Below are 144,179 nucleotides of genomic sequence, written 5' to 3'. Positions count from 1 at the left end.
TTAAGAAGCTGTTTGTATGCATTCAAACGAATCCATATTTCTATCTGAAATCTAAAACGTGTCTTGTAAAAGGGGAATTCGTTTTATAATGACGATGCCAATTGTCTTAAAGTCCTTATCACGACATGTCTTGGAGTTCACGCTTATTGAAAACATGAGATTCTTGGTACGTATCACTATGATTTAAAGAGTTAACTGAGATACGCATACCGTATACGGGCATTTCGATGAAAACATTTAAATGCAAGGTACTGTAAATAATATGAAAATCAAACTTGATACCAGCCCTTATCGGCAACCAATAGAGACTATGGAGGACTGCAGTTATAATTGTGTTCAGATATTGTTTTGGGTGATACACGCATGCCGACTGATTTGGGATCAATCCGAGTCCCTCGAGCTGAGATTCCGGAACTGCAATGAGCAAACCATCATTATGCATAACAGAGTGACTGAGAATAATGTATGCACCAGTTTCTGTTTCGTTGTTCTATACACAGAAAGTTGTTTCGTTTTCCAATCCTGTGCAGGCACACAGATTTACAGAATTCAATCATATTTGGCTATAACGCCATGGTCGCGTGCAAAATTAATGCAGCTTATCTAACTTAACCTGTAGTTACTGAATAGGGGACTACTGTATATTCAATTTATACATTATTAATCGGATGATAGAACCTGTCAAAGAGTAAATTGCGGATATCATATATATACCATTGTCAAATTCACTTTCTGTTCTATACATAGTATCAATGGAATGTTATGAACCACTTCAGCATTACCAATCATTATCATAATTATTTCCCTGAAACGGCTGCATTTGTATGAGCGGGAAGAGTTTTGCATCATACATAGCAAGAGTCGTGACTACAAAACTAAATACATGTATTATACAAGGTTTTAGGACACTTTGAATCATGCCCCCCCCCCAAAAAAAAAAACAAAAAACAACAACAACAACCAACAACTTAGTGAAATGTTGTACAATGTATGCCCTACTTCCATTAACCTATGATCTTTGACCTTTGAATACATGGCCCGCATTTTTTGAACGAATAGGCATTTGGATGCAACGTAGGTATTATATAAAAGAAAAAATGTTTTAGGAAAATACATTTAACCACTTCAGAATTAATTATGGAACAAATAGCAAAATATTGACACGTTCACTTCTTCCGTAATGACATCACAGAAAACTTTCCTCACCGAATCGTTCTGCCGTAATTCACGAGCAAGTCATGGATATATTAGTTCGATTAAAAGTATACATTGAGTCATTGCAAAAGCATCTAATGAAAAGTATGCTTCAGAACTACACCATTGTCATTTATTCTATAGCACTAATAATATAGAGCTATTGGTCCGCCATATTGCCTAACAGGTCGTTGTCCTCCTATCACTATACCACGTTTGTTTAGCAAATAAGGCACAGAATTTAATTTTGCACTTGTTGCCGAAGACTCTAATCTTCTTTACCGCTATTCTCAGACATGTATGCTGGTGCTGTATGAATTAGAAACGGAAGCTCACAAATATTCACCATCTAACAAGGCAAAAGCGAAGTGATGTCTCGTCCACGTATCGACTTTGTGATTACAGAGATTTTCAAATGGCATATGCCTAGTTCATTGACTTTTTGACTGTTGACGTAGTCAGACTTCACCAATATTAACACTTGACAGCAATCATTAGATGATCTGAGGAGTGAATTTGTGTTTATCAGGTGAGATACAAACATAGAACAAGTTCCAGTGGGTTTCAGGAGGTTACTTTTCCAGCCAGGGCTATAGTCTAGCTGGTAAAATTGGGTCTTTGAGGGCATCTGGCGGCTACCCCCCCCCCCCCCACATTTCTTAACGTCTGGCAACGCGGCCATGCATATATCCTGTAAGTGTAAATAACAAGTTCCAGTGGGTTTCATTAGGTTACTTTTTCAGCTAGGCTAGCCTAGCTGGAAAAAGTTGGGTCTTTGAGGGCGTCTGGCGGCTACCCCCCACCACTTAAAACGTCTGGCAATGGTCATTCATTTATCCTGTGAGTGTAACGAACAAGTTCCAGTGGGTTTCATGAGGTTACTTTTTCAGCTAGGCTAGCCTAGCTGGAAAAATTTGGGTCTTTAAGGGCGTCTGGCGGCTACCCCCCACCACTTAAAACGTCTGGCAATGGTCATTCATTTATCCTGTAAGTGTAACGAACAAGTTCCAGTGGTTTTCATGAGGTTACTTTTTCAGCTAGGCTAGCCTAGCTGGAGTTGGACCTTTAAGAGCGTCTGGCGGCTACCCCCCACCACTTAAAACGTCTGGCAATGATCATTCATCTATCCTGTAAGTGTAACGAACAAGTTCCAGTTGTTTTCATGGGGTTACTTTTCCAGCTAGGCTAGCCTAATTTTGAGGGGTCCTTTTTTTGGCCCTCCTGGCCACACCCACCACCGATGACCAGCCAGACGTGCATTTCCATACTTAGGGGCATATGTACTAAATTGCTATATACATAAAAATTGGTAACCTTTTCAGCTAGGCTGACCCCCGCTGGCTCCCGGACTATAAATACTAAGTAGGTGGTTGTGCGCGAACTTCTACCCGAGTGTTCATTCACTAAACTGTGCAGTCGTGGCGTATACTGAGCGTGATTACGGCAAGCCACAGCCACGCGCGTATCTCTGAGCGGTCATTAGTACGTGGTCAATGGTAAAAACCTACGCCCTCTGAGCATGTTAGGCAAAATAAGAGACTGGTCCCGTGATTGCTCTCAGCCAATCATTATTTTGATTAAGATCCATTTAACCATTATTTTTTTTTATAACAAAAGATAAGCAAGTCATGCAATAATTGTAAATTGAGGTGTCATGAAATAGTTTTTTTGGCACCACTAAAGATGAGCTGACGATGCCAATACTTTATTAGTCTCCCATACGTGCTGGCTTGCACATACATCCGTATTTCCTTGAATGTAAAAAAAAAACAAAAACAAAAAAACAAAACAGTATATCTTGTGGATCAAACAATTTCAGGCCAATACTGGTTGAGTGGTAAGGTAGTATTCAGGATGACATGTTATGGTTGTCAAAATCATGTGGTTGATAGTAAACACTTTTTACGCATAAACGAGAATAGAGAATTGTGAGTGAAAGATATCACCGGCCGTTCGTTTTATGTGGACAGGTTAACGCTAATGTCAAAACTGCTTGCAGGAATTTGGAAAAGTATTTTGTTTAACTTTACCTCCTTTTTTTGGGGGGGGGGGGAGAACAATTCGCAATGGAACAGAGTTCCCCTTTCTTAATGTCACAATTAATAAAAAGCTGAATTGGAATGAGCACACTCGTCTCATCTACAACAAATTAGACAAAATATTGGAGTTTATAACACATTGAAATTTTTACCAAATTTTTTTTATTACATTGTGCAATACTGTAGTTCTCCCGCATTTGAATTATTGTTCTGTAATGTCGGCTAATTCTTATATGTGAAATGGAAATAGAGTATTATTGCTTTCTATTATGTTACTTAATATTGCCCATACCTTTCCAATACTTTACCACTTAACATATCTGTAAGTTATCAAGATGCGCCACATTCCCCTTTCTAAATTAAATGTCCTCGAACAATTAGGCATATACGTCAAAGCCTGTCAAGAACGCAAACGTAACTGGTTGATTCGATAAACGCGGCTAATGGCTAATTGATAGGCCTATCAATGGGGAATCGGCATCGGGGTCAGGTTAACGTGAAGGTTTACGTGAAAACGTCATCACAATTTACTTATTTGAGGAGCTCCGAGAAATTCGATTGCTTTTTCCGGCTTTCTCCATTTTATGCTCATTCACATATTATGGGTAAGTGACTGAATATGCATTTTAGACATCCCGTGTGGACAGGCTGATCAGTCGCGTCAGGTTAAAGTGTGTTTGTATTTTTGTTTTCTTTGCGTGCTTGATCGTTTGTTTGTTTGTGTGTGTTTATTGTTTGTTTGTTTGTTTGTTTGTTTACATTCAAAGCTCAAACAGCAAACAGCACAAATAAGTGGAGAGTGTGGTCCGTGCTAGTACGATCTTAAACGAAAAAAAAAAATGAGTACAAATCTGTGTAAATGCCTCCGCATTTCGTGATTATGACACTACAGTATTATGTCATTACACATGGTGCATTATGACACCACTTCGTCATTATACACCGTGTATAATGACGCCATTGTCTTATTGTACACGTTGGATTACGGTCCCATAGCAAAAAGGAGGTACACACGTTTGATCTCAGCGTGGACTAAATGCACCGTGTGAAACGTTGTGTGAAAATAATGAGTTCACATCTGCACAAGACGAATATGAAAAAAACAATCATCTATACACGTAGTGTTACATCTTCGTTACAAGGGAAGCCAAGTGTCAAAGGGGACGTACTGGTATGCAAAGAGCTCTCAATGATTCTTTTACATATTAATGCCCTCCATATACCAAAGGTAAGAACTGTGTGTGTGCACAGTGTAAATCCTTGTGTTGAGATTGGTCATTTTGTATATGGAAACAGTGTGTTCGCGAGCTCTACACCAAAAGACTTTTTTTATACATTCCTTGACTAAATTTCTCACAGTGATATACTGGAAATGGTTGTAAAATAAATTTCAAATTACACTTACCTGCATCATGATCGGCATCGCCAGAAATTGAATTGAATTGAATTGAATTGAATTGAATTGAATTGAATTGAATTGAATTGAATTGAATTGAATTGAGCTGAGTTGAGTTGAGTTGAATTGAATTGAATTGAATTGAACTGAATTGAATCGAATTGAATCGAACTGAATTGAATTGAATTGAATTGAGCTGAAATGAATTTAACTGAATTTAATTGAACTGAATCGAATTTATTTCCACATCAGGCATTAAAAAGAAAACAACACACAGGTCATACAAACTTACGTACAAGTGATAGTGGAGGAATCACAATCACAAACATGACAAGTGAGGACTCGTAGAATTCAGCTACACACTATATACACGCTGACCCTCAAAAAATGGGACACAAAAACACTTAATATCGAATATTATATTAAAATCGAAGTATTGAACATTGAATGTTGGTTATGATTATTGAAATTGTTAATCATATGCGAAATTCCGAAATCTGAATTCAGAGATGAGATACAAGATATAACGGAAGCTTCCTCAAGATTAGCAAACAGACACACAGACACATACTCGGACACACAGACGCACACACACATACATACACACACATACACACACAAACACACACACACACACGCACACACACATACATACACACACACACACAAACACACACACACACACACACAACCAGTAGCTTGTTACGACCATGGACCCAGTGCACATAACAATTATGTGAAAAAATATATACAAACGGTCATGTCGTTTGACCTTTAACAGAATGAACGAAAATATCACCACCGCAATCCCGAAGAAAACAATATTTATTTGTTTTGATGATCCAGCACTGTACGATTCCTGTCTATGTACATAGCCATCCTCAATATCCAACTAAGATGCTGAAAACGACCGCGAGTTGCAAGGGCTGACCCCCCCCCCCCCCCCCCCCCCCAAGGAAACAACATTTGGGCCCGGATCTGAATGTCACTTTCAATTTCGGAATACGTGCATACTTATACCTTTTGTTTAATTCAATAACCTAGGAATCCATCATACACGACTGCGTCTATTCTGCAATTGCACCAAACTCTCCTATATGCAGATATGTCTATTAGTTTAGGTATGCCCTGACCGACCTCTACAAAGTTTTTTAGATGCCACTTTTACTAAGCCTTGGAAATGGAGTCCACGGAATATGAACATAACGTCTGAAAACTATTGAGACGTGACCATGGCTGTATACTAATGAAGAATAAATACTTCTGAAATGTTACTCCTGTGTAATAATGCCTATTACTTGTTAAGGGTGCTGTGGTTTTGTTATTTCTGAGGCCAGTAAGGGTGGACAAGTAAATATAGACTCATTCAAGTGGATGCTTCTGATTTGATTTTAAACGAAATACATTTAAAATGAACTACAGCGAATGTTTTAACCCGGTCTGTTAAAACTACCTTGTGGTATGGAGAAATGAAAATGTATACGACATAGTAAGAACACCGAAACTGGACCGCAGAAGGTGTTCTTCGTGCAATTTGTACAAGAGTTTGTTGAGGTTTGGCAGAGTAAAAGATGTCTTAACAATTAACATAGTCCACTTGTATAGAATGTATAACCAGTGTCGACAGGTTACGAATCAAGTCCATATCTCCAATCAGTCGTAATGAATATGAATAGGTCTGTGTTCATATCCAGACGATAACTCTGCGTTCGTTGCCCAAGCGTGTCTGGAATGACCCGCCCACAGTATCATGCGCGCACAGGACATTCACTATTGACGAATCGGATATTAATACGCCTGGAGTACATTATTCTTGTGTTGGCAAAAAGACCCTGCAACATAACAGAAAGACCAAATCAAAACAAAATAATGCAAGGAAATAGAGGCTGCCCCGGTAATATATAAATTATTGGACGAGGATTGGTTTTATGCTCTAGGTGAATTGAGGCAGACCACCGAACGTTGTCTTTAGGTAAATTGATGGAAATCAAAGTTGTGTCCACCTGTTTTCTGGACACTCAGTGGTCATTTCAATCAAGTACGTTGCACGCATCAAAGGATTAATATGATAGTCTATGGCGTGAGGCTACTTTGACATCGCCAAAGGTCAAGAACGACCTTCTACACGAATTCGACTCTGCTGATGTTATGGGTGGGTAAAATTCACGCCAGGCTGAAAATTTGCTGCATAGCCTTAGGGGCAGAGACGCATCAAGCCCCCCCCCCCCCCCCCTTCATCGTCATCTACTGTACATGCACGGAGATATAACAGACGAACAAGAATTCCACATAGTAGAGCAGATAAGCCGAAAAATTTTGCAAAATTTGACTAAAGCATGAAACGTTCACCGGTGTCAGTGCATGCTATAAGATTCATTTTAAGATCTGGAGGTAAGTCTGAATTGACCTCTGATGACCTCCAGAGGTCAATGACCTCAAAATTTCAGAAAATTGATATTTTGCGTCATTGATTAATACTAAACATATGGTAATGATCTACTAAAAACTCATTTTGCTACAGTGGAATAGCCTCAATGTTCCACAGAGCCCTGGCAGGTTTTTACCTTTGACCTCTGATGACCTCCACTGACTTCAAAATATCAGAATATTGATATTTTACGTCATTGGTAAAACACGGCAATGATGTACTAAAAACTCATTTTTGTTACAGTGGAATAGCCTCAATGTTCCACAGAGCCTTGACAGGTTTCTACCTTTGACCTCTGATGAACTCAAGAGGTCAACGACGTCAAAATATCAGAATATTGATATTTGGTGCAACTGGTTGATGATAAACATGATAAACGATGTCCTAAAAATTCATTTGTGCTACAACTGAATCGTTTTCCTATCCTCAGATCAAAGGAAATTATTTACATGTCTCTGCCTTTGACCTCTGAGGACTGTGACAGGTCAATGACCGCAAAATATCAGAATGTGTTGATATTTGATGTATATTCAATGGTTAACTGTATAACTGGTGTACAATCATGCATTATGCTATTAGCATTAAATGCTACAAGAAAAGTGTCTTCTCATTCCACAGAACTTTTGTCATTACCCTGTGTATATCCAACTTTGACCTCTCAGGACAATGTGAGGTCACTGACCTTTTAGAATATCAGAATTTGTGTAGGATTACATAATTATATTGATGTTTGGCTTCATTGGTTTAATCATACATGTTTAATCATGTACAAATCACGCCTTGACGTTATAATCAAAGTATATTACTATGCATATTCCACAGAGCATCGGTTCATAGTAACAGGTCTCACGAATATGAGCGGTCAATTACTTCAGAAATGAAGCTTACGCGTCTTCAGTGATGACAATGACCTCAAATATAATATTTATGTTTGGGTTAGTTATGCAGACTAGCTAGCATGAAATCATGTGCAACATAATCCAATTTGCACTGGACAAAGTTTGTACGCTTAAATATGGAAGGTGGGGAGAGGAGCACCATGTTTTAGGTTGATGCCTATGAATAGTTTGTGAACAGACATATGGCAAAGTCCCTTGAACTGGATGAAAGGGTGAAGGGTGCTAACCAGAAAACAACAGGCCTACTGTACGTCGTCGGGTGTACGTCACAAGTCAAACAACCCAAGAGTCGTACAGCCCATGAGTTACACAGCCCACGAGTTGTACATCCCGTGACCTAAACACTACGTGAACTAGGTCCATGAGCTCGACATCAAATATGATAGGCCCACAAGCTGTGCGGTCCGCGAGCTCAACAGTAGGCAAATATGGTCATGACCGCGAGCTCAACACTAGGCAAATATGGTCATATGCAATCTCGACACTCGAGGAAAACAAGGCCCACGAGGTTAATTTACTGTATTAAGTGTAAGTCTCGTGGATCTTTTCCCCCCATGTGTCGGACTCTTATGGGCCTGGTTTGCCTATAGTGTCAAGCTCATGGGCAATGTTACCTAGTTTCGAGCAGGTGGGCCTGTGTTGGCCAGTGTCAAGCTCGTGGGCTGTATGATTCCGATGAATGACTCTTAGTCCTGGAGCATACAGTGACGTCATGGGCCATCTGAAAAACGACATAGTGTGAGGCCTAACATGCATTTAACATGAAGCAATCCAGTGTCTTGCAACTTGCTATTGCCATCCCAGATCTACCTAGGGAAAAGAGAAACATTCGTGGACAAACCGTGGAGAAAGCAGATTTTGCAAAATATTTTGGAGTCTACACCCATAGGAAGCTCAACTGCACGGAATCACATCGGCTATACATGGCCGGCGGAACCGGGGGGGGGGGGGGGGCCTCGGCCAGGTTGGGGGGGGGGGTTCGCCCCCCCCCCCCCCACTTTTTTTTTTTACCCCGAGTCCTTTTTTTTCTTCTTTTCTTTTTTTTTTTTGCTTGTTAGCTCATGAAACCCGGAAGTGCCCCCCCCCCTTTTGACAACGTTCCGCCGGCGGTGCTATATACTTCAACCATGGACCCTAACCTGTGGTATGGTCCATGCTTCAACCAAAGACTCTCTCCAGACGGCGAACGTCGTATCATAAAGTTCGATTGCTTTGATACTCCACCCTGCTCAGAACTGTCCTGGATGCATCATCTGGGATCCCTTCACCCAGGTAAACATCATGAAGATTGGAATGATTCAGAGAAGATGTGCACTCTTCATCTGCAATGACCATCACATGCAAACAAGCAGTGTTACAGCCACACTTAAAAAAGAACTACAACGGCAATCCCTTCAAGAAAGTAGAGCACAGGCAAATTCAGGGATGCTGCAAGAACACAATTGATGATAATAGCGATAGGGCAAATGAAAAGCAAAATGACTAATGCTGCTTTGTTTAAGTCCAGCCATAATTCGGGGTGCCAGCACTCAATAGCCCCTGGTACAACCAGGCTGGGCTTTATTATATATCGCTCGCCAGACAAATGCACCAACAGATTTCGTTTAAAGGAAACCAAAACCCAAAGAGCAACGTGGATTGAGTGAAAACAGCAACTTTAGTAGAACACATCCGTGAGAGTTTGAGGAAAATCGGACAATCGATGCAAAAGTTATGAATTTTTAAAGTTTTGGTGTTGGAACCGCTGGATGCATGAGGAGACTACTAGAGGTTATGACGTATGTGTGGACAACAATATAAAGAAAATATAAAGAAAATTCCACAAAAATTCACTTTTCTAGCATAATGAAAGAGCACTTGACTAACCGCTTTCAGAAAGCAGGGGTAATTTGCTACCCTAAACATATGTCAGTATCAGGTTGATGGAACGTGTAATTTCATAAAAAATGAATTTTTGTGGTATTCCCTTTATGTTTTCTTTATATTGTTCAGTGTAGCCTGAAATTGGTCTAGATCTATTCCCTCGATCTCTTTCAAGACAGGGCATCATCTACATCTTCAGCGAAGCACGCGATGGAGCTTACATTGCAGGGATCGGCACATAGATCTCCACGACTAAACTGGATAGACATCCTGAGGTCAGACCAGCGGTCTTATAGGTACACAGTCACTGCATGCGATCATCAGAGTCTTCCAATTGCAATATGTAAACAGTTTAGGTGAAGACAAGCTTGTCGCTATGATGGGTGCATTGCACATAGAGTACAGGATGCACGAGATGATAAGAAAGCTTCATTGTGACTCGCGGGGTGGGCTACAATCCTTTCTCAGGCAGAGGTTCTGAATTATCGGGTCGTGCTCAGTCTGCACACAGTGAGCCGAACACCATATCAAGTATACGCGGTATGCCCAACTTTAGGACCTGTATGTCCTACAGTGTTAGCTCTACAGGCAAACACACGTATACGGGGCCATCCCACGAGACCGACACCCACGAGTCATACAGCCCACGAGTTCGACATTGAAAAAACAGTTCCACGAGTCATGCAGCTCATGAGTTCGACAATTTATAGGTAAAAACAGCCCACGAGTTCGACATTACAACACGGGGTCGGTCTTGTGGGTCTTGTTTGCTTAGTGTCGAACTCATGGGCTGTATGACTCATGGACTGTATGATTCGTGGGTGTATATACTCCCCAGCCATGTCCAAACACCTCAGAATGTTAATGGACCCTGAATGTCGTCATGAATGACGTATTACGGCATACCCAATATGTACCGCCTTAAAAGACGCTATATACCTGTAAAACATACCCTTATGGCGTCACCAGGGAATATGGTATCAAGTACAATAGTATACCCTTAATGTTATTTTGAATAACTATTTCTTACACTAGTTGTAAAATATCAACAAAATAATACTGTCCTGATTTACAATAAGGAATTTACTTAAATAATTAAAGTCAGATTTACTTGTATATAGTAGTGATCTTTATATATTGTACTGCCAAATTTACCTCCCTCAGTTTTGAAAATCTATAACAAACTACATAAATTGAAAACACATAAATTCAACAAAACAAAAATTCTACATCCAATTAATTTCAAACTTTCATCAATCCCAATATACTACAAGAGATTGACAGTTAATATCAGGGTAATTTTTAGCATTTCCCACATTTTGCACTGCATGACACTGCTTTGTGTGTAATGATTTGGGGAAAAATACATGGAAAAGCAAAATACATGTTTATGTATTTTACATGGATTCAGTTCCCGTCTTTACATTATATTGACATGTTTAACATACTGTAACTCACCAAGATGCCTCTTGAAATGTTTTGAAAACTTCTGCTTGACTTCACATGAGTGAATAATTAGCAGTAGTCTTTTTGATATCATCTCGTGTGAAACAAAGCATTGTTTCTCTTCAAAAGATAGCGTGCTAATTAATCTGCACTTACGGTTGGTGCTCTGTGCAAGACATTCCAACCCACCTCCACCTTGAGACATCCGTAGGCGTTGTGTTGTAGAGCGGGATCTTAACATCTCTCATGAAGCGAGACTTCTCTTTTCTTTTCTTTTCTTTTCTTTTCATTTCCCTATCACTGGACAAATAAGTTTAGCAGGAAACATAGAAGCATTCGCACATTCAGTTCAATTCAATTCATTTTATTTTCATACTTCTCATTTATGAACATTACAACAGAAACCAGACAAGTTCTTTTACCTTGTGAACAATGTGCAGAAAACAAACAATGTACATGGTGATAACACAGTAATTACATGTAATGATAACTGGTAAAAATCTAAATCGAAATGGGGTTGATCAAAGAGAAGTATGACGGGACCTACATGAAAGCTAGCTTGTTTGGCTGTAAGCCCCGAGTAATTAGTGTTTGTGAAAAAAGAAACGGAGAACGGATAGAAGATAAGACCAGAACGATGATGTAAGGTTGCCAAATTTTATGTGATAAAAAAGAAGAAAAAGAAGAAGAAAAACAAACAAACTATACTTTAATATGAACTTACTGTGACCGATCCATCATTATTATAAAGCCTACTTTGATATATATACTATAAACTATTGTTGCATTAAAACTATCACCAGGATATGATCAGTAAGACACAAAAAGTAACATGTACAGCTATTAAGCCATTTGGTGCCTGCCGTCAAGCTCTGCATAGAAAGTTAGACACATACTGTGTCTTCGCCGGGACATGGTGACATGCACTTCTCAATTCCATGTTCAATTTTCCTAAAGAGTACACCTAAACAGGGGCGGCGGAATTTGTGTTTGTGTGTGTGTGTGTGTGTGTGTGTGTGTGTGTGTGTGTGTGTGTGTGTGAGTGTGTGTGTGTTTATAAGCGTGGGGGGGGGGGGGGGGGGGGGAGGGCTCCGGGGCCGTGGTTTGGGATAGGGTAAATGGTCTATTTTTTAATTATGTTTTTTTTTTCCTTTTCCGGTTCCCCCATCCCCCCGCCAGCCCCTCCCCACTTCTGCGGCCCTGAAATGCTTGGACTACGGTTTGCATGAATTGGTTATTGCAAAATCAGCTTAGTCATCGCTGCATCAATCTTTCATTGTTGTTGTTTACTATTTTCCCTCTCCATCACGAGTAAATATGGAATGTGTTGAACAAAGTTGGCGTGATGTCGGAAAATGTGAGGCTGTATTGCAGGTGGCCTTTAATTTGTTTTTCACATTATATTGACATGTTTAACATACTGTAACTCTCCAAGATGCCTCTTGAAATGTTTTGAAAAACTTCTGCTTGACTTCACATGAGTGAATGATTAGCAGTAGTCTTTTTGATATCATCTCGTGTGAAACAAAGCATTGTTTCTCTTCAAAAGATAACGTGCTAATTAATCTACACTTACGGTTGGTGCTCTGTGCAAGACATTCCAACCCACCTCCACCTTGAGACATCCGGAGGCGTTGTGTTGTAGAGCGGGATCTTAACATCTCTCATGAAGCGAGACTTCTCTTTTCTTTTCTTTTTTCTTTTCTTTTCTTTTCTTGTTTCTCTTTTCTTTTGTTTTGTTTTGTTTTCTTTTCTTCTCTTTTCTTTTCTTTTCTTTTCTTTTCTTTTCGTTTCCCCATCACTGGACAAATAAGTTTAGCAGCATTCGCACATACTGTGTCTTCGCCGGGACATGGTGACATGCACTTCACAATTCCATGTTCAATTTTCCAGAGTACGCCTAAACAGGGGCGGCGGAATTTGTGTTTGTGTGTGTGTGTGTGTGTGTGTGTGTGTGTGTGTGTGTGTGTGTGAGTGTGTGTGTGTTTATAAGCGTGGGGGGGGGGGGAGGGCTCCGGGGCCGTGGTTTGGGATAGGGTAAATGGTCTATTTTTTAATTATGTTTTTTTTTTCCTTTTCCGGTTCCCCCACCCCCCCGCCAGCCCCTCCCCACTTCTGCGGCCCTGAAATGCTTGGACTACGGTTTGCATGAATTGGTTATTGCAAAATCAGCTTAGTCATCGCTGCATCAATCTTTCATTGTTGTTGTTTACTATTTTCCCTCTCCATCACGAGTAAATATGGAATGTGTTGAACAAAGTTGGCGTGATGTCGGAAAATGTGAGGCTGTATTGCAGGTGGCCTTTAATTTGTTTTTCACATTATATTGACACGTTTAACATACTGTAACTCTCCAAGATGCCTCTTGAAATGTTTTGAAAAACTTCTGCTTGACTTCACATGAGTGAATGATTAGCAGTAGTCTTTTTGATATCATCTCGTGTGAAACAAAGCATTGTTTCTCTTCAAAAGATAGCGTGCTAATTAATCTACACTTACGGTTGGTGCTCTGTGCAAGACATTCCAACCCACCTCCACCTTGAGACATCCGGAGGCGTTGTGTTGTAGAGCGGGATCTTAACATCTCTCATGAAGCGAGACTTCTCTTTTCTTTTCTTTTTCTTTTTTTTTCTTTTCTTTTCTTTTCTTTTCCCTATCACTAACAAATAAGTTTAGCAGGGAACATAGAAGCATTCGCACATACTGTGTCTTCGCCGGGACATGGTGACGTGCACTTCACAATTCCATGTTCAATTTTCCTAAAGAGTACACCTAAACAGGGGCGGCGGAATGTGTGTGTGTGTGTGTTTGTGTGTTTCTAAGCGTGGGGGGGGGGGGGGGGGGAGGAGGGCTCCGGGGCCGTGGTTTGGGATAGGGTCAATGGTCGATTTTTTAATTATGTTTTTTTTTCCCTTTTCCAGTTCCCCCATCCCCCCGCCAGCCCCTCCCCACTTCTGCGGCCCTGAAATGCTTGGACTACGGTTTGCATGAATTGGTTATTGCAAAATCAGCTTAATCATCGCTGCATCAATCTTGCATTGTTGTTGTTTACTATTTTCCCTCTCCATCACCAGTAAATATGGAATGTGTTGAACAAAGTTGGTGTGATGTCGGAAAATGTGAGACTGTATTGCAGGTGGCCTTTAATTTGTTTTTCACATTTTATTGACATGTTTAACATACTGTAACTCACCAAGATGCCTCTTGAAATGTTTTGAAAACTTCTGCTTGATTTCACATGAGCGGATGATTAGCAGTAGCCTTTTTGATATCATCTCATGTGAAACAAAGCATTGTTTCTCTTCAAAAGATAACGTGCTAATTAATCTGCACTTACGGTTGGTGCTCTATACAAGACATTCCAACCCACCTCCACCTTGAGACATCCGTAGGCGTTGTGTTGTAAAGCGGGATCTTAATATCTCTCATGAAGCGAGACTTCTCTTTTCTTTTCTTTTTCTTTTTTTTTCTTTTCTTTTCTTTTCTTTTCTTTTCTTTTCTTCTCTTTTCTTTTCTTTTCTTTTCGTTTCCCCATCACTGGACAAATAAATTTAGCAGGAAACATATAAGCATTCGCACATACTGTGTCTTCGCCGGGACATGGTGACATGCACTTCACAATTCCATGTTTAATTTTCCTAAAGAGTACACCTAAACAGGGGCGGCGGAATTTGCGTGTGTGTGTGTGTGTGTGTGTGTGTGTGTGTGTGTGTGTGTGTGTGTGTGTGTGTGTGTGTGTGTGTGTGTGTGTTTTTCTAAGCGTGGGGGGGGGGGGGAGGGCTCCGGGGCCGTGGTTTGGGATAGGGTCAATGGTCGATTTTTTAATTATGTTTTTTTTCCCTTTTCCAGTTCCCCCATCCCCCCGCCAGCCCCTCCCCACTTCTGCGGCCCTGAAATGCTTGGACTACGGTTTGCATGAATTGGTTATTGCAAAATCAGCTTAATCATCGCTGCATCAATCTTGCAATGTTGTTGTTTACTATTTTCCCTCTCCATCACGAGTAAATATGGAATGTGTTGAACAAAGTTGGCGTGATGTCGGAAAATGTGAGACTGTATTGCAGGTGGCCTTTAATTTGTTTTTCACATTATATTGACATGTTTAACATACTGTAACTCACCAACATGCCTCTTGAAATGTTTTGAAAACTTCTGCTTGACTTCACATGAGTGAATAATTAGCAGTAGTCTTTTTGATATCATCTCGTGTGAAACAAAGCATTGTTTCTCTTCAAAAGATAGCGTGCTAATTAATCTACACTTACGGTTGGTGCTCTATACAAGACATTCCAACCCACGTCCACCTTGAGACATCCGTAGGCGTTGTGTTGTAGAGCGGAATCTTAACATCTCTCATGAAGCGAGACTTCTCTTTTCTTTTCTTTTCTTTTTTCTTTTCTTTTCTTTTCTTTTCTTTTCTTTTCTTTTCTTTTCTTTTTTTTCTTTTCTTTTTTTTCTTTTCTTTTCCCTATCACTAACAAATAAGTTTAGCAGGAAACATAGAAGCATTCACACATACTGTTACTTCCCCGGGGACATGGTGACGTGCACTTCACAATTCCATGTTTAATTTTCCTAAAGAGTACACCTAAACAGGGGCGGCGGAATTTGTGTGTGTGTGTGTGTGTGTGTGTGTGTGTGTGTGTGTGTGTGTGTGTTGTGTGTGTGCGTGTGTGTGTGTGTGTGTGTGTGTGTGTGTGTGTGTGTGTGTGTGTGTGTTTCTAAGCGTGGGGGGGGGGGGGGGAGGGCTCCGGGGCCGTGGTTTGGGATAGGGGATAGGGTCAATGGTCTATTTTTTAATTATGTTTTTTCCCTTTTCCGGTTCCCCCATCCCCCCGTCAGCCCCTCCCCACTTCTGCGGCCCTGAAATGCTTGGACTACGGTTTGCATGAATAAATGTTTATTGCAAAATTAGCCTAGTCATCGCTGCATCAATCTTGCAATGTTGTTGTTTACTATTTTCCCTCTCCATCACGAGTAAATATGGAATGTGTTGAACAAAGTTGGCGTGATGTCGGAAAATGTGAGGCTGTATTGCAGGTGGCCTTCAATTTGTTTTTCACATTATATTGACATGTTTAACATACTGTAACTCACCAAGATGCCTCTTGAAATGTTTTGAAAAACTTCTGCTTGACTTCACATGAGCGGATGATTAGCAGTAGTCTTTTGATATCATCTCGTGTGAAACAAAGCATTGTTTCTCTTCAAAAGATAGCGTGCTAATTAATCTGCACTTACGGTTGGTGCTCTGTGCAGGACATTCCAACCCACCTCCACCTTGAGACATCCGTAGGCGTTGTGTTGTAGAGCGGGATCTTTAACATCTCTCATGAAGCGAGACTTCTCTTTTCTTTCCTTTTCTTTTTTCTTTTCTTTTCTTTTCTTTTCTTTTCTTTTCTTTTTTTTTCTTTTCTTTTCTTTTTTTTCTTTTCTTTTCTTTTCTTTTCCCCATCACTACCAAATAAGTTTAGCGGGAAACATAGAAGCATTCGCACATACTGTGTCTTCGCCGGGACATGGTGACGTGCACTTCACAATTCCATGTTCAATTTTCCTAAAGAGTACACATAAACAGGGGCGGTGGAATTTGTGTTTGTGTGTGTGTGTGTGTGTGTTTCTAAGCGTGGGGGGGGGGGCCCTCCGGGGCCGTGGTTTGGGATAGGATCAATGGTCGATTTTTTGATTATGTTTTTTTTCCCTTTTCCGGTTCCCCCATCCCCCCGCCAGCCCCTCCCCACTTCTGCGGCCCTGAAATGCTTGGACAACGGTTTGCATGAATTAGTCCATGGGCCAGGCCAGATATTGGTACCATCTGAGGTGGCAAAACCTTTTTGGTGTCATTTTGTTTGTCGGGCATAGATATGCTTATCAAGCTATGATAGCATTTCCAAATGAGTAGCTTAGTCATAGTAAATGAATTTTTAACCAATTTGGTCTCGTTGTTATATCCCTATACTTCTGAATCGAAACTAACCGCTTTACAAAGAAGAGCACTGTCTTCTGTATGTTCCATAGAGCTGTAAAATGCAGCTCTATGGTATGTTCACAGGTGTTCTGTTGTAAACGCGGTGCGCTTAGTCTTTATTCAAGGCAGCGAAGGGAATATCCAAAGGTTATGATGTCCACAGCGCTTAGTCTTTATTCTAGACGGCTAAGGAAATATCCAAAGCGTATGATACAGTGTATATTCTTTTATCTAAAAACAACAACAACAACAAAAGCAATTTCTCGTGAATTTTACCGTATCTTTCAATTATTTATCATTTTCCGGCGAAAACGCTACGTATGACGGTGATTGTAACGCTGATACCACGCCAATGTCGCTTTACTTCCCTCCAACAATATAAGATAATGCAAAAACAATGTACCGGTACACTACGATACATTATAATGAATGATATTGTAAATGAACAGAGTGATTTTTGTTTAAAACTGATGTATTTATTGCTAGGGTGGTATAAAAACAGTATAGATAATCCCTTTTATGAGGAACTTCAGATATGATAACGGTACATTGGTCTAGATAAAGACTAAGCTCACCGCGTGACAGCTGTGGACGTCATAACCCTTTGGATATTCCCTTCGCTGCCTTGAATAAAGACTAAGCGCACCGCGTTTACAACAGAACACCTGTGGACATACAGAAGGCAGTGCTCTTCTCTGTGTAGAGGTTTAGTTTCGATTCAGAAGTATAGGGATATAAAAACGAGACCAAATTGGTTAAAAATTCATTTATTATGACTAAGCTACTCATTTGGAAATGCTAAAATATAGCTTGATGAGCATATCTATGCCCGGCAAACAAACTGACACCAAAAAGGTTGTGCCACCTCAGATGGTACCAACAACCCATTTTTCGGGTCTTGGCCCATGGACTAAATTGGTTATTGCAAAATCAGCTTAATCATAGCTGCATCAATCTTGCAATGTTGTTGTTTACTATTTTCCCTCTCCATCACGAGTAAATATGGAATGTGTTGAACAATGTTGGCGTGATGTCGGAAAATGTGAGTCTGTATTGCAGGTGGCCTTTCATTTGTTTTTCACATTTTATTGACATGTTTAACATACTGTAACTCACCAAGATGCCTCTTGAAATGTTTTGAAAACTTCTGCTTGACTTCACATGAGTGAATGATTAGCAGTAGTCTTTGATATCATCTCGTGTGAAACAAAGCATTGTTTCTCTTCAAAAGATAACGTGCCAATTAATCTACACTTACGGTTGGTGCTCTGTGCAAGACATTCCAACCCACCTCCACCTTGAGACATCCGTAGGCGTTGTGTTGTAAAGCAGGATCTTAACATCTCTCATGAAGCGAGACTTCTCTTTTCTTTTCTTTTCTTTCTTTTTCTTTTCTTTTCTTTTCTTTTCCCTATCACTAACAAATAAGTTTAGCAGGAAACATAGAAGCATTCACACATACTGTTACTTCCCCGGGGACATGGTGACGTGCACTTCACAATTCCATGTTTAATTTTCCTAAAGAGTACACCTAAACAGGGGCGGCGGAATTTGTGTGTGTGTGTGTGTGTGCGTGTGTGTGTGTATGTGTGTGTGTGTGTGTGTGTGTGTGTGTGTGTGTGTGTGTGTGTGTGTGTATTTCTAAGCGTGGGGGGGGGGGGAGGGCTCCGTGGCCATGTTTTGGGCAAGGGTAAATGGTCGATATTTTAATTATGATTTTTCCCTTTTCCTGTTCCCCCATCCCCCCCCCCCACACCTCCCCAATTCTCCGGCCCTGAAATGCTTGGACTACGGTTTGCATGTATTGTTTATTGCAAAATCAACTTAGTCAGCGGTGCATCAATCTTGCAATGTTGTTGTTTACTATTTTCCCTCTCCATCACGAGTAAATATGGAATGTGTTGAACAAAGTTGGCGTGATGTCGGAAAATGTGAGGCTGTATTGCAGGTGGCCTTTAATTTGTTTTTCACATTTTATTGACATGTTTAACATACTGTAACTCACCAAGATGCCTCTTGAAATGTTTTGGAAACTTTTGCTTGACTTCACATGAGCGGATGATTAGCAGTAGTCTTTTGATATCATCTCATGTGAAACAAAGCATTGTTTCTCTTCAAAAGATGATTAATTAATTAGCTAATTAATCTACATTTACGGTTGGTGCTCTATACAAGACATTCCAACCCACCTCCACTTGAGACATCCGTACATTGCCTACTTTTTGCATAATCTAGCTGGGACGTAAATTTTTCCCGAGACCAAAGCTAAATAAATAGTTATATTACAATAGTTGTGCTACAATACAGAAATTAGTCGTAGGCCTGCAATGTTTTTTCTTTTATATGAATATTTGTTTCGATCAGTTCTTAATCATTTCCGATCCGCATATTGATGATGAGAAATTACATTTCCTTGGAAACCTTCAATTCCTATTTCGTATAGCTTTCCTTCATGTTTATCTCTTTGTTCTTTTACAGGAGTAATGTCGACATAAATGAGTGACCCCCCCCCCCCGACAGCTCAAGCTAGAACGTAATAGGTGGCAATATATTTTTATCTCTAATATAATCATTTTGTTATCGCAGTCTGAATTACTACAGTGAAATCCCGTTATAACGAGTTCGGTTATAACGAGGAACCGCTTATAACAAGGTCATCGCGTCCGTCCCGTTTTCCTTTGCGTGTAAACCTATGGCAGAACGAATCGGTTATAACGAGATTCCGGTTATAACGAGGACATTTTCGGTGCATCATGATAAAGAAAGACATAAGCAATTTGATCGGATATAACGAGGTTCCATTTCTTGACCTGCAGCTTTCAATCACGCCCCGAACGAAACATTGAAAAGCGATTTCACGCTATCCCCGTTTTATTACGTAGTGTAGAATAGTGTACAAGTGCCCGTCCCGTCTCGATCTCTACATGTACTATCTGAAGCGGGAAGACTCGGAAACAAACTTGTTTCAGTCCCGCCGTTATCCTTCTTTACCGCCCATTATCAGTGACGAATAACCGAGTACCGTTCCTTCCATGTTAAACCACATAACATAATCATAATCATTCCATTTTCTTTTTCGCGAGGTTCCATTTCCTGACTTGCCGCTTTCAAACACGCGACAAACGGAACATTGAAAAACCGAATTCACGCTATCCATGTCTCTTTCCCGTTTTGCAGAGTAGTTCATGTTTTCTTCTAAACCACCCAATAAGACACAGAAATACCTTCCGATGTTCCTACTAAGTTATTGAATAAAATCATTCGATTTTGTTTTTCGCGAGATATACGCGTGCGTGATATTAGGTCAGACCACAGCGCAACGAGAGAAAAAAAAATACAACGCATTCAAAAACTTTTCATATAGCGACACTCGTGGCCAAAATGGACAATAATATCGAAATCCGTGAGCAACTCATCATTATATCCTTTCCATTTTTAGTTCCGACTTCCAGTTGTTTTGCTGGTAAGTAACTATATATGAGTGTATATGATTAAAGCCGAAATAATTAATGAAATCATAGCGATCCCGCCGGGCGACAGTAGCGTAAGAATAGTTGAATATCACATTTTAATCTACTTAATTCAGTTGGTGTTCAGAAAAAGAAACAAACGCATTTAACAGTTTGAATAGATCTGCGTTTGTTCACTGTCATGTAACAAATGATTATATAAATATGAGTGTGTATGATTAAAGTCGAAATAATTAATGAAATCATTGCGATTTCGCCGAGTGACAGTAGCGTAAAAATAGTTGAATAGCGCATGTTAATCTACTTAATTGAGTTGGTGTTCAGAAAAAGAAACAAACGCATTTAACAGTTTGAATAGATCTGCGTTTGTTCATTATCATTTAACACTGCATTTCACAATGAAGAATTTCTTTCTTTCAGAATGGTCTATGAGGTACAGATTTGCGTAAAAGGATCACAACATTCCAAATTCAACCTTGTAGCTTATTTTTCAAGAACGGGTGTACAAAACGCGAAAAGATTTTTGAAAGAAAAACTTAACAAACGTATTTTATACAATCTGATTTTGATCATTGTCATTTTACGATGCTCACTGTATTTCACAAACGATCCGGAAAAAAAAACATTCTTTCAGAATGTTTCGATACAAGAGGAAGAGATAGGTGAAAAAAGAATCACGAATAATATGATCTTGCCGAGTAGGCCTGAGGTACTTCTCAAGAACATAATGTGAACAATTATGCGAAGAGATTTTTGGAAGAAAAATAAAGAATTATCGCATTTCAACCCCCACTTTTCCGTCTTTTTTATGTATCAATTCACAAATAATTTCTCTTAATGTCTCAGTAATAACGATCCATAATTGTGTAATAACAACGCAAAGTATGTTCTTATAAGTTTGATTGACGGATGTGATTTCGTGCTTATGTTTTTCCGGATTTTATTTTTTTTTTTGATAGAAAATTGTCCGAATATTTCACCAATACAGTAGTGTGCACCAGATCTTTGAATTTCAATTCTTAAAATGCAAAATTTCCTATGCATACTCCCTCCCCCACACCCTCTCCCGTTAGGTCCCCTTCCATACACTTAGTTCTTTTGAGATTAACCTTTTTTCTTTTTTTTTACTATATCATAAAAAAGTATGCACCAAATCTGTCATTTCAATTCCAACAAATTCAAAACTTCCCTCTTGTTTGAGGAGGGTATCCTCTTCCAATTGGGGTCATCCCACGAGACCGACACCCATGAGTCGTACAGTCCACGAGACCGACATCAAAAATAGGTTCATGAGTCATACAGCCCATGAGTTCGACACTACGCACAAAAGGCTCACGAGACCGACACTAAACAAAGAAGGCCCACTAGACCGACACTACGCAATAAAGACTCGCGAGATCGACAGTACGCAAACGAGACTCTCGAGATCGACATTAGGCAAAGAAAGCCAACGAGACCGACACTAGGCAAAGAAAGCCCACGAGACCGACACTAGGCAAAGAAGGCTCACGAGACCGACACTAGGCAAAGAAGGCTCACGAGACCGACACTAGATAAAGAAGGCTCACGAGACCGACACTAGGCAAAGAAGGCTCACGAGACCGACACCAGGCAAAGAAGGCTCACGAGACCGACACTAGGCAAAGAAAGCCCACGAGACCGACAGGATGAACGGGTGCTGTTCGTTATTCCGAAGGTTCGCTATTCCGAAAGGTCGTTATTCCGAAGGGTCGTTAATCCGAAACACGCAATTCCCTATACCTAGAGGTTCGTTAATCCGAAAATGAAAAAGGGTTCGTTAATTCGAAAATTTGTGGCGTTATTCCGAAGGTTCGTTATTCCGAAGATTGGTTAATCCGAAAATGAAATTCGGAACAATGAACCTTCGGAATAACGAATCTTAGGAATAAAGAGCCTTCGGAATAACGAACCTTCGGAATAACGAGCTGTAACCGGATGAACAGTGCTATCTACATGTCAATTGAGTATATGAATATAAGAACGACCCAAGTCCATGGAAGATCATTTCGAGTAAACTAAAAAAAAACTTCATATCTTTTTTTATTTGTCCAATTATATTCTATTTAACTGTGATGGGAAGGCAACATTGTATATACAAATTAGAACATATATTATTATGACAATTAACATTTACATTAATTGTGGAGAGGCCATTTTGTGTGGTGGACTTGGGTCGTTCTTTGATTCATATACATGATATTCTGCTATAGAGATGGGAGAAGGATGAGAGAGGGCGCTATTATATGAATGTAAGAATGACCCAAGTCCTTCATTCTTACATTAATATAAGATTTAACTCATTCATTTCAGGCACTTCCGGGGGTAATTAGGATTTATCATTTACACACAAGATGAGTCCATGCATAAGCTACAATTTCCCATGTCAAACTAAATTTGGCCAAAAATTGGACTTGGGTCGTTCTTATATTCATATACTCAATTACAAATATGTACCTGTACAGGGTGTTCCATGAAGGGGAAAATTACATACTGGCAGGTGCAATTTCCTCACGCTATCGAGCGGGAGATTGTAACTAATTGAACAACACCATCTACTTATTATCAACGACATCAAGAATGTATATCTACACTTGTGGCTTGTAGGGGGCAGTTCTGTCACGCCATTATACGGGGAGCGACATTGTTACCATTTTTTTATAATAATGTGGCGAAAATGCGATAGAGCACCTTTAAAATATGCGGCTCATGCCCTTAATTTCTGAACATGTGTAAAAATCCCATAGAGTTTGCCCCCGTGCATTTCCAATGGAGAAATTGTATAGAAGGTTTTGGAACACCCTATAGTTTTGTGATACACCCTGTACAGAAACCAAGGTTAATGATGTCCAAAGTAGGGAAAAAGGCCAGAAGCCCTAGGGAAAAAGGCCCAGATAATATTAAGCCATAGAAGCAGGGTTGTATAGTACTCCAATACATTTTGATACATGATGGGTTAATAAGACAGGATTGGTCACGTGACCCTGGCTCGAGAGGGTATAAATACCGCGAGCTCACTGCACAACTTTTCAGTTGGGTTGGGGGGTAAGTGCGGGTCCACAGCACTCTCTCTCTCTAGGAATAACTATAAAATTAATGGGGAACCACTAGGCCAGTATAACAGAGCTTAGCAGAGAGAAAACCATCGGTTGTAACAGCAGGAACTACAATATAGCAATGCTGCACTGAACCGTATTTCGGACTGTCGTTTCAGCACCAGCCTCCTTCTTGCAACTGGTAGTCTTTGGTACTAGACCCTGTGAATGGGTTGCTGTATGGTTGATTTGGAGAATGATATGCCTGGGTTTCTAATGCGCCTAGTGAGTCCGAATGCACGTATATTACATAGACGTGGTGTATGAGATACATGTACATGCAGGCTGCATATGAGAGCTATATGAACAAGGTGCTGATGTGCTGCTACACATAGTACACATTATACCTGTAGACACAAGAATTAAGGCTCTTGGACCGCTCCCCGGCTACGCTACAAAAAATTGGTGGCAGCGGTGGGATTTTGGGAAGATTTTGAAACAGGCAATTGTAGTATACAGGGATATACGTTGAGAAAAGCGTTTTGAAATCCCAAGATCCAGTGATACGAGCCCATACTATCACAATGGAGAATGTAGTTGGCAGTCCAGGCATGGAAAGCGATGAAATCATTTTTCAACCACAAGGCAGGCAAGATGAGGGAGGGCGTATCCTACAGCAAAGGCGGAGTTTCAAGATGTTCTAGCTATTATAAGACCATTTCATAGATGCGATTCAGGACCCTGATATCAGATTTGGAGTGTATAACGCTCATCCTACTTCACTTACGGAGGCTATTGGGGCTGCTGTAGAAGTTGAGGCTTTCCAAATAGCAGAGCGTAGGCGAAATTTCCCGCAAAGGAAACAGGTCCGTAACGTTAACGTTGGGAATAAGATGGGCAGTGTAAAACATGATGGAGCAGTCATTTCTTCAGATGCAGTGGAGAAAATTGTAGCTGCAGTTATGGCAGAGCTGTCAAAGGCAGGGGTGGCGAAAAAGACTGGCTTCCACAGAGATTCTGAGCCCACAAAAATGGGCGGGCGTTCATTTGGTCCGCCGAGATGCTGGAAATGTGGAAGACTTGGGCATTTGCAGAAAGACTGTAAGAGCCAGAGCCCCGGAGGTAGAATGCATGCACAACACGGTGGAACTGCAGAAAGTAGGCAGGGAAACTCAGCCCAGCCGAGTCCAGGGGTCGGGGACCGGCAGTACAGTGTTTACGCGCTTTTTCAGTGGAGAAACAGACGGCATCATTATACCTGTAGAATTCAATGGGCAAGAAATCCACTCTTTGGTAGATACGGGAGCAAATGCGACAATATTAAGTACAAGGGCGTTTGAGAAATTCGAACCAAATCAAAAGCCTGTATTACAGTGGACTGATGTAGACATGACCATGGCAGATGGGGAAACCAAACCAATACAAGGGAAGGGCAAAATGAGCATCAAAATTGGAAATGTCACCCTGCGTCATGACATTTGGATAGCTGACTTAGAGCCACAATCAATAATCGGGATGGATCTGTTAAAGCTTTGCAAATGTACGATTGAACCCAGTCAGAATATGGTTCGGGTTGGAGATGAAATTATAGATGCAGAGCAGCATGACTACCCAACCGTCTACACAGTGCGTTTAACAGAGACAATATGCATTAAGGCAGGAGAAGAAATTCGTGGAGAAATACCCACTATTAGTAGCTAGAGTACTAATAGGCACAGGCAGAGACGCAGTCCCAATAAGGATAGCAAACGTCGCTGAAGAGACACAGACGATATACAAGAACACTAGGGTAGCAACATGTCAGGAAGTAGATGAGGTGCTAGCCAATGACGAGACTACAGAGGAGTCTATCAGAACAAGCATGGACAGCACAGTCGAGAATGTCCCTGAATATCTGAAGGAATTACTGGAAGCAAGTACAGGAACACTCGATGCTAGCCAACGGGATGCAGTGGCCTCATTACTACACAATTACTAAAACATTTTCTCCACTGGCAAAAACGATATAGGCAGAACTGGAATTGTGAAACACACAATAAACACGGAAAGATCTGAACCTATCCGACAACACGCAAGGCGCCTGCCCATTCACAAGAGGGAGGATGCAAAAGAACAAGTCTCCGCAATGCTGAGGGAAGAAATGATAGAACCTTCCTCTAGCCCATGGTCGTCGCCAGTGGTGCTCGTCAAAAAGAAAGACGGATCAACTAGATTCTGTGTAGACTATCGCAAACTCAACGACATAACCAAGAAAGACAGCTACCCGCTTCTGCGAATAGATGACTCGCTCGATAGACTCGGAGGAACAAAATGGTTCTCGACTTTAGATCTGTCTAGTGGCTATTGGCAAATTGAAATGGATGAGCATGACAAGGAAAAGACCGCATTCGTAACTGAGGGAGGGCTATTCCAATTCAAAGTAATGCCTTTCGGACTTTGCAATGCACCAGCAACGTTCGAACGATTGATGGAGCAAGTACTACATGGTCTACAGTGGCAGACATGTTTGGTGTACTTTCATTAATAGACGATATCATTGTGTTCGGACAGACATTTGAACAAGAGCTAGAGCGACTCACAGAGGTATTTCAACGACTGCGTGATGCTCATTTGAAACTATCCCCCTCGAAATGTGTTCTCTTCGGGCACCAAGTCCCATTCCTCGGGCATATCATTTCTGAACATGGCATAGCAACGGACCCAAGCAAGATTACTGCAGTGAATGAGTGGCCGAGACCAAAAACAGTGAAGGAAGTCAGAAGTTTCCTCGGTTTTTGTTCTTACTACCGGCGCTTTGTGAAAGACTTTGCACGCATTGCAAGACCCCTGCACAAGTTAATGGAGAAAGGCGCTCCGTTCAGGTGGACGCAAGACTGCGAGCAAGCTTTCGAGACACTCAGGCGCGCCCTAACATCGTCACCTATCCTCGCATTCCCACGTGATGATGATCCCTTCATCATTGACACAGACGCAAGCAATGACGGAATCGGCGCAGTACTCTCACAAGTACAAGATGGCCAGGAACGTGTTGTAGCTTACTTCAGCCGTGCCTTGAATAAAGCAGAAAGGCAGTATTGTGTGACTAGGAAGGAGTTGTTGGCACTCGTTCAGGGAGTGAAACACTTTCACCCTTACATCTATGGAGCAGAATTCCTGATATGTACTGATCATGGGGCACTGCGGTGGTTGATGGGGTTTAAAAACCCGGAGGGGCAAGTAGCACGATGGCTTGAACTCCTCGGTACTTATAACTTTCGGATCCAGCATAGAGCAGGAAATTCGCATGGAAACGCTGATGGACTTTCACGTAGAGCATGCGTGGACTGTAAGCATTGTGAGCAGAAAGAGGCAAAGGACTTTGCTTCGGATGATGAGCAGGAAGCTCATGGGACTGATGTCCGGGTTCACAGTGTGGGGATACAGTCGGATCTGTCTGAGGACGCTCAGAACAGATGTGCTCTGGCAATGGTAGCTGGTGAGTTGGGCATGTGGCCGATGCTCAACGAAGAGACAGGCGTCTTTTCGGAAGGTTATGGCTTGGAAACAGGCAAATTATCGACCACCGTGGAAAGAAGTGCCACTGGAAGGACCAGAACTCAAAGCATATTGGATGCAATGGAACAGGTTGCATCTGAGGAATGGTCTGCTCTACCTTAGATGGGAAAGTGAAGATGACAGCGAACTCATCTGGCAACTCGTTGTACCTGAAAATCTAAAGGCAGAAGCATTGAAGGAGCTTCACGATCACAAAATCTGATGGAGACATACTGGGATCACAGGCAACAGGTCTGATGGACGAGACTGTGGCAGTGGTCGTCCTCCGTCGTTAATACGTAGTTAGCATTGTCCAAATTCGGATGAGGAGTGGTAGTACCTTTCACTGTATGCGGTTTAGCATACAGACACTGGTCCACACTCACCCAACCCAAATTGTATCCAGATTTATTTGGCTAATGTTGGTTTAAATAAGAATGAATAGATTGAGAAAAAAAATAACATTTTGGACTGATTTATAAAACGAAGCTAGCCCCACGTCCTGGCTAGCTGCTGAGAACCAACGACACAAACCTGGGAAATGCAGCAGAGGATGATCAACGACACACACACTGGTTTTGCAGCTGAGGATGATCGACCACACAAACCCCGGTGACTACCGTGCCCGTTTGAGAAGAAGAATTGATGAAGGAAATCTAAGATATTAAATAATGCATGTAATGAGACATAGAAGAAATTGAAGTTCTCGACGAAGATGAAGAATGGAAGAAGGGAAGAAGACGAAGAAAGTATAGACATCAGTCTAACTGTCGAATTGGATTGTTTTGAGCCTGTAAGCCCGAATCATGGAGGTCCCAAAATTATGCTGTTTGGAAAAGTTTGATTTTGTTCCCGGTTTATATCAATGAGAAACTGGTAGAAGAAGCAAATTACAGGAAAACCCAACTATGTCCTAACATTTCGGCCTGGGAATGGGGAGAAATGCCCCACCAAAATTCAAACTCCATGATTCAGGATGTATATATGTACACTTTGTAAATACATTGCAAGTTTGTAATCTGCAAGCTCTGTTGACACCCAATAGCTCATAGGGGAAGTACGAGATAATAGTGGGAATATAATTTGATATGTTTGATTTTTGATACAGTTGATAATGGAGAGAGTAATGACAAAACATCCCACACCAACCTCCAGGAGTAGGTTTCATTTTAAGGAGGGGGTAGTGTGGCGAAAATGCGATAGAGCACCTTTAAAATATGCGGCTCATGCCCTTAATTTCTGAACATGTGTAAAAATCCCATAGAGTTTGCCCCCGTGCATTTCCAATGGAGAAATTGTATAGAAGGTTTTGGAACACCCTATAGTTTTGTGATACACCCTGTACAGAAACCAAGGTTAATGATGTCCAAAGTAGGGAAAAAGGCCAGAAGCCCTAGGGAAAAAGGCCCAGATAATATTAAGCCATAGAAGCAGGGTTGTATAGTACTCCAATACATTTTGATACATGATGGGTTAATAAGACAGGATTGGTCACGTGACCCTGGCTCGAGAGGGTATAAATACCGCGAGCTCACTGCACAACTTTTCAGTTGGGTTGGGGGGTAAGTGCGGGTCCACAGCACTCTCTCTCTCTAGGAATAACTATAAAATTAATGGGGAACCACTAGGCCAGTATAACAGAGCTTAGCAGAGAGAAAACCATCGGTTGTAACAGCAGGAACTACAATATAGCAATGCTGCACTGAACCGTATTTCGGACTGTCGTTTCAGCACCAGCCTCCTTCTTGCAACTGGTAGTCTTTGGTACTAGACCCTGTGAATGGGTTGCTGTATGGTTGATTTGGAGAATGATATGCCTGGGTTTCTAATGCGCCTAGTGAGTCCGAATGCACGTATATTACATAGACGTGGTGTATGAGATACATGTACATGCAGGCTGCATATGAGAGCTATATGAACAAGGTGCTGATGTGCTGCTACACATAGTACACATTATACCTGTAGACACAAGAATTAAGGCTCTTGGACCGCTCCCCGGCTACGCTACAATAAAATTGTCTTCTTCATGGGACCCCTCCCCCTCAAAAAAATACATATATGAAAAAATAAAAGAGGACAAGAACGATGTATATTTTAGATGCCATCGTGCTATTTTTAATAGGCTTTCCTAATTTCTAGCTAGACGGTGGACATGATGTAAGTTTTTTTTTCGCCCTTTTCTTTCTTGCTTCAGGTTAAGGAGGCCTTATTAGATATCCTATCCGCCTGCTTATACTCGCCTGCTTAGAGTTCAATTTGTAGTTTTCTCTGTACTAACTATAATGTAAGACATTCAAAGGATGAAAACGTTGTATATCGCATCGATTCACCTCGATTTGTGGCTTGTGTTTGTAAGATTATTCTCCTCAAAACGGTACATTCTTCATGAAATAGAGTAGCTGTTTAATTCATGGATGCATCTTCTTTCTCCGAATCCTTAACGCTACCTTGATATTATGGACGATTACGTTATTTTCTGTGAATTTATACTAAATCAACACCTTTGCAGATGACCACTCCCCCTCCATATCATGTAAAGCAGGTGTGCACTGCAACATTCACCATTTTTTGAAATATTTTCTTGTAAACTTCATTTCACAGCTGGGTATTTTTCTAGTTGGTTGATCTGAATGTCCACATCATTTTATTTATTTTTTTCTAAGTAGGTGTGTACCGGTATGTGTTTCGCGGACAGGAAAACGAGGGTGTTTCGGCATTTTCGAAATTAATGTTTGTTTGATAGATACTTTATTTTCTGCAAATCAATATACATAAGTTACATAATCATGAAAATGCAGGAAATATACAAAGTAAATTCAATGCAAAGTCGTTTGACTTGCATAAACCACGATACATATTAAGTACATAATCATGAACATGTAGGACATATGTAAAGTAAATTTAACACAGTCTTTTGACTTGCATAAACAACGATATGAAAGAAATTTAATATACAGTATGCATGTCTATGCAGCAGTGATTCAATAAGAATAACATTCATAGTTAAGAAACGATTATGCAGAGGGCCGCCATTATAAGCATTGCTTGAAAAGATGGCCGGCCCGAGGAAAAGATAAGGACGTACTAAATTCGTAACAATATAAATTCTGCTGCGAAGGTAGCAGGGGAAAATAAACTCTGGTGTGTGATGGTGGTGGTGGTGAATGTATGTGCAGGTGCTTGAGGGTGCACAATAGCAGATAGGCTGGAATTTAGAATAGTGAAATTGGTTTACTGAAAGAGGGGACGATATGCGCTGTTGCTATCAGGAGACCAACATTAGTTATATAATTTATTTGTTTTTAGTTCATATTTGAAATATACTGTAATAAAATGTACTTCTTTAAGTTTGCTTTAAATGAAAACAAGGAGGCACACTGTTTCAACTCCTTAGGAAGAGTGTTCCATGTATCCGGACCTTGATGTCTAATCGACTTTTGAGCAAGTAAAAGCTTCGGATTACTTAAGTGAAAATCATGGGAACGACGGGTAGGGTATGAGTGAATATGGTCATTGGTTTCTAGGGTATTATGAAAAAATGGTAATGCATTTCGAGTGTGTTTATACATAAATATGGCAGTTAGGTATAAATATATATCATGGGCCTTCAAAGTTTTTAGGCGATAAAATATGGGGTCAGTGTGAGCCAAAAAATGTGAATGTGTGCATATACGAAGAGCCTTTTTCTGGAGAAGAAAAATTGTGTTCAATTTTGTTTTGCTACTGTTGCCCCATACAATATTACAGTACATTACATATGGTAAAAATAAAGTGTTGTATAACATAATTAAAGTTTGATCATTAATTAAATATTTTATTCTTCTTAAAACACCAGTTGCTTTAGATATTGCTGTTGTAATATTCTGAACATAAGTATTCCAAGTTAGATTGCTAATGTGGAAAGATCTCATGCACATTTTTACTGAATTTTGTTTATTCTTTCACAAACACTCACACACACAAACATAATTAAAGATATTGAACAGTTCAGGGGGTGAGGGAGGGCAACTGATGGGGTAATACTCTAGCAACTCTCCTTTTCCATCTCATATCTTCCTTATGCCATTATCTGGGCCCCATTTCATAAAAGTTGTTAGGATGGCAACTCTTGCTGGAATGGCAACTTCCCATAGCAACAGCCAATCAGGAGGCTAGATTCTTGTCGTTGTCATGACAATTGCCATTCCAGCAAGAGTTGCTTTCATATCAACTTTTTATGAAACGGGGCCCTGGACACCCTATCATACAACTAATTGGTCTATAGGTGGCGCTGTTCATCTTGTCGGTCTCGTGGGCCTTCTTTGCCTGGTGTCGGTCTCGTGAGCCTCTTCTGCGTAGTGTCGGTCTCGTGAGCTTTGTTTGCGTGGTGTCGGTCTCTGAGCCTTTTAAGCGTAGTGTCGGTCTCGTGGGCTTTGTTTGCGTAGTCTCGGTCTCGTGAGCCTTTTGTGCGTAGTATCGAACTCATGGGCTGTATAACTCGTGGGCTTATTTTACTTGATGTCGAACTCTTGGGCTTTATTTACTTAGTGTCGAACTCATGGGCTGTATCACTAGTGGGCTGTATGACTTGTGAGCTGTATGACTTGTGGGCTGTATAACTCGTGGGTGTCGGTCTCGTGACGTGCATCCTTTCAATTTACAATTTACCCTCCCCCTCGGTTTCTACCCATAGATTCAGATACCCATAGATACTCTCCCTTTATTAATAATTTCCCAAATATTCCGTCATAAATGTGTATACAAGATTTTTATTTCCATTCTTAATGAAAAGGCTCCCTCGCATGGAAGGAGTTGGGGGACAGTTGGGGGACAGCCCCTTTCATACCCTCCTCTCGCTATATCAGCATCCCCTCCATGCATTAATTATGGCTACACTTTTGGGGTGGACAATTTTTTCCCCAAATATTCCACCAAGAGTGGCACGAGATCATTGAATTGCAAACTATTATTAACTATCGCAATATCAATATTATTCTCATATCTGGAGGTCTTTGACCTTGTGTGTTTTTCATAGGTCAAAGGTCATGAAGGTAATAGCTTGTTAATGAATAGGGCCTTCCAATGCTCTCTAGAACATCATCATGTTTACCACTAATCAATGATGCCAAGCATCAATATTCTGATACTTTGAGGTTATTGATCTCTCAAGGTCATCAGAGGTCAAAGATAGAAACCTGTCTGTGCTCTTTGGAATATATGAAGACAATTTCGTTATTAAAAAGAGATATGGTTGTTTTGTATACATCTTAACCAAGTTTATCATTAAAAAATGACATCACACATCAATATTATGATATTTTGAGGTCATTGACCTCTAAAGGTCACCAGAGGTCAAAGGTACAAACCTGCACTCTTAGAAAGAAAAGGGTAAATCAACATTGAGAGGCGAGGAGTGACAGCGTTTTTAAAATGTTGTATTCACCCTTTTATCCATCTGAATCCAACAGTTAGATGTGCTAGATACAGCAAGAAAAGGGATGAATACAACATTTTTAAAACGCTGTCACTCCTCGCCCCTTTTAAAACGCTGATTTACCCTTTTCTTTTTAAGAGTGTGTCTGCTCTTTGGCATGTGAAGGCAATATTCATTGTAAAACAGATATGCTTGTTTTGTACATCTTAACCATGTTTAAAAACTAATGACATCACAGATCAATATTTTTGAGGTCATTGACCTCTAAAGGTCATCAGAGATCAAAGGTAGAAACCTGTCAATGCCCTGTGGAACCGGAAGATAGTTTCTTTGTAGTACAAAATAATGCATATTCAGTGCATTGTAACCATATCTATCATTCACAAATGCCTCCAAACATCAATATTCTGATATTTAAAGTTCATTGGCCTCTGGAGGTCTTCAGAGGTCAAATCAGACTTACCTTCCTATCTTAAAATGAATCTTATGGTATGTACTAGCACTGGTGAAAGTTTCATGCTTTAGTCAAAATTTGCACAATTCTCATGATCTTGAGGGATTAACCGCTCTACTAACACGTCTTATGGCGCGTTTACACCGAGCACGGTACGGGGCGCCAACGGGCCTGCGCATGGTTTCTGCTATGTGATGGTGCGCCATAAGAAACCATGTCTGGTTCTGTTAAAAAGAATCAGTAATCCGGTACAAAATCACCAAAAATGTAATTCTTATGTCAAAATCAAGAGCAACAAAACCAACCCTAGAAGATTAATTTTGTAACAAAAGTGATATTGTAACAGAACTAGACATGGTTCCTCCTGGCGCACCATAGCAAAACAAACAAACAAACAAACAAACAAACAAACAAACAAACAAAAAACGGACTGTTGCCTTTACCGTGTTCGGTGTGAACGGGCCTTTGCTGTTATGAAGCACATTATATTCGCTCGAGGTTTATTGTTTCTCAATCCCAGAGACTATAAAATGATATTCATTACGCCCAACAATGTACTGATGTGTTGTCATACTCCAAGAACAATCACGTAAGTCTGAGATTCAAGAGTTATTCAAAAGAGAATTGAAGCCACCTGCCCCAACTCCCCCCTCCCCCTTTGTTCATAACCTAGTTTGATTCGAACTCATTTATATATATATATATATATATATATATATATATATATATATATATATATGCACTTTCTCCGGGTATAACAACGAATAAAACACAAGCCAGACATAATAAAACATAATACAAGCATCGTTAAAATCATGAGGGGATATAAAAGTCAATAAAGACACATGACTGTGTGCTATAGTTACTTTTACACGAACAATAGACGAATGATGATGAAATTTAAAAGACTATAAAGATTTTTAAAAACGTGTGCACTATATCACGTGTAAATGAGATGAGCAGAATACAGGATACAGCAGTTAAAAGAAACGCTTAGACAGAGAGGTCGTCCAGCAAAATTACAGCCGGCGTCGTACAACCTGGCTACGCATGTTGTGATCGGAGAGCATGTAATGGCAGGAGAAAACCTTAAATTAATGGTCATCTACCTTTATAAATGGGAGCTGTCATGATATGACATATTTTGTATTTGTCACGTAATAATTTGTCTCATTTTATTAATGTTTATCATGTAGCTCATGTAAGAAATTGATGTTATCGCAATGGTTACCAAAGAAGTGCAACTTTAAAGACAAAAGCGTGCATAGGATGACCAAATAAGGAGATTTTGCGATGCACAAGGAAAGTAAAAGACAGTGTTTTGGAATTAAATGTTTTTAGGATGATAAGACCCTATGTGACGTCAAGATACGAGGAAAGGGTATCCCTGATAGTATGTCTCATACTATCTGGAATGTGGACGTCATTCATGACGTCAAACACAAGTTTCTAGCTGAGTCAAAACAGGACCATTTCAAAGAAATCCTGGTTTCCGTGGACAGGAAGTGATGACGTCAAGCGGAGGCTTGACCAATGCAAAATGAGATACTCAGGAAAGTTTTTACAGGCAGAAAACTCCAGCCAATTAGAAAAGGGGGCAGGACTTCTGTAAAAACTTTCCAGGAAGTCACTTCATTTAACTTATTTTACATGGAGACCTATGGTCCAACAAATGTATATATGCAATGTTTAGGCGCAAAATTCAGATGCCATACAATTTGCGGAACACTCAGGAGCAGGCTATGTTACTTCGAGATTGCGAAGTTAGAGAGTAGCAGAATGTTAGTTGGAATCAGTGTGATTCAGGGATTGTTGTATTTCGGCTTGGATGGCCTGACCGTCCAGAAGAGAATCTAGGAGGATTCGAGTTTAAACACCAACAACTGTTGTAAGTACACAACCATTTAATTGAAAGTTGTTTTAATTTCTATTAAATTCCCGATATGGCACGGTATGTGTGAAGTTTGTATGTCAAACCGAATTTTAATTGCACTGTGGAAGAAATAGAACCCAGAACAAAGCTTAGATTTTAATGGGCTGATTTATCATCCCTTACCCAACGTTGAAAGATAATGATACATTGTGAAACATTATAGTGGAAATTATGTGTGGTCAATGAGAGGGAATCATAAATGTGTTTTGTTAAAGCCTTATGACTAGAATCAAGAATAACAAAGGACCACAAATTATAAGGGAGGTATTATGTTATTAAATTAACAGGGTGTTTAGGGTTCCAGAGAGGACCAAGTTTAGGGTTCCAGAGAGTACCAAAGTTTGGGGTTCCGACAAGGATCGACGTTGGGAAGCGAACGATCAGAAAGGGGAGACGACCCGCTACTTCAGGCAGGGCATCGTCGACAGCCTAGAGCAACCAAGCACGGGAGATTCTAGAATTAACCGAGAAGAGCACCCAAGCTCAAGATCAAGTCAAATTGGATATCTGTATTCAAGTTTGTACTATGTTATTATTAAGCTTGTAAACCATCACAACTTTGAGACCAGTATGATTAATATCATTGATTGTTATATTGTAAGAAAACCGTGTGATTGGCTACTTATTTCGAGGCACATGAGTTGCGCAAGTCGGAAGAGTTGATTGAATGAATGGTCTGCTGACAATCTGCTGCATTAATTGGAGAAAGTCAGCCTTTGGCTATATAGAAAAGATCCCAGTCGCAGGGAGGACTTTCGTTCCCCACATTCTGAGGAAAGTACCCAGTGACAGGAGCATTTTTCCCCCATCCATTGTATCTCCCTCTGCTTTCCCCCTCCAACAAAGGGCAAAAACAAAAGCAAGAACACGACACAAGAATCGACATCCACATTATCGCTACTATAATGGGACAAAGCAAAGACAACAACATTAAGTTGTTATCATCATGACTCTTTTCTTACTGAGATGAATAATGAAACATGTGTTTTAATCTTCCCCGCTCAGCGCAAAAAGCATCTAGAGATTTTGTGGAAACTACTGCTCGTCTTCATACTGTCTCCCTTGACCTCAGTGACTCTATAGGTCCCCTTTTTAGCTTTTATAGTTGATTTATTTTTCTTGTAACTGGCAGAATTAATGGGTGATCCTCCTTCAAGAGATGGTTGCAGTCTGCTCTGGTTCACAAAATTGGCAGGGCTGAAAAAAATATTCATACACTATCAAGCGTTACGCCTGTTTATAAAGAGAGCTGCCTAAGCATAAACTGTGATATACGGTTACCATTTGACGGTGAGCGCTAAAAGGTTTCACGAAGAAATGGGCAAGCTGCCTTAATGAAGTGAATGGTGTTTGAATAATCAGATGCAATCATTATTTCAATAGCAGATGTGGTGTCGCCAAGGTGACGAGCTATGGTCATGTGAGTCTTCCTATCCAATCAGATTCTTGCACTTTTCTTTTGCATGACTTGTCAAGGCGACGCTTGTGGGCAATTGAGGGCGTTCTACGATATACTATAGTGCAGTACATAAACGCTATAAATAGTCCCTTCATGTTAAAGGGACTGTACAGTACTGCTTGAGGTGGGGATTCGTGTTTTGAACATTCCTAAGTGAGATAATGAGAAACCTCTTATGAAACATGAAAGAGAATGTAATTTTAAGAAGGATTGGTTTTTGATGAAAATTGGTTTTAAAATGGCCGAGATATCAAAAAAAAAAACACAAAAAAAAACCCACGATAATAATGAAAGGCGACAGGCCACGCCTTTTATTAGGATCTCTTTGTTTCACCTTGTTTTTGGATATCTCGGCCATTTCAAAACTGATTTTCATCAAATAAACTTTTGATACCCAATTAGAATTGCATGCTCTTTGACATCTCATAGAGTGGTTTCTGAATATCTCGCAAAACGTTAAAAGCTATATCCTCACCTCAACCAGAACTGTACACACCCTTTGATATAGAAGTGCCAGAGTCATTCATGCACGGAGTATGACCAACCCGGTTTCAATGGGGTACAACATGATATCTTTCCAATGCTTGCCTAACAAAGCATCATGCCGTCATATTGGGACCCACTGGAGCAGAGATGGCCAAACTTTGCGTGAAGGTCGCACTGGTGGATGCATAGGGCGGTGACACACTTGCTCCTGCGACAATATTGCTCCCGTCTTATTTTCTCCGGGGACTTAAGGTTAAGATTAGGGTTGTGATAGGGTTTTAGGTTTAGTTTGATGTGAGGAATGGGATTAGGGTATACAGGGTTCTGTATGTGGGTAGAATTTATGTTTGGCTTACCGTGAAGATATTTCATGGGAGCAATTGTCGCATGAGCCAATGTCATTTACCCATGCTGGCCAGCTGCTATAATATAATACATTTCCAATACTTAGAATCCAGTTAAAATCCATTATAGATTTCTGTTATGTGAGGCAAGCCTCGAGCAAACTTTTTGGCTGTCAGGATCAACCCCATCAATTTGATTTTATCTCATGTGTATTTTTCATCCAACATCTAAACATCTGATTCAATCGAGGCTATTCGAATGTACGAGGTTACCTTCAATTTAATTTTGATTTGATTTGATTGATTTATTCACAATTCAGATAAAGCTATTGTGTCACTTACAATTTCATGATCATTAGCAGCAATTTCAACTTCATTCATGGGAAAGGAAAGAAGAAAATGTGCAATGGAAAGAAATTATCACGATCTCGATGTTTTAAGAGACCCAGGGCATACCAGGCAAACGAGTTTTTCTTCTTATTTATCAAAAAAAAAAATTCAACAAACTTCAACATTTCATAACTTCCTTATCTTTGATCCGATTTTGATGAAAATATTATTTGTTGTGCCTGCACACTGTTATTCTTCTTGCAAATTAGTTATTTTTCATTTCTTACGTTTTATTTGTCCCTGAAGTAGCGGTATAAAGAACAACTAATGGAGTCTTAACCTTACTTATTACTAATGCGCAGAAAGATAATCTATCCCATTTCAGAGGGCGCTACAGATGATGCAGGACAAGTGGGTGAAATGCATTATTTAAGATTAGGTAAAGTCAAAGACTGAAAGCAGAAGTAAAGTCATGGAATGATGTGGTTGTTTGTTTGTTAGTGTGTTCGTTTTTATGTTGTTCGGAACCTAATTCATGGATGTCTTTTTTTTTTCCTTTTTCTTTTTGAATAGCACGAAATACCTGATTATGTTGATAGAGCTTTTTATCAGGCGGAGCTGATAACGTATAAGTGACCAATGCATTTGCTATGTGCCCACTATTTACTGCTTAATAATCAAATGTCTAATAACTTCTCAAATTTGAATTGATGTATAATGAACAATGTTGTGAGAAGAAATTTCCGGACCGGTCTATGCATGCCAAATTTTGTAGCTTCCGGGCATCCAAGAGCCATTTAACCATATACGCACCTTTTGATTCCCGGAAAAGCCAAACGTGCCCTCCTTTCACACTTAATGATGCCGGCCATCAAAGTAATTACATTTGAATTTGTCTTTGCAGGGTGAGAAGGCCTTTCTATTGTCCAACAAACTAACGTGATTGATGATACAACCTCGCCATTTTGACAGACGAACGGCTGCTTGTACGATTGAGCTTGATGTTAAAGGACAAGTTCACCGTCATAGACCTGTGGATTGAGAGAATGCAGCAATAGAAGACATCAGTGAAAGTTTAAGGGAAATTGGACATTAATTTTGTTCCAAAGTTATGAATTTTTGAAGTTTCCACTCAGTCACTGCTGGATGAGGAGACTACTACAACTTGTGATATCCCATTTTTGAGATTCTGAGGCTGCCATCACTATCAAGCATGTGCTTAAAGACGGCAGGCTCCTGCATGTTTTTTCTTCCTCTTTATTCTGAAACAAGTGTATCCTCGATTTCTTTGATCTCATTGCTAATGTTTGTACCTTAAAGATTTTGATTATGATATTATGAATGTAATATCGTTTTTTCCTATTCTGTTGCCAGATACACGTGTTGTCATTTTTTTTCAATATATGATTTCCTTGAAAAAAATGCAGAAATAAAATCGAACTGAACTGAACTGAACTGTGTTGAACGATATAAAGAAAATGTAAAGAAAATTCAACACTTTCCACTTTTCTCGCATAACAAAGAACCCTTAACTTGACTCTTTCAAAGGGTATGAGGGGATAATATCACCCTTACATGCGTCAGTGACAGTTCAAAGAAATTAGCACTTTTTTTCAACAAAAAAATAAAATTTTGTGAAATTCTCTATGTATTTTCTCTATATCGTTCTACGCATTTGACATCATACACCGTACTATAGTCTTCTCATCCAGCAGTGACTGCCCAGATACTTTAAAAATTCATAACTAATTTGAACGGTTTCTGCGATTTTTCCCCCAAGCTTTCACTGTCTGGTGTGTGCTACTAGTATTGATGCATTCACCCATACAATCCACATGTATAAGACGGTGGACTTGTCCTTTAATATACAGATAAACATCATCGGGGCACAACGCACACATCACTTTAGATCGCACGCCCTCTCTCTGCACTGATGTTTACTCAGTGGGTGGCAAAACTCATAAAATAGTTTATCTAATTTGTGCAAAAATACCTGGGCACAGTCAAACTCATATTCAATTCAATTCAATGTTTTATTTCATTTTTCGACAATAAAGATATGAACATCACTTTTTTGATAACAGAAATTAAGGTGCGTAAAGTATAACATGAAAGAATGTATATAAAATGATTGTACCACCTTATTATACACTATCATATAACTCAGGTGATTAGAAGTAATTATACAGTATGCAAAATTCGAAAAATGGAGGGACCCACTAAGAAGACATGCTTGTGACGAATGTCCGTTGCATTTCAAATCATTTTCTTAAAAACTGTATTGGAAGTATATATTCTGATGGTGTACCTTCAATCTGACATTGCTTTACATCTTTACTTCGTGTACTTTTCATACTTTTTTTTTCTGTGGGCTGTACTGCACACACTGTATACGCATTATGTACATTGGTGCATATGATCCATAAAATTATGTCGACGATTTAAGATGTTTATTTCTTTATGTATTCTTTTATAAGTAGGGTAGTTCCAGTAAGAGCCACAAAGGCGTACTCTTGCAAGGGAGCCCCGTGTCAATATATCTTATAAATGGACAATCAGAAACAACAACAACAAAACCGAACATATTATTTAATATGATACAGTGTACTAAAAGTTGTTATTTTTCTAATACTGTATTGACAGTGGAATGAAGAAGAAAAACTGAACTGAACTCAGCTGAAGGTTAAGCTTGATAGCCTGTATCTTCAGCCTTTATCGATCTCATTATGACGCTAGTTTACCATCAGAAAAAAAAAAGAAACAAAACGAGATGTACTTTACACCCTCTATTCTACAGCCTAAATCATAGAGCTACAAGATCTCCTATGTAGCTCCATGACTAAATGAAAACACTGCTAGATTGCTTTGAGAAGAGAGCATTGACAGTTTGTTTTTGAGTATAATTATATGCGGATTAGCTCCGTGTTTGGGTTCTTCTTGTTGTTGTTGCTGCTGCTTCTGCTGCTGTAATTCTCCTGCTGTTGTTTCTGCTTCCATCAATTCATTTAGTGAAGTGATCGATAGGAACAGAGAAGAGAAAAGAACCCAACAACCTGTGGCAATATTTGTTAATAATATATAATAGAATGGTTTTAGCGGGCACCTTCGTCCGAACTAGCCGAAAAGTAATTTCCGGATGTCACGCTGTGCAGTGCATTTTATCGAATCACGACGGTCGTGTAATACCGCTGGGGGCCAAACTACTTGTTTATTTAGGATGTTTACGATCAAATCCATTCTCAAATACTGCCGCTATCTGGTTTCCTAAATCTCCCTCGCCAGAGAACGAATTTCAGTCTATTGTCAATTTTTGATGGCCAGATAGCCCAGTCAAGGCAAAGTTTATCCAAAGGTGGCTTTACTCCAGTAGGCCCTACTTGTCAAGATTAGATGCACTATCAATAAATACTGTATGTAGTAATAATCTATACTGAATAACAAACAAATAAATGAATAAATAAATAAACAAATACACACGCACACATACACATACAACACACATATATACATTATATATATATATATTTATATATATATATATATATAAGTAACAAAGCTGCAACAAAGTTCATGCTGTATTCACCAACGGTTTATTTCTTCACCGTTGGTGAATACAGCATGAACTTTGTTGCAGCTTTGTTACTTATCTTTTTATCTTGCCAACACGTGGACTACCTTATCAACATATATGTATATTATATATATATATATTACATTGCAAATTCACGTATTGTGTGTGTATGTGTGTGTATGTGTGTGTGTGTGTGTGTGTGTGTGTGTGTGTGTGTGTGTGTGTGTGTGGTTTGTGTGACTGTGTGTGAGATGAGAAATTATTAATGCAAGATGCTGAAAATGTTTAACGGACACAGTAGTGAATGCTAGTAGATCATTGTGATCCCTTCATTTTTTTATATCTTAAACTCATACACTTGAATTCAACATAAATCTGTCTTCATGGATCCTTGTGAGTGTTCAATTGGTCTGGTTTCCAAACCCTTTGCCAACTGGACTCCGCGGCAACAAATCCACCTAAACCTACTCTAGTTTTCGACGTTGAGGGCGTCAACATTCTGTATAGCAAAATAATACGAACAGAGGGTCTGGACGCCAGACTAGTGCTCAATACAAGTAACACAGTATACATGTGGGAGGAGATAGGGGTTACACGACCCGTCCAACAATGAGAGCATGTGATTAGCTAGTGTAGTGATATACCACCTGAAGTCGGTTGTGTTTTTTATTCTGTCTGTGTCTCATCAATTGAGTGTTGTCATGTCGTTCTGATGACCCAACGCTCTGCTCTTTTCAGTGATGAAGTGAAACAAGAGTCATTAATAACTAAAAATTAATTTCGAAAATGTATCCAGCACAAGCAGAGACCAACGGTCAGGGATACCAAATCTGTTGAAAGAGGTTTGTTAATGGATCAAAGACTTACAATATTCACGTCCAATAAAATGAATGGCTGACAAGGCAAGTGAAAAAAAGTCAATTAATGAGAACGAACAAAAAGACAAACAGAATGCCTATATATTTCCATCGACAATACACCTGCTCTAGAACACCAAAAGTTAATCAAAACTTTACGAAGAGATGCTTCCGCTTTTCTTTTAAAACAAAAGAATCATTCAACATTAAAGGAGACCTCCGGACGATTTTCAGTGCAGTATATGGATAGCTATAAATTAGTTGTACTGGGTAGTGAGTTTCAGAATTTGTAGTGATTGGGATGAGGAATAGGAGTGTTTGCAAAATCTATAACAAATCACAACTAGAAAAGCACTCTGAGAGCGTAGACCTCCGCCAAGCATGCAGCTCATTTCCACCACTGATCTTGTTCTTCTATTATTTCCACCCATACGTACTGCATTGTGTGCAGAGTCGCCCGAATCCCAATATAGAAGCCTTTGTTACGTCATAAATCCTCAGCTGCACGGCGCGCCTCGCCCTAACAGAAACTAGAGCACGCACTTTAGTGCGCGCAAGCAAACCTCAAATGCGCGCAGCCTGAACTCGCAAGTTCATTGACCCTACCTGCTAAAATATAAAAAATCCTTCATAAATTCCCCCAAAATTCTCGGATCACTACCAAAAGTTAATCGTTTGGTACTTGTGTCATTCTCAACCTTTCCTGCAAGTTTCATCCCAATCCGTTCACTACTGTTTGAGTTATTTTGCGCACGGACAAACGAACGAACGAACGAACGAACAAACCAACAGTAACAAAAACATAACCTCTCCCCCCTTGGCGGAGGTAATAAACAAGGATGATGACTGATATCCTCGCTACAAGAATACATGAGTAGGGGCTCAAGGAAGCAGAACAAAAGAAGAAAGCATGCATAAAGGCCGTGTCACACCTTTCCGGGCAAGCTATGCGGGCTTGTTGCGAGTAGGGATTTTCCAGCACGTAGGAGAATTTTCTGCGGGCGGACAAGAATGTTTGCGTGTTTCGCACTTGTGTCTTAACTGCTAGACGCGTGAAACTTACCGTCTACTTGCGTGTAGTCCGTGTGACCCGCGTGAGAGCTTTGAAACCGATCCGCTTTCTGTCATCATACGAGCGACTTATGGGTATTATACTGCGAAGTACCTGCGTTGGAGTTGCCTGCGAGGTGCTGCCGGTAAGGGTCTCCTAATGGTGTTCTGCGTGTACCTCTGCGGGCAAATCCCCGCGACTAACTCGGAAGAAGTTTTGAGCATGCTCAAGGCCTTGCCATACCGTATCTGGGGAAGTTTTGCGGGTTAACTTGATGCGGGGAAACAGATTTGCTATATACCCGGAGCTCTCCGCAGTTGGTCCGCACCTGACAGTACCTAGCGCGTATCTCGCCCGTAGTTGCCCGGAGGTGCGCACGCAAGTCCAAATTTACCCGCAGCCAAGTTTTGAGCATGACCAAAACTTTTTCCGGGTAAGTCGCGGGGATTGCCCGCAGAGGTCCACGCCGCAGAACGCCAGTAGGAGGCCCTTAACGGCAGCACCTCGCAGCAACTCCCACGCAGGTACTTCGCAGTCCCCGTATGCGGCCAAGATAATAACATTCTATGGGACTTCTGCCATTCCTTCAGAGGAATTCCTTCACTGAGTTGTCAGCCCCCATAACACGCGCCTGGCACGCAGGTCAAACAGAATAACTGCAAGTAGACCTTAAAGCCCAAACAAAGTTCTGGTAGGCCTGCAAAAGTTGTCAAATTTCGCTCCCAAGTGTGAACGTATGCTTAGGAAATGTGCAGGAGAACGATGTTATGACAAGATATTCGATGGGTAACGACGAAAATGCGAAATATTAACCAAAAAGGTTCAGTCTCAGAACTTACCCGAACGGGGTCAGGCTAAACTCGGACTCGGGGATAACTCGGCTTCGCTCTGACGGCGGGGTATGAGTTGTAATGGTTGTCCCTCTGATCGTACAGTGTTGTCCTAAATGGGAGCGGCCTGTATAAACTAGCGCTTCGTGTTCTGGCTACTCGCAGTAATGGTCCGAGTTGTTACAACGCGCGCATCAAAAACCTCTTTTGCGCGCATGCAAAATTAGTGTGCGCCTATCAAGCACCTCTAAAACAATCAAAGGCGCTTGATAAACAACAACAAAAACTCCAAAGACCGCGCGTCTCAGCAACTGAGGACCGCGCGCTGTCATTTTTGTTTTGTTTGTACAGGATTACGTTAGCACGCACTTTCCTGTCCATTCAGTTAGGCCCCATATGGTATTATGCAGTGGCCAGTAGAATGTGGCGATCACGAACTGCGTGTGAATTGTCTGAAGTAGGGTCGAATTTTTCCCGAGACCGAGTTAGTCTGGAGCCTTCTGGAATAAAAGTCGGTTTTCCTACTATTATTATTTTTCTCAAAATACTCCAAACCGACTCATCATTCCGGCAAACCGCGTCAGCCAGGTAAGTTTCTTAGTGGACTCTTTCGATATATTGCAAGAAAAAATGAAATGGTGCTAGACGGGTTCTCAAGCACTTACCGAAACTTAGTTTTCACTTTAAAGTAGAACGCGTCCAGCAAGTAAGACACATGAACTGACTCGCCCAAATCCTTGTCCGCCCTCAGAAAATTGTCCGGTATGCTTGAAAATCCCCACTATCAACAAGCCCGCGTAGCTTGATCGGAAAGGTGTGACAGGGCCTAAACATGGTTGCGGGTAAAAATATTGTCATCATCTTAGTTCGGTGTAATTTGTTCTAAGTTTTTCAGAGTATTGATTTCTCTGCTCAAGGACCACAATAAATTACACAAATCTATACATGGAGCTGTTGATTTATGTACTACAGGATGTGAAATTGAAGACCTGAATATAAGAACGACCCAAGTCCAATTTTTGGCCAAATTCAGTTTGACATGGGAAATTGTAGGTTATGCATGGATTCATCTTGTGTATAAATGATAAATCCTAATTACCCCCGGAAGTGCCTGAAATGAATGAGTTGAATTTTATATTAATGTAAGAATGAAGGACTTGGGTCATTCGTACATTCATATGATAGCGTCCTCTCTCATCCTCCTCTCATCTCTATAGCAGAATATCATGTATAATGAATCAAAGAACGACCCAAGTCCACCACACAAAATGGCCTCTCCACAATTAATGTAAATGTTAATTGTCATAATAATATATGTTCTAATTTGTATATACAATGTTGCCTTCCCATCACAGTTAAGTAGAATATTATTGGAGAAATAAAAAAGATATGAAGTTTTTTTTTAGTTTACTCGAAATGGTCTTCCATGGACTTGGGTCGTTCTTATATTCATATACTCAATTATTAAAATCGTTTGGAATGCCCCTTTAATTACTTTGAACCTAGTTTACAGGACATGGAGGCAAAAGAGAAGGGAATGGGATAGTATAAGAAAGAAGAGTTGAGAGTTTACAATAGTGCGCATCGTTCACATCAATGTTCTTCGTTGACTGGGATTCGTTGAAAACACAATACCTCCCCCCCCCCCTCTCTCTCTCTCTCTCCTTCTTTATATAGAAAACATCTTTATAATATTCTAAATGTCAGACACGCTTCCTGCGAAAAGGTCATCCCTCACACTGTAAAGTTTGCCTAAAGTCGAGCCAGAAGGTTTGACCGGCCAAACAGCAACGCCATAGAGATGTAGAATAGCATGTAATAGATGGAATTAGATGAGGGGGAAAAAACGTAACAAAAAAAAAAAAAAAAAAAACTCATCACGTCAGGTGTTAAGGTCCGGGGTTTCGGCCTATTTGTGATTATTTAAACAGAATGTCGCGCTACTTTGAATTCGTTCAGCTCTACAAAAGAACGGCGATGTTACACTTCCGAAGGCAAACTATTTACTTGTCCCATTGTCTCATTACAGGACACGCTATTGCTAATGATCACATTGGTTTTAGGATGCAACTGGCTTTATTTCAGTATATCTTGATAAATAGAACACATGCGGTGCTAGTATTATGTGATGGGAACCATTAACTCTTATGTTTGATGCCGCCCAAATTGTTGCTGAGAGCTTTATTAGAGAGAGTGTGTGACGAAAGAGAAAAACAGAAACCGAAAGAAAAAAATGTACTCTTTAAAAAAAAATGAAAATATTCACTCTTAAAGGAGTGAATTCAAAAAAAGAGTGAATTTAGAGTGAAATTGGGGTGAATTTTGAGTGAAAATGTTCATTTTCACTCATTTTGGAGTGACCTCAAGGATCACTCGAAGTTTTTGGAGTGATCCCTGAGGTCACTCTAAAACGAGTGAAAATGAACATTTTCACTCAAAATTCACTCCAATTTCACTCTAAATTCACTCTTTTTTGTATTCACTCTTCTTGGAGTAAATATTTTCACTCGATTTTTTGTATAGAGTATTATACATTGGAAGCGAAGAGACGGGTGTGTGTGTGGGGGGGTGGTGTGGTGGTGGAGGGGGAAGAAAGAGAGAGAGACGGAAATAGTGAGATAACGGAGAGGGAGAGATAAAAAAAAAATAGATTGAGAAAGGGGAGTGAAAGACGGTACAATACATGATTCGTACACTGTAAAAACATCGGTGTTAGATTTAACAGCATGGGTGTTCAATTTAACACCGATTAAGTGTTAATAGAGGACCATACCCACAGGTGTAGAAAATGTATTGTGATGGTGTTGAAAAGTGTTCAGCTGGCACTTCGTGGTGTTGATTTGACACTGTATCTGTATGGTGATATTTTTGACATTGTGCTGGTGTTAATTCAATAATGGCACCGCATGGTGTTGATTTGGTATTGCTGGTGTTAATGTCAATGGAATAACACCCGTCCAGCTTCAACAGGAGACCACACCAACTGGTGTTGCTGTGGTGTAAATGTGTTTACATATTTTTTCAAAAATCAAGTACTTTATCGGAAAATTCTTGATCGTCTTGTTAAAGTTCAAAATCAACAAGAAGCGCAGTTTCTAAGAAACTCTTCAAAAAACAATTGTATATTTTGAAATGACACTCAGAGGTGTTAATCTAACACCATAAATGAGCACCGAAAATTTAACACCAGCTCGGTGTTTCATATTTAACACCGGACTTTTTGCAGTGTATCGGGAACGTGAGCGCGTGTGTAAATCTGTGTTTTTACAGGCTTGTGTTTCCGCATGAATGAGACTGGGTGTATGTGGATACGATATACTTAGTGCAGTGTAGTGTGTATCATTATGTTGCTGTTGGCAAAACAATTAAGATTCAAGACAGGCAAGTACAAAAGTTGAAAAAAACAATACAGAAATTAAATTGTGATTTGGTTTGTTTTTGTTCGTCTAAGTATGGCCAAAATGACCGAGACTGCATCTTATTTTTAGGAACAGGTGTTTAAGCATGAGTCACTTGTTTACAAACAAGCCTGTATGGCTTTCTGTAGGCAACATTTGACCTTTATCTTTTATTATCTTTATTATTATTATTATTATAGCTTTTCCCTGTCAATTTCATAATTTTGTCATTCAAGTACCTTTTCCGAGCATTCGATTTCAGGCATTCCACGCTCGCAGCACTGAATCAGCAATCAAATTCAAAATCCGGTCATTCGAATTCACTATGGGAGCATTCAAATTCACTGTCGGAGCATTCAAATTCACTATCGGAGCATTCAAATTCACTATCGGAACATTCAAATTCACTATCGGAGCATTCAAATTGAAGAGAGGAGCACGCATTTTATCAATGAGCAGTCAAATTCATGTCAAGCTGGCGACGGAATCTCGTCGGTCATTCAAATTCGTGAATAGGCAACCATGTTCCAAATAACTGCATTCAATTTAAAAGAAGTCCTGAATTTAGTTAGTTTATGGGTCGTGTATGCATGTGTTTCTCATTCGGCTTTGAATATATTGGGATTTATGATGATTATTTATTTTGCAGTAGAGGTCCACCTGTTCATTGACAATTTCGAACTCGCGCTTAGCAAATAGAAATATACAGGCACATGTCCCTCGGATTGGACATAAAATGGAGGTCTCATGTGTAAGAGAGTCACAACTCATGCACGTAAAAGATCCCACTTCATTTATTCATCGCAAAGAGCAGAACATCAAACTGGACCCCATATTATGGAAGACCAGCATTTGCAGCTGAATATGGGTTATCCAGCCATCTTGTTTGATGGAAAATGAAACAAACAAAAATTAGGCACTGTATAGGCCTACAGACGAGCATAATACGGAGGGTTGGTTGACACTTTCGAGGAAAAAAAAAAACAATTTCGACTATATTGAAACTGATACTTTAACATTTTATACGTGTTGTTTGTTGTGTATTGCTATCTTATTGATTTACTTTTGTGGGACTATGTGAGATCATTGTGTGTCAGTTTGTCTTTGAATTGATGAGTTGTCATTATCATGATTATGTGGTTGGTGTTGGGGCGTTGTCAGCATGCAGTATCACCAAGAAATATGATTACTAGTCGTTGTGTTGTTTGGATGCACTGCTGATTGGACATTGCAATTTGAAATTTATTGAGATGAAAAACAAAGAATTCATGAACAGAGAACAATGTAGAACCTGTAAACAACCATAATTACACTATATGCAAGCCTTTATTGGTTGTGTTGGCCCTTTTCCCTTTCTTAAAAGTCTACTCCATTTTCCTCGTTAAATTGATCGCACGAAGTAGGAACTTGCTCGCCTAAAAATGAATTTGAACGCTCCAAACAAGCTCATTGGGACTATCACGTGACTATCGCATGGATTTGAATGCACGAGTATAATAGGAAAGTCGGTGCTCGCATTTTGAAATGGAATGCCCAATCGTGAATTTGATTTCACGAAAACGAAATAGATTGTTCATAAATGAAATTGTACGCTGCGTGAATTTGAATGCACATTAATGAATTTGTGTGACAAAAGTATGAAATTGACCGGGAAAACCTATACTATCATCATCATTCTGACTTTCAGCGGAGCAGCATTCAAATGCGCTAAGATTACTTCCATGCAATGATTATCAATATCACATCAATCATTGCCAATAGCTCGTCTGAGCTTTGGACAAATTAGGGCTCTTCTACGAGGCATCGTTCGATTAATGGAAAACAAATTGAGAATCATAATAAATATCATATCATTCGACTTTGACTCACATAAACACATTGAATGCGAACCCCCCCCCCCCACTTCAGCAACATTTCATTTAATTTAGCCTTCAAACTATTTCCAAGTTTGCTGATAATTGCAAATTTAATGAACCCATACGCTCGTCTGATAATTATATATGTATATATATATATATATATATATATATATATATATGAAGAGTTTGTTCGCAAAAACCGATAAGTCCATATTTGCCAAATGGAGATATTTGCTATTAAAGGTTAGGAAAAATAAAGAGAATAATAAGAAATTTTTTGCTTCTTTTGACCATAACTTCAAAAATGTACCTTTATGTAGTGACCAATATATCAATTAAAAGATATTGTTTTGTATCTTATGACAGAGACTGTACTTCAAAATCTTCAAAAATGGACTTATCGGTTTTTGCAAACAAACTCTTCATATATATATATATATATATATATATATATATATATATATATATATATATATATTACATAATTATATACATATATCATATATATATTATATATACGTTATATCAGCGACATTTCATTTAATTTAGCCTTCGCACTGTCTCCAAGTTTGCTGATGATTGCAAATTTAATGAACCCATACGTTCGTCTGATATATATATATATATATATATATATATATATTATGAAGAGTTTGTTTGCAAAAACCGATAAGTCCATTTTTGAAGATTTTGAAGTACGGTCTCTGTCATAAGATACAAAACAATATCTTTTAAATGATATATTGGTCACTACATAAAGGTACATTTTTGAAGTTATGGTCAAAAGAAGCAAAAAATTTCTTATTATTCTCTTTATTTTTCCTAACCTTTAATAGCAAATATAATAAATAAATGTTGATACTCTATCAACACTTGAGAAAGGGCGGCGAGACGCTCGAAAATTTGTGTGAAGAAATAAAATGTTGGTGAATACAGCATGAACTTTGTTGCAGCTTTGTTACTTATCTTTTTATCTTGCCAACACGTGGACTACCTTATCAACATATATATATTATATATAATTTTACTAATTTGCAATGTATACCGATTATGTATAAATATAGCCTAATTTCATATGCAATTGTGTCAATTTGACAATGTGAACAATGAGCAAACCTGAAGAATTGATAAAGAATAGATGAATAAATGAATGAGTGAAAGAAAGAATGAATGATGAATATGGAGGAATTCATGAGAGATTTAGTAACCTGAGCAATCAGCATCCATGAAGTTGACTTCATTTTTAAATCTTTGTCATTCAGCAACTGGAAATTTAGGTCCAAAGGCATTAGTCACTGGATGTTCAACAGTATGAGGCGTATAGTGGTCTTTCAGGAATGTTAAAATCATTGGTTGTGAACCACGAACAAGTACTTCTGTTGATGTACTGTCACTTTATATTATCAATCATGTACATGTATTTGTTATATTCATTCAGGCAGTCCACTTGATTTGATAATATACAGATCTATACATTTGTTCTTTGTTATATATGAAGAGTTTGTTTGCAAAAATCGATAAGTCCATTTTTGAAGATTTTGAATTACGGTCTCTGTCATAAAATACAAAATACTACCTTTTAAATGATATATTGGTCACTACATATAAATATACATTTTTGAAGTTATTGTCAAAAGAAGGACAAATTTTCTTATTATTCTCTTTATTTTTCTTGACCTTTAATCGCAAATATCTCCATTTGGCAAATATGGACTTATCGGTTTTTGCTAACAAACTCTTCATATATATATGTATATATATATATATATATATATATATATATATATATATATATAATTATATGCATATACATGTATATATATATATGAATGCATATACATGTATATATATATGATATTACATACATAATTATATATTACATATAGGTACGTATTCATATTTCTGTGTCAGTTTATCTGTCTGTGTTACGCGTTTATGCAGAGCTTAAATGCAAGAAATAGATACGCGCCGTTTTAGTTCTTAAAGTAGGTCATCAACAAATCGTTGAGGGAAAAGAGGCGGATAGAGATAAGACGGGAGCTTCGAACTAAATTTAAAATGGTTGACATATCATAATATGTCAACCATTATTCCCATTTTAATCATTTTGTCTTGTCTACGACACACCCTCTAAGGGGCGCTAATTTAGATTACTTTCGGTGACACGTTTACTCCTGATGCTGCGGACTCTGTGGAGTTAGGATAATGGTTGTTTTAAGGTTTTATGTTTAGTTTGATGAGAGAAAATGAGAAATACCACTTCACTTTTTTTTTCTGCAACATATTTGGCATACTAGTAGTAAGCCCTAAATATAAACCAACATACGTAGGCCGACCTTTGTGTTTTGAAATTTCCAAATATCCCAACAGAAGTGTGCACCAGAAGTCGTTGAATTTCAGACACTTCCGTTTGAAGAGTTTGTTCGCAAAAACCGCTAAGTCCATGTTTGCCAAATGGAGATATTTGCCATTAAAGGTCAAGAAAAATTAAGAGAATAATGATAATAAGAAAATTTTTGCTTCTTTTGACCATAACTTCAAAAATATACCTTTATATGTAGTGACCAATATATCATTTAAAAGGTATTATTTTGTACTTTATGACAGAGACCGTACTTCCAAATCTTCAAAAATGGACTTATCGGTTTTTGCGAACAAACTCTTCGTTTGGATTTATGTAAAAGCTCCCCCCCCCCCCTTCCGCTCGGTAGAAAAATCCACCTATATTACCAATCTCGAATACCCCCCCCCCCTCCTTTAAAAAAAACCAAACAAACAAATCCTGGATCACAGAACTGTTTCCTAATCAATTCGATCTCAAGGGCGTCAGGTAAAACAATAAAACCGATTTTGAATGGGTTAGTCGTCGTCGTTGATATGTTAAAAAAAAAAAAAAAAAAAAAAAATCATCTGCGTCTATTTGTGGCAGAGTTTTGTGGAAGGTTATAGCGCCCTCTGTTATCAATTTGCCTCCACCTCAAGTCCTCTCCGCCGTGCAGCCATGTGTGTGCACTACATTGTACACAGGCATTTTCTCGCCAAGAAGTAGCCGTGCTCCAGCTCCATGCACTAGCTCTCGCCGCAGCCGTGCCTGAGCCGCCCATCATACATGGCCCAGCAATTCGCTTCCTCAATATCTGCTGCTCAGCTAGCTGAGGTACTCAATGTGTATGCAGCTTGCTTCATGATGTTCCGGTTTGCTGTGAGACAAATGTAGAGAATCCTATCAAAGCGAAGGTGAGTATTCGTGAATAGATTTACATTTTCGAGCTCTGGCCTGGAACCATTAAAGTTAATAATCCACGGCACAGTCAATGTGGACATGTTGCCTAAAGTCTCCACGGCCACGTTACTTGCTGTGGCATGGCGAGCCGCACTACCGAGAACGAGCTGGCTGGGTCTCTTGCGTGTGCTCGCAGTGGGAGGTAGCGGGTGAAGCTCGGCTTGGAGGAGGCATATACAAGGGGGTCTATCTAGCTAGAGCCCTTATAATAGCCCTCCCACCAGGCCAGGCATACGTTTCGTCATAAAACCATTGTTATCTTTCATCTGATTTCATCATCAATAATCAGTATTTTCTTTAAACTCTTCCGGCAATCCTGAGTTTTAGAGAGCTAAACTAAATTATTGGCAAGTCACATGCATAGCTAGACAGAAAGATCCGTCTGTCCGGAGGACTCTTTTTATATTTTGCCATTAACGCTGTCCTCCGGAGGGGATCCGTGAAGCCAGACGCAGTCTCCGCGGAACATTCCCCGACGGACAGATACAGACCGATCTTTCGGTCAAATGCATAGCCAACTCTTCCTATATATAGAGTCTAGATGTAAATGTTAGGGCCCTAATTACTGTTTGGTGTTTAGTTGTTCAGACTGCCACTTGTTTGAAATTACACAAGCAAATTGAGTTATCTTCACAAGTTCTCTACACATTTTGAATGGGTTGACAAGTGTGCAGCCAAATCAAGAACCCTCATAAGGCCTAGTCTATATATGTCTTTGAGCCACTCAGCATGAAGAATTCAAATCACACGAAAATATCAACATTAATGGAAAATTCCAAATAAAAACAACTACAGAAAAGTTACCTACATGACAATGAGGAGCTAGATCAGGACACATTAAGATTTCTCTCCTATGACATTTCTTTGCCTTCTCAGATCGTTACATCTGGTGCTATCCGCCCGAGGTGATGCTACGATGTTTGCCCCCAGGGCAAGGTGCAGAGGGAGGGGTCTGCTCCAGCTGGCGTGGGTCAGTCTGCGATGGCACTCCACAGTGCGAGTGAGGTTCGCTCCCAGCCCTACGGGGTTCCTCCATCTTGGAGGTCTCCGCACAGCGCTCTACAACTTCATCTACGCCAAGTCCCATGGCGGGAAGTTTGTACTGAGAATTGAAGACACTGATCAGGTATTAAAATCTTGCATTCAAGTATCTGCAAAATTTTCTAGAAGAGAATATGTGACCCGCTACAACAAAATGATCCTAAAGTCGGGCGAGGTCGATTATTTGAAAATTGCATGACACAATTTCCTAATCTTTCTGCTTTAAATTGATATATAACACGTCTTTAATAAAAATAATCGGCTGCGGAGATATCGATGTTTAAATGAGAGCATGTCAAGACGTCTTGGAAATCACTGTTTCGAGAAAAGCGCCCTAAAAGTTCTCCTTGCGACGCAATCACAATCAAGAGACACGCAAGTCAGTATTCACCTCCGGACAATAGAAGTTAAGCCCTAGCAACCCCCGAAATGCTCATTCAAACACAGCGTCGGCGGTCTCCTCACCGACCAATCAGTGACCAGGATGTCAGGAGAAGCGGCTGGGCATAGCGCAACCCGCCCGCACGCACCAGTCAACTGGGCAGTGTGCGAGCTTCACGCTTCGGTTGAATAGCGGCAAGCAGCAAACTGACCAATGAGATTACTCTGGTCGTTGTTAGGGGCGGAGCCTACGTGTGGCGCTCAATCCAAATGTGCGAACCAGTTTCTGCTTCGTTGAAACGCCAAAAAACATGGCCCAGAAAAACGCTATTTTTTGGTCTTTCCTTTCATCATTTTGCTTCAAAATTTCGACAGATGATAGAAGACATGTCAGACTCTAATAATATGTCAAATTCAGAAAATCGTAAGTTTTGACCAATTTTGATGCTCTAACTTCAAACTCGATTTTCACGGCTTCGACCGTGCGCGACTTTCGGACCATTTTGTTGTAGCGGGTCACATATGATTTTTGCCATATTTTGATTTAATGAATGATGCCATGATGCACAACAACAATTAAATTTGCGCAAAGTCTTAAAAAACTACTCTACAAATTGCCACAAGATAGAGACTCGGCACCTATTTAATCAAGTGGAGTTAGCTGTATAAGCCAGTTCTAATTTCCTGAATGACCTTCTTTTAGTCCCAGTTGGTTCAGGTTAAGCACTTGGCCCATTTTCAAAGCGACATAGTCCATAAGCTTGCTCAATGAAATAATGTATGGAGTTCATGTTCAAACAGGCAATGAACTCTGAATCCGTAAACAAGGTGAACAGATTGGCCCATCATTTTAGCACTACATAGGAAAGGTATCCATGTCATTGCTCTGCATTTAATGCATTAACAAACTTTTTCTATTATAATTGCGTTGCCTAATACTGAGCTTTAATGAATGCTTCGTTGATGTCAGGTAGATGTTTTAAACATATATTACCCATATACAGTGTATGTTATACATATGATTTCATTCTGATTGATAGACAAGACTGGTACCTGGTGCTCTTGATAACCTACATGCCATGCTGGACTGGACTGGACTGCATCCTGATGAAGGTGATAATATTTCTAATCAACATGAGTTTTTTGTTTTTAGTTCCTTTTTTTGTACTCTTATTAATTGGTTCCTTGGGATGTGATGACAACAATGAAAATTGACTTGTTTGTAATAATATGCAATGTGGCATATATATTCATATTGAAGGACATTTTCAAGTTATGCTTTTGACCTTAACTACTCTTCCAACATGCCTGTTCTAAATTGGTTTCTATCAAATTAGACAAATGAAAACCTTGATATGATAACCAAAGTGGATCATTTATCTTTCTCCGACTGTTGTGATCAACTGCATCATCAAAAAATCTGCCCCACTTGCATTCAAAGATGGTAGTATATATGGAACTTCATATCTTATCATTGAGCATGTGTCTACTGAATGCTGAAATTTGCAGTGATGCAAGGTGACATGTGGTGATGTGGCTAACACCTTGAATTTTTTCGTCATTAGATACACATCGGGTAATGGGAGATGCGAGGTAATGCATGGTAGTCTGTTGTCCACCTTTTTATGTGGTTGATGCGTTCTGATGCAATGGACGATTTTTAGTAGAAACGGAGTGGGTAACGAAACCTGCGATGTGCTGAAAGTCTCAAATTCTTATTGGAAGATTTTGTGCATAATTCAGTTCATCATAAGGCTGTGTGGATGCAGCCTGGTCTTATATTTCATACAGCACTGGCATATTCAAAGCCGACCCTAGATGTATAATTTGTTGTACCACATATAGAATGGCTGTTAGATTAACAGGGCCTGCTGGAGACTTTTTCACTGCCAACATTATTCATCATCATCTTGGGTTTGTTTGTAATTCTGGCCTGTGTATAAAGTTCAAGTTACCAATTTCTGTCATTAATTTTTGGCTGTAGACCCAATATTCTTGTGATTCATTGTGCTTACAGTTGATACATTGTTGAAACAATTCTGTGTTCATATTTGGAAAAACTTCAATGTACAGTGCAATTATGAAAGTTTCCTAGTCAAGTTTTGCTCTTTTTGAATGGCACTGTATGAAGTAAGTTCTCTTGTCCTTCTTTTAACTCAAAGGACCCGTGGCAGGAGGCAACTACGGACCATACATTCAGTCAGAACGACTTGAGATATACAAGCACCACATCCAGACCCTGCTAGATGTAAGAGTCTCTTCTTCAATAACTCTGCCTGTTTAGAAAAAAAAAGGCTAAGAGCCATTAACTTGAATTGCTAAAATCAAATTTATCACAAGAGGTTTTGTGCTACTAGGATTTTTCAGTCAAAGTGTTAGAATCGCACCTTTGATCTGGATGAAACTCTTGAGAGATTTTTGGAAATTCAGCATTATTATCATATATTTCCACTTATAACTTGCCTTTTATAATCTAGTAGGTATCAGTATGTATTTATTGGTGTGTGTGCGTGTGTGTATATGTACTCTACACTAGCAGGAATCCGATTTTGACTTTTCTCTCAAAATGAGATCTTACATTCAGTGAAATATTGCTAGGCCCATTCAAAAAAAAGAGAGAAGTTGAAATAATCATTGTGTATTTCTTGCTGTCAAATTGAAGATTGCATATTTGCAGTGTTGTAGTTCATACTCGATTCAAAGTCGTATAAATATTTGAATCTTTAGAACTGTGTTGAATGTGTGTTTTACTTTCTATAGACCTGCAAGGGCCCTATAGTGCCTTTAAGACATGACTGATCTTCAGATCAAGGTGAATTTTCATGTGCACTTAGATCATTCGTAAACTGGAGAAAAGTTTTGTTCACCTGTCCAGTAAGAGCTGGAAGCCTATACCTGTGTGCATATATCGATTGAAGCACTTCAAGACTCGGATATTTACCTTTTCAACTTCAGAATGGCTCCGCCTACAAGTGTTTCTGTTCATCTCAGCGACTGGATCTCCTGCGCAAGGCTGCGATACGAAATGGCGAGACGCCCCGTTACGACAACAAGTGCCGTCAGGTGTCGCCGGATGAGGCGGACAAGCTCTCTAGGGAGGGGAAGAGCCACGTCATAAGATTGAAGGTATATCCATTCTATACAGCACCCACAAAAGATATTTACTATCTGATTGGTCAACTACTTGTCATGTGATATTTGCTAAAAAGTACTATTGTATGCTGTCACTTATTAGCCTGCAACTAGTCAAATAGTTTTGGATAGTACACTTTCAAATCATCCCTCTACATATTATACATATGGGGGTGGTGGTAGACCTAATATCCTCTTGTGCCCATTACATTGGTCCCTCTGAGTTTCACAGTGCATCCTACATTGGAGAGGGATGTTAAGTAGAGTTGCTTAATTTCACTGTATCTGCTTAAGTTCAGAAAGAAATGTGAAAAATGTCCATTTCAGAAACAAATAGGAGCTGTAATCTTAACGCTTCCTGCCAATTCAATTATTAGTAATAGATTTTGTGATTAGAGACTTTTTACAATGTTACAACCAAACAAGCAAAATGCAATATGAACACCAAATGACTTGTTCAAGATATGATTTTTATTAACCTTATGAAACAGAAACAGTCAGTGACTTGAAAAAATTGTAATGAAAAGATACGATACCAAACCAAAGAAATATGTTTCAAGGACATATGGATTAAGTTACCCTTCTCTCTCCCTTGCAGCCGTCTTGATTGTAATAAAGATTGCTTCTTGCAGCGATATGATTTGAGAAAGTTTTGTTGGTATATGTTTTCTTATTTTTCTATGTATACAAGTGTGAATAGATAGATAATGGCTGTGATATACTCTGCCCTTAACATGCATTGATTTATGAGATGCGTGGCATTTATCACAATTAAACTATTACCAATATGAACTTCGTAAATTCCACACTACATCTATTCCATATCTCAGAGGGAAGGAGCTCATTAGTGTCGTGTGGAATATTTGGCAGAAAAGTTGATTGTATTTGTTCCTGAAACAAAATCATCTCAAGAATTTTGAGAATTTCCTTTCCTCTTATTTTAACTTTTTTCTTGTTTTCCCCTAATTTTCACTCTCTCCATAATGCTTGTCTAGCTGAATCCTGGAGTTGAGCCTAATGAGGACCTGGTCTATGGCAGAACACTCTATGATGCAAGTCACATTGAGGGTGATCCAGTAAGTTTCACCTTTGACCTTTCACAAATGCCAAACATAAAGGTATTAAACATTATCAGTGTTTTCTGCAACATCCCCACGCCCATAAAATGAAATTCCATCAGTAGATGTTAATCTGTATTGGAAAAGCAAGTGACAAACATAGCTGAAACAACCTCAAGGTGTTGCTACATGAATAAAAACACTTGGTGAAAGTCCTGTTTATGTTTTTGCCAAATAATGCTTTTGTAGATTCTGAATTTGCAAAGAAAGTGCTGCAGCTACGCAAGTATACAGGATATCGTTGCAACATTGTAGTTGTATAATAGAAGTCCATATAGGGGGTAAGTTGAGTTTTTTTTTATTTGTTTGTTTTTGTATTTTGAAGTTCTAATAATTGTCAATTTCTTCTGTCACCTCTGCTATTTCTCTGTTTATCTTCTTCTTTTTTTTCAAAAAGTGATGGGCTTTAAAAATAACGAAAACCAATGTTCGTCAGCCAATCGTTTGGCTTTGTATCCTAATATCCCTGAATGGTGAAAAAAGGAATTTCTCATTATGTTGGGATATTCCTCCTACATGCTTATCTTATTTCTTTTTTTTTTTCTGCCACTCTTCAGGTTCTTATTAAGAGCGATGGCTATCCCACCTACCATTTTGCCAACGTGGTTGATGACCATCTCATGGAAATAACTCACGTCCTGAGAGGCCAGGTGAGATTGGAAGAGAAAGCAGCGGTCATCTGGTTTTTTAACGGTCAAGAAATAGTCCCTACCAAAGATTTTAATTATACTTCAAAACAACTGTAAACGTTGATATATTTGTTTTAATTTTTCACACTGAGAGGCTCAAAAACATATTTGCTGGCTCTTGTATTTTCGATGCACAATTGTCAACCCATTAAAACTGTGCAGAGAAAATTGTGAAGATATTTTTTGCAGGTTTTAGAATTCGCAAAATTCTGCATTTACGGTATAGAAGAAGTGGGGTAGTACAGCGCAGTAAATTATGTAGTGTAGGGGGCTCTAAATTCTTGAACAGGAGTCACATTTCTGGCAAGTGTTGTGCCAAGGAGGTTCGAGAGATGGAGAGATGGCTGGAACTATTCAATCAGCTGTCAGTTTTCTATGGATGGACAAAAGAATTCCACAGGTGCATTTGTGCCTTTGATGTCCGATGCTTGAAGCTGCAATCTTTCTGAGCAATCTGAAGATTCACTTTTAACACTAACATAATATCGGGTATATGCTGCTCGTTTATATATCAAATGCAATGAAATTTCTCCTTATTTCTGCCAAATGAAACTAATATGGTATGGTATCATCTTCCAGTATAGTTCTTTATAAATTAATATGTCAGATTAGCGTACAGACATGTACAGTCGAGTAATTTTGATATCTATTTCAGCAATATTTGAGCAATTTGTATTCGCACACCCCTGTGCCTTTACCATTGTCTACCGCCCATCGTTTGTAAGTAGGGATAACGAAAAGTAATTGCCATCACAAAGACATATCTTCCTTGGAAAGTGGCTGGTGATTATGCAATGAGACACGAGTCAATTGTCTTCGCATATAAGCGGCAGATCCAGTTTGACACATACAGTGTACTTCAAATATTTTTGAGTGGCGGCTTCGAGCATGGGATCAAAGCGAATAAGACTGTTTTGACTCCATTTCTTGAACCTCCTTGGTTGTACCTCATATGCCCAGGTGTCTTGCTTATAGTCTCCCTTTGAATTTATGTGATCTGATGGGTATCTTGCAGTGCTGAGGTTTAAATCATGGCAATGAGAAAAATTTTTAATGAAACAACAACAACAAACCTTTATTATTTTTTTCTTTGTATATATTCATCGATTTACTAGTCTCTTATTTCTACACCAACCAAGATCTCCCACTGTTTTCTGACATGGTAGTTGTGTCATTTGTATGTACCAAGGGATTAAGTCCTTTCCCTGGCATGTGGACAAATGAGTGGAGTAAGGCACATTAGGGGCCCCATTTCATAAAAAGTAGCTACATGTATGATAGCAGTTCTCGCTGGAAAGAGAAGTGTCATGGTAATGACAAGAATGCAGCTTCCTGATTGGCTGTTGCTATGGGAAGTTGCCATTCTAGCAAGAGTTGCTATTGTAACATCTCTCACAAAATGGGACCCAGTTCCACCTCCTGTCAAGATGGAGAAGATCAACATTGCCAAATGAAATGCATCCATACTCTGACCTAACTACGTATTTTATAAGTTATAGGCACTGTGCCCTTGTGGCAAGATGGTTGTCATGACAGCTTGGTAATCAGCACTACTTTGTTACCATCATCAAACAAAAATCCATGTCAGTGTAGCACAGACTGACCCATGTTGCAAACAATAATGCTTCAACATTTAACTTTTACGTGTATATGTGGTTTTTTTTTTTTTCCTGTAAGTATTTTTTTTTTGCATTAATTTTTTCGTCTTTTTTCTATCTAGGAGTGGCTTGCCTCTGTCTCCAAGCACCTCTCCCTCTACCAAGCATTTGGATGGCACCCTCCACAGTTTGCTCATCTCCCGCTGCTCATGAACAAGTGAGGGACAGTGTAATCACTTAATCAATAATTGTATTCAAATTGGCAAATAGGAACAGTCTGTTGTTTGTAAAGTAAGACCAAAGTCAGCTAAACATCCTGTTAAGTTTTAATCATTGACCCTTTGATGTATTCTATGGAGATATAAAGCATTAGATGCCTATATTGTGATACTGTTGTTAACCCTTTGAGGACAGACTGATTTTGCTATAATACGCATTTCCCATAGACACCTGCCACGTATACTAGGGACTCGTAATTAGTGGGTTAGTCTCTTAACATCCTTCAGTCATTTTGTATATTTTGTCATTGATACCTTTCAGAGTTATCTATTATGATATTAACAGGTAGTTTTACACACACATTACCACCTTAAACAGACTCTATTCAACATTGTGGTGGCTGAATTTGCAAACTTTACTGACTGAACATTAAGATCATGTTCAAAAGGATGATAAAATACTTTAGCATGCAAAACGTTTGAGCAATAGGATGTCACTATCAGAAGATCCGTGAAGAAAGATCACCAAGCTGTAATATGTGCTCTGGAATAAACCATTTGCAGAAAGGTTTATTCAATCAAAGACAGCTTGTCTGTAGCACATATCAAGTATTGTAAATCCTAATATAAATTTTTACTCTTTTGAACATTTGTGTTTATTTTCAACCCTGATGGAGTAATGCTTCATTTCTACACAATTTCAGAGACTGAGGAACATACAGCTCAAATTTTCCAAACTGGTAACGTTTTTGAACAGTGCCTTTAAGAAGGATTAACTAATAAAATGGATTTACTGCACCAATCTTTTCAAAATACATATGTGTCATGTGTGGATTTGTGTAGGAAATCATTTTATGCGTCTGGTATCTGTTTTCTGGGAAGCTGCCAGATTTTTTCCAGGAAAATAGTGAAATTTCAGCAAGTTGTGAAAAACATTAACAAAATTTGTGGCAAAATTCTTTTTGTATATTTGCATTCTTGCAGGGATGGCAGTAAATTGTCCAAGCGACAAGGTGACATATTTGTGGAGAGTTTCAAGGTATGTGCAATGTCGAAGAATTGTTTTTGAAGAATTCATATTGTACCTGAGAGGTATGCGCAATGTTGTAGAATTATTTTTGTAGAATTTATATTGTACCTTAGAGGTTTTGACTGCAATGGAAGCTACCCTGTTTCTTTGAAGTTCTGTCCTCTGTTGTTAAAGTAAGAAGTATTTCAATAAGTAGCATTTTGATAGTGGTTCAGTGCATTCATCTCTGCGGAAAAAAAAAAGTGGAAAAAAAATACATACATATATATATATATATATATATATATATATATATATATATATATATATATATATATATATATATAGATAGATGGATAGATAGATAGATAAATAGATAAATACGTAGTAAAATTTTTTAAAATGGAGAAGCCTTGAAATGCACCTAGAAAATGACACAGGGTGAGTGGTGATGTTATTGTTAATTTCTTTCCAGGCCAGTCAAAAAAGAAAAGAAAATATATAAAATGTTTGTGTTTTTTAGAATAACTTATACTATATTTGTCTTTTTCAGTCCTGTTTTTCAATATGCATTTATCATGTAAACTACTTATAATCATATCGACTTCCTAGTCTTTGTGTTCACATGATCTTGTATAATGTCATTATCCACAGACGCAAGGCTATTTACCAGAATCTGTGCTGAACTTTATCACCTTCTGCGGATCTGGTTTCGAAGACAATCGGAGGATACGAAATCTGGAAGAATTAATCCAGGAGGTATTATATGAGTTGCAGTTACTTAATGTTAAACATAGAATTAATAGACCTAGAGAAGCGCTCTGAGAGTGCAGAACTCCACCAAGCAGCTCATTTCCACCACTGATCTTGTTCTTCCATACAGATTAGGGATTTCCACCCATATGTATGCATGCTGAAAATCGCCAAATTTCCCAATATAGAAGCCTTTTTGTTACGCCATACACTTCAAGCTGCACGGTGTGCCTCACCCTGGCAGAAACTACAGCTCGCACTTTAGTGGGCATATGCATTCCTCAAAAAATGCGCCGCTTGAACTCCCAAGTTCATTGACCCTACCTGCCAAAATATTGAAAATCCTTCATAAAAATCCATAAAAATTCCTGGATCACTGCCAAAATTTAATCATCTGTTCCGAGTGTCATTCTCAGCCTTTCCTGTAAGTTTCATCCAAATCCATTCAAGACTTTTTGAGTTATAAATTTTGCACATGGACAAACAAACATTGCTGCTGAAAACATAACCTCCTCCCTTCGCAGAGGTAAAGATAGGTAATGTGCTGCTCGGGAAGCATGAAATAAAACCAAAGAAAAGAGTTGAGTCAAAAGAATGAAAATTTTGTTAAAATCAGCAGAGAATAAGAAAGTGGTGGAATTTGTAGAGTGTCTCATGTCTTCATGAAACAGTGAAGTTTGTCATGGCCACAGATATCAGATTTCAGTAGAAATCAAGATTTACTAGCATGTTATGATGTCATCATCTCATTGGCCCAAATTCACGAAGGTGGTTTAACTTTAGACCACGGTTTAAAATCTTAACCATGGTTTTAACGTAAGTGTGAAATAGGCATACCTTTGACTTGCATGTATCAACACGCGATTGTTAGGCCGGGGGGGGGGGGGGGGGGGGGGGGGGGGGGGGGGGAGGGCGCACCAGGTGCTCACCCTCCTTATTTGTTGTTAAAACAGAAGAAATAAAAAGAAAAAAATGAGATGAAACCCGGAAGTAGCCCCAGAAATATTGTTTGCCCCCCCCCCCCCCCCCCCCCCTTACGCAATTCGTGGATCCGCCCCTGCTGTGTGTTGGTTTGTACATTATGAAAATCCAGTATGTGATCATGACAAATAACCAAGAATACTTGAACTATGAATTGGTTAAAGGGATCGTACAGTTTTGGTTGAGACCTAATTTCGGGTTTCCTAACATTTTTGGTGAAATAATGAGAAACCTCTTTTGGAATATGAAAGAGCATGTAATTCTATGAGAAATTCAACGTTTATTTGATGAAAATTGGTTCTGAAATGGCTGAGATATTTAAAAAGAGCAATTCTAATAAAGTGTGGGACCCACACTTTATCACGATCGCTTTGTTTTACTTTGTTTGTGGATGTTTCAGTGATTCCAAACCCGATTTTCATCAAATAAACTTTGAATTCCTCATAAAATGGTATCCTTTGTGTTATATCATAAGTGTTTTCTTGGTATCTCGCAAAAAGTTAAAAGCCCAATTCTCATCTCCACCAATACTGTACCATCCCTATAAACTCCATTGTTTACTTCAAGTTTACATGTGCTTTTTGTGATTATTGACACAAGGTGTATTCCTTGCATTCATGTGCCTTCCCAATGTACACACAGACATCATGTAGGCGTATTGATCTTGATGAATGGAATCTTATGCCTGGCTGAGTCTGAGTCCATTGTGTATGTCACCACCAAACATTCCATATCTTTAATTGTTCATTATTTGGCTTTGAGTCAACTCCTGCTCTTCATCTTGAATCCCACTGAAATCTGGTATTTGAAAATGAGATTCTTGGCACTGACTGGAACTCAGAGGCTGCAGGAGAGATCAAAGGGATATATTAGATAATTGCATTCTTTTTTGTGCAGGTTGAAAAATGTGTCTTTATGTCCTTTTTCCCATCACAATATGATAATTCTTTGGCTATGCCACAACCCTTCCAAAGTGACCCTGTAGCCAATTCTTGTGTTCATGCATATTCTTCATGAACAGTGTTGTATATTGCTTTTTTAGTTGTTCTATACTGTCAATATGTATATGTATTTCATACATGTATATTTATATCTATAATACATTTGTATTTCATAGAGGCAATGTATTTTCTTTTGTAAGGTAATGTTCATTTGTACACTTTCGTTAACTGGGGAAAAGCCAAATGGAGTAATTTTGTCTCTTGATTTCTTCAGTTTTCGCTGGACAGAGTGACCACCCACTCAGCTGTGCTGGACATGGAACTGCTTGACCAGGCCAATCAAGGTCACATCAAGAGGCTGATGGGGTCACATGAAGGTCAACAGCGGCTCTTCGCAGAGCTGCGCCAGATCGTCATCGAAACCTTCAGCGGACGGTGAGAAACCCCGAAAGAAGAATTTGTGATACCAAGGTGTCAGTACTGCAGAGATTATATTTTCCCAAAGCATGCAACACTGAGGGAAAATATTGTCTTGATGGGGAAAATATCCCAAGGGATTATCAATCTTTGTACTACAATGATAGACAAAGCAATATTTGTTACATGATATGGTCTACATAAACACAACCAAATCATGTGATTCTTTCCCATCTGGCAGCCAGCCAAATTCTAGAAATATATCACCTGTCATGACATTAAAGGGGCATTCCAGACGATTTTCATAATTTCTCATCATGTAGTACATAAAGTAAACGACAACTCCATGTACAGATTTGTGGAATTTAATGTGGTTCTTGAGCAGAGAAACAATACTTTGAAAAACCTTAAACAAATTACACTGAACAAGGATGATGACATAGGAGGCTCACATATTTCAGAAATGTAGCAGTGTAATTCCATTACAATACCACTTGCTTGCGAGGTCACCTGTGTATGATCTATGCATGCCTTCTTTTGTTCTAATTCCTCAAGCCCCAACTCATGCGTTCTTATTGTTGACTCTGCCATGTCATCATCCTTGTTCATTGCAATTTGTTCTAAATTTTGAAAATATTCTTCTTCTTCATCGCAATTATCATAACTTCTGAAACTCTGTCCTCAGTATAAAGTAATTTATAGTTGTTCAATTGTAAAAATATGAAAAAATCACCCGGAGGTCTCCTTTAATGCCCACAATGTAACAATTTCAGTCCTTGCTATAGTCATGTGATTGCATTATGACGAATCAATAAGCAGTATCTAAATAGACCAGTTACTAGTAATATAAAGTAATTAATAATGTGCTGACTAGTTTGATATCCAGAGTAATCTGCCCAGTGAAAGTGAATGGAAATCTTAACCCGTTGAAGACGAATCCTGAGTATACTCGGGCAAGTGTCTATGGGAAACGCGTGTTTGTAGCAAAATCAGTCCATCCTCAACGGGTTAAGAGCTCACACAAGAGGCCTTCCTTTGTCAAAGAGACAAGAGAAAAAGGCTGTTGAATGCTTATGTGTCCGTTTGTACAGCCCGAGTAAAAAACCTGGTGCCTATTAATGCCAAGTGTCATTTCCAGATAAGAATTTGCTGAAATATTTGGGCAAGAGAAAAAGGCTGTGAATTTCTTGTGTATTCATTTCTACAGCTTGAGCAGAAATTTGACGTCTGGTAACACCAAAATGTCATCTCTAGATTAGAAATTGCTGTATATGGGAATGTGTGTAGAAGAGGATTGCATCAAATAAAGAGTATATATGTTTCTTACCAACAGAGATGATGGAGTACTCCGTGACATGGATGACATCTACCTGAAGAGAATTCTACTCGCTAGAATGGTAAGATGTTCATCCAGATCTGTCATAATTATTATTCCATTTCTTCTTTTTAGCTCACCTGAGCTGAAGGCTCAAGTGAGCTATTGTGATCACTCATCATCTGTCATGCGCTGTCCTTCAAGCACCAGCCGTCATTCCTAAAGTTTTTACACTTTCATCTTCTTCTTAAAAACCCCTTGACGGATTTACCAAACGTGGCAGATAGCATTACTAGGGGGATTGGATCTCGGTTTGTTCAAATGGGTACCATGCCCATCTGGGGATGGCAGTGAGCCTAGTAAGTACATTGATGACTGTATTTTCAAGTTTGTTCATGGGGGATCCAGGAGTGTCCTCAATACTTTCAGTGTACCATTTTGGGTAATATTTTTGCATTTTTGTCGTGACCTGACAGAACTGTGTTATCTCAGCATTATTTCACACATTTCTTGTGCTTATATCTCCATTCCAGAGCAAAAGTCAACAGTTGCTACAGTCATATTGTAACTATGTTTTCAGAGATGGTGTTTTAAACATAACAATAACTTCATCTTCATCCCTGGTAGGATCACATCAGCCAGCTGAGGGATCTCACAGGAGCTGACTACACTTTCCTATGGCTGACCCCTGACCTTTCCCCTACGCAGTTCACCTCCATCACCCATCATGCAGGTAGGTCTCCATGGCTGAGAAAATAATGTATCTTTACTGGTGATGTCAGGCTGACGTCTGCTCACCAATCCCGTGCAGTGGAAGCTCATTATAAAGAGATTGGATATAGTATAACCCTCTTATAGCAAGATGATTTTGCAGATTCCAACTCTTTATATTTCTTTGTTTTTGTCCCGTGATATAGTGAGAAATCTGATATTTAACAAGATAATTGTCATGGTTTTCAAGTCCTCATTATAACAAGGCTCCCCTGTATTTCATCAAATTTTAAGGTGTCACTGTTTTGATGATCTGTTTCAAATTAAATTTGATTATCATCATCACTAAGATCAGAGAACATTCATTTTTGTAGTCATCAAACCTCTCACTTGATCAGAATGTTCACACACACACGAACGTGACATAGTGGGACTACGTGAATTACATCAGCTTTCACAGGAGTTTAAAATTCAGTAATTTGCTTTTGTATGTCCCATCTTGATGAAAGCCATCATGATGATATTATTCTAGCTATCGAAGTCAAATTGAACACAGTGTGAAATTGCGCATTAAACGATAAGAAGTGGTCTGACATTGACGACATACCATTCCAAGTGGTTTGAAAGGTGTGTACTTCTTGCTATATTTTGGATGAGGGTAGTGGTGTTTTGAGACTCGATGAGACTCAAATGACAGAACCGATAAGAGTAATTTCTTCTGGTTTTTGTCTCGCCCACCGGAGGTGAAGGCGAGACTAAGGGATCCAAATGGCGTCCGTCCGTCGTCCGTCACAAATGTTAAAGTTTACCTGCAAGACTCTCTTATGATGCATAACTTGGCAACTGTTACAGCAATGGCAGCCGCACTTGGGTGATAGATGCACTAGGGGTATCTTCATGTTAAGGCGTTGTTGGAGGTCATGTGATGATGTCAAAGGTCATTTGAGGTCATATATTAAAGAGTATGTGGAAGACTCTCTTTTCTATGTTAAAGTTTACCTTCAAGACTCTCTTTTGACAAATAACTTCACATAAGTTGCTTGGATTACAACCTGACTTGGGTCACAGATGCACTGGGGGTACCTTCATGTTATGGTGCCGTTGGAGGCACAGGATAAGGTCAAAGGTCATTTGAGGTCATACGTTAAAGTTTACTTGCAAGACTCTCTTATCACACGTAACTCGACACATGTTGCTACAATGGCAATCAAACTTGGGTGATGGATGCACTGGGGGTACCTTCATGTTATGGTGCCGTAAGAGGTCACATGATATGGTCAAAGGTCATTTGAGGTCATACGTTAAAGTTTACTTGCAAGACTCTCTTATCACTCGTAACTCAGCACATGTTGCTACAATGGCAATCAAACTTGGGTGATGGTAGATGTCTCTTGGGAAGTTGAAGGTAACCACAAGGTCAAAGGTCATAGACAGGGGTCAACAAACTTTTAGGGCCCAATGTTAAGTTTTAAGGGCGCATTTCGTTTATGGCTCATAACTTTTGATCCCTTTGTCCGTTTGTGACCAAACTTAGATGGAAGATGTCCCTTGGGGAGATGAAGGTCGTCACAAGGTTAAAGGTCACAGACAGGGGTCAACAAACTTTTAGGGCCCAATGTTATGTTTTTAGGGCGCGCTTTGATTGTGGCTCATAACTTTTGATCCCTATGTCCGTTTGTGACCAAACTTGGGCAGTAGATGTCCCTTGGGGAGTTAAAGGTCATCACAAGGTCAAAGGTCACAGAAAGGGGTCATCAAATTTTTAGGGCCCAATATTAAGTTTTTATGACGCGTTTCGATTATGGCTCATTACTTTTGATCCCTTTGTCCGTTTGTGACCAAACTTGGATGGTAAATGTCCCTTGGGGTGTTGAAGGTCACCACAAGGTCAAATTTCATAAGCAGGTCAATTAACTTCTGGGAGTTATTAAAAATATTAATTCCTTGTACGCGAATGGGCGAGACACAATTTGGCATTTGCCTTGTTTTCTGCTTGGAAACCGCAGACCGTGTTCTGTCGTCTGCCTTGGACTGCCTCTCGTTCTTGGATGCCCAAGATTTCCAGAAGGCAACCCTGGCTCCAGAGCTCAAGACATGGTGCTCCCGCCACCCAGAGATCAAGTACGCCCACTGCATGAAGCTGCTTCGACTGGCCTTGAGTGGCAGGATGGTAAGACACCTAGTCCTCATTAATTTTAACCCGTTGGGGACGAGTCCCGAGTATACTCGGGCAAGCGTCTATGGGAAATGCATGTTTTAGCAAAATGAAACCAGATGAAGATGTGCAAGTACAAGTATAGCTACAGTGCTGACAGCTTATGGGCGATCAATGAACGTAATGCATACTTCATACATGTTCTATCATTACACATGCTGAGAAAAAGATTGTCTTCAGGCAATAAATGCTTCAAAGTTTGTTTGTTGCTGTTGCATTTTACTTAAGTGATACTCACAAAATGGGCAAAATGTACAACTTTCAACATTTGGTTTAGTTGGTGCCAGTACCATATTCTTTTAGCTTGTGAATGAACTATTATATGAGCAGGCATGTCTTTAACGTCATAATCAGCGTGAGAGCACATTGGCATGGACAGACTGCAGGTCAATCGAAACAAAACAGATGTCTCTACTCCTTACAGAACACTAGACACATCATGACGTAAGGCTTACTTGGATTGCAGATACCTGTAGCATTTTGCTTTTTTTTTGAAAAATGGGATGTATCCTCGTCAAATGTGCAGAATATGAACACATCTGTATATTTCTATAGGCAAATTCTGAGACAAAATATAGCTTCAACCTGATTTGACTTTGTGACATATTTGGCAGAGGACACTGAATGCCAAAAAACGCACCTTTCTCTCCCTGTTTATGAAATCTACTATAGAACTTGTCTGCTTGTGTGTAGTCCATGTCAGAATGAAGTCTAAGACACTGTATGATGAACTCATTTTATTTCAAATTAATACATTTCATGTATAACTAGAGGCTGAAGACATTTCTTTTTTCTGCTGTTGCCCCTACAGCTCCAATTAGAATTTTTAATTTTCTTATACACTGTGTTATGCTGAGGCCGTCTTCTCAGTCAAGCACATTGCTTGTTGATGACGGTCACCTCCACCTGTACCTCAAAATAAGTCAATGTTTACTTCTTTCATGTACCTGTGTGTCTACATATGTCTTTAGTATGTTTAGTCATCACCTTTTTTTGTCATATTTTAGTCAAATTATTGTTGATTTATTACATTTTTTTTAAATTTTTACAAGTGGACAAATAATCAAGTTGAACTGAACTGAAAATGGAAATTAAGTCTTCTGTTTGTATGAACTTATGTTGGTTGTGTTTGCATTCCATGTAATTTTGCCAAATACAAAGAACATCAGTAGTTTTATTCACTGCATATATCTTTCTTCTGTTCTGTTTCTCTCTCCGTGCAGCGAGGTCCAGCAGTTGCCGAGATGATCGAAATTCTTGGGAAAGAGGAGACACTGAGGAGAATGCAGTTGGCCCTTGATTTGGTCGAGAGGTGACAGTTGCTGTGCCAACCAGAAGATGCCTTTCTAACCGGTGGTATTTCCCAGCCAGAGACCTTGCCTAGTGCAGATTTTGTTGGAAAGGAAGTATAAAAAGCCCATTGTCAGTGAATTGGAGGAGTGGTGAATGAGAGCCCATGAAGTGAAAAGCCACTTTGCGTACAATTCTTCCAGGAACTGCATGTTTACCCCTTTTCCTGCAAGATCTCGAAATTGCCACAGACTCCATGCATTGCTCACAAGGCTGTGGCATACAATAAGTTAATCACTGAGAAGTTGAAGCCTGCCTGTGGAGAAACATTTAATGGACAAATTCACCCAAATATATGTGTGGATTGAGTGAATGCAGCAATATCAGTTGAACAAATCAGTGAAAAATTGAGGAAAATTGGACAATCCATTCAAAAGTTATGTACTTTTAAAGTTTGAGTGCCACCATTGCTGGATGAGAAGATGACAACAGTTTGTGACATCACTGCACAACAAGGATGTTTCATTTTTTTAATGAAAAGTTCACATTCCCTTGATTTGTAAGTGACGCATGTCAAGGGGGATTTTGTTCCCCCTGCTCTCTGAAAGAGGTAAGTCAAGTGCTCTTTCATAATGAAATGCTATGAAATAAAGAAATATGTTGAGTTCTATTTTATATATATATTTATATATATACACACTCAGCAAAAAAAGAAAGTAAACACTTTTTCCAGCACATATTTTAATAGAAGATTTTGATCAAAATCATTGTGTCATATACCATATTAATTGGCTGTCAACCTGGTAGGTTAATACAAAGGGAAATGTCATGCATGAGTGAACACAGTGACTTTTGTCATTCAAGACACAAAAGTAAAAGTTGCAAAAATTGACATTTTTGTTGTTCATTTGCAAACGCCCGTCAAGATAGCAATGATAACAAAATACCAATTTAACACAATGAGAGACATGAATGTAATAGCAAAAATAAGTTTTTGTCCCATTGTATCTCTTTATATCCTCAAACACAAACAAAATGGCGAAACTAAAGGGGAAAATAAGTGTTTGATGTCGAATCTAACTTCAAAATGACACAGGGAGTAAGCCGCAAAGGTGATAAAATGGGCAGACTTTCTTTATTTCATTCTTTTGATTTAGGAATGTAAGAATTCATGAGACAAATTCAAGAACCAAATATCATTTTCAAAGTTCTTAATTTGAAATAACATTTGAAATTTCTACCATTTTTGTTAAATTGCCTCTTTCATGCCATTTGAATTTGGATTTGACAGAAGATTCTTATTTTTTTCTCTATTATTTTTTCGCCTTTCTTTATCTTTGCAGACTACAAAGTCATTATAGAGATCATAAGATGATTTTTGAAACTTGATTTGTATTTTTTGTTGTTTTGAATTGTCTTTTGTTGTCATTGTCACATGGAAGAGTACATACGCATGAATGATGAATGACAACTTGTCCATTTTTGCAATTTTTACTTTTGTGCTTTGGAAGAGAAAAACGAATGTGTTCACTCGTGCGTAAAGTTTGTCTTTTCATTGACCTACCAGGTTGATAGCCAATTAAATTGCCTTTGACATGGTATATAAAGCATTAATATTTAGCTTAAATTTCTATGAGAAATATGAACTTGAAAAAGTGTTTACTTTCTTTTTCTGCTGAGTGTATATGATATTGGGTGATAAGTTCTGTTTATATATACACATGTATATATATATATATGTTGGTGAATTTGTCCTTTAAATTATGTTTAGATCCTTCTCTTGAATCTTCACTTTGTTCACTGTTCAATTGATTTTGTTTTAACAGAAATGGATGCATACAAATGTATGTTCCTTAAACTTACAGTGTTTTTTTTTTCAAATAAAGCACCATGTGTTTTGCATTTCATTTTAGAATTCTATTAACGAGCACGCATATATCCTCTCATATTGCAAGTTTGCAAGTTTAAACTCTGTCTTGCCATATCTGTTTGTGTCAATGTCTGTTGAATTTACATACTGAGCAAAAAAAAAATGTTTGCATAATACCAACTATGAGTCTAGATAATGCAATAGGAATTTGGCATTCATGAAAAAATCAGACCTGCTCACACACAGCGTTCACAAACTTATGACTAAGTCTACATTCAATGTCAGATTTCAGATGGCGTTAATCAGTAAATTTGTTTGTGACAGACCAAATGTGTCCACTCAGTACCTTACCAGCATAATACCAAACTTACACAAAATTTGCCTTACCCCTGGTTCAAACACTTGAAGAGAAGGTTTATAAAAGGAAGACACAAAGCAATGACTTTCATTTCAATTTACAAGGAGAAAGGGTGAACTTGTTTATTTAACGTTCACAATGACTCCACCAACCAATTAACCATGGCTACACACTAACCCACTTTTCAGCTCACCTGAGCCGAAGGCTCATGTGAGCTATTGCGATCACTCTTCGTCCGTCCTCCGTCCTCCGTTCTCCGTTGTGCGTAAACTTTTTACATTTTCACCTTCTTGAGAACCCCTTGACCGATTTTCACTAAACTTGGCAGGTAGCATCCCTAGTTGGATGGGATCTCAACCCTCCCCCCCCCCCCACCCCTTTGGGACCCAAGGAAGCTGAATGGGATGGGGGGGGGGGGTCCAAATTACAGCCTAAATTTTCATCTTCTTGCTGAAAACAACATAATGGATTTTCACCAAACTTGGCAAGTAGCATTCCCATGGGGATAAGATCTTAAAGTGTTTGAATGGACACCATGCTTTCCTTGGGGGCCCCAGGGGGTCCAAACCTCCTAAATTAATGAATATTCAATAATATTTTTCTCTAGTTCTAATCAAAAGTTATAGGGCTTTAAGTTTTTTTTTCCCAAGCTGCATAATCCAACATTCTATACAGTGTACTTGGCAAGTATTTTTACTAGTGTGATGGAATATGTAAATGGACACCATGCCCCCACTCTCAAAGCTACCCCCACCATAAGTTTCCAATGTTCTCAGGAGAGGTAAGAGTCTGCAAGAATGCATGGAAGGTGAACTTGCGATACTCAGGTGAGCGCATAACCCCCGGGTCTCTTGTTCTACTGCTCCACCCTGTCTGTCCAACCAGTAGGCACCCAGTTTTTCCATTTTTTACTGGTCCATTTCTTGAAATAATTACTGTTCTGATAGTGATTTTTACTGGTCAGGGACCGGCAGACCAGTGCCAATGTACAGCCTTGAATCAACATAAGACAAAGAAACCTAACACAGTGCCATTGCGTGCACATTACTACCCATTCTTGTAGATGTCCTGCTGATACGTCCAGACAGGCAGTATCCATGTGACTTCAAGTTTATTTACAGGGATAGGAATTCTCTGTTAGAAAGCTGCATGTCTCCTCCTGTAGAGGCAGGCAGAGGTGTGGAATGGCTGCTCAGATGAGGGGGACTAGCTAGTCTTTGTTTCACTTAGGACCTCATACAGGTCAATGAACACTTTTAGATGAAAGGGACAAACTGGTCTTTGTTTCACCTATTAAGGTCCAGGCCTAATAAATAATGCCATAGATACACAGGTCAATCCCGTGTGATCGAGGATTTATTGTTCTCCCTTCCTGCCTTGACTATTTTATTGCTTCCTGCCTGTGCCCCAGTATATTACAGTATAGAAAAATGTGCTGTAGTGTAAGGTACCATATACAACTCTGCAGAAAACATAGAGTAGTTTGGGCAATGTGTGAATTCAACACAGAGATATACATGCTTATTCAGTAGTCAAAATTACCAGTAAAACAATGTGGTTGGGTGAGGAATGAGAAGTTGTTAACAATATTGTCCTGTCACAATCACCTCTGGCTGAACAATTGCTGTCTCTGGCAATATAGGAATATGTTAAAGTACAAGAGGACCACAGACCTGCTGTAACGCAATGTGTAGATAAAAGGGGCAGGGTTATGAGGATTGGGGAACATTATCATTGTCGGAAGAGGCAAAGCTTGTTTCATCATCAGCATCACTGTCTCTTCTATAGTCAACATAGTTGTCTTCACCATCACTGAGGTAGAACGTGCAGTGGATGAGCATATCCTGGTGGAAAGTGCGCTCCTTGTCTGTTTTATGTAGCCTGACAACAAAGACTGGTGAATCTGCAATCTTGCTGACCACGACATAAGGGGTCTCCTCCCATCTGTCACCTATCTTGTGACGCCCCCGTTGGCCTTTCATTGCCACAAGGACAACGTCCCCAGCTGAGAATGAAATGGGCCTTGTTCTCATGTCATGATTCGCCTTTTGTTTTGCCCTTGCCTCTTGCGCATTGGGCTCTGCAAGATGGTGAGCATCTTCAAGAGATCTCCGCAGGCCTGCCACATAGTCTACTTCATTGGCATGATGGTCCCCTTCCACCTCATTCAGTGACAAGTCTAGGGGTATCTTTGGTTCCCTGCCAAATAGCAGATGAAATAGGGAGATACCTGTTGAAACATGTTTTGTGCAGTTGTCTGCATGATTGAGTGTCTCTACATGTTCCTTCCAGTTTGACTTCAGGGATGGCTGCAGTTCTGTGCAATGTTGAGGAGTGTGCTGTTAAACCGCTCAGTCATGCTATTTCCTTGTGGATGGTGAGGTGTTGTCCTGCTCTTGGTCATCCCCAGCAGACCGCATAGCTGATGGATGACTGCAGCCTCAAAGCCCCATAGTGTCTGTGTCAAAGCCATAGTGTCTGTGTCAAAGCCCCATAGTGTCTGTGCCACAAATGTGATATGTTATACAGTTTATACGTTTGCATCCTAAAATCCTAGTAAGTATTGTTCATAGTATCAACATCATTATATCAATGAGTAAAATGTACAATAGTATATAGAAGAATTTAAAATTAATATGTCTTATTGGTATAACAAATTGGTGCTGTTGTTGTTTTGTTCCAGTGTTCCACGTTTTACAAGTGTGGCTTTTTTAGTGGAACACTGTTTTCCATCATTGTGATTATTTACTATTTTTGTTGCCATGACAAAGTGCATTGTTTCTTTTTTACGACATCATTCGTGTATGATATACTTTATATTGTATTGAAAAAATCCTTTATCAGACGAGTGTAAGAGAAATGAAAAAAAATTGTATCACTTTGGATTATGTCAACTTTTTCTTTTCTTTTCTTCGTGATGATGGAAATAAATAAACTATTGAATTGAATTGAATTGAAAGCAATTTCCCTGATCAGAATGGATCCTCTCTGAGATGCCATGGTGGGTGATGTATTTCCTCCAGAGGGTTTGAGCAACTGTCAAGGCAGTTTGATCACGCTTGGGGAAGACTTGTGCATGGTGGGTGAAGTAGTCAGAGCAAGTATGTTTTCAGTACTTCCTCCAGATGTTTCTAAGCTCAAGAAGTCTAGACAGACCAGCTCCTTACGTCGAGAGGTTTGAATGTTGGTGTGGGGAGTCTTTCCTTTGCGGTTCAATGATGTTCCTCAGGGTTCATCTCTTGCATCGATTTAGGTGCCTCTTTAAGCCATACCAACCCAGTATCAGCGACTTGTGACAAGGTCTAGTGTACGTTCATATCCCAGGCGCACCATCTGGTCATGTGTATTCCAAAGGGCCTTATCCTCAAGCGTTTTGGGATTACAGGAACAGAGGCAGCCTTGTCATTGTTCCCAATGTCTCTGTCTGTCTCTTAGGTCACTTATTCGTCTTGATCATGGGTTTTGCTGTCTACCTGTGCTGAATTCAGCTGAACTGCATGGTGCTCCCTTGATACCTAATCGAGCATCAGCTTGACCTCCTGACTCGGGATTCTTGATAAGCTTTTTGCAATGTCGCTTTCTTTCCCGGAGCGATAGATGATTTCCAAGTTACATTGAGCCAGATCGTTCACCCACCACTGTCCATGTATGTCAAGTTCGGCTTAATGTATACAAGCGAGTTGTTGTCAGTTATGGCAACCACCTGCTGTCTGTGGATATAGTTCTGAAACTTCACTGTTGCGGCCCAGTGTAGTGCCTTGAACTCTAGCTTATGTACTGGATAGTGACGCTCACCTTGTTGAAGGCTCCTCCTTGGGTAGGCAATTACCCTATTTTACCTTCCTGTTCCTGAGCGAGACCAGCACCAAAACCATCTAGGGAGGCATCTGTTTGCAGGATGAAGGATTTGGTGAAATCTGGGTCAGCCAAGATTGGAGCAGATGTGAGCCAAAGCTTCAGCTCCTGGAAGACACTCTGGCAATCCCTGTCCAGTTGGAGGGCTTGGGTTTTGCCTTCTCAGAGCCCGGCTTCCCTCCAAGCATTTCGAACAGTGGTCTGGCTACACCTGCATACTTCTCAGTGAAGCGCCGATAATAGCCTGTGAATCCCAGGAAGCTGTGCACTTCCTTTGTTGCTTTGGGCACGGGGCAAGTCTTTACCACCTCAATCTTCTCTGGGTCAGTCGTGATGCCATCCTTTGAGACAACATGACAAGGATACCATGCTCACGAAGTAGTGAGAAGACAATGACAGAGACTCCAACTCTCCCGTTTTCGACGGGAGATCTCCCGCCGAAAACCCAATTTTGCAAAATCTCCCGTTCTCCCGTTTGAGATTTAATTTCTCCCGCCCTGGCTCAATGTCTCCCGTTGGAAAGTATTTCTTACTTATTGCTATCGTATGTTGCAAGAATAAGCCTTAGATAGCACCAGAGAGCATCTGTAACCCTAGGAACTTCGCACTTCGCACACATAAACTTGGAGTCTCCCGTTTGCTAGGGGTTTCAGGCGGGAGAATCTCCCGATCAGAAGGTGCTTCGGGTTGGAGTCTCTGCAATGAAGTCTGGCAATGTGTTCCTTAATTGCCTTGCTGAAGACTATTACGTTGTTGAGGCAGATGATAACCTCTGACAAGTTCAAATCACCCAGGACAATGTTCATGAGGCGTTAGAAGGTCGCCAGCTCATTCATGAGACCAAAGGGCATCCACGTGTATTCAAAGAACTCCAAGAGGTGCTGTGAAGGCAGTTTTAGCTTGATCTGCCTCTTTCATTTCTACTTGAAGGAAGGGTGACATAAAGTCTAGACTAGAGAAGAACTTTACTTTTCCAAGTGCATTGAGTTACTCTTTGATTCTTCGAATGGGGTATTCATCACGTACCATGTGCAAGTTCAGCTTCCTAAAGTCAACGCACATCCGAATCTGTCCATCCTTCTTGCGGACAATGACAATCAGTGGTGCAAATGGACTCTTACTAGGGCAAATCATACCAGCTTCCTGTAGCTCTTGCAGATGATCTTTCACTTCCTCAAAGTCTGCAAGGGGAATTCTTTGGTCGGCATACGGAATGAGGTTGTGTCAGTGAGTGATATCTCAGTTTCGATTGTGTGTGTGTGTATGGCCAAAGTCATACGGACTTGTAGAGAACACGTCTTTGTTTTTTCCAGGAGTAACTTCTCCAAGATCTGCCTCCCTTTCCCAGAAATTCCTGTGTTTGGTAGCTGTAGTCCTGGGATTGGTGCGGCTTCACTAGTCTTGGTAGCACCAGCAATGTCCTTAGCCGCTATATTGCACTGTTTGTAGCAATCCAATATTGCTCCGTCAACCAAGTTTGCAACTCCAAGCTTTGCAATTGGGGCATTTCTTGGCAAGATGACTGTCTTCTCAGTTTGATTCACTACAGCAACAATGATCTTCTGATTCTGCACCATGCACAAATTGGTCTCCCCTGTAAGATTGTGGTGTGGGGCGTACTCCCTGACAAGCCCAACCAAGGTCTGGTCTCCCAACAACCTTCATGGCCTTTGCTGAAATCAAGCGCTGATGTCCAGGGGGTATCATCATTGATCTTCTTTCCACAGAGTGCAGGATCCCCATGGTACCATCCCTGTCTGCCAGGTCCAACCCACCCTGATTCAATGTCTTGCAGGCCAGAAACCACGCTGGGGAGTCCTGAATCTTGGACATAAAACACCTGCCATGTTCCCTGTCAAGCTTTTCCCTGGAGACGTGTAAAACATTGGTTCCTAATAGGCAGGGCATTTTGCCTTGACCAATTCCACTCAGAACCACCAATGCAGGGATGGACTCAAGCTCTTTACCAAGCTCCAGTACAGTTATATCGATATTCTCAATATCGTGATCAGTAAGGAACAGCTTGTCCTGGGTTCCTTGGACTGTGACACTGGCATGGTAGATTTTCCATTTCCTTAAGACTGGATGGGCCTGGACAAAATCTGAGGATATTGTCGTGACATGAGATCCTATGTCGAGTAGTGTGGGACAAGCCTTACCACAAATGGATACCATAGTACTGTTTCCTGGGCCAATCAGTTCCTTCTTCGGTCTTGGTCCAATGATCAACTTTCTGTCTTCCGATGGGCTAACATGTTCCATTACACCCACAGAGTGCCCTACCTCTGTGGATCTTTTTACATGTTTAAACCCTTATTCTGCTGTGGGCTTTGACGAACTGGACATCTTCTTGCCATGTGTCCTGGCTGGCCACATTTGTATCATGTTCCAACCTATGGGGGTTCCCTATGAGGAGCTGTCTTGTGGTTTTCCAGGCTCCCGACCTGGTTCGCAATATGGCCATGGCCTTCAACCAGATTGCTAACTTAGCTCTTTGAACGACATTTCACATGGTCGCATTGGCGCCAGCCTGCTCTTAATTGTCTGGTCTCATAGACCGCACATGAATGGCATGGTCAGCATCTGGTCCCTTGAACTCACTTCTACCTTTGCTCCACAGTTTACTGCTTTCCTTTCAAGTGCTTCTAGGGCAATGGCGTACTCAGCGGGAGACTGATTAGGCACCTGTATTCCGGCATAAAATGCTGCCATGGGAGAGATTGTCAAGGATGACTCACCATACTCTTCCAGTAGTTCTGTGAAGACAGTCTCCGGAGCTGGGATTTCGCCCTGACGGCAGGTCCCTTGCCGTACCACTGGTATGTCTGACGATGTTACTGAAGGAGATTGCAAGCGTAGTAGAACCTTTCAGCTGGAGGAGATGCCTTATGTCTCTCACCCAATCCTCAATCCTTGGGCCCTGCTTATTGTTACCAGAGAAAATAGAAACATTTTTTAATTGGTACAAAGTTGCTCACTAGACATTTGGGTTTGGCTGTGTGTTCTGCCATTGAGTCTAAGCCAGCCATCTGGAGGGGAGTCACCACTGACTGAATGAGACTATATGCTTGTCTCGGAGTTCAGCAAGCATCGAGTGCATGCCCTCTGGAGTCAGGAGGTCACGTGGTGCTGGGGTGCCCATTGTTCCATTGAAATCCTTTGTTGGATGCTGTGTTGGTTTTCTGACGTTTTCCTCAGTACAATTATATGAATATTTGTAAACTGCACCTTTGAGAAGACAATCATCAGTCTTCTATTAACAATTTAACAAATGTGTCTTCCTTTGCTTAATCTTCCCGGGTTTTGGCACCAAAATTATGTGACGGACCAAAATGTTCAAGCTAGTCTTTGTTTCACTTGGGACCTCATACAGGTCAATGAACACTTTTAGATGAAGGAGACAAGCTGGTCTTTGTTTCACCTATGACGGTCCAGGCCTAATGCCATAGATACACAAGACAATCCTGTGTGATGGAGGATTTATTGTTCCCCCCTCCGGCCTAGACTCTTTTTTTTTTTGGTTCCTGCCTGTGCAACAGTACATTACAGTATTGATAAATGTGCTGTTCATAGTATAAGGTACAGTGTACAACTCTGCAGTAAACATAGTAATTTTGGCAATATGTGATTTCAACATTGAGATATATACATGTGCATGCTTATTCAATAATCAAGATTACCTTGTAAAACGAAATGATTTGGTGAGAGATGAGAAGTTGTTAACAATATTGTTCTTTCACATGTTAATCACTGTGCATTGCAATCCTTTGATGTAGTATTTCATCATAAAATTATGGAAACTTCATTTTTATTTTTTGGTGCTACATCTTTACCTTGTGTTTTGCAAATAATAGTTCAAATAAATTCATACAGTATAAAAAATTTCTATAATTTGAGCCCAATATTTTGGTCATAGACCATTGTTTGTATCTATTCAAAAAATCTCTGAATCTCCTAATTTATACTTCATCCTTAAATTGGCAACACCTTTTTGAAGACTGAAAATAACATTTCTCCTTCAATTGAGCGAATGTTTATGTATTTTTTTTTTCTCTGAATTTGTGCAGATTTTCATGGATTTGAATATCAGTTCCTTCCAGTCCTATCCTTCTCCTGTGAAAATATGCAGTAAAAGTTCAGACACCCAATTCCAAGGATATAATTTCTGGAGCAAAATTACCCCTGGACTTTGTGTTAAAGGGATATTAGACTTTGGGTTGAGATGAGGATTCAGATTTTTAGCTCACCTGAGCCAAAGGCTCAAGTGAGCTATTGCGATCGCCCTTCGTCCGGCGTCCCTCGTGCGTCGTCCGTCGTCCGTCGTCCGTCGTGCGTCGTGCGTCGTGCGTCGTGCATAAACTTTTTACATTTTCATCTTCTTGAAAACCCCAAGACCGATTTTCATCAAACTTGGCAGGTAGCATCCCTAGGGGGTTAGGAACTCAATTTGTTAAAATGGGCACCATGCCCCACCCAGGGGGCCCCCAGGGGGGCCCAAACCCCCCAAAATTAAGGAATCTGTAAAAATCTCCTTCTGTAGAACCAGAAGTGATAGACCTAAGTTAATACTATGAGTTAGTACATTGATGACTGTAATTTCAAGTTTTTTCATGGCAGAATCAGGGGTGCCCCCCTTGGGCCCCAGGGGAGGGGGGTGAGGAGGGGTTCTAATGGGGCCTAAATTGTACATTTTCATCTTCTTCTTGAGAACCCCATAACCCATTTTCACCAAACTTGGCAGGTAGCATCCCTAAGGGGTTAGGAACTCAATTTGTTATTAAAATGGGAACCATGCCCCACCCGGGGGGGGGGGGGGGGGGGGGGGGGGGGGGAACAAACCTCCCAAAATTAAGGAATCTGTAAAAATCTTTTTCTCTAGACCCAGAAGTGAAAGAGCTAAGTTAGTACTATGAGTTAGTACATTGATGACTGTAGTTTCAAGTTTGTTCATGGCAGGATCAGGGGTGCCCCCCTTTGGACCCAGAGGAGGGGGTGGGGAGGGGTCCTAATGGGGCCTAAATTGTACATTCTTATCTTCTTCTTGAGAACCCCATGACCTATTTTCACCAAACTTGGCAGGTAGCATCCCTAGGGCGTTAGGATCTCAATTTCTTAAAATGGGCACCATGCCCCACCCAGGGGCCCCCAGGGGGGCCCAAACCCCCCAAAATGAACGATTCTTTAAAAATCTTCTGTAGAATCAGAAGTTATAGAGCTAAGATAATACTATGAGTACGTACATTAATGACTGTAGTTTCAAGATTGTTCATAGCAGATCCAGGGGTGCCTCTCTTGGGGGCGGGGGGGGGGGGGGGGGGGGGTTGGTTGGGAAGGTCCAAATGGAGGCCTGAATTGTACAGTTTCATCTTCTTCCTGAAAACCTCATGATGGATTTTCGTCAAACTTGGCAGGTAGCATCGCTAGGGGGTCAGGATCTCAATTTATCAAAATGGGCACCATGCCCCACCCAGAGGGCCCCAGGGGGCCCCAATCTCCCCAAATTATGGAATCTTTAAAAATTTGGGCCCTTATTGTACATTTTTATCTTCTACTTGAGAATGCCTGGTCAAATGTTGGTAGAGCTGTGAATTTAGATTAGTGACTGCGTAAAAGGTGAACTTGCGATACTCAGGTGAGCGCTAGACCCGCGGGTCTCTTGTTAACTTTTTGCGAGGTAGTTAGAAACCTCTTATGAAATATTAAAGAGCACACAATTTCAAGAGGAATTCAAAGTTTTATTTGATGAAAATCGGTTTTGAAATGGCTGAGATATCCAAAAACTAAGTAAATAAAGTGGTCCTAATAAAAGGTGGATATACCTTCTATTAAGATTTCTGTGCTTTTGGATATCTCAGCCATTTCAAAACCAATTTTCTTCAAATACACTTTGAATTCCTCTTAGAATTGTATGCTTTTTAATATTCTATAAGATGTTTCTAATCATCTCACAAAAATGCTGGAAACGTGAAGCCTTATCTCTACTAAAACTAAACCATACCTTAACCCTAAAAAGACTGGGGGGGGGGGCCTAAAAGGCCCCCCCCCTCGACATTTCGCGCGATTACTCAGCAATACGCAATGCTCTCGCCGCGATGCTCTATGACTTTTTTCTTTAGAGTTTCCCGCACATTTTGACACCAAATTTGTGAGCCCGGGGGTACGATTCTGAAGTTACATAACTTTATGTACATGCACGTGAGACCGAAAATGGCTCAAAAATGTGATTTTGTGTACAAAGTCAATACAAATTAAGTTTTATCACATGGTTCATATAAATATGCTTATTTTTACTCTCAATGGCTAAAATCAATCTGTTTTAGTAGTATTATGCTTCAAAAAGGGTCTGCCACAAATTTTGCTGAACAAAACAACAAAAACAAAAGTTCGAAAAAACAAAGAAATACATAAGAAATTCATAAAACAATAAAATGAATAAGAAATTAATTTTGATACCAGATTTTTTTTCAAGTACATTTGCTAAGAATGCCACAAAGAATATCCAGACCAAAAATGAGCACTTTTGGAGCTTTATTTACTGATTTAGATCAAAAAGGTCTGATTTCTCGCATAAATTAGCATAATTAATCAAAATAAAATAAAAGAAGACTATTTTGGAAAATTTAAATATACGATCTTGTAGATTACATCGCACACTACCATTGTGCAAATTTCCGCGGCGATCGCGCGATCCACGGCCGAGATCTTAAGGGGGGGGGCCTTTAGGCCCCCCCCCCCCCCCCAGTCTTTCGAGCTACCAAAATAGCCCAGTCTTTTTAGGGTTAAGAGCTGATGAGGAGTCAGTGATTGTGTGCAGATACATGTTGTATGGTGGTATGCCATTATCTAAAATGTCATTGCAATATCGAAAGAATTAAATTGAAAACTGTGAAAATGTGTCATTCCAATGAGTGTCATGTACATGTTCACTGGATTCAGACCGTTGCTGTCATGCAATATCTGCAGTAACAATATTCAGCTTACATTTTGTTTTGTTTGTGTTCTTCTGCATTTTGTGATGGTTCCCCAAGGTTCAAGTATGTCTTTTCAGTCACATGTACTCTGTATCACCATCACACCATCATAGAATTTGGTTACATGTCAACGAGAGACATTGTGCTGAGGATGATGATGGTGGTAATAATGGTGCTGGTGAGGATGATGGTGATATTGTGGTGATGATGATGGTGATGTTGATGATGGTGGTGGTGGTGATGATAATGATGATGATGATGATGGTGGTGGTGATAATGGTGCTGGTGGTGAAGATGATGATGATAATGTTGATGATGATGATGATGGCGATAGTGATAATGTTGCTGGTGATGTTGGCGATGATAATGATGGTGATAGTGGTGGTGTTGATGATAGTGGTAATGGTGATGCTGATGGTGATATAGTGATGCTGATGGTGAAATAATGGTGATGGTGATGACGATGGTTGTGATGACAATTATGGTCATGATAATGATGACTTGGAGTGACAGCACCATTACCATCAGCATGGTGAAACAGGGCCGGCGGAGCGTTTTCAAAAGTGGGGGCCCACTTCCGGGCTTAATGAGCTTACAAGCAAAAAAAAAAAAGGTCCTCAGCTCATCTCTCCCCTTCCACTTCGAGTTTCTTCAGCTGACAAAAGAAAAAGAAAAAGAAAATCCTCAGCTCATCTTTCCCCTTCCACTTCCGGGTTCCTTCAATAGCATATTCCCTTAATCAGTACTAGCTACCAGTTGTTTGTTTTTATATTACCTGCTCAAATAAGGTTCTACAGACAAATTCCCTTAAATGAATTCACAAAGTTGTTCAGTCATGTGCTCCAACAAAGAATAAAAATACAAAATCTTTCTAGACTTTAACTTGTCCTTTCGTGTCTCGACTCACGAACAGTCGTTAACTCGTGCTAGAACCCCAAGTACTCACCTGCATACACGTACCTACGCTACGTTACGTCACGGAGGCCGTCACTGAGTCATGGAGTTTCAATGCCTTTCCACAATAACTCAGAAATAAAGTCGCATATAATATAGACCTCCTAATAAAATATGAGCATGGTGTGGTACATGCCACTTCCGCCATTGTTACTGTATAGACCCGTTGGTCTGCTATCTAGCTGGGCGCTGGAGTGAAGTCAAACAGCTCACGGGTACGCCATAGCTTGAGAGGATTCGACGTTTCAAATTCAACCGTTTTCGTATTTGTCGATAAAATTGGGGTTATCAGAAATGTTGAGATGGACCATGTCTGACGGTTGCATGGAATTTCAAAAAGTCAATTACGGTTGTGAAATAGATAATATCCTCTAAAAAACTACATACCTAGAGTGGTTCTACGTGACGTGGGTTTAGTTTCATTCTCTCCATACACCACTCTTTCACCGCTCACCACGGGAAAAGAAAACGTTACAGAATTGCAACAGGTTTAATACGCACTTTTTATCATTTGCAGGCCCTAAGTAGAACTTTTCTAGACCTGTTGTAAGCTTGTTGAACTGATTTCCCAACGTAATGTACTATCTCCTGTGAAAATATGCAGTAAAAGTTCAGACAATATCTGCAAGAACAATATTCAGCTTACATTTTGTTTTGTTTGTGTTCTTCTGCATTTTGTGATGGTTCCCCAAGGTTCAAGTATGTCTTTTTCAGTCACATGTACTCTGTATCACCATCACACCATCATAGAATTTGGTTACATGTCTACGAGAGACATTGTGCTGAGGATGATGATGGTGGATGATGATGATGATGATGGTGGTAGTATTGGTGCTGGTGAGGATGACGGTGATATTGTGAGGATGATGGTGATGAAGATGATAGTGATGATGGTGATGAAGACGATATTGATGATGATGATGATGATGATGATGATGATGGTGATGATAGTGATGATGATGATGATGATGATGATGGTGGTGGTGATAATGTTGCTGGTGATGTTGGTGATGATGGTGATGATGATGATGATATGGTGATGTTAATGATGGTGATAGTGGTGGTGATGATAGTGGTGATGGTGATGGTGATGTGGTAGTGATGATGGTGGTGATATAGTGATGCTGATGGTGAAATGATGATGACGATGATGGTGGTGATGACGATGGTTGTGATGACAATGATGGTCACGATAATGATGACTTGGAGCACCATCAGCACCAGCACCATCAGCATCGTGAAAGAGATACTGCAAGTATTCATGCTAGATTTATCAGCCGATGATGGTTGTGTCATTTTTTTACTCGTGCAGACTTACCTATTGTAGTCGAGAGCAAGGGAAATGACTGGCTGTTTCCTATTTCCGTCTTTGTAATAAGTTACCAAGATAAAAGGAAGTAATATGTGAAGTGGAACACTGAATTCTGCACGTATGACCCCCAACGATGAAAAAGCAGAACAAAAACAAAAACAAAAATAAACAAACAAACAACAAAACAAAACAAAACAAAACAACTAACAAAGTCATTGTGACCCAAATGCGTGAATGCAGTAAAGAGGGATAATGTGTTGCACTGTTAAATATTTTCAGTGGCGATGGTAGGCCTACATGGTGGGGCGCGGAACGCGGTGGGGGGGGGGGGGGAGGAAGGCAGCCCCCCTCCACACACACACACACACACAAACACACACACACAACACACATTTATTTGCGTTGAAAACAAATTGTGATAATTCAGCTGACCATGATACCTAAATACCAGTGAATATAATACTTCATCAAGTTCCGCTTCGACACGCATCAAATCACAGAAGTTTTCATACCTGTACATGAAAACACAAGAAAAGAAATGGTAGTCTAATACTACATTCGACAGTTGTTAAATGACGGGGGCCAGTTTTACATTGTGCCCGTAAAAAAAGACAATCAGGAATAGTGTTTAACCCTATTCTTACTGGGCTATTTGAGACCAAGTTTTTACGGGGGGGGGGGGGGGGGGGTGTCAATTTGATCCCCCCCCCCCTTCAGATCTCGGCCGCCGATCGCGCGATCGCCGCAAAATTTTGCCTGAAGATAGAGCCGGATGTCAACTACAAGATTACATGGTCATACAAAAGAAAGATATTGGCTTTCTTTTTTAATAAATTAATTATGCAAATTTACGCATGAAATCATATTTTCATCTATAATTCCATTAAAATGACTGAAGGATCCCTAAATTTTTGTGTCAGAGTTCCTCAAGACACATCGAACAATTTTCTTGTAAAAAAATAGCGAAATCAAAATCAATTTCTTTTGACTTTTATTGTTTTGTTAATTTCTTATGTATCTTATTGTTTTTTTTCGACCTTTTGTTTTCTTTTTTTTTGCCAAAATTTGTTGCAGGCACTTTTTCAAGCTTATCTACATTAGAATTGATTAATTTCAATGGTTTAAAGTTGAAATAATCTGATTTATATCAATTTAACCACAAAAAAACAACAACACACAATTTGCATTGGATGTGCACACGATATCATGAATTTGAGCCGTTTTGGGGTTGACATGCATATGCAAAACATTACGTAACTTCAGAACAGTGTACCCGGACGTCGCAAATTTGGTCTCAAAATATGCGGGAGACTTCAATTAAAAAAGTCATGAAACGACGCGGCAAAATCTTTGCGCGTTGCGGAATCGTGGCGCGAAATGTCGAGGGGGGGGGGGGGGTCAATTTGACCCCCCCCCCCCAAGTTGGAATAGGGTTAATGTCAGATACATACAAATGCAATGTAGCGATTGTATAGGGCTTCTCTGTGTCAGCGCTCAAATTATGTGTCTCATGATTACCATTGTCGATTTAGTTTTACATTGTTATGTTAACGGCGTCACAATTGTCTTCAAGAATACATTATAGAGCTTAAACAGACCTCGAGAATCTTCGAACTCACTAGACCGAAGTAGTCAATAATAAAATGAAACCTGAGTATTCATTCATCCTCTGTTCAGTGAGTTTCAAAACTGTGCCGGAATATGTCATTGTCAGAATGTCGGGAGTAGTGTGTACCAAATGAAACTAGACAGGATAAGAATGTGTTAATTTTAGACACTTTCATTTGCAACAATACGCATTATTGAATATATAATGTGTATACACATGTATATACATAATTGTTTGTTCATTTTCCATCTGAGAAGATGGCTGGATAGCCCATATTCAGCTATGCTAAGCTGGTCTTCCATCGGTCCACTAATGTCTTGGATGTGAGGCGGGACCATTTCACCGGGTTAAACACCCTGCTCTTTACGATGAATGAATGAAGCGGATCTTTTACGTGCATGAGATGTGACTCTGTCACACACGGGACCTCCATTTTATGTCCTATCCGAGGGACAGAGTGTTTTTGCCTCTTGCTAGAGGTGACGATGATTACACACAATATTGCTCAGTCCAGACTCGGGTTCGAACCCGGGTCGCTTAATTGTGTGTGTGTGTGTGTATGTATGTATGTATGTATATATATATATATATATATATATATATATATATATATATATATATATATATATATATATTTATATATATTTATATATGTAGTTCAATATGAAAACTCCGTGAGAGGCGTAGTTTTGACGAATTTTCGCCCATAGGGCTTTGTCAAGTCAATGGCAGATTTTATTTTGAAGCAGATATAAATCAAAATAAAAGATGCGTCGTGAGTCATACGACGCATCTTTTATTTTGATTTATATCTGCTTCAAAATAAAATCTGTCATTGACTTGACAAAGCCATATGGACGAAAATTCGTCAAAACTACGCCTCTCACGGAGTTTTCATATTGAACTACTGTTGTGAATCTATACTTTCTCGGACTCCGAGCAGAAACTAATTGCTGTTATTCATATATATTATATTATATATATAATTTATATAATGCAAAGAAGCCACAAAGTTGTTTCTTTTTTGTACATGTTATATATCTGTGCCATTTTTTTTCCCTTTCCAAACCACAATCGAGTTCCGCCTCCTTGGAAAAGAACATGGACGGAAATGATAGGGAAATTCACCGAAAGCGACCCTACAATAAAGCCAGTTTCGACGTGAATTGCGGAGTCAAGTGGCATGCTCTTTTTTATTTGCAGTCATTGGTGTGTGTGCAGCGTGAATGGTTAGCAATGTCGCTTTTGAGTTCACTCACAGACGTACCGTGTTTTTCGCAATGACCCTGTTTGTTTTTCGCACCCAAGCAGTTGACGGAATTCCCACGGAATTTCATAGCAACCCAAACATTAACTGCCTTCAGCTTTGTTGATGAGCCTGTGCCCAGTAATGCACCATCTACAGCCGGTAGAACATTTTACGCGGAAGTCAGTACACGAGTACGTTAGTACTTTAACCTGTATAACCCACCCCATATTAGATTATGATCCTAGTAGCAAAGGAATCGATCGAGAGAGCAAATACTCCACTCAACATTACAGCTTGGATAATAAAAACTTTCTGTTGGGTAATTCATATAATAATCATGCAATAACTGCTACAGACGTATTCATCCAGTCGTAAAGAAAATATGGCAGTGTATTTCAATGGAATGGTATTTAGATCACAGGAAGATGATTATATAGGTTGGTTTTTTTTCCTGAATCTTTTACCATTCAATTCGTCTTGTCCTCGAATGTGTAATTTGTTTTTTCTCTCGTTCCAGTATGCCTGTACTCATACGTATCGAAGTCAATTTGACTCATTGACTATATTTTACAGTCACATTGCGTGGATCATTAGCTCCCCGGAGTATCACCGGTACATGTTCCCAGGAGAAATGCAGGAATGATAATTGTCTCAGGATTAACTGTCTGGCTGTATTGATCAACTCCGTATATTTCGAAATGAATTCAATAGAGTGTTCGGGGTTTTTTGTCCCGTCATGGTTGGAATGCTTTTATGTCCCGAAATAGATGATAATATACATGATCATGAGTTTATTTGACAGCGAATGACAAATATATTTCTTTATTAATATACCGCGCGAACCTTGACATAAATATGAGGAAAGGGCGGGAATGATCATAAAAAAAAAAACATGTGATGCCGATGGCAAAATTGACAGTAATTTTGTTCTGGCGATGAAACATTCACTGTGAGTTATGTACAGTCGTGTCTCTGAGCCAAGTGCAGGCCAACACGTGCTCATGATAACATACTTCCACCCGTGTTCCGATGACATTGATTTAGGGGCCTATTTATCTTTCGACGGTGATATTTTATTGGTCATGTCATATTATTCGATAACCCGCTAGAGATTTCGTGTACTAGTATTATCATAAGCCTATACGGACGGAGCGGGGCCATGCACATTTTGCATGAGACGTCATTTCACAGCAGAAGTTGAGCAAAGCGATTATACATGCACTGCGTGAGAACCTCATTTTGACGACTGCCTGTTCGTTGTCGATCTTCTGCCATTCCTCCAATATATTTTTGTCTTACACTCTCCATCTCCCAAGAGACACGTAAACTCATTCGTGCTCGTCTGCGCAGCTTGTGTTTTAAATACTGTAAAACGTGTATATTCGCGGCATGAATTTTTTTTTTTTTCGAATTGGAGCCGACGGCTTTTTTTCGCAGCATAAGATTTTCGCGAATTGCCACTGGCATTCAATGCATATATATAGTGTAGACAAGAACTTTCGCATGTATTTTGATTCGCGAATCCTTGCTCTCGCGTAATTCACGAAATTAAAATGCAAGCGAACACAACTTCCTCGTTTTACAGGTTATAAGAGTGGCGATATTACGTAACAACCAACACGCCTGCAATTAATGACATACGTGTTTGCTGTCATCCACACAGTATACACTCAATAGCTTGTGATCGAGGCTCACACACGTTGCCATGGCAACATCTGTGAGCCTCGCAGACTTCTTATTTTTCTCCAAAGTATAATTCTGCTCATTAGTACACTAGTGACGAACGTATACACACCTTATCAAGGTTGTTTACCCATATTCCATGGAGTAAACAAAATGAAAAGGACAATCAACGGAAAGGTTAATGTATACCTCGCACAGACAGTACTACTTAAGATTTCGCGAAGAAAAAGTGACTGTTTTAGTTGTGATTTTACCTCGTCGCCGCAAGCTATTAATTAAGTTTTAATCCTCTCCGCTCGAATATGGCTGTGTTTACCTGTACCCATCAAAATGAGCTCAGCAAATGGAGGTTCAAGTAAAACATCTTCTGTAAACGTGTGTGTGGGTATGCTTGTGCGTGTATTTTGGGAGTGTGTCTATAGTGTCAGAGGTGGTAAAAAGAGCACACACGACTTGCACATTGCAATTATCCATTCTCTGATCTTTGCAGTTCCTTAAAACGACTAGCGTTTTATTCAAATCGATGTTTGACCTCAAATCTAACGTTGACCTTAAATCTAACATTATTCTAAGTCACATGAATTTCAATGGAATATTTTGGAAACATCGATCTATATGTAGCAAGTGAATTAAAATGTTAGATAAACTTACATCATGTCTAAATTATGAACCAACAAATTCAGTGCGTCAGGCTGCCAACGCATGCAATGAAAATTTGTGTCGCTCTATATTCTATATAAACATTCACGTTGAGGTAGTTTAACACTTTAATGACGGGGTGTTATGCATTTCCACTCCACGCCTGACAGGTCCCTGGATAAATTAAAGAGATTCATCAAACATGTAGGCCTGGGTGAACAGAAATGCAGCACGTGCGTTCCCGCCACTCCTACGCGCTCGTACGACAGCAATGCAATCACGATTTGTGTCGGTGAGGGAGTGTTTTTTGTGTTCTTTTCCTGCGATCTTCACAATAGTGTCGCGCGGTTTGCATAGCTGATTTGTTACCTGTGTCTGAAACTATTGTGCGAGATTGTCTCATTGCGCTGATAAATGCGGAAATAGACTGTACAGCACGGACGTATAATGCAATTTGTCTCTTATGACTGTGGGTAGAGGAAACGGGAAAGAAGTAATGGTAATTGATTTGTCGAAGAGGGAGTGTTTATTGCTAGCTAACTGACCGTGTTAGAGTTACGACTATAAACTTTGCATACTCTTTTTAGTTTCACTTTCGCATCGAGTGAGCGTATTACTTTCCATACGCGTCTGTCTGCTCGATGTTTTTAACCTAGCTGGCTCGCGGTGGTTACTACGAGTACTTGTCAAGCCAGCATGGCAGGCGCGGCTGAGGACATCGTGCGTTTCATGGCCAGCAGACGACACCCGCCTCAGCGCCAGCTTTCACAGGTGTCCAAAGTCGGCAGTGGCAGTCCAACCCCAGACTCCGTGGCGAAGAAATTCACAAAATACCTCTCCGAGAGTTCTCTTCTATCCACTCTGGCGACTCAGACAGGTCTAGGTCTGCCATGGGAGGCGCGGGAAGAAGACGTGAAGGAACAGTCGTCTGCTATCTGCAAGGAATTCATCCATTCCAAGTTAAAGAGATTGGGGTTTTTGGGCGGGAGCGCCAAGAGTGGACTGCGAGCGTCGATGGCGATACGCGGCCAGAAGGCTTCGCCCGTCTGCAGAGAGCTGCAGGTGATCGGGTCGGAGCTCGAGCGCCTCTACCCCAATCTCTTCCGGGACATCACTAAGCAGCTCAACGTCACGATTTCCTCGGAGGCCACCGTCGAGCAAGTCGTGTTCGACATCGGGAACGCCATCTTCAAGTCGGGTATCACGTGGGCGAAGATTGTGGCCTTTTTCGTGGTATCTTCGGCACTGTCCGTTGAGTGTCTCCAGCAAGGAAACGGAATCTTTATACACAGTGTCACGGCGTGGCTCACCCGCTATGTACAGACCAAGCTAGTTAAGTGGATCGCCCAGCAAGGAGGATGGGTAAGGATATCAGCTAAAACTAAGGACGTATTGCATCCACAAGTTAATTGTCTCCTTTAAAGTATTGTTGTTATAACAATGACAACAACAACAATGATAACAGTGATAACGCTAATGCAAATGATAGTAGTAGTAGTAGTAGCGGTAATCATAATAATAATAATAATAATGATAATAATAATAATAATAATAATAATAATAATAATAACATTAACAATTGCACTATAGTGATGATGATGATGATGATGGTGATTGATAATGTCTAAATAATGATAGTGATAGTAATGCAGACGATAATGTAATAATGAAAGTAAAAATATTCACTGTATTAATTATTAATTCAATATTTGTCTTTTACTTGGATATCTCAGCCATTTCAAAACCGATTTTCATCAAACTACTTATGTAAAATGAAAGAGCGTACCCACGATTAAAAAAAAAAGAATTCAAAATTTATTTGATAAAAATCGGTTTTGAAATGGCCGAGATATCCAACAACAAAGCGGTCCTACTAAAAGGCGGGATCCATCTTTTATCAGAAAAACTTTGTCTCTGGATATCTCGGCCATTTCAAAACCTTTCATCAAATAAACTTTGAATTTCTCTAAAGAGTTTTACTTTCTTTCATGTTTTCATAAAAGCGTTTTCTCAAAAAAGCCCTAAAGCCCCATCTCAACCAAAATACACCATCCCTTTAAGTCTCTCAGCTTTGTCAACGCTTGTTTTCCTGATCAATATAGTGAAGGCAAGCCGTGGATATAATAACCTTGGTGCTCGAGTGGTTTTGTAAGCGTCGTTTTCTCACTGTTATGAAGATGACGATGATTAATATTTATATTCTAACATTGTTGTCACCGTTATCACTGTTAAATCGTTTTTATTTACCGTTGCTCCTTCACAACATACATGATAGGCGTTATCCTTAGCATCTACAATTATATCAGTCGACATTGATATAATTATTATGACTAAATTGAATTGATGAAATTGCATTTTTTTTATGAGGACTGCAGTACGAATGATATTGAAATCTCTGTGAGGGAAATGTTTCATCACGATGATGAAAAATCGTATGATAGCTGTCGCTTTCCCTCTCCCTGTCTTTTCTTTCTCTTCTTCTATCTTCCCTCTCCCCTCTTTTCTCTTTCTCTCGTTGTATCTTTCCCTCTCTCGTTGTATCTTTCTCTTCTCTCTCTTATCTTTCGCCTCTTTCTCCTTTTTTTTCTCTTTCTCTCTTATATCTTTCCCTATATCTATCTTTTCTCTCATATCTTTCTCCTTCTTCTCGTTCTCTCCTATCTCTCTCTTCTATTCTGTTTTATATATCTTTCCCTCTCCATATATCTTTCTCTTCCTCTCTCCCATACTCTCTTCTATTCTGTCTTATATTTCCCTCTCTATATATCTTTCTCTTCCTCTCTCTCATTCTCTCTCTTCTCTCCCCTATCTTTCCCTCTCTCTCTCCATCACGCCCCTTTCTCTCCGCCCTCCGCTCCGATGTTATACCACCACCTGTAAAATACGAACTCTACTGGTATATCGTACAGAATTACTGACTTCTTTCAGTGTTGTCGCACGTAAGTGGCAAAATCTGTAGATAAGAGGCACTTATCCTTTCGCGATCTCATGGGGAAAAGGTATTGCTCTGTCTTTGCGCTTGATGTGCAGAAGAACAATAATGTTAAAAAAAAAGAAAGCAACAAACAAACTCCTTCAGATCAATGAAAAACACTAAATGCAGGCGACGGATTTTTATGTGGTAGGCGTATTTGTATTTGTGTTGATGTCGGTGCAGTTTTCAAATGCTTACCGCCATTTTACGGCGCTTTTGTATAGTATAGATGTCTGCGATGTAAGTGCAAATGTGATACATGTTATACATGTATATTTATATGTATTTATGTATTTGTAATATTTATATATAGTCATACACTTATGTAGTTCAAACACGGCTGTGTCTAATTTGTAGTGAATAGGGAATGCATCATATGTCATGTTAAATATGCTGGCATGGACCAATGTGATGTATAATGAACCAACACAGAAGAAGAAAAAGAGTTTGGCACTGTTTGATGATGCTGCGATTAACACGCCTTGTCAAATTTGTGAGAAGACGCCAGAGTCACCAGACGGAAACTAATCAGGCTTATTTTAGTTTCTCAAATTATCAAACAATATATATATATATATATATATATATATATATATATATATATATATATATAATATTATTGGTGAAGGACTATATTCAAATGATGCAAATACGCATAATACATACACTAAACGTGTATATAGAGATACATTATATGTATAATATAATGTTATACATGTGTATACATTATACTTGAAATATATGAAGTGTTTCAATTATATCACAAACACAATTTATGATGTTGTCAACCTTCCCCCTTATTATACTTTGCTTCACATGGCTGTCGTATTTTCTGTTTCTGGACCGTGTTAAACATAAATTATTTAATTCAGATTTATATACAGAGTACTCAAATTATCATATCACTCTTGAAATATCTATTGATTTTATCATGATCATAAAGAGCCAGACATTGTTTTATAATGAAATAATCTAAAGCAATGTTTAAAATGATATATAGTGTTTTGACAATGACCCCTCTGACGTTTTCGGATTTTAAATTGAGCGTTGTTGGCCCGACGGAGATAACTACATAACATGAATGGATTCCTCAGATTGAAAATTTAATGCAACGATGAAAAGTGTGGATGGATGTATGTATCGAATATGTAGTAGATGTGTGTTGGGGTGTGGGGCGGGTTGAGGAGAGAAGGGGAGGGGTGGGGAAGGATATCTGTAGAGCCTGCTATATAAGAGGGAGGATCTCGTCTTCCCTCGATATAAAATATCATTTTCATTTTGGTCACGCTCTTGCAGACTGTATCACCAGAGATGGGCTGTACCATGCCTCGATTCTCTGTTTACCCAAACGCAAACTGTCTGGAATTTGATAATGGTCGGAATTCTTCACAGTTCGTGAACCTGTTCTCACCGTTTAAAGGACAAGTTCACCTTCATAAACATAAGGATTGAGAAAATGCAACAATATTAGTAGAACACATCAGTGAAAGTTTGAGGAAAATTGGACAGTCGGTGCAGAAGTTATGAATTTTTTAAATTTTTGTGTTGGAACCGCTGGATGAGGAGACTACTGCAGCTTGTGAGTCATATGCGTACAACAGTATAAAGAAAATATAAAAGAAAATTCAACATATTTTCACTTTTTCGCATAATAAAAGAGCAATTGACTTGCCTCTTTCTAAAGGCAGGGGGAATAATATTACCCATAACATTTATCGGTAACGAGTATGGGGAATGTGTACTTTTTTCAAAAGATGGAATTTTGTGAAATTCTCTTTATATTTTCCTTATATTGTTGTACGCATGTGACATCTAAGTTATTCATACACTGCAGTAGTCTTCTCATACAGCGGGTACTGCAAAAAAATTCAAAAATTCATAACTTTTGAACGGATTGTCTGATTTTCCTCAAACTTTCAATGATGTGTTCTACTAATATTGCTACATTCTCTCAATCCTTATGTTTATGAAGGTGAACTTGTCCTTTAACCTCCGTTGTCACGGTTAGTGACACGTAAGAGGGCTGGGGTAGAACTACATTGTTGAACTGAAGTTCCCAAGAGAGGAAAGAATAATGTCATATTAATTCATCGCATTGTTCAGACCATTATACCCCCAACTTATAGAGATGCAAATGAGATTTCACGCATTGATTTTGTTGACTGCGCCAGCAAACTGTGCTCTCTTCACATACGAAGATGACCCAGAAAAACTGGTGGCCTTATTACAGCTACATATCGCTCGAAGAGATAAGATCGTTGCATTTGTATTGCAGTACGTGTTGTATTTGTCTGTCATTGTTCTGCGCTTTCAAGGGTCGGTCAGTAAGGTGAACGGGAGGTGTCATAGCTCAGTTGGTATTATAATACAGTAGCCATCGTGTGGTTCCGAGTTCAACGCCATGCAGAGTTAGAGGGGAAAACCCCAAAATATTCTGACCCGTGTATATAGGACAGTCAAAGTTTAAATCTCATGTGGGAAAGAGTCAAAATTGATGCATGCGTTCGAAAGATCCCTTCTTCACTTTCCACAAAGACACGATACGATCTCATTCCGTACTCTTATCCATATAGGCCTATAATAAAGACTATAGTATTTCTTCTACTGACATTACCAAAAGGAGCCTGCTCAGAGAGATAGTGTTCTCTTCCTAAAGTGTGGATGGGGAGCTGCATTGCATGGCACTTTTTCCCATACTGGTAGAGAGGAAGAAGTCAATAGGGTCAGGGAATTTGCCTTTTTGATGGGTTTCGTACTTCGATAAGAACTTGTTGCAATCATGCAGTGTTTCGGACTTGCATTGAAACAATTTAAATGTATCTTCCTTGCCAACTGCTTTATAACAGCCAAAGACGTTTAGTATTCAACAGCTATGTCATGAATTCCACTCAACTCTCGATATATACGCTTTTAAGCAAGAATCAATATTACATTCATATAATGCACTTATCATGATGGTATGAATGAATACAAGATCACAATACGTGCGCTCAGATAAGAGCAAACCTTGACTGGATAACACCTCCGGAAACACGACTCCTGGCCAAACGTGATACGTCTGCTATTAGACTTTGAACGTGGAAAGAAATTTGATCATCAAGAACAGGAGTTATACTTATCACGTTTTTAAGCGAGTTCTGTGAAAGTCTGAATCTCTTCACAGTGAAAAGCAGCCTTCTGTATATTATGATAAAATCACGCATTAAAAAGGAAATAACCTTTGACGTGAGAAAACATGATACGATATGATTTTTCATGCTGGGCCAAATAATTTCCGAAAATAGAATCATTGTCAATGGCTACACCATGTCCGGTATCACCAATAGAAGTTAGTTTTTCCAGGTAAGCCCCAAGAACCTCTCGTGTAGGTCGCGTTGACGGTCTACATTATAGTACAGTGCACTCTCACTTTATTCCGGGATAAAAATCTTAACAAAGGAAACGTAAAATATTATACAGTGTATAATTATAAATCCATGTACCGGAACCTATAGATATAACTAGGGGTCTCGGGCAATTACCCCTGGGCAATTACACCGAACCCTTCCCCTAGCCCTTACCCTAATCCTAATCCTGAACCCAATCCTAACCCTAACCCAAACTCCTAACCCTAATCTTTACTCTAACCTTACCACTAACCAGTATTTAGCCGGGGGTAATTGCCCTCTGGGGGTAATTGCAGGATACGAAGGGAAAAACACAAATTCACATAGCTTAGAAGAAACATAATAAGGAGAGCAAAATAGTAGCTAATGCAATCATCAAATCTCAATCATACTGGATAGTGAACACCACTATAATTTGGCAGAAATGAAATTTACACAGTAAAGGAGACAAAAGGGCGAGGAAAGATAAAGAGATAGAGAGAGAGTAGTGTGTGAGTGTGCGTGTGTGTGAGAGAGACAGACAGACAGACCGACAGAGAGATGACGAAATCTTAAAAACAGTGATGCCCTGACATTTTACTTCAATATAAAGTTTTCTTCATCCTTTTTGTGAAAAGCACACACTGATGCACTCCCTCGTGCGTATATCATATTTAGAAAAATGTACAAGTGTATTACTCCTTTTATTTGCATGTAATAACGGAAACCACCCGTGTCTTCAACTTCAAAGGGCACCAAGTTCTATAGCGGCTAATGCAGAAGGATTAATTCAAACCACATTGTCATTACTGCTGCTCGGGTTCATCACCAGTGTCTTCTTTTTATGATATAATTATTGCTTTCTTGGTAGTAGTATAGTAACAGTAGGGAAAAAAAAAGAAGAAAGAGGGGGAGGAGGAGAAGAAGAACTTAGTAGTAGTAGTAGTAGTAGTAGTAGTAGTAGTAGTAGTAGTAGCAGTAGTAGTAGTAGTAATAGTAGTAATGATAATACTGACGATGATGATACTGATGATGATGATGATTACAAGCATTATCATTGAATTATCATCATCATACCACAGCGACTCACCGTAATCAAGATATGAAATATGTGGTATACGATCAGGAAAAATAACATTGTACACCTGAATTTGCCAGCATTCCATGCCAAGCCCAATTTTGTACTCCAGTTTGATGGAGGCCTATCGTAGCCGAGACCAGAGAGGTAAAACCCCAGGGATGCTGCTCTTATCCGCCACACCCTTGTGCCCTACGGTGACCTGCCTCGACATTCTCACAGCATGGACCTTCCCTACACTTCGGGATCAAAATTCAATACTTGCAGACCTGTGTGCTGCGAACGACACGAGTGCTCCCGAACCCCTAGCTGTTACTTAAAGGGATGGTATAGTTTTTGTTGAGATGGAGGATTCAGATGTTAAAGGACAAGTTCACCTTCATAAACATAAGGATTGAGAGAATCTAGCAATATTAGAAGAACTCATCATTGAAAGTTTGAGGAAAATCGGACAATCCGTTCAAAAGTTATGAATTTTTGAAGTTTTTGTGCAGTAACCGCTGGATGAGAAGACTACTGCAGTGTATGAATAACTTAGATGTCACATGCGTACAACAATATAAGGAAAATATAAAGAGAATTTCACAAAATTTCATCTTTTGAAAAAAGTACACATTCCCCTGACTCGTTACCGACATTATGTTATGGGTAATATTATTTCCCGTGCCTTTAGAAAGAGGCAAGTCAAGTGTTCTTTTATTATGCGAAAAAAGTGAATATATGTTGAATTTTCTTTACATTTTCTTTATACTGTTGTACGCATATGACTCACAAGGTGTAGTAGTCTCCTCGTCCAGCGGTTCCAACACAAAAATTTTAAAAATTCACAACTTTTGCATCGATTGTCCAATTTTCCTCAAACTTTCACTGATGTGTTCTACTAATATTGTTGCATTCTCTCAATCCTTATGTTTATGAAGGTGAACTCGTCCTTTAACATTTTGCGAGATAATTAGAAACTATACTTACGAAATGATACACAGCATACAATTCTAAGAGGAATTCAAAGTTTTTGATGAAAATCGGTTTCGATATGGCTGTGGAATCCAAAAACAATGTGAAACAAAGTGGTCCTTACAATAGGTGGACGCCACCTTTTGTTAGGATTTCTTTGTTTTTGGATATCTTCACCATTTCAAAACCAATTTTCATCAAATGAACTGGAATTCCTCTTAGAATGTTATTGTATGGTCTTTAATATTTCATGAGAGGTTTGTTCTCACCAAAAAAAAAAAAGGTTGGAAACCTGAAGCCCCGTCTCAATTCGTTCACCTGGATAGAGAGACATACAAGAGCATGACAGGTCGGAAGGGGTGGAGAGTGGTGGTGGTAGTGCATGGGGGAGAGGGTGTGGCTGGTAGATTTTTTTTTTTTTGGGGGGGGGTTGTTGTTGTTGTTGTTGTTGTTGTTGTTGTTGTTGTTGTTGTTGTTTCTCTCGTCTTGCGAAGATGATTGAAGATGTTTATCGCCGAATACGTATGCGTTGCTATAGTCTATACTTGAGATGAAAATCATGCAGAGTTTGTATTTCTGCATGCATTCAGGAACGTTATGAGTTTTAGGCTCATCTCTGTACGTTTATCTATCATTAAATTTCTTTTTTTTTCTCTCAGTTTATTTGTTGTTGTTGTTGTTGTTGTTTTTATGGGAGGGTGAAAGACGGCTTCTTTGTTAGTGAAATCTGAGGCATGGGACAGGATGTACTATGAACCAGTCCCGAGTAATAGGCCTATATGTATACTAGTACCGTTTGGTTGTAGTAATGATAGAACATGCAAGAGAAGCAACATCAGTAGCGATAGTAATAGTATGAGAAATGCAGCTATATACGTCAAGTCGCAGTGATGTAGTGATAAATGTATAGGTAAGTCGTACATTTTGTCTGCGAATGATATCTGAGTAACATGAAATGGATGTAGGTATTCAAACTGTACTTTCTCAAGTAACGAGATTATAGCTCTCTAGCTGGTAGGAACTATACTTATTGAGTATGGAATGTAAATCGAAACCGAGAAAAAAAAAATAAGCTGAAAGGAGATAATTAGAAATGCAGACCAACGGAAAGAAAAAATCGATTATGGAAGATAAAAAAAGACCCAAGTGTAACTGAGATAATGAGAATAAACAGAGAGGAGAATATGAAACTTTGTCACTTTTCTTAGATCGAGAGAGTATAGCGCAATACCGAGGCGCTCTCCTTTACGGGCGAGTGTCTACCTAGCGTCTTTATACCAAAGGGCGGGAAAACAAACACCATGTCGATCATCCAGCTGTCTGACTTCCGCGCGTATGAATAAACAGAGCACAGGGAGTAATATCCCAAATGAAACCAATTCGAAGGAGCTTGTGTGTTTGAAGCGCCTTGATGAAACACAACCGCTGTATGGTTTTATTCTCCTCGTCCCGCCTGCTCACTTTCTTTCTTTCTCTCCTTTTTTTTTTCTCTTCCTATATACTCTTTCTGTTTCTTTCATGCTGAGAAGTCTCGCGAGCAAGTTACATTTCTGCAGTAGTTCTGAAAAGAGAAATGCTTATATGCCTATTAATGACGCCAACCATTCCACTGCTATTGATTTAATGTTATTTTAGAGAGATTTTATGCGGGATTCCGGATCATTCAAAGGTTATGACCTGGGGAAAAAATCTCAGTAGCTGCTGGCATAAGAAGAAATGGAATGACGGGCATATCTATGGGAAAGACACCGTACAAGGATATGTTCATAATGTAAGATATTTTGTGTGATGTGATGTGTGTGTGTGTGTGTGTGTGTGTGTGTGTGTGTGTGTGTGTGCGTGTGCATGTGTGTGTGTGTGCGCGAGCACGGTTGTATTTCTCTGTCACAAGAGACACAAAGAGCTTATGCCATAAGCATTAAAATGTCACAGAAATGGTGACAAATTCTGACTGCACTATAAGCAAAATTTACAGCTGGTCAAACGCTGCTTTCCACACATTTTACTATAGTGACAGTAACCTGAAGACTATGCCTTGTGGTGAATATTCTTTTCCCTGCCGTGTTCCTGCCTTCCCAAAATTTGTCATGTTTACTTTCGCCGTAAAGCAAACCTCATCACTAAAGCTTGTGGGTCCCCTCCCCCCCCCCCCCCCCATTCCCCGCCCACTCTTCCGTGCCTTGTTCCGCTCTAGCTCATACATTTTGTGTACGGACGTACGTATTTCAATTGAACATGATCATGTTTTATATAACATTGTCAGACGATAATGCTAAGCTGCATTGTTTGTAGAGCAGCGGCGTAGAGTTTAATGGTGATGCGTGGTCCAAGTTTTCAGGGTTTGGAATAGGATGGTGTTTATGATTCTCCCACGTTACTGTTCAAACGCTTCAGGCAAAGAACATGGACAGCCGACACATCAAATTAACAATAATTGTAATAGAAATGCTACTGATAGTAATATAATGATATAAACTTTCTATGAAATGAAATGCGAAACTGTTTACTACATACTCGCTTGGCTTTCGCGCGTTTTTTATCAATTAGACAATAATGCCCATTTTGTTTTATACAAAGTGACATAAACATCTTGGAGCTAGCTCGCTTCGCCTCCCGCATTTTTATGACTGTATAAGGTTAGTCCATTGTATCATGCACAATACACTATAATTTGCTAGAAATCCCGTCCCTCTTAGTACTGGTATTTACATATATATATATATATATATATATATATATTATTATTATTATTATATGAATACATTAATGAATATGATACATATTCATATGTAAATATAAACATTAATATCATATATCATTATTGTGCATAATCTTATGTATGTATATTATTTCATGAATGTGTTTGTGGTCGTATGTAAGTTGTATAATGTGTATGTACGTAATATATACGATAATATCGTGATATATACCTGTATTATATAATATGAGAGGGACAGACAGACAGACGCAGAGAGAGAGAGAGAGAGAGAGAGAATTAAGGCAGTATACATATAAATGTTATTCTCTCATATTTCTCTCTCCCCATTCTCCGTCTCTTCCTCTCCCCACCACGTGCTATAGTATTCCTCTCTTTGGGCTGCATGCTCAGTCTTCACCAGCAATATCATGTTTCAGTTTCATTTTTCATTTGACAAAGTGCCATCGATATTTGTCAAACACCACACTCTAACGAAATATATACATGCCGTATAGAGCAGCTTTGTTTATTCACCTGTAACAAGCTCTCCCGTGAACAAGTTTGAGTCAACAGCAATGTGGCTCGATCAACAGCAAGAATACACACTTCTGTGTGGATTGTCTGTATCATGTTTGATAAGACATGTAAGATGAAACAAAAAAAAAATAGGAAGCAACGCGCAACGGATATTGTAAAACATATCCTTGAAAATGTTTGGGTGGGAGAGGCATGAAGCGAGCCAGGCCACACGATTTAATGATGAAGATGATGCGAGCATGCGCAGTTGATGGGCATAATGGAAGATATGTCGCAGAGCTGTCGCTATGACGGGCCATGAGTGACAATAGAAAAGTCAATTAACGTGGAGCAAAGACTGCGCTATAAATTCTTCACGCTAAAGCAATAAAGATACCACCTAGACTTATTCCTGTCAGAATAAATGTGTAGTGCGACGCAAGTGCAGTTGTAGTCTGAAGACCAATCACCAATATTTTCACTTTTTAGTGCCCATCGTCTCTGACATTCAATGCAATACAGTCTTCGATTCTGCTGTTTATATATACAAAGCCATTGCTTTTTAGTTAGTTGAGTTTATTCGAAATATCGCGCTTATATGACGTTGTATTGTTTTGTTTGCAAGCTGGGTTTATGTAGTCAGAGTCTGATTATTCTCATTTAGTCTGTGTATTTTGGAAACGCTTAGAGTGGAAGTTAGGTTCATTCATTTGTAAATCTGAATCTTAATATGAAGAGTTTGTTCGCAAAAACCGATAAGTCCATATTTGCCAAATGGAGATATTTGCGATTAAAGGTCAAGAAAAATAAAGAGAATAATAAGAAAATTTGTGCTTCTTTTGAACATAACTTCAAAAATGTACCTTTATGTAGTGACCAATATATCATTTGAAAGGTATTATTTTGTGCTTTATGACAGAGACCGATACTTCAAAATCTTCAAAAATGGACTTATCGCTTTTTGCGAACAAACTCTTCATATAGCCTTCAGTTCCATCATCCAAAATTCCCTCTGGACATGTTAGATTCAGTTCAATTCAAATGTACTTTATTTCCATCTAACAAAGGTAATACTTATTACAAAGTATATATCTGACAAATTATATTGTTTAACAATGTGTAAGAAATATACATGTCGTAAAGTTTAATACGCGAATGATCTACAAAATGAATATGATAATGCCGGGAAAAACAGTGTATGCTTTGCAATGGTGACAAAAATTGAATGAATTAGCGGTGAACAAAACTGGTCTATATAGGCTTATACTGAAATTTTGGGCTCAAATCATGCGACATTGCAGCTCTGGACATGACTTGAAATTCGCGCAGTGTGATTTTATGCAAGAGAAGAACAAACTCATTCCATTCCATTGTCGGCAGTAATTCTCTTCTAACCAATTATACTAGTACACACATTCATCATTATTCCTGGTCCTTCGAACTACCCTCGCTTCAAGGATGTTAGGTGGTCTTACCTGTTATTGTGTCTTTAGTTAGGTCTTGTATACTAATAATGTCCTTTGACTCCTTCCGCCTTCTCCAAGACTAATGCCCAGAGGATCACATTGCAGTTCGAAGATTGGGGAGAGAAAAGAATAGTTGTTCTTCGGTTCAAGAGTCGAGAGAGAAGTCTCGCAATATTGCGCATTGTACAAAATAAAAACAAAACAAAACAAACAATGTGACAAACCAGATTTTTTTTTTTTTTGGTTTATTCATTCTGCCGCTGGAAGTAGATCAGCTTGATTCTGTCAGCTCTACAAATTACATACATACACAAAACAGCCACTACTTTTAATGTGAATTATGTGTTGGATATACATTGATATATAATTCGTCTGTATAATCAAATATAATAGCGATACATAATGAAAAATTGTGTTTGAGAGGTGGGAACCACCTCCCTGCATTAATTATACAATAAACCTGTATAACGGGTGTATCTTATTGACATACAAATGCATTATCAACCTTTATGATCATGAACACAATTGGATTAAAATCTTTGTATTATCGTACGCATTGTTCGTCTCATGTGCTTCATTCGTACATTACATTATACTTCATGACTTGTACTTCTCATACAAATTTTTTTTGTTGAAACAATAATTCAATATCATTTATTAAATACATATGCTTTATTACATTCATTACCTTTTTTTTTTTGATGGAAATAAAGTAATTGAATTGAATTGAATTGATATGGAATATAGTATGCATTGGCCGATATAATAATTTTGATGAGATGCTCTACACCTTTACTAAAATTCATCAAAGAAGTATGATTATTTACAATCTTCCCTGTCGAGAGAAGCTACATGCTGTTGTCAAACTTGTGAGAGTTTGACCAGCAAAAAAAAAAGCTCTCAAAATATAGGCCATAAGTCACTTTCGCGAGAAAGGCAAATCAATGAGGACAGCATGTTGCCGTTGTTATAATTATGGAATGTCATTAGTGGTCCCTCAAATTACCGACGATTTGTATTTGTGAATTAATGATCAGTTGCATGCTTTTACAGCTTACTTTCCACACGAATTTGAAGACCTTTCTGTCGACATAATGGTGACGAATGTTCTGTGTCCATTTTGTCGCATCTTTTGCAGGTGGATCTCCTGCGCACATTCAAGCGGAAGAGGCGAGACAACAGCGGCTACTGGGCCATGACTCTGGGCGGTGTTCTCTTCGGGTTGGCCCTGATACTGATAGCCGCGAGAATGTCATTCCAGTCTCCCTGGACCATGGTTAAAGATCCGCATCAGTGAAAGACATTTTGCAAAGGAATCGAGATAAAATGACATAAAATGAAAATCATATACAGAGCGCCACCATCGTCACGCCGTATAACGGAAGATTGTGTATACGCGTATTACCAAAATCTCGATATCATCACTATTTACAGAGAGTTCAGAAGTGAAGCCGTTTGGGTCACAGAAAATCTGCGTGCACACACCATTCAGGGTTGCAGGGGTCACGGAAACTTTTTGTCACTTGTTTGTGTGCCCGTGATGGCCCCGCGGCGTTTGATCGAGGGTAGCGCTACTGGATACTATAAAGGCATACTGCTCGTTCATTGGTTGATCGCCGGTTACCTGGATACCTGCATCGACAAGAGATGGCGCACTCCCCTTGCTGAAGAATCAGAATGGATAAAATCAATAAATGATTCACTGAAAAAGGCAGTGTAAAAAAACACCTCGGATTAGAATCCATGGCAAACTGCAGACTGTGCAAGGGTTTGACGAAAGAGATCTTGCCCACAGATGATCACATTGAGTTTTGCTTATCTTTGATGCTATATGGACGACACAATATTATGGAAATCATAATGATCAGTACCTTTGCAGAAGTTAAAAAACAAAACAAAACAGATATTATCTATTGATATGCTAACTGCAAATTTCCCTACACAGCTTATGTATTTTGTGTGATTCATTTCCCCCAGATTTGTCACTATGATCATTAAAGGTATACAAGGACCCTGTATTAGAGGGCGCTGTTGAATGGCGTGCTCTGACGTGGTGATCTCGGGTGCACGTCACGAGACCGACACCCACGAGTCGTACAGCTCACGAGTCATAGAGCTCAGGAGTCATACAGCCCATAAGTTATACAGCTCGCTAGTCTATGATATTATACAGCCCATGAGTTCGACACTAAGCTAACAAGGCCCACGAGACCGACAAAATAGCCCCGGGTTGTATCTGTCGAACTCGTAGGCTATTTCTACCCATAGTGTCGAACTCATGGGCTTTATTTGCCTAGTGTCGAACTCATGGGCTGTATTACTCGTGAGCTGTATGACTCGTGGACCTCTTTTCAATGTTGAACTCGTGGGCTGTATGACTCGTGGGTGTCGGTCTTGTTGGATGACCCCGATGATCTCCGCCGTTTAAGATCGACGATGTAAAAAGCTGGTTAGATTACGTATTTACACGCAAGTTTCCGTGTCTAACTATACCGGGTGTCCCAAAAAAGCGGAACGGTGGATTTTCAGTACCTTGCGTTCTAAAAGTGATATATTTTTTGACATCATTAGAAAGAGCATCTTCCGCAGAAGACCATGATACCAAAATCATTAAATTTGGTTGAGCACTTTTTATTCTACGTCAATTTCTGTAAATGCAGTCATTTTCATTTTTTTTTGCGACTTATGAGATAATAATTTGGGTGCGACACGCGTTCCATACGGTGAATTGTGTTAGCTCGTTGATCCATGTCAACAAAAGATAACGCTTTCATATTGGGAGCGCGCGCACACACACACACACACACACACACACACTGTTTTTTTCCTGGCCCGTGCCCAATGTGAAAGATGTATCTTTTGTTGACATGGATCACCGAGCTTACACAATTTTCACCGTATGGATCGCGTGTCGCACTCAAATTATTATCTCATAAGTCGCAAAAATCCGGCGAAATTTGACAATGACTGCATTTTCCGAAATTGATGTAGAATAAAAATTACTGAACCAAATTAAATGATTTTGGTATCATAGTATTCTGCGGAAGATGCTCTTTTTAATGATGTCAAAAGATATATAACTTTTATAGCAAGCAGGCCTTGTAGGCCGAACCAGCGAGGAACGACAGCCGGATATTGATTTATATAAATAAATAAATATATATATATATATATATATATATATATGCCTATATACACATATATGAAATATAAAATTTTTAACATTTTTCGACATTTGGGGCATATGTTCACCGGTCGAAAAATGACTGATGCAAAGGTCCATACAACAATGAACTCTTGATTTTGGGTCCGTTTCCTTTTTAAGACATACTAAAAATTGTAATGACCTTGATATCTTACTTTGCGTACTTTTGATACAGTAGGTCCTATAGTTATACGTCATGGAGAAACGATGTGGTAACAGAACGTAACAGAATCGCTGTCGTAATCTCGGTCATTATAGAATCAGGGTTGATTTTATCATCTTGATAGTATTGACAATATCAATGCTGCCAGAGAGTTCTATAAGCGATACAACCATCATAGCTTAGTGTATCACACAACAGTTTCCTAACTAATGAAATTGCATAAGCCTAGGGTCATGTAAATTCCTTTAAAAAATTGTGTTACTAAGTATACCCCGTGGTCCATGTCCACCAGAGTGATGCAGACTATGCTTATGTTCATGGCGACAGAATGCCTATATACAGATTCTACATCTGAATAGAATAAAACGTGGCCCCCATTTTGAGCCCGCTTGGAAACTGCACAATTACAAATCGTTCAAGAGTCTGCACCGTTCGACCGTTTGTCACAGGATATAACAAGCTTATAGCTCTAGAAATAATTTTTTTAAAAGTTGAACCTTGGCATTCCATATCGTATAGACTCAATAGAACTCGCTCAGAAAGATCGATGTTCTTATATGAATGGCGTACAGTCGGAGCCTTAGTTGTGACTGAATATGAAAAAAAAAATGTTGATGTGGATCTTAATAAGAATCAGATGATTGACTGAGAGCAACCACATTACCATTCTTTCATTTTGTGTGACATGTCCAACTTCCATAAGTTTTTATCATTGGCCTGTAGTACTGACCAGTAATAACAACCAATCAGAGATACCATTGCTCAATAATTCGTGACTTTCTTTATTCAGTTGGCTTTCCTTGTCTGCAAAAGCATTGTCAAATTCTTCATAATTATAGAGGATTTAGCCCGCAAAGTGCCGAATACGCATTGTATCCGAGCAGAAATTTAGTTTTCGGTCGAAGCTATCTTTAGTGTAGTTGTCCTTGACCTGTTAATTTCTACGGTAACCATTCTAAGTATTTAACTTCTTATGTTATAGGCCTTTTTCTGTATACAGCACAATGCTTGGATATAAGTTGTACAAATAACAAGATCCATGTTACCATTCTATAAAACAATGCACATTACGTAATCGGGCGTTTATAAGAATGTTCCACCCTCTGTAACTTTGGAACAGTCCGAAACATATTATACTCGGCTTCGCCTCGATATGTTTCAGACTGTTCAAAGGTTACTATTGGATGGGTAATCCTTACTGAAAGTAAATTAGTGACATAACTTAACATAATTACATTACTCTCTAATGTGCAATGCTGTATTCCAAAATATCAGCCTGTATAAAAGTATTAAAGGAGGATTCACGCTGCTGGAAACCTAAAATTGCTGCACCAACGGAATAAACTTGCTACATGTATAAGAAAATTGAAGGAAATCTAAGAAACATTCTTGTCTCTAACAGCAAAATCATATCCGGTTTATATCATGGATTTTATACATGCCGTGTTTTGTGACCATTTCTCGCTTCGCAACACCTGATAGAAGAATCCTGATCTATAATACAAGTTGTCCTTGTATCCCAGGAGTTTGAACACCTATTTTCACTTTAACGCCATGCACTCCTCTCCGTACCCGGCTGTGTAAACGATGGAAGTCGCACATTTTTGTTGTTGGGTGTCCAACAGAACTGGTTTGCTCCCCACAAATGGACCGAGTAGTAAGTGCACTTACATAGATAATGATTCCTGAAACCTTCAATATGATATTCTATAAAGCTTCACTGTGATCACTTTGCTAGGATGAGATGGTGCTACATCAAAACATCTTCTTCTTTTTTTTTCATTTCACCATGTTATAACTTGCATAGAATCATTATTATTGTTATGTTATTTTGATACAAAGTGGGAAGGAGATATAGTAGGGCTTATGGAGGGCAGCCAAGTTGCCTTTGTATGTGATTGTACTTTAATAATGTTAAGCCACCGATTGCCTTCATTATTATCTGTGTTTGACAGAATTATAATAAACCGATGAAAATTTTAGATTAGTGATGACTCAAAGCACGTAGGCAATAGATGCTCTTGCCTGTATGTTTGGTGTATGTGTTTCGTATCGGAGTATAAGCAGAGTGTAATGATGTATACCAAAAAGATCCATGGCGCTGACTTTACCGCAGCGAGAGAAACAATTGGACGTTATTTACGTGCTTGCAGCATGCACGCAACCATTAATATGTGACATTAGTCATGCTCCATTGAAGTGTGCGTACTGTCACATCTTTATCTTTTGTTGTTGTGGCAGTGATGGTTTAATGTGAGTCTGTTCATAACAACTCTTCAAAACCAGCTGCCCCTTTCTCAAGAGACAATTATATTATTTGCCTCATTTGACGGACAGGTTGAAATCAATACGGCCATCAAGCATATAATAATATAATCATTGTCTCCGTTAGGAAATGAAATATAGATAAATTATGTATAATCAATGTAATAATGAGAGAAAAATACACACACTGACACATTGTTATTTTGTATTATTGAAATTGACACATGATGATGCATACTGTAATGTATGTAGGTCTCTATTCAGAATGATATACCATCTCCGATGTGATACTATCAAAAATTAATCTGCAATCACTATACCACGTCACAATCAGCATTCTATCATGGCCGGCGCCACGTTTTCAGAAGTGTTCTTCTTCTTCTTCTGATTAAGTCTGCCTCCTTCAATAGGCTGAAGATTCTTGCAGACTGTGCTATTTACGTTATGATGAAGTTTATTTACAGATATTTACAAGCGCACAACAAATTTGAAGAAAATAACTAGCCACTGTGATCAACCGTTAGTCGACTACGGAATGATCCCACACATGGCGCTGAAACGATTTCTGACGACAGGGAATTCCAGCTCCTTTGTTTATACAGTTCTTGGAAAGAACGAATGGCGATGCGATTCAGTTCTCGAGTATGGTACCTGATAGGAGTGTGGTTGCGTGGCTCTCGTCAACTGAGTAACCTGTCATTTGCCTGTTTGATGCTATAGTCCTGTGCTGAAAGATGAGTAAGATTATTGTGTATTTTGTACATCATAATTAGCCTGTCATTTTCTCTGCGCTGTTCCAGAGTGGTCCAATCACGTTCTTGCAGCATTTTGGTGACACTTGAGGTGTTATGGTAGCAATTCAAAGTGAATCTTGCAATCTCATCTCTAGACCATTTCCACTTTGTGGATGAGGTTCTTGGAAGATGTGTCCCAAACTGTGGAAGCATATACTCTACAATTGGTCGAACCAACGTTTTGTAAGCTGTGGCTTTAACATCAGAAGATTTTATGCGAAGATTGCGTCTAGAAATGCAAGGACGTTATTGGCTTTATTGACACTATTATTGATGTGTTGGGTCCACTTCAAATCAGAAGTGATGGTTACAACCAAGTACTTCACGGATTCAACAGACTCAAGAGGGGCGTTGAAGCACTTTTATCAAGGTTTCTGCAGCTGACAGGCAAAAAAAAAGTATTGAGCGCAAAAACAAAGGCCTTACTGAGCTCACTTATATATATATATATATATATATATATATATATATATATATATATATGTTGAGTAAGTTGTCCACATGTTGGTGAGATAATATCATTAAAAATAAAACTAGAAATAAAACTGAAACCAAGTTCATGCTGGCCTCTGTATTCACCAACAGTTTATTTCGGCACACACATTTTCTAGCGATTCGCTCTTTGTCAAGTGTTCTTATATCATGTATATGATAGAGATTTATAATGAAGAAACAAACTGGTAATGCATTTTTGGCCAATAAAGCATGATTTTATTGGGCAAAATGCATTACCGGTTTGTTTCTTCACTTCTTCGTGGAGTCCAAACGTGAAATCTCAACACACACACACACACACACACACACACACACACACATATATATATGGGCATTTCCGTGAGTTGTGCGACATGACCACCAAAATTTTACCCGCATATTTCAGGACAACTGATAATCTTACTTTGTTAGCCATAGTTTGAAGTGTGTGAAACCAACTTTACCTTTCAGAAAAGTTCCCTTTTGTGCATTTTTACACCTTTTGAAGCCAGAAAGCATTTTTTGACCTAAAAATCCCTAAAAATGCATTTTTGTTGCTCTTTGTGATTATTTTTTATATTTGAGGCTCAAATCAAACTTTGTTTGGTTTTACAAATCAAAAATATATTAATCTAGCAGAAAACAAAGTGGAGACCTCGATATAAGATATGTACTTCGGACACCAGCGTGCTCTTACATAGCTCGAGAAGCTGTTGTAACGTGAGTTACCGAAACATGAACTTTTTAACCTAGCAATTTTACTATGCCCAACTGAGACATGGTATTTTGGATTATCAAATAACTATGCAGCACACATCCAAGAAATATGATGGGACCTATAGTCTTTGCTTCAAATTCTCATAACAGAGGTCTTAAAATTGTAACGTGAGTTACCATGTAACGTGAGTTACCACAATGTAACGTGAGTTACCGACATGATTTTTCTTTAATACCAAGAAATTATATGAAGGTTGTGATTGTAAGTAACCAATGAGTACATGATTGCTGAACTCTTGTATTAAGATTCTATTTCCAGTATATTGTTATTCTCTTGGTCTCTCTCTATCACCAAACCAACTGGTCTACATGTACAATGTATTAATTACACATGTTCATCACATCTTAACTTCTGAAAGAAACTGTTCCATATTTACTATTTAATATTACAGTGCATGTATACTGATCTGTTATGAAAGGGTTTTAGTTGTTAAAAGACATTTCTTCTAAAGCTGCATGGACCTTGTTCCAGCAAATTATCAAAATTTTGTGATGACTATTAATAGCCTCCTGATTGGGATAATCACTGTATGATTACTCTTGAAAAGTTCTTGTTTTTGTAATTCAAGTGATTACTATTTGACATTTCATAGTTTATACCTACCTGTATAGACCAAAGCCATTGTTTATGAGGCTGAAACATTTACATGTATGAACAATTTTAAGATTGGAGCTCGCTTCCTGCTGTTTTTCTGAGATTTTTGAGAACTGAACATTGTGAATTTGACACGCTTATGTGTTTTATACTATTCTACTCTGAGGTTTTAGCTATATTGTTGCAAAATCCTACAATGAAACTTTTCCATGTTTACTATAATTTACTTTACATGCTGATCTATTACCAAAAACTTGTTGAATGTGAACCTCATTATCAGACATTTTCTTTAAGAGCTGGACAGTCATGTACACGTACCTTAAAGCAAAATATGAACATTTTGTGATATTAATAGTTAGCCTCCTGATCACAAAATATTTACTATTCATGTTTTTCACTGGGATTTACTGCTTCAGTCTGCTTGATTACTCTAGAAAATACTGGTATATACTTTTTACATGTATGTACAATTTAAATAATGGCTACTTGACATTTCATAGACCAAAGCCATTGTTTTTTAAGGCTAAAACATTTTATGAACATGTTTTATTAAACTGATCAATACTGGTAGCAGATAACTAAAATTTATCTGCAGTTTCTGTAATTCAAGTCTAATTTTTGTACCAGTTTCGTATAAGAATTTGTAAACAAATCAAACGTACAAACAATTGATTATTGAGTAATTCAAACAATTATTAAATGATTGGAATATGAATTGCATTGTTTAAAAGTTAAAAGATTTATTGAAATATTTCATTTCTGAACCTTTAAACTCTCCACAGACTACTTAAATGTACAGGTCTCTAGTCTCGTGACTCAGTGTATTGAATGGAATAGTTTATGGATGACTTGTTTTATCTTGATAGCCTGAAATCCATTTAAATCTAGTAAAATAAAAAAACAATCAAATCAAATTCTCAATTAAATCCTCAATTTTGATGTATTTGTTAACTGGAAAAGAGTGTAATTTAATGAAATAGACTCTGTTTCATATCATTTTGTTGAATACAATTTTTGTCTCAGTACAAATGAAAGCTTGGAAAACGACTCAATTAAAAATGAAATTTATCTTCAAGTTGGTATTCTAAATGTAAAGTTTCCTGCCTTTTGGTAATCTCACGGATAAAATGGGATTGATTACTGTCAGATCAATGTTCAAATCAATTTAGATTCTTTATTCATGGAGTTTGTTTGTGAAAAAAAGTTGTCTTGGTAAGTTTTCTTTGGATTATCAAGACAAAAAATCGTCTTGTGATCATGTGGACAAACTGTAACGTGAGTTACCGTAACGTGAGTTACCGCTTCACATGACGATACCTGGAGAATATAAGACAATTTGAATTTTTACCATACTCGGTGATGTATGTTGTTAGTCCATGACTTTGACACAATAGACTTTAAAGTCTCTCTGTTTCTTGTTTGAGGAAACTTTTGAATATAAGACATGCCAAATTTTTGCATGTCCAAATTATGTAACGTGAGTTACCGACATTTGTAGTGTTTTTTCTCATAGTTCTCATAAGAGTCTGTGGATGTAATGTTGCTGTGAGGTAGGATGGAGGTGCATGATACTCATTCACATATAGTAACTCATATCACTTATTAGGTTTTAAGGATATTGATCTCAACAACCTAATTTTGAGTTCAAAATGTAACGTGAGTTACCGTGGAAATGCCCATATATATATGTATATATATATATATATATATATATATAGAGAGAGAGAGAGAGAGAGGCCTATAATATAACAAATGAATATATATTATATGAATATAAAATTATATATACTATGTTCATCTCGGAATTTTCCACGTGTTTGACTTCGAATGTTATAAGAAGAAGGATTCTCGAGTAGGGACCTATCCCATTAACATAGTTTCAACATGATTTCTACAAACCTTGTTGGAACTACAAATTCTGCTTCTTATATAATATATATATATATATATATATATATACACCACTTATATATAATATCATAAGAATCATGATATCCTTGATATGACAGAGGTGTATTTTCACATAACAAAAGGGGTCTTTGAGCAACAAATGGCATACTAAGCTCCGCTCTGGGGGGGGGGGGGGGGAGTTTCATCATTTTAGTCAGCGCCGGCAAGTTTTGATTGGTTGAGGAGCTTTGGTCACTGACTGTTACCATGGTGATTGTCAGAGACTGACAACTTGTCAGGGCTCACAACTTTCATGAAACGGTCCCTCTAGGACCACACTACTTGTATCAACCACAACTCACTGAACTGTGGTGTGTCAACTATTGCGCGAGCGGAACGCGCACACAGAGCTCCCATAGACACCTGCCCGAGTATACTCGGGACCATAGAGATATATACATCTCTATGCTCGGGACCATAGAGATCATCCTCAATGGGTTAATGGCCACGCACTACTTGCATGCAGTACGTTTGTACGTGCATTTTGATGTAGACTTTGGTGTAGATCTCCGCCGCGCCTGCGCGCCGCGGCCGGGCCCGGGCGCCGGGCGCAGCCGGCCCTCGCGATTACACCAAAGATCGTAAGGGTTTCTACAGCTGCCGGATCTGGGAAGATCACAGGTTGCCCGTCGAATTTTATTAGCCAGCTAGCTATCTATCCATATCCATATCCATATCCAGTATCAGTACCAATCCTGCAGAATTTGGGTTTGTATTGCTGTTTGTATTCACTAGCGTCATGTGTGTCGCAGATGGAAATGGCATAGAATAACCAAATTAGAGTTTCGAACTACTTTGCCTTCGCACAACGCTACTCACCTACTGTCGTGATCGTTTTTAATAGACCGCCAAATACTGAATCGCTACCCAACTGTCACGGTACGTAGTGAAGTGAAAAGATGGCAGTCAACGCTTTCCATGCGGAAATTTTGTCAAAAAGCATCACTGAACTTCAGCAAGGCAAGTATTGTACAATACATAGACCCTACACAATCTACAATAGTTTTATGGCGGTCGAATGATGAGATACTAGTAGACGGTTGTCTGTGAAGATCGGGAAGCTAGAACACGCAGTGACGTCGTGCTCGTACGTAGGACGTAACCGTAGGCCCTGGATCTAACGACCCAACGTGATGAATTCTATCTAACGTCGTGAGAACACACTAACTATGAATACATAACACACAATGCATGCTAAGCATACAAAAAGGAGGACTGGTCTAGGTTCTGAAGATTCCAACAATCATCTTTGAATGCTGTTTCACTTTCCGAAGTTTACACCTTGAATGTTTGGAATATGTTTACATCTTCATTAGATTAGAAATGCTAAAAACACGGTTTGTGTGCAGTGATTACTATTGTCTATGCGATGGGTTCTTGTAACATTATTAGTCTAATGCAATCTAATGACAATGTCTGACACTGCCTGGTATGATATGATGCGCATCACTTTTTGAAGTAGGCCCTAGACCATCTAGCAATGACTCTAAAGTGTAGAGAGGGATCTAAGTTTATAATGTACCGGTACCCTTAAAAATGTGCAGGCGTTTTACTTTGTAAGTTCAACGGTTGATGTTTTAAAAAAATGCAATGTAAAGAATTGTAACTGTTAGAAGATAAGTTATTTAGAGTAACAAATGAAATCTGTGTCTATGCTTACCAAAAGAAAATAGAAGTCTAGAAAACCTTTCTAGAGGTCTACATTGAAAAAAAAAAAAGGAATGAAAACAAAATGAATGCCACCAAGAAATGCATATCCATTTTCTTCTAATGTCACTTCATGCTTTGCCTGATGATATCTAGTTTGATTACTCATTAATTAATATATGAAGTTAACTATGCAAAAGAAATCTCAGTTTCAGGCTGTAACTGTAAGTACATATACCACGAACCAGGGTCTGTGATTTCGTTAGCAGTGGTTGTCTACAACAATAAGTAAGACATACACATTTCGAGTAGGCCTGGACTCCATCACTAATAACAACTAAGAATTGTAACTCCATAATGTAATATTACCTTGGTACTAATAACACATAATTTCATGGGTTGAGCAAATGAATAGGGGTCGAGCTCACACTTAAATCAAATGCTAATGCCCTATAAGATAATTGTACAGATGCAGCTTGCTATTCTGAGTTCTAATGGACACAAAAATATTGCTCTGTCTAACCCATCCCCAAGAGGCAGCATGATGTATAAGCCAGTTCACAGTTAGCACTAGTCTGCAATGACCTCTTCAACCACAGACTTTGCAAAACATGGAATAGTCCTCAAGAAGAGTAGTTGAAAACAGTAATGCAGGAAGTGTTAATTTACATGTCAGTGCTGCATGAATGGCTTTTGTTAATGTTGCTGAAAAGAATGCACATTCACCTGTAAATACCAATCTGCACCTGGTTCATTTACAACACAGTTGCCAAGAAGCCCTATCTAGGCTTTGAATACCTCAGTTGCAAATCCATTTCAAGAGAAGGTCTGCAATGACCTTTATCTGCACATGCTCAGATTGTAACTGTGAAGTGGCTTATTGACAAGGTCTTGAACGTCTTTGCTCTTATTTCAGAGAAAGATAGGTATGAGCAGAAGTTGAGAGACATGAAAAACAAGAGAAAGGTTCTTGAAAAGAAGTATGAGACAGGTGAGTATGATAACTTTATGGTTTAGGATTTCAAGCCAATAGATAACCAAAGATTGGAATTAACATGCAGGTTTGGCAGTAGCCCTGATATGTGGAGAGTATTTATAACGGTGTGGTATACATGAATGGATTTTTTTTTTATCTGTATTGTGTTTACTTTCATTACAAATTCATCAAATTGATGAATTATCATTTCTGCTAACTTTCCCTTCTTTTTTAATGGGAAGATTTTTGTTAACTGGTGGTAGATACACAGTCCATAATGAAGTTATTGCAAAAATGCAAGTTCTGACTAATGTCACTCAGACTATTTGACTATAGTATCACTCCAGTTGTGCTGCAGCAATTATATTGGCATGGTGGCCATTTAGGTGGACATTTAACAAATTAGTCAATATTTTCAGTGGGTTTTTTTTCCGGGGGGGGGGGGGGGTGTTTTAGAAAATATTGACCCTAGTAATAGAAGAAGATGTATCTATTGTGTAGACCATGATTTTTATTTTTATTTCTGTAGAAGATATTAAGTCGAATTGTAAGGCATTACAAAACCCGAAGGATTTGCCGGATTGTTTTGAAAATTACAAGCAATGATGTGTGAGCACATTGATACCGAAAGTAATATATTGAACAGAATAGTTTAATGCAAGATGTGCATGTGTATTGCCTCACATATTCTACAAATCTGACATATCTAACCATGAAGTGCTTTGCTAATAAACTGCATGATACTCTTTTTGACTGCCAAGCTGTCCTGAAGTTCAAACAGACCGATGAAAAGCGGTCCAAGATGACCGAAACGGTCAGGATTGCCCAGCACAAGGTGACCCAGTCCCAGTCAGAGCTGGACAGGTGAGGCAAAATAAAATGATAGATTTATCTTTAAAAACTATGAGTATGATAACACTCTGTACGTTCTACTTAAGATGATGTTATCTTCAAATGTGTGGACCTCGCAAATCCATTAAAACTCTTTGAACATACATACAGCCTGTATATTGATCTTGATCTAGAACATGCTGTAGATCAGTGGCGTATCTAGGGAAAACGGCGCCCGGGGCAAGCGCGAAAATTGCGTCCCTAATTTCTGAAAAAGACTATTGTTCAACCCCAACCCGATCCCGGTAGGGACTTTAAGCAAAGTCCACATGATATGCTTTTCAAGCCCTTAAGAGGGGTCTTTTGAAAGTGATTTATAAATGTAATGAATTTTGATAAATTTTGGCGAGCGAGCGCAGCGAGCGAGCCGAAAATTTTTGTATTTCAGCTGACAAAACATGGAATTCTTGTCATTTTTTGCTTATCAAATCTTACAATTCTAATCAATAATAGTGACGGCCTTATAGATAACGATTTGTCTATACCAAGAAATTGAGTACTTTAAAAAAATATTCTAAATCGGGGGGGGGGGGCATTTCATGAAGCATTTTGTCCGACAACTTGTCGGACAAATTTTGCTCTCTGCCAATCAGAAGCAAGGATTTCAGTTGCTTTTAACAGTTTGTCAGACGAGATATCTGACAAATTGCTTCATGAAATGCCCCCCATTATGTACGCGCGAGTGAGCCGAAATTTGTATATTTCCGCGTCATCATGACGTTTTGTTCTTATCTCCTTTTTGTTTTGATAAATTTTGGCGAGCGAGCGCAGCGAGCGAGCCGAAAATTTTTGTATTTCAGCTTACAAAACATGGAACTCTTGTCGTTTTTTGCTTATCAAATCTTACAATTCTAATCAAGATATAGTGACGGCCTTATATATAACGATTTTTACCAACAAACTGAAGACTTGAAAAAATACTCTAAATTAGTACGAGTAAGTGAGCCTAAATTTGTATATTTCCGCGTCATCATGACGTTTTGTTCTTATCTCCTTTTTGTTTTGATAAATTTTGGCGAGCGAGCGCAGCGAGCGAGCCGAAAATTTTTGTATTTCAGCTTACAAAACATGGAACCATTGTTATTTTTTGCTTATCAAATCTTACAATTCTAATCAAGATATAGTGACGGCCTTATATATAACGATTTTTACCAACAAACTGAAGACTTGAAAAAATACTCTAAATTAGAACGAGTGAGTGAGCCGAAATTTGTATATTTCCGCGTCATCATGACGTTTTGTTCTTATCTCCTTTTTGTTTTGATAAATTTTGGCGAGCGAGCGCAGCGAGCGAGCCGAAAAATTTTGTATTTCAGCTTACAAAACATGGAACCATTGTTATTTTTTGCTTATCAAATCTTACAATTCTAATCAAGATATAGTAACGGCCTTATAGATAACGATTTTTACCAACAAACTGAGGACTTGAAGAAATACTCTATATCAGTACGAGCGATTGAGACGAAATTTGTATATTTCCACGTCATCATTACGTTTTGTTCTTATCTTGCTTTATTTTTTTGGCGCCCCCCCCCCCCCCCGTATTTTCGAAACCGTTGGCGCCTTCTTTTGATCCAATTGGCGATCGCTTCAGAACGAAAGAAATTGCAGCCGCTGCTCCGTGAAACATTTTGCCTGCTAAACATAAAATGACATGTGTGAACACAATAGACATTGTCATTTTGTCCGCGCCATCATCCCATTTTGTTCTCACCTTCTTCTTCTATATAAAATTTAGAGAGTGAGCGCAGCGAGCGAGCCGAAAATTGTTGTATTTCAGCTTACATAACATGGAATTCTTGTGTGAACGCAATAAACATTGTCATTTTGTCCGAGTCATCATTATGTTTTGTTTCTATCTTTTTTTGATTTGGTTTTCTGCCCCCCCCCCCCCCCCACACACACCATTCTTCCTCCCCCTTCCGATGAGTTGTTTCTTCTTCTTCTACTACTTCTTCTTTTCTCTTTTTTCCTTTTTTCTTCCTTTTTTCTTTTTTCTTTCTTCTTCTTTTTTTTGCGCCCCCAAGGAGTGGCGCCCGGGGCACATGCCCCCCTTGCCCCCCTCTAGATACGCCACTGCTGTAGATCCCAGATATTTTCCCTACTTTATCTCGTCCATTAGTCAGCAGACAGCAAATAATCAGCTGCAAGCAAAGATCCGGCACATTGAAGAATCCATACAGGCCAAGGATGAGGCTCAGAATAAAGAATTGTAAGTTTGCTCATCATCTCTTTTTCTAACCCTTGACCAGCCCTTTGTTTGTTTGTTTGTTTGTTTGTTTGTTTTGTGTGTGTGTGTCTGTCTGTCTGTCTGTCTGTCTGTCTGTCTGTGAAGTGAATAGAACAAGTGTGATGAAAACCATGATTGTATAGTGATAAAGGTACTTGTTGATGACTTTTGTCATGGTTATATCACTGTAAATAATAGAAAGGATTTCAATGCAGTCAAGCTCTTCTTCTTTTCACCTTGATCTCAATATTTCATCTTTATTTCCTATCCCTTGCCAACAGAAACAAACATTATGCATCCCCTTTCCTTCTCTCTTTGTACTATATAATGGAAAATGCTACCTCATTCGTACAAGAATGTCAAGTTGCTTTGCATGCATGACAACTCCCCTTTATGCTGATCAGTCAATCAGTTTGATGTATATGTAAATGTATGGCAAATATTCCTTTCAGTAACTAATTGCTATAAACATGCAGCCCTTTTCAAAGTTGTTGTTTTGTGTGTGTGTTTTTTTGTGTGTTTTTTTTTGCTTTAAGATTTGATTTTATGCATCTGTAGCAAAGACATTCTACATACTAATTTGTCACTCTAGACCAAGGTGTATACAGGCAACTCCTGTTATAACAAAATCCTCAGTTCTCTTTCATTATATCGAAATTTCATAACATTCAAACAGTAAAGTATATATGGATATATTATACAGGTATATAGATGATAATTTCCGGACATGAATTTTTACTCTGTGAAACAAGGACTTTGGTAACCATGTCCACTACGATAAGAGTGCACTGTACTTAGGTACAAAGCAATTCTGCAGTAACATTAATGGCAGGAACCTCTTGGAGAGTCGTGCTTTACACTGAAGAGGCTACCCTGGGTAAATAAGACCTTGCAATTATTGGCATTCTCAGAAAAGTTGAATTCAGGAATGATGGCTGTGTTGTTTGCTAATGGGTTTCAGTATGGTTAATTTGGAGAGCTCTGCAAGAAATTAATTTTCTCAACTTGTTAACTTACAGAAGATGCAATTTCTTTGTGTTCTCTGGTTGCATTTTGCCAATACATGTAGCAAACTTGTTCTCATTTAAAGCATGTACATGCTTATCAATGTATTGCAAAATAGCAGCACATGTATATCAATATGGGATATTGTTAAAAGAGACTACACTTTTACTTTAATGTTGATTTATCAAGCTTGGATTATTTGCGTCTGCCAGTTCATGATATCAGGTAATCTTTGCTTGATTCTTCTGCACCTGATTCCAGAGCAAGACAAATATCTTTTGAGCTAGTCCTGCACACAGATTAGTTCAGAATGGGGATTTATTCTTTTTTTCTTTTTTTTTCAGCAGGCTGCTTTCATTTTCTTGAAAGTGTTGACCTACTTTAACTGATGATCTATTTTGTCTACTACTGCTAACAATGCTTTGCAATTAGCTGGAAAAAAATTGAAATAAATTGCTCGAAGGCAGCTTCACCTACGCAAAACAATCATCTTGTTTATCTGATGGATATTAGCGGTATTCAAGGAAAGCTCCTTTCACTTTGTGTGCTTCTGCTATATGGTATTTTATCTGCAACTGCTGTAAACACTGCTTTGCAGTTAGCACCAGAAAATGTAAAAGGAATTGGTCTGAAACGACTCGTCTACACAAAACAATCCACCTGTTTAAGGAGGGCGGGATACAAAATATGTGTAGAAGATTTTGTGAATTTTTTGCATGATCAATTTATTCTTTCCATATTCTGAAAATTTCAGGAAGACATATTGATGACATACAGTATCATCCAGTAAAACTCTGCCTGTAGGGGTGACCATTTGAAAATGGTCAAATTCAGTTTGGGTAATTTAAAAGGGACGCCATGAATATTCATTCGGTCGAGTCAGGTGATGCTTCTTTTTCTTGTTTAACAAAAAAAAAAAACATTTTATAGAACAAATCCCAATGTCAAAATATAGCTGTAGCAGATATTCTGGTGACATACAAGCCAGTGAGTTCATATCAGAGGAAGATTCCAGTCGCAATACTGTATTTCCTTCAGTTAAGTGATTAATTTATCTGCAGTGTGTTTACTGGTGTAACTGATTGCCCAACACGAGACACTACTATGCAGTAATACACAAGATATACACGTGTAGCTACACCAAGTGCTTCCCTTCTGGATGAGGTCAAGAAGAACATAATATTTTGATTGTAAAAACAAACGAACAAAAACAAACCGCACACAAAAGCATTTTGTCTCACAGGAACGTGATAACTAAGCATCATGGGAAATGTTGTAAGGATAATTCAAGCATATTGGTGCAAAGTGAGAGCTCATTTCTGAGAGCAAATATAGTGACACACTGGATAGGGTTTAATTGCTTCCAGAGCCTAGATTTCACCAATATTCAATTCAATTATTTCTCAGTCTCCCTAGTCTCTTTTTTTTTTTCACTTTGTCTTTGTCTCCTGTTCTCTCAGGGAGGCGTATGAAGAAAAGCTCTCCGACTTGGTGGATCAATTTCACCGTGCCAGGCACTTCTATGTGAGTATGAAATTCCCCAATGCCATTATTCAGTGTTTGATTGACATTGAACTTTACTCTCTCTAGCTCAGAAATATGAATACAAACACAGTAAGTGGACCCTTAAACCCATTAATGTAGAAGGAAGGGAAAAAAATGAATTTTATACCATGTAGTGTATCTGGAATGTCTACAGTACAAGTTGATGAAATATTTTCTGCTTGCATGTCTTTGATTATGAGAAATACGCATTCAGTGAAGCAAATTAATTTTCCCTCTCCCTCCTCATGTTTTCTACAAATTACATACAGTGGATATTTTATTCAAAGCCAGTGACTGCCACAGCTATCATATAAAATTCACTTACGTTTGCAGCAGACTCGCTGAGCTTGCATGCGTATGAATGTTTTACTCACAACAGTGAGATTAGTTAAAGCTGGGTATTACATGTCTGGAGTGACTTTGGGTATTTGCAGTCAGTGTGAATTAGCTGGGATACAAGAATGCTTTTTGCAGTGTATGCTTTTAAGTTTTACCTTGTCTTAAGAAATATTTTTTCCTGCTTTCACTTTCAGACAGATGAATCACTCCTCAGTGAGATCGGTCTTATGAAGCAAAAAGAACAAGAATTGGAGCAGGAGAGTATGTTTTCCTGATTATTTGGGAGTACTGCAAACCCAATATTTATGTAACAATAATATTGATTGTAGTCATAAAATATTTGCATTTGTAAAGCTAAAAGACTATTGCATTTGACTAGCCGAGGAATTTGTGTTGTTGATTTTTTTTTTTGTGCAGCAATAATAATGAATATGGATTTAATTATTTTGTAAATACAATGTAATATCAACAAAATATTTTTATTCATAGGGCTGGTTTATAAAGAACTACTGCATGGCATAACCAGAAGAATTTTGTGTTTGTTGTGTAGTTGTTCATCACAATTTCAAAGGTGATTGGTATCTCTTCATTTGTTTATTTTTGTCCTAAACAGCTGGATGGGCAGCTGCACTTTTTATTTGACCAATGGGTAGATCTCTGAGATCCCTATAAAAAGTTTATTCTGGCTCATGTACTTCAATGCTTACTAATGGTGCTAAAGCTGCAGGTTACTTAATTGCACTGTGTAATGAAAACATACCATTTTAACCCTTTTGTCCCTGAACGTATCTTTTCCTTCTCACTTACCATAGCTGTGAATGTCAAGGTTGAGAGTGAGAGGGTTAGCGAGGCATTCCAGGAGCTGAGCAAGACTCTGGAGCAGAGAAAGGCGGCAGAGGAGAGGGAGGGTTTCACAGTCGCAACCCAGAAGGAAATCATGTAAGCTATACCATCATTCCTTCATCAAATGTTGCGTTGTACAGTATGTCCCAAAAAAATTACTATCAAATTTTTGCATCGACAACTTCCAATATGATTAAACTGTCTGAATGCTATTTTAGGGGCAAAAAATATAACATCTTACCTATATTTGGCAGAAAACCCCATTCAATTTGGTTAAGTGGTCACAGAGAAATGTGAATCGTTGTGAAGCATGTCATGGATGTGATTCTTCCGAGCTTAGCACTTGGATGCTCTTGGAACTGCATATCAATGTGTGAACACAATGGACAGAACTTGGAGTGAAGGGATTAATCCTGACATGCTCTACAAAATTCCTCATTTCTCTTTGACCACAGAAGCAGATCGGATGGGGTTTTCTGCAAGACGTAGATGATAAGTTGTAGTTTGATACCCTGAAATTGTTTTGGATTGATTCACTATTTTTAAAGTTATCATTGCGGAGGGTACCGTTGCATTTTTTTTTTTTTTTGGGGGGGGAGGGGGTCGGGGACATATGGTATGCATTGTCATTGTCAAGGATCTCACTAGTAGCTATTGAGATAACAGCAGCCAGTATGACATAAATCAAGATCCCTCCTGGTAGCTCTGAGGGTTTATGTCTATCTATATATTGGTATTCATTTATGATAATGTCTTCTCGAGAGGTATCAGTTTCCCAAATGCCAACCGTATCCCTGAAAGAATGGGAGATGAGAGAATTTGTGACGGCTTGGATTGCTTTTTGCAACATTTATCTGTCTATATAACCCCACTGGTAGGCAACAAAGAAAAATCTAACGCCCTGTAATGACTGTATGTATTGCTTGCATATTTGCAAGAACAGTAAATCTCCGTGGTGACAATTGTATTTGATAAAAAAAGATACCTTTAATAAAAACTGAATCACATATTATAAAACATAGGAGATCACAGATTACAGTATTCTAAATGTGGAATAGCATTCTTCTACCAAATTAAAGGAATTCAACATTAAGTACTTTCAAATCCAAATTGAGAGTGCATCTTTTTTACTCATAGTATTGTTGTATCAGACAAAAGAGAAGGATATCGAGTCATAATTTATATATCAAAGGATATCAAATTATGTTGTTGTTGCATTATATTTTTCTGTATTGTATTGTGCAGTGTAGGCCGCAGTAATTCTGGACCTAAATTCATGTTGTTTCTTTGACTTCAATCTCTTCTCTACAAGAACATAAACAATCATACACTATAAGTCATGGTGATAAGCTTATCATGATTTAAAAAAGAATAAATAAACAAAACCAAAAAACCTTCAGGCATAACTTACTGGTTCTGGTGCAAGAGTTTCTGTTCACCACAGTAGACCAGTAGACCTAGAGTTGAATCATTCAATTTGGCTGTAATCTATTTAGAAGCAACTGCTTGGATGGTCATTATTTCTAAATAAATATTTGAGAGCATTCTAACTGTAATGTTCTTGATCCATTTGTTATGTGTGCATGACAGCAGTGGATTCATAACTCACCAATATGCCATTGCCAGAATGAGGTCAAAATGAGCAGTACTCGATGGGATGAACCTCTTTATACAAAAACCTGGCTGTCAAGCGATATGGTTTGTGTCATATAGATCTGGGTCACAAAGATTACATGACCAAAATTATTCAGTGCTTTAGGAAGTCCACAGTAAAACATTCAGAGTTCTGAAGTTGCTGTAGACAAATTTGACTGTTGACTACAGCAAAAGTGCAGATTAACTGATATCGTAAATTACCTGTACATTCTTTAGTTGGCTGCAAAACATGAAAGGCAAAAGTGTCCTTTATTTTGTGCTTTTGTAAAAGAATTACTTCAAACAATAGAGTAAAGAAGAATGACACAGGTATTTGCAACTTACAGACAACTGCAGCCATATATCTAAAGGCCTAGCTTCTTTATCCCCTTTCTGTATCAATGAGTCAAATGTACACTTCTAATATCACACACATAACTCTGAACAGGAAATTATTGTGGCATGCAGTGTCTTAAATTCCACCTTACACAAGCTCTCTCCCTTCACTTCTCTTTCCCTATTCCTTTTCGCTTTCCTTCTGTCCTCTCTCAGCTCCATGCTGACTGCTGAGAACCAAGAATCGGAGAAAGCCTTGAATGACCTCAAGGAGAAGAAGGCTCAGATCGATGAGGAGCTGAAAAATCTTCGAGACTGGTTTCCACCGGAAGATGCTCGAATTGAAGAATAGTAGGATTTTCAGGGTACAGTGAAGTGGAAAATTTCTCTGTGTGGAATTTTTCACTGATTTACTGTGACATGAAACTACTTGTCGCACGAAAATAAAAACACATCAATTTTTTGCTTATTGTATGTAATATTACTTTGTATTTTGATTTCACAGAATTGAAAACATTCAAAATTCATCTTAACCAATTACTGAGCGTGAAAAATCACTCACACAAAAATGTCCACTTTTTCAGTGTTATGGGATAGGCTAGGACAATATTGTGCTTGGTACAGTGTCATTACATAGGTCAGATCCTATCGAAACCAGGGAACAGTCTTAAATTCTGTCTTCTGTAAAAGTGTTGTCCAAAGTCACAATAATTTAAGTGGAGTAAATAATGCTGCTAGGGTAAAAATCAGCTGTAGAAATAAGTGTTTCAGGCTTTATGCGTGCATTGCAAACTTGGACTGTTGATTAAGCAGTAAAGAATCTCTGCGTAAAAATTCTGTCCTATGTTGTGTGTTATAAAGTTCTAAGCTAGGATAGAGAATAGAATTATGACGTGGAGTTGACTGCCTTCAGATCGTCTATATGTTTTGTTTGTGAAATGTTCCAATTTTCAAAGCTTTTTGGGTCATTGTTTTTATCATGAGTACTTGAAATACGTACATTGCTGACAGTTGCTAAAGTATCACACATCCTTGGTTTTTTTGCCTCTGATTTTTCAAGGCAACAATACAAAGCCTCCCCGTCTTTTGCATCTCTTCCATTACCTTGGAGCATAAAAAGCTATTCAATCTTACCTTTGGAAATATTCTAATTTCTTCTTACTCTGCTGTAGGCTCCTTAATCGAAAATCTTGCAGCGATTTATAACAGAGGTCAACATCCAGTGATGAGATTAAAATTTTGCCTTCCAGGTGTAAAATATATTAAAGGGTCCATGTTGTCTTAGCTTGCTACTTACCTTGATTTCAGTATGCAATCAGTATTGTGCTTCCTTTCTAAGAGGGAGCTAGAGGCATTAGATTTGTTTGTTTGTCCGTCCATTCATACATCCACAAGTCCATCTCTTCATCCATCTGTGTGCCCTAGATTTCATCATTGAAATTTGAGAAAAAGGTCCATGCTGAATCTAGCTGTCAAAAGTCGGTGCAAGTATGGTACGTAAGCCATGACTTTGACTGAAATCAAATGTTCTTGGTTGTGATTATGATTATATATTTTAGGAGAAAGGTATAAATACACAAGTTTATATATAAAGGGATTAAAGACGTCTAAAGGCAAGGTCATGTCAGAACATGTTGCTGAACTTCAGCAGAAATGTCATTTCCCTATACATGACTTCAGCTACAAAATTCATTGAAAATATTATGTACCAAGAAGGGTAGGAATGATTGAGAAATGTTGCTGTAAAGGGGGTCATTCCTCAAGGTTACTGAATATTCATCATCTTCATGTAAATCAACTGCACAGCAACCAGATCGCTTGTTTTTCTCTTCATCTTGTAGTCATGTGACAAGCATCCATCTGAGATTGAAATTTCTTTTCGATACAAGGAATTCTCTCTCCACACCCTATTGGGCTACTCTGCTGAGGGAAGGGAGGTGATGTGTAAGGCAAATTACGAGGTCCTTAAAGACTAATAATTGAGTTCCGTTTATGAATTCTGGTGGTCCTTACAAGTACATCCTGATTTTCAGACAAAAATTGATCAAGGCATATACATGTATATAGACACACATCTATTTCCTGTTTTGGCAAAGTTCACCCTGCCTGCAAGCTTGTAAAAAGATATCTGTGTGTGCTCTGTGAAATTCTGAGCAATGTGTTTGATGACCATCAAATTATAAAGAAATGTGGCTCACTCCTCACTGCAAGAATTTAAGCTAGCAATATCAAATGCAGCCATTGGTATCGAAACCTTGAAGCACTCCCAAATATCTGCATGTCCTTGTGTGCTTCCTGTCGCATGGCTTTGTTAGAGAGTTTGCACGGTGCAGTCAATTGCAGTGAACTACTTTCTCAAGGAGAGGGAGAAAAGAATGATGCACCTGCTGTAGCAGAGTCATATATTACCGATCTTGGCACTCGGATTTGTATCTTTGCACATTGTTTTTGGACAGCCGGATGTAATAAATCTCCCTTTGAAGGTGATCCTTAAGATGTAACGAGCAAGATTCATTTGTTGAAGTTGACAGCATTGGAAATGAGAGAATGCGAGGATGAGGGATGTTGCTAAGGGGGAGGAGGAGAAGGAGAAAGAGGCAGAGGAGGAGGGAGAGGAGAAGGAAGAGGGGAGGAAAATAATTGTAGGGTTGCTGTGACTAATCCCTGATGCTCAAGATGGTGGTCACTTTAGACAATGTCAATACTGATAATGGCAATGCTGATGCTGAATGGTGGTGCGAGAGATTATGTAACTCTACGGCCCAAATTCACGAAGGTTAAAATTAAAAATTAAAACCATGGTTTAAACCATGGTTTATGCACATTTCTTCTGCGTATATACGATTAACAGATAGCGTACGCCAACAGATGTCCAGTAGCAAAAGCGCATTGATACGTGCATGTCAAAGGCACGCCTATTTCACACTAATTTTAGACCATGGTACAATTTTTTTACCATGGTCTAAGTTTAAACCACCTTCATGAATGCGGGCCTACAAGAACAGAAGCTCTGATGATGAATGCTATTGATGTTCCAACATTGAAATGTTCTCATAATTTCCTATGCGATTCATGCATTGAGTATTGTAGGATTGTTTGGGACCTAGAGCTTGTGTAGCAGGGCTGTGTGGGTTTTACCGAGACCAAGAATTCAAGTCGGGTGTGTTGATAGGTAATCCTACAAGTGAACTTCGGTCAATGTTTCATTGTGCATCCATAACTAAATGTTGTATTCACCTTTGGTGTGAGATATGAGTGAAAACCATGCATGTCATTACAGCGTGTTAGTCTTCTTTGCCTATGTGATACCAACACTTTCTCATTTTATGTTGCAGGTAGCTCTCATGATAGTACTAAATAACAAGTGACACAAGAACATATGTGATAGAAGAATCGTAGATCTCATTTACAGCCAGTTCTTCGGCATTTTCTACAGGTTGCACGATACATACTTGTCTTGTATCATCAGCTATTGTGTAATCACACCGATAATATGAAATAATTGACACATTTCCACAAATTTCAGATATGCCCCCACTGCCCCCCCCCCCCCCAACCACACACACACACACACTGAAAAGAAAAGAAAATCTTTTGCAGATGGCAGCTGTAACCTTTACAAGATGAGAGCAAAATGAATGCACTGGGTCAAAACAAGCATCAGGCACTTACATTTTCAACAATATTTATAGGAGTCTTTTATTTCTGCACAATATATTTACAAATGTTGAAGAAAAAAAAATTGTCCCAAAATGTACTAGTATGATCACTTAAGAGCTTAATGCACTGTCATTCTGAAAACCATTGCTCTTGCCTTGGATTTGTGGGATTGTACAATACATTGAGGTATTCTACACATGTATTATGATGTGATGTTACTGGTGAATGCACTGGTTTCACTAGCTGTAAAAATCACAGTTTACATTAAAGGGTGTGTACAGTTCTGGTTGAGGTGAGGATTTAGCTTTTAACGTTTTGCGAGATATTGAGAAACCACTTTATGAGATGTCAAAGAGCATGCAATTCTAAGGGGTATCAAAAGTTTATTTGATGAAAATCGGTTTTGAAATGGCCGAGATATCCAAAAACAAGGTGAAACAAAGAGGTCCCAATAAAAGGCGTGGCCTGTCGCCTTTTATCATCATCACTTTTTTGGATATCTCAGCCATTTGAAAACCAATCTTCATCAAATAAAAGTTGAATCCTTCTTAATGTAATTACATGTACATGCTCTTTCATATTTCATAGGACGTTTCTCATTATCTCACTTAGGAACGTTGAAAACATGAATCCCCACCTCAACCAGTACTGTACAGTCCCTTTAAATCCCAGTATTTTCAAGTGACAGATTGTAGCCATGAAATAATTTTCAATGTAAACAGCAATACTTGGTATCATTAATCAATGTTTTAAGGCCTTAAAACATTAATACAAAGGACTATACTGCTCAGTTATACCAGTGATGAAACAAAAAAACAACGGTTTTCAGAAAATTAAGCAACTTGAAGATTTCAAGAAAATCCTTCCCATATGTGCACTCGAAAGGCATTGTGATGAATTATACTATATTCAACTGGACAAATGCAATATATGACAATAAATATACATGAAATGCATGATTCTAAAATTTGGGACATTCATGTAGGTTCAACATATCACCACCACATAAAAATGTCTTTCCATATATATGTACATTTTGGTACAGTACTACACAGTGAATTCTGCAAGAAAACCTTTTCACAATATCACTAGCTTGCATTCTTTCCCCACATACATTTAATGGATGGAGGGTTAACAACAATTTTTATTGGTCAAAGAGCAACAAGCATCCACACACCAGGTGGAAATAATATATTTCTGATGCTGACCACAATTTCGCGGTCCGATCTCCATGAAAGTTTGAAAACAAAAGCCCACAACATAGCTCTGAAAAAATATATATTTGTAAAAGCGATCCACTCAAACCCTGGGTATTATTCAAAAGTTAGATATCTGTAGGATATCTGCTAATGTGATCCACTAATATTGTCAATTGTATACCAAAATATTCAAACTTTGCGGTGAAAAAACGGTTTGACCAATCAACAGTCACATTCTCTTGGATTAGAGCGAGATGAGCACTTGAAGAATCAATGACTTTTCATCATGAATGCATGGTAGCATTATACAGTCACATTGTGATGACAATCCATTCAAGGCATCCATATCTTATTACAGGTTTCACCAAATGTTGACCAGCCAAACTTCACATGAAGACGAGATCATGTGTGTTCTACGAGGAGAAGGAGTCCTTTCTTTTGGTCATCTTTTGCATCCCTTGTCTTGTTTTATCTACATGTCTGGAAAGAGACTCTGCAGCAGTGCCATGTAGTTGACCCTCTTCACGCCGTCCTTGCTCTCTTGACCCGTCCAGGACTCGTCAAACTTGGCCGGGGGAGCAATGTACTGGGCGGTGGTCACTGGGTTGTCCCGCCAGTTCAGGTGGACGATGAAGGCATTGTAGTTTACTTGACCGTCTTCGTTTGTCTCCAGTCTGCATCGAATGGAAATAAATTCACATGAATCATCATAGATGAAAATACAAGCACATTGCGATGCAGTGTGATCCCATCTGCACTGATGTGGATGTAGGACTTCAAAATTTGTGATCAGTCACAGATTTTGCCACAGGGTTCACAGTCCACTTTCAGTCCACTTATTTTCCAAGTTATCACAAAGGTATAACACAGCACCACTTTCAAATCATATCAATCAACCTATACCTTGAACTAACCAGTAGAACTACTTTGCTGTATTATAAATGAGGTATTTTACATGTATAGCAACTATCGGGACAAAAAGGTAGCACAAGCCAAAGCTGAAGGAGGGAAATGTAGTGGAAACATGCAAGGAGTGTTGGTGCCGACTGGAGTGAGTCACAAAATCTGTGATGATAACCCCGCATGAGATACTATATGCATGGTATGTTTTGCAAACCTTTAATTTTTGAGAATTTCCAAAATCGGCTGATGTTCGCGACTCGCAAATATATCATCTCCTATGAAACACAAGCCCCATATATTGTTTCCAAAGTGGGAAGTCAATAAGTGTTCTCATGAAGAGAGATAATACTCGATCATTTCTCATTTAGTCACTGTGGTTCTCAATGAGAAACTCATTCACTCGTGAAACTGTCTTGCCAGTCCCAATTACAAAATATGTGTCATATAGAGTATATCACATTCACTGAGAGTAGAAACAAACTAAGAATACAATATAGCCCCTTTCAAAATTGTCCAGCCAGGAGAAGAATTGAACTTCGGTTCTAACCTTGAGATGAGCACCCTAAGCAGGTCGTCTGGGAGAGGGAGGTGGAAGGCGTTGCAGGTGCTGCGCACGAGGGCAGCGTCCAGGTACCCGGACTTGTCCGTGTCGTGCTGCAGGAAGCCCTCGCGAAGCTTGGCAAAGTTCTCGAAGGCATTCTTCTTCAGCTGCTCCTGCACAATGGAGACCAGCGCCTCCTGGCTCAGCTTGACATCCTGCGTGTCGCTATAGTAACGGGCGATGACGATGATCTCGTGCTCCGACAGGTGGCTGCCACCAAGTTGCACGAGCAGGTTTCTGCAAATTGTACAAAAACAAGGACAATGCAATGCAACAATGCAAGATGAATGCCCTACATAAATATTTGGTAAAAGCTACCAACTGAACTTTAATGGTACTACGGAGTACTAGTATGAGTAACTACTCTGCACACAATAGCAGTGTATTGCAAAAGGACGTAGCAGTAAAGTGAACCGGAGACCGCCTGGGTCCTCTTTCACTAAATTACTATGCAACTATGGAATTTAGAACAATTGCAGACGCCATCATAGCAGCTGGACAATGAATAGCAAACCACAAGAAATTAGTTGTTGCGGTAGTAACTGCAGTTATTCATATGACACTTTAATAGCAGTGAAGTGAATTTATTTGAAAGAAAATAAGAAAGAAACTGCTCTGGCTTACAGCAGGTTGGTGCTGTTTGGCTATAATTTTGACAAGTATAATAAACTGATTCATTCAGAGGTATACTCGTTCTGACTTTAGTGTACCTGTATACGCCATATATTCTGCGAGTCTAAATTTTCGCGAATCGGGAATTCCCAACGATTTTGCAAGAGGTTAAATTCACAATCGTGGAATCCTGTACTGAACGGAGAAATGTACACGCGTACGTCACATCCACATCGGGATCAGAGTCAATATTTTCGCGTGTCTTTAATTTCGCGCATAGCACCTGACTCGCTAAATTCGTGAAAATAAAAACCTTGCGAAATATTTGGCATATACAGTAATTACCAGAGACTGGAACATACAGGTTTAACAATCAGATGAGAAATTCTCTGCGAAAAAAGCAAGAACGCTGCTCCAATTTAGCAAAAACAATCTACGTGCAGTACACTGCAGATTCACAAGACTGCATTCTCCTTTACCTGAACTGGTCGTACTCTAGGTGGCCGGTATTGTTGGAGTCATTCCGCTTGAGGAACTCCTTGATTTGCTCACGATGCTGGGCAGCAATGGAGCTGATCTTCTGCATGAGGATGCCAATGTTGGCCATGGGAAACTGACAGGTGGAAAACAAACAATCAGAGATCTTTTATTTTCACTTCACTACATACATAACGAGAAATGGATATTGTCATCATCAAACCTCTTATTAGAATTCATACCAAATTGTCTCAAAGAACGCATAAACAAAAAGGTTAGGCAAGATTTCAACGTCATTTGCAGTCTTGATCAGGTTTTTTTCATCACTACTCTACACTCTATCCTCACTAGAAATACTTGGTGCAATTATCAGATATTTTGATAATTACTCACATTGCATTGTTTCAAAGGAGACATGAAAAGAAGGGCCTCCAGTATTGAAGATTTGTCCCATTTCAAGCGCAGTCGAAAGGATTTATGACACAGTGGATGGTAAGCATTAACATCTTCCTGCTCAGCAATATCTGTACAGTGCACTCCCGTTACAACGAACACGGTTATAACGAAATAAATCTTCTGGTCCCAAAATTATCACCATTAAAGTCTATGGTACAAAATTCGCTTATAACGAACACGGTTATAGCGAAATTTCCGTTATAACAAAGTCTTTTCCGAGCGCCACAGACAAAGAAAAACAAAAGAAATGTGCTCCGTTATAACGAAATGCGAATTGCTTTCGAAAATATGTAGCGGAACTAAGCATTTATAGCGTCTCTGCATAGGTGAACGCTTCACACCCCCGTTGTGTCACGCACAGTTTCTGAGGGGAACTTGCGTTTATTATTTTAATACAGTTATCCCATCACATTTCACATAGCTTTCCAGTGTATGATGAATATTCAGCAAACATAATATGATATATATATGTGGTTCCTTGTTTTCGTTATATATTGTATTTGTTCGGTTATAACGAAATTGCGTTATAACGAAAGAAAACTGCCGGTCCCGAGCATTTCGTTATAACGGGAGTGCACTGTATACCATTTTGTGAATGTGCATCACAAAATGAACAAAAAGCTGCATGCACTTATTTTGTGTCGGGACTCAAAATAGGTGCAATGGGTCAAACTAGCCAAACTTGAGTTTTTCATATTTTCTGAAAAAGCAAGTCTTCTTCTACATTATATTACAGTTTGGGATCAGGAAACGAACAGGAAATTGTGTTTTTAGCAGGTTTCCTTATACAATTTTTTAATAGAGTAGTGTAATTAGGTGTGTCTTGAAGACTGCCCTTTTCATTTCTCGAAAACCCATACACACCCTTCACTTATCAACTCTAATAACTTTAGAAAGGACGATTCTGCTGCTTTGGAAGTTGGCAATAACCATGGACTGAATGGCCCAAATTCACGAAGGTGGTCTAAATTTAAACCATGGTTTATGTATATTCTGCGTATTTATGATTGACAGATTGCGTACGCTAACAGGCATCCAGTAAAAAAACGGGCATTGATGCGCACATGTATTGGTACGCCTATTTAACGCTTATTTTAGACCATGGTCTACATTTGTACCATGGTTTAAGTTTAAACCACCTTCATGAATTCGGGCCAATGTGTTGATAAAGCATGCTCAATTTCAACTTACAACTGTAATCATGTCATCCCTTCATCATTGTTGCCCCGGCAGTTTACATTCTGTTTTTGTCTCATTTATCACACACCTAGCACAGCTTGGTAAAGATTAAACACTTGAATAGACCCTGTACTTCAGAGCCTCTTTTCTCAGTTCACACTTTTCCGGAGTGTGTGCTTTCTTTCCAATATTTAGATGTTAGAAAAGTTCATTTGAATCGACTTGTACATCATTTTAAAGCTTAGAGTCTACTCTTTCAGATTCTGCTCTTAACTAATAATCCATGTCTGGCGACTTTTTGTTGGTTTTGTGAGGCAGGGTCACATTTAATCCCCATATAAGATTATGTATTAGGGTGCATCATTCACTAGTCTTGGTCACAGACTCACCCCATCTGCATGTTTCTCCATGTATCTGAAAGCATACTCGTCAGCATCGATGAGAATGAAGAAATGGCTGTGGAAATTGAGGCGACTGCCCACGTAGAGATCGCGGGCAGTGAAGTACTCGGAGAGTTCGGTGCCGAAGCGCGGCTGGTTCGGCTTCTTGATCCGCCCACGCTCCAGGAACTTGCCGCCAATGATGCCTGCAGGGGAGAAATTGATGAGCATAAGTGGAACGGAATCTACAACAGTAACAACAGGCTGGCATCTGAGTTTGAGACTACAATTTTCCCCATTTAGACATAACGCACAAAACACATGCAGTACTAAAATGGAAGCACTCGCAGAGAAACAATACAGAAGAACATTGAAAGTCTCAAAGAAGATAACTGCAACAACAAAGCAAATGTCCCATACATGTGGTTGAATCTATGTCACTTGTGAATAACAATGCCTTGATACATTCATCTCTTGAACACAGAACAACTGGAATATTGAGAAAGAGAGTCTCACCAGAGTTCCTTTCAGGTGGCTCGAACACAGCAATGGTGTCGTCAGACAAGAAGTATGAGATGATGAAGCGGCGGTCGACATCGATTGGCTTGGTGGTGTCCAGACGAGCCACAAAGCGAAGCACATTGCTATCCAGACCATGCCTACAATGAGAATTAACAACAATAAATGGTTATGATGATAGTGACATGAGCAGCACATCAGCAAAGTGGATTAAGGTCAATCATATTAATAAACATTCTTTACACATTTTTTTTTTTCCCCTAGCAAAAGTGCTGTCTTCCCTATAGCATATGGGACCACTGAATTGCAAAAATGTCTTTGGTCTGGGGAATTAGATGCACAGTAAAAATCTACACAAAATAATTGTGAATTTTGGAAAATCAAAAAAATGGAAGAAGTTGTTCAGCAAAAACTAGAGATATTACAAGAAACAGGATCAAGGCTGCAGAATGATTTCAAATGTGTGTGTATATTGTACAAATGTGAACAGTAGCGAGAAAAAACATCCTGACATTATGAATCCCCTAGCAGACCAGTCATATCACTTCACTGGTGCTCGGCAAAAGGCCACAAATTCAACATTGTTCACCATTTGCAGATGAAACAAAAACCCAGCTTTAGTGCTTCAAAATAGTTCTGAAATGTGAGTTAGGGATAGAAACAACCAGTGCAAAAAAAGTGAATCAGTATAATCAATGTCAAGTATCATTTATATACAAAATGTGAACAATAGTTATAATACTGGACTAAACCATCTACAGTTACAGTTTAGTGAGAAAAATATTAATATCTCCTTATATTTTACGCTTTATTGCAAAATTCTTATATGGTAGGATGTTTTGTGATACAACTGACCTACACATATGCATCAAATGTGATAACTCGAACATTTTTAAAAGCAGTGCTCCCAAAGGTAAACAGTACCTTTAAGAAATGTTTAAAGACACTCCATGAAAGTCTCACCTGTCTTTCTCCATGAACTTGATGAAGTCTCGGCGGGGCGGCTTGGGCAGGAGACCCATGCAGGAGCACAGGGAGTCCTCCTCGGAGCCGAAACCGGTGTAAGGCGGCCACACCCGTTTGCCTGCACCGCCAGGATCGTTCCTGTAGTTAACGGGGGCAAAGTCATCTGGGGGAGAAGGGGGTAAAGTTGATCAGTTGGCATACAATGCTGGAAAAGAGACTTCTGTGCTAGGGTATGTGCTTAACCCCCATGCTCTTATATCTGATAGCTGCAGTGATGCTTATGTAAGTAGGGTGAAGTAATATGTTATTATGTTTACAACAGACAATAGAAATAATCATTTTGTTGTTTGATGAGCACACTATTCTTTTATTTTGGCAGTTACTTTTAGACACAAATCTGAAAGCCCTTGAAATAATATGTATGATTAATTGTCAGTAAATCATACCATCTAAAATTCTGCTATCACTTAATTATTGTGGTAATAGACATATGACAAATGATGGTATTTTTTTTGTGTGTGTATATACTTTTTCATGCCCTTTTAGCACTCAGGTAGAATTGTATGGGGCATAAAAAATACTCTGTATTTATGACTTCTGTCTGGCATGTGAACGGCAGCAATTCTAAAAATTGGAAAGAAATATATATGATCATTAGTCTGCTTACACACCCATATAATCTATGCTTACTGATACAAAAGCATTAGAGCAGTTTACACTGGGTGCATTGCATAAAATGTCAGAATTGCAATTCAGGCCCACCCTTGTTTTCATATGCTTGACTTCAACAGACACAATATTTTCTGCACAAACAGACCCTGGGACAAAGCATACTTACTGATGCCATATTTTCTGGTGTAGTACTCTTTGGTGAAGTCATCACAGTCAGCCAAAATGAGGGTACGGCCGTTGGCATTGATGGTGCTGCCGATGGTCAGATCACTGTCGTGGTAAAACTCGGAATGCACTGCTCCAGTCTGCATACGATGGGAAAGATGAAGCATATTAAACTCCAAAACTTACAGTTGTTCTACTTGTTGCTTCCCCTTGAATCATTCAAGTGACATGGGTGTCTTAAATCTTCAGAATTAGATAATCAGAATAGGTTAAGAGTCATGCCAATACTTTCTTGTAGCAGTTTACACATGGGTGGAAGTAAAAACTCTTTTGGAATAGTAAATCACAATTTATCAAACATATCTAGACTTCAACCTATAATAGCTTTTCAGTCTTTACAGTCTTTCTCACATTCCATCAGTCACATACTCGTATGACTGGTATATTTCATAACCTGTTGAGGACGAGTCCTGAGTATACTCGGGCAAGTGTCTAAGGGAAATGCTCGTTGTAGCAAAATCAGCCCATCCTCAACGGGTTAACAAACACCTTGTGCTCATGTAAATAAACATACCTTCAAACTGTCAAGAATATAGCGCCCTCCATGGCCGGTTGGTCCAAAGACGTTCAGCACAGTGCGACCAGTGATCTCACCAGGCTGTCGCAGTGCCTCGGGAGAAGTCTTCGACAGGCGGCCCCTCCTGAGGAACATGGGCGTCTTGTCACGCCCCGAGTTGGGCGGGATGATCTCCTTGATCTCGATGGTGTCGTCTGCCAGGAAGTAGTGGAGGTAGAACTCGCGCAGATCACCGAACATGTTGTCCCTGTCGTCCCAGAAGCAGAGGAAGCGCAACACGTGTCGATCGTGGTCCAGGAACTGCTTGAGGGTGTCCACCTTCTCATAGGGACGTAGCGGCTGCTGGGCTTCATCCATCTGTGGAGGGTGGCATGAGAAAAGGAGATGATTTTAATAGTCATGAACCTGCTCTGGAGGTGTGCTAGGAAAGAGTTTCTCAAATTATCTAAATGCAACACAGACATTAAGGAGTGAAAAAAACATTAAATAAAAAAATAAGTGCACAGTTGTTTAATTCATTGAAAGGATGATAACAACAACAACAACAAAAATCACTGGGACATTAAATCTTGAAAAATGCCCTTTATCGCAATCAAAGCAGCCACTGATGCAGAAAATCTGGACCTTTGGATTTGAACAGAAGAAAGAAAAGAATTGGAAAACCAGAGCAAGGCAGTGCTTCCTAGCTTGTTTGCACCTTTAAACTATTTTAATAATATCTATTTCACAAAACTGGCATGAATATGATGTGAAAGTAATGCAAAACTAACAAGTTATCTTGAGTGTACCTTATAGTTATCAACCATAGCTTTGTCTTCTCATTACAAAATGGTCCAGTGTCATTGAAGCAAGTTTTCATATACAGTGCACTCCTGTTATATCGAACACAGTTATAACAAAATTCTGGTTACAAGGAAATAAAAATTCAGGCCGCAACATTATCCTCCGAAGTTTTTTTTTATTGCTTATTTGTTCGGTTATAACGAAACATCAATTGATATCACGTAAGAAAACTGCTGGTCCCAAGGACTTCGTTATAATGGGAGTCCATTGTATTATCAGTAAACTGGCAAGGGTGAAAACAGTAGAATACATTTCATACAGCACAGAGCCCAGTTCTGCACATACCCCTTTCCTGAAGTTGGTGTAAGGATCCTTAGGTGTGTCGGCTGGTTCTCTGACACGCACTCCGAGCTTGCGCAGAAAGTTGAAGGTGAACTGGTCGCAGCCCGTAATCTTGAAGGTGCGGCCATACAGGGTGATCTCTTGGTCCACATTGAAATATTCCACGGTGTAGAATTGGTTGTCGTTGGGAGGTGGGAGAGGGATTCGATGTCTTCTGATGAGGGTTCCTGTAATCATAAACAGGTTTTACTTCATTATGATGTGCACTGCCAATTTCATATTCGAGGAGAACTATACTAAACAGCTATTCCATATTGAAAAATACACACGTATATGTAATGTTTTGAGCATCATAGATTCATGTGTAACATCCTCTTATGGAATTTTTATATCTCTTCATCTTTCAGAGATTCCATGCAATCAAAATGCTAAGATGTTTAAAAAAATGAAAAATTAGCATTTTACATAAATTGTAGTTTTTCTGTACTTGAAATGGCTTACAGGTAATGTATTTGTTTTTCAGATTAAATGATCAGTTTGACATCAATGATTTTGAATGGCAAAGGTAGGAAGAGACTTGACTTCAATATAAGACAAGGGTTATCACAACAAAAGCAAAGAGCAAAGAAAGAAATGCTTCAGATGTCTCACCGCCCTACAGCCATGAATCAAAACTTTCATTTACACTGTACCATACCTCAACACACAAACCTGAATAAAAAACTTGAGAAATGCATCAATGAAACTTACTAGAAATCTTATCTAATATTTCTACTTATTGGTCCACCATAATTACAACTGAATTACAAAGTCTGTGTCATAATGACGATGCACATAAATGTATGTGATGCCCACCTTGTGGTATACCGCTGTTCTCAACCTGAGGCTCGATGACCTGGATCGAATCGTCCTCCAGATAGAAGTAGATCTTGCACTTGCGGATGCGGTATTGCTGCCGCATCTCGTGAACGGCTTCCTGGAAGAAGGCATCAAACTGGAGGACCTGCTTATCAAAGGCCACCCAGGCAGGTGCTGCATTGCCCTGCCCCTGGGGGATGTTGCTGGACTGGGGCTTAGCCTTCTGGCCGAGGAGTTTCGAGCCCCCAATGCCGGGCTTGTGCTCGCCGACAAGCATGGGAACCTCATTGCTGTAGTCAAAGTGCTGTGACTTGTGGAACTTCTCCTTCCCCAACTACGTCAATGAAGAGATAAGAAATACAATGAAAGAACAACAACATCAACAGGCCTACAGCTGTAAGTCTATCCCATTTTGATATCAGACTGAATTCTTACAAAAATTGGTAATCAACAAGGACACTTAATGCAAACCAGACAGTGCTCCCATCCCCCCCCCCCCCAAAAAAAAAAAGAAAAGAAAAGAAAGAAGAGCAAGTCATTTCAAGAAACAGAAAAAAAAATGCACATGACTTGATAACATGTCATGGTCATGTAACGGTTAGCTAGAGTTAGAATAGAAGTATAGAACCCTCTAATGTTATCAAGGCCATACAGGCATACTCTAACGTTGGAACCAAATTCTACTATGCTTACGCCGTTACGGCAATGATCATACTAGCCCGACCAGACACTGTGAGAATTTAGACAGCGACTAGGCTGTGTATAGACTCTACTATAGCTATGATGGTCCCCATTGTCTAATCTGATCATGCAGATTGAGGACTGCGCAGGTGTGCAACTGTTTTGTATGCTACTGACTACAGTAGCCTACTGTCTGAATTTGTAAATCTACTAGAACTAGAACTCTAGACACTCTAACGTTGATCTATCTACTAAAAAAAAAATGGTCGTGTGTCATACCAATCAATAGGTCCTGTATCAGTGTATGTACATCTATTGCTTGAATAGTAGCTACTTATTTGGTATTTCAATAGTTAATGTCGGAACGTTACATACACGGCGATTACCGACATGACTGTGTCCATGAATTCTCACATCCACAGCTCAGGGAGGCAACACTCACAGCGAGCCGGGCAAGCCGTGCTGCTGCTGCGCTGGTTCCGCTGCACACACACACTGTACGGCACAGCACCAGGCCACAGACAGTCCATCCATGATTTGCAATTAAACTAGTTTACTGGAAAACTCACCCTTGGGTTGAAGGAGTTTCCTGGCAAAAATGGTAGTGACATGTCGCCTTCTGTGGTGTTATTTCGTGTGTCTTTCCTCCTTCTTGATAAGTTGCTCTGATAAAATATTCCGGTGCAGTTATTGCTTTCCAACTCGAGTTGCACTCGTGTGTGTCTGCGATTCAGTTGTTATTGTGTGACCCAGGCACTTGGCAACGTAGCGTTTTCGGTCGTTATGCGTGACGTCACATACTACAGTATGTAGCTGGCATGACTGTACTGAGTGACCTTATTGTTACGTAACTACGCGCTCCGTGCTGAAGTTTGCAAGCTACTTCAGTCTGAGAAAACTCAGCTTTGGCCTAAATTCATCAAATTAATCGCAAATAGACCCAAAGAAGCTTTGATTCCTCGATCATCCAACATATTTCTGCCCTTTTGTTGGATAGCTGGAGCATTTCAATAGAATATAGGACTAGTTTACTCAGTAATTGCAAATGATTAATATAATTTACAAATAGGTTTTGTAAGAACTAAAAGGAGATTTTTGCTGCCTGTATTACATACCTTGGATGTGGGCGTAAAGTTAGACTTAACTTATTTGCCCCTCGGTGTCGTCATTACATGACATTAATAACTCTTAGTTAGGCGCTGTGCAGTATAACATGGACAAAAAAAAAATATCCCGTCGGGATTGTTTGTTCTTGTCTTGACTCCAGAACCTCTCTATAGGTTAGACTTGAAACTATTCACGGATGGGCTATCAACTACAAATGATGGCAACTTATTCCACTCACTAATAACTCTTTGAGAGAAAGAGCACTGTCTCACTTTGGACTTTACATGTTTCTTCAGTATCTTAGATTTATGACCACGCGTCCTTCCTCCAACTGAGAACTCAAAAAAATCTGAAGACTTCATATCATCAATCCCATTCACAATCTTAAAGATCTGTATCATATCGGCTCTATGCCGTCTGCCAATGAAGGCAATTTCAAGTGTTTAAGTCTTGCTTCATAACTCAAAGGTCTGAGTGGACGTATCATTCTGGTAGCTCGACGCTGTACATTCTCTACTTTTACAACATTCTTCTTCCAATGAGGATGCCACACTGACGAACAATATTCTAATGTCGGTCTAACAATAGACTTGTACAGCTTTCTCACTGAAAGTAGAAAATGTACGATTGATAATTCCAATCCTATTCGCTGCAGTACAAATTGTGTCCACATGATGAGTAAAATCTAACTTCTTGTCATAATAATTACTCCAAGATATTTTACATGTAGCTACTGGAATGGGCGGGTTTGTTTCATCCATTGTATAATTGACACATGGGTTATTCCTTCCATAATGGATAACTTTTACACTTTTCCTGGTTAAAAGGAAGCTGCCACTTTTTTGACCAATCCATCACTCTAGTTAGTTCAGCTTGCAGATTCAGTACATCATCATTATCATAAATCTGTGAATACAACTTGGTATCATCAGGAAAGAGCTTAACTTCACATCTGCCACTTAACAACACATCAGGAAGGTCGTTTACGTACAACAGAAACAAAATCGGCCCCAAAACACTACCTTGTGGGACTCCACTGTAGATACTGCAGTTTGTGAAGATGAAACACCATTAACCACCACTCGTGATCTTTCACTTAAAAAAGACTTAATCCACTTCAAAACATTCCCAGTGATCCCGTACGTTTCTACTTTCCTAATCAGTCGTTCGTGAGGTACACTGTCAAACGCCTTACTATAATCCAAATAATTATATACAATCGACGTTTCCACCATTGTCTAATACTTTTGTCCATGTTTCTGACACTGATAATAACTGTGCACCACAGCTTCTTCCTTCCTAAAACCATATTGCTCCTCTGTAAATAACAGATTTGAGTCCATGTGTTGTACAATCTTGTCTCTGACAATGGTTTCTTAACTTGCAAATATTACTAGTCAAACTCACCGGCCGATAATTATTTGGTTTCTTCTTATCTCCTTGCTTGTAAATTGGAGAAACATTCGCATTCTTCCATGCCTTTGGAAGTTCACCTTTTGACATTGACATAGTAAATAAGTCTGCAAGTGGTTTCGAAACGCAATCTACAATTTCTTTCAAAATACGATTCTGCACATTATCTGGACCGGGGGATTTTGTTTGATCCAGTTTCAATATAACATCTTTCACAACTTGTTCTGTAAACATGACTGTATCTAATTGTACATCATGAATTCTGGGATCCAGAACTGGAACATTCGATAAGTCTTCGTGTCCAGTAAAAACAGAGGCAAAAAAGTTTCATTCATGTATTGGCACAATAACGGCCTGTATGTTGATTGTTGCAAAATATTGTATTGATATTCTTTACTGTTTTCCTCAACATTATTTGTTTGTTAGTTTGTCTATATGTATACTATGCTTTTCACTTCAGTTTTGATGATGATGATGATGATGATGATGATGATGATGATGATGAATAGTATCAGGGTAATTGAGAGGACCTCACGCTGTCATTCATGCACGCTTTAGGAAAAACAAAGAAATGATGAACATATCAAAACAAATACTTTAATTATCAGATCCTCCTCGGAGGCTTTTTCCAGATTATTATCTACTAGCCATATCTAGCTATCTTTTACACTAATATTTCATAGGCCTATCATTTTCATGACATATGAACATAGAAATATAAGTGACAAAACAAAATCAGACAACAAAGAATGATAAAGGTTTAGATGTGTGCACCACACACCTCTGTGAACAAGAGGTCGCATTGACAAATTTGGCACCACCAACACATGGGCCCTGCCTCTCCTGAAAGAGATGGTCGCCGCGGGCCATCTGGCCACCGCTAATGTCTAACCCGGCTAACATCCACCTGCTCCCCCCTCCCCCCACCGCCCCAGAAAAAACAGAGAGAAAGAATTAAAGGATACAATTATACACACAATACAGTGGCCGCGGAACAGAGGTATTGCAGTCCCCCCCCCCCCCCCCCCACACACACACACA

At 39.1% G+C, this 144,179-nt stretch overlaps 3 protein-coding genes across 3 annotated transcripts; 2 read left to right on the top strand and 1 right to left on the bottom strand.

Moving 5' to 3' along the window:
- Positions 1 to 53,510: 53,510 nt before the first annotated feature.
- LOC139737154 (nondiscriminating glutamyl-tRNA synthetase EARS2, mitochondrial-like) lies at positions 53,511 to 70,393 on the top strand (the record flags this gene model as incomplete). The annotated part of the gene is made up of 14 exons (XM_071647832.1): positions 53,511 to 53,684; positions 55,021 to 55,093; positions 56,143 to 56,228; positions 56,936 to 57,106; positions 58,108 to 58,188; positions 58,788 to 58,880; positions 60,640 to 60,734; positions 61,720 to 61,774; positions 62,399 to 62,503; positions 64,694 to 64,854; positions 66,170 to 66,233; positions 66,779 to 66,884; positions 68,869 to 69,032; positions 70,301 to 70,393. Coding segments are annotated over 14 exons (1,521 nt in total), but the record flags the coding sequence as incomplete, so codon positions are not given.
- A 21,170-nt stretch (positions 70,394 to 91,563) lies between these two features.
- On the top strand, positions 91,564 to 105,215 carry LOC139737153 (bcl-2-related ovarian killer protein homolog B-like). The gene is made up of 2 exons (XM_071647831.1): positions 91,564 to 92,229; positions 105,057 to 105,215. The coding sequence occupies exons 1-2, from the start codon at positions 91,564 to 91,566 to the stop codon at positions 105,213 to 105,215; spliced, it is 825 nt and encodes a 274-aa protein (XP_071503932.1).
- A 25,332-nt stretch (positions 105,216 to 130,547) lies between these two features.
- Positions 130,548 to 141,294, bottom strand: LOC139737177 (EF-hand domain-containing family member C2-like). Its single transcript, XM_071647855.1, has 11 exons — positions 141,188 to 141,294; positions 139,935 to 140,271; positions 139,083 to 139,306; positions 137,952 to 138,311; positions 137,379 to 137,517; positions 136,538 to 136,703; positions 135,572 to 135,714; positions 135,065 to 135,261; positions 133,043 to 133,176; positions 131,898 to 132,188; positions 130,548 to 131,121 (listed from the first exon to the last, which is right to left on the bottom strand). Exons 1-11 carry the CDS (start codon positions 141,227 to 141,229, stop codon positions 130,920 to 130,922), a joined length of 2,235 nt encoding a protein of 744 aa, XP_071503956.1. The 5' UTR covers positions 141,230 to 141,294; the 3' UTR covers positions 130,548 to 130,919.
- Positions 141,295 to 144,179: the final 2,885 nt, after the last annotated feature.

This window comes from Diadema antillarum, unplaced genomic scaffold (assembly GCF_040938485.1).
Source record: "Diadema antillarum isolate AM-2024a unplaced genomic scaffold, OU_Dant_1.0 seq00000684_RagTag, whole genome shotgun sequence".
In the NCBI taxonomy this organism is placed as follows: Eukaryota; Metazoa; Echinodermata; class Echinoidea; order Diadematoida; family Diadematidae; genus Diadema; species Diadema antillarum.
Note: the sequence above shows the minus strand (reverse complement) of the source record. Positions and strands in the feature narration are given on the sequence as shown.

Coding starts and splice junctions, on each gene's coding strand:
- LOC139737177 (XM_071647855.1), bottom strand. CDS start 141,229: ATGTCACTACCATTTTTGCCAGGAAACTCCTTCAACCCAAGG. Junction 135,715..136,537: donor AAGTTCATGGAGAAAGACAG/GTGAGACTTTCA, acceptor TTCTCATTGTAG/GCATGGTCTGGATAGCAATG. Junction 131,122..131,897: donor CTTAGGGTGCTCATCTCAAG/GTTAGAACCGAA, acceptor CATTCGATGCAG/ACTGGAGACAAACGAAGACG.
- LOC139737153 (XM_071647831.1), top strand. CDS start 91,564: ATGGCAGGCGCGGCTGAGGACATCGTGCGTTTCATGGCCAGCAGACGA. Junction 92,230..105,056: donor TCGCCCAGCAAGGAGGATGG/GTAAGGATATCA, acceptor CATCTTTTGCAG/GTGGATCTCCTGCGCACATT.